Raw genomic sequence first — 107,969 nt, 5'->3', positions numbered from 1 at the left:
TCCGCAACAGACTGGGTCCAGCTTCATCTGCCTGGCACATGCCACCCGTCACGACCTATGCAGCCCCTCACTTCTTCCACCTCAACACCAAGCTGTAGGTTGGATCCCGTTGTGCTGTGCTGTGAGGATTTGATGGGGCCTCAAAAGGCCAGGTGCTGCCGGAAACCTCAGGCCGGAGCCCACTGCCTAGAACTCCCAGGCCAGTCAGCTTCCCCGAGTCTGTATCCTCCCCTGGCACAGACAGTGGGGAGGCAACAGGCTTGTCTGAATGAATCAGCCTGAGCCCAAAGCCCAGGGACCAAGTTGTGGCAAAATCACAAAAGTACCTGAGCTAGTATTCTCTCCCTCCACAGAGGTCAAGAGGACCGAAAGGCTAAGGAGCTAGAGAGTAGCTCAAGGCATCCAGGTTGGCCATGAAAGGTCCAATAAAAAGACACTGGTGGGATTGCACCCAGCCCTGAGGTGTCCAGCATTGGACTTTTGCAAGGGGAGGTGGTCACCAGTGTGGGAGCAATGATGGAATGATCCATTCTGTTCAGGATGCTACCACCCCACTGGAGGGCAGGCCCAGAGTAAAACTCAGCCTCTTAGGCACAGACGAACAGTCGTGCTTCCTTTTGCTCCAGCCTCAGGACACTTGCCTGTTGAGGTTGCCATGGTGCAAAGCCTTGAGCACACTGGTGACTTGTGAGACACGAGGGAGGAGCTGGGTGATTCCAACCCTCTGAGCTGAGCCGCAGGCCCAGCCCAAGGATGCATATGCCCTGCATCTTTGAGCCAGAGCTAGGAAAGGAGTTGCTTGCTTTAAGAGGTTCTTGCTATGTTGCTCAGATTAGTCTCAGACTCCTGGCCTAAAGAAACCCTGCTGTGGCCTTCTCGGTAGCTGGGACTACAGGTATGAGCCATGGTACCCGTGAAAGGGGGCTTCTGAGGGTGCGAAGACAAAACTCAAGTTATCTGCCCAGGTAGTGGGTAGACTTGTGAATCCTGCTGCCTAGTGCTCTCGGCCACCACCACACCCACTTTCCTGCTCTACATACTGGTTTTGGGGTGAGGGGCAGAGGGGACCCATCTCTGCCTGGGAATCTCTTGCCAAGCCATGGTAAGCTTCAGCTGTGGTTGCTCCAGGGGCCCACACAGAAACCCTATGGTTTCGCACCCTCCTCCCTTGGAGATGGCTTGATCTGCCAGTCCCAAGGAGACTGTCAGCATAGCTTTCACAACTGTTCCCGGAAAGGCAGTGCCACCATGGCCCAGAGATGCCAGGATGCCAGAGAACCAGGTCAACAGATGGTTACTGACCTGCGTCAAGGGAACTCACCTTGTTCCTGACCTCAGGCCATGGGCAGGAGGGCAAGTTTTTTATGGCCCTCTTAGTTCACAGGTAACATGGCTAAGGGCGGGGACAGGAAGCGTCCCTGAGGATGCCTGGCTTTGGGAAATGGTGGTCAGGGAAGGTGCCTGTGAGGGGAGCTATAGCACAGGTATCCAGAGTCGGGGGTGGGGGCAGGTGTCCAGTGATGCACTCAAGCATCTTCCAGTTCCCCACCTTCCTTCTGGAGACTCTGAGATGCCGGCGGCCTGTGTAAGCGGATGACTAACCCTGAGCTCCTGGATGCTTACTGCACCCATATGCTGTCCCTATCCATGAGCTTGTGCAGACCCATTGAGGAGGGATTCTAGGCTAACAAATGCCCTGGGTGCTGGGTTGCACACTGTGGGGTCAGATACCAGGATAGATGGAAGCTACCTTTGTGTTTGGAGGGATCCCCTTCATCTACAAAGTAACACTAGTCTCCAACTGCTCAAGGGTGGTGTTTGGCAAACAGCCTGACTTGGGTATAGATTGTTCAGGACTGCAGCAGTGGGGCCCCCTGCAGGCACATCTGGAAAATGCACATCTCGTGGGGTAGCAGGGTAGATGGATTCTACCCTGGGTCCGGACTCTGCTACTTCTGCCTAAGCAAAGACACTAGAAATGAGTGCAAGTCAGGCTTCTTGGAAAACCTCGGAACTCTGCACTGAACACTATGTATTTGCCTCACGTGCGAATTCTCATTCTCTTTCCCACTGTGAATGAGAGAACTGAGCTCAGGGGTGACTCCAGACACCATGCTGGCTGATGGGGGTGCGTGTTGCACACACACACATCTCCCCTTGTTCGTTCTTGTCCCTGACAGGCTGACCCAGAGGACCCAGAGGCCAGCAGAGTTCTCAGTGTCTGTGTTCAGAGCATAATTTGTGTTCAGGGTCTACTTTTAAATCATTCATGGCCTTCGAGCTGTCAATGGTGGGAAGAGGCAGAGGCCACCCTGGAATTTGTACTGATCCCACCCCTACCGGTGGTCCCAGTTCATTTCCCTGGAAACAACTTAAGTGTGATGAGTTAGGCATTCTGCAGGTAATACCTTGGTTTGCTTTGGAGGTTAAAGCATGCTGCTCCTTTATCTGTTTTGGGTGCTCAGCTTGGTGGCATTAATGCATTTCTCACACTGGGCAGGTATCACCACCACAGTCTTAAACAGAGTGGCCGAGAGTGTCCTTTAGAAGACCTTGAAGATGACTGGAGGAGGTGACGGAGAGGCAGAGCAGCAAGTCCCCAAGAGAGCGGCAAGAGAGTGGGGTCCGGGAGCCAGGGTCCTGTGGGGGTTGGGACAGAGCGAGCCAGAGGTGACTAAGGCTGGGTTTGGTGCCTTCTAGGCCAGGGGGCAGTTGGGCTTTTGCATGAAATAAAAGAAAGATGGTCGAGTGTCCTGGCTTCCAGATTTTGTTGTTTGCTTTATGGTGCTGGGGCTAGGACCCGGGGCATTATGCATGCTCAGCAAGCATTGATCTCTGAGCTACACCCCAGCCCCAGCCTCTGGCAGATGGTGGATCTGGATGCTCTGGAGACTAGAACAGAGCAGGAAGCCTATCCTTGGAGATGGAGGAGGCATCTGTATACAGGTCTGGGGATGCTGTGGGCGTGTCTGGCCAGTATTGCTGTTTAAACTCTGGGTGGGGGCTGGGCTTTGGTGAAGGACGAACGAGCCATCTCACCGCGCGTCCGAGCTGCCCAAGGGCATAGCTAAGGCATCTGAGAAGCTCCGGTTTCCACTTGGGGCTAGTGGCATGAGTATCATTGCACCCAGGAGGCCAGCTGAATGCAGTCTTAAGGCAAGGGACAGTTAAGCCCCACTCCAGTGGGAGCTGGGGTGGCTGCAGGGCGGGGCATCAATACGGGACCAGGGAATGAAGCAGTGGGGGCGGGCTGGGAACAGGTGGTCAGACCTCCAGACTTCAGGTCCTGGTGAGCTCTGGACACTGGAGGGGGTGGGCTGGGGTGACGAGAGGCTTGGCTGCAATGAGTTACTGGTGAGGTAGAGCGGGAAGGACCTGTCAGGAGAGCTGGGGTGTGGGAACTCTGAAACACCGCAAATGAGGGCAGCCGGCACGCTAGGTGGTCACCGCAGCCAGGGTGAGGTGCACGGGCACAGGAAAGAGGGAGATGGGAACTTAAGCAAAATCACAGCACAGGAGCAGCAAGCAGAAGTTAGTTCTCACATGGAGCTGCTGCGGTGGCCAGAGCCTTCGGACGGGACATTAGGAAAAGCCAGAGGCAAGTGAGAAACTTCCGTGGCTTTAAAGGGATTTAAATCATGGGCAGAGGCTGCCTGACATGTGTTGATGTGTTTGTTTGCTTTCCAGTGTGGTGGATGGAACCCAGAGCCTTGTGTATGCTAGGCAAGTGCTCTACTACTGAGCCACATCCTCAGCCCTGAGGTGTTTAAAAAACAGTAGAACCAACAGCACTTAAAACATTGAGTTTCTCTTGAGTAGCCAACGTTTCTGGCCACATGGGATGACTTTCTGAATCAAGATGGCGGGAACCTATCTATCCTCGATAGTCTTCAGCCCGCCCCCCCTCGCCCCCCTTGTCCAGCCCTTAGGGAGCCAGTCCTAACCAATTGCCCTGATTCCCACCACTCAAGTTGGAGTGATGACTCTGTTCAGACACTAGGTGGCAGCTGCTGTTCTTCATGGCTATAGGATCAAGACCAATTTTCTTAGCTAATGACTCCAAGAATGTTACTGCTCAACTCTTCAAAGGGCTTCTGGGCAGGAGTGCAGAGCAATCGCTGGTCTGGCAGGGCCGCTGAGGTGGGCAAATGTGAACACAAGCTCCCAAGACGAGCTTCACTCCCTGGGCCATGCCTGCACACCCATGTGATGATGGCAGCCACCTGCACATTCTCTGACCCAGATTTTGATGCAGAATGGGATCTAGACACTGATAAAGAGCAGATGACTGCCCAACACACTCCACAGCCTACCAGGGATAGCCTAGCCTCTTGTGGGCAGCCATTACTCCTGGAAGGCACCATCTGCCTGGCCCTGGCTGTGGGGCTCCCTCAGAGAAGAAAGGCACTGGCATACTACAAGGGGAGCAGAAAAAGGGGGCTACCAGTAGGGGTCTTTCAAAGAGGAACACCCACCTTTGCATTTTCAGAGGCTCTTTCTTACCACTAGGTTTCTTGGCTTTATGCATGAGCCTTGGGGTGGAGAGGAAAAACCAAGAAGCTGGAAGTCAAACAGATTCTGACCTACACCCTCCCACAGCCAGTGTGCCAGTGGCATTCTTGGGTCCTTTCCTTTCAAGCAATAGAAATGAAGGCCAACCAGGCAAAAGAGCTCCTGAGTGGCTCAAAGCATGAGGGAGAACTGGACACCAGGTCAGGATGGACGGACTCAACATGAATCCTGTACTAGGATTTCTTTTCTCACCACTGTGACCAAATGACCTTCAGAAATAACTTGGAAGAGGGAAGATTTCTTTTGTTCACATTTTCAGAGGCTTTATTTAGCCTATGGCCACTGGGCCCTGTATGCCTGAGTAGAACATGGTAGCAGAGCCATGTAGCACGGGAAGTTCTTTGTCTTACGGTAGACAAGAGGGAGCAAGGGAGGTGGGTTAGGGGTTTAGCTCAGTGGTAGAGTGCTTGACTAGCAAGTGCAAGGCCCTGGGTTCGGTCCTCAGATGGGGGCAGGGGAGGAAGAGACAAAAACAGAGAGATTGAGAGAGGGCACTCAAGCCAGGTATAACCTCCAAAGACATGCCTCAATGAGCTACCCCCTCCAGCTGTACCCAGTTCCTAATTTTCAGAACCTCGCAAAATAACCACCAAGTGGGAGTACCAATGTGTGTGAGGTAGAGCCTGCTCCTAACCCAGAGGTGGCCACGGGCACCTGTTCTCCATCTGTATCCTGTGACATTTGCTGGTAGCTTGAACTGGTTGAAGTAGTAATATTTGTGCCCTTCAGGGTGTCTCCTGCCCACAAATGCTCCCTGAGCTTTCGTCCCAGGCAGTGGTTAGATCACCAGGAGCAGGCCACAGGCTCTGCCTGCCATCCCTCCTCGTGAGTTTCAGCTCTGGGTGACCCGTTAGAAGAGAAGCTGACGGGGCTGGAGAGATGGCTCAGCGGTTAAGAGCACTGGCTGCTCTTCCAGAGAACCCGGGTTCAATTCCCAGCACCCACAGGGCAGCTCACAACTGTCTGTAACTCCAAAATCTGACGTCCTCACACAGACATACGTGAGGGCAAAACACCAATGTACATAAAAGAATAATAAATAAGTTAAAAGAGAAGAAGGAGGAGGAGGAGAAGAGAAGCTGACTCTGAGTCTTGAGCTACCTATGGTGAGGCTCAGAGAAAGTGTGTGCCACGTGGATCAGAACACTGGGTGGCACCAGGTGCACCCCTTTCTCTGTCTCCTCATCTGTGGCATGGAGGTGAGTCATTTAACCTCAAGAGTCAGGGCATTTAGAGAAAGCCGGCTGCAAACTAGAGTTCTGAGGAACGTGAGTCACCACTTCCCTTGCCAGCCCGGCCGTGCCGTGTCCTGCCCTTTACCTTACCAATTTTGAAACCCCTTGCATGTGTTCTGACCGCGACCCTTTAGCCTTCTGAGTCAGAGTCACCCTGACTTTTTGGATAGTGTCTGGGTCAAGAACGGCAAGTCAACTTCTGTGGTTGTCTGCAGCTCTGGATTGACTCACTGTGAAAGTGATGCAATTGATTAGTAATGTCTGCCAAGGCCCTAGGAAGGGGAGTGGAGGTTCGCCTGCCACATCCGTGCCATCTCTGTCTGGGGCTTGATGATGGGCTGTCTGGTGCAGGTCCCTGACCTCACTGCCACATCTCAGCCTGGCTCCGGTGGTTTCCCTCCCGCAGGAGCAAAGACTAGGGAAGCAAGGCTTGCACTGGGAGCTCAGTCCAAGAAGACTGGGTTGGACATTGCTTGCCCACAAGCTACAGTTTGATAGTAATCAGGAAGGGAACCAAGAGGGAAAAGCTGTTCAAAGAGGTCTGAGGAGGCCAGGCAGTGGTGGTGCACACCTTTAATCCCAGAACTTGGGAGGCAGAGGCAGGTGGATCTCTGTGAGTTTGAGGCCAGCCTGGTCTACAGTGCCAGTTCCAGGACAGCCAGGGCTACACAGAGAAACTCTGTCTTGAAAAAGAAACAAACAAACAAAAAAAGAGGTCTAAGGAGATGGCTCAGCAGGTTTACCAAGCAGGAGAGAAACAACTACTGGAAGTTGTCTTCTCACCTCCGGATGTGTGACATGGCATGCATGTACCCCCACACCAAACAAACGAGAGAGAGAGAGAGAGAGAGAGAGAGAGAGAGAGAGAGAGAGAGAGAGAGACAGTCCAAGGAGGAAGGGAGAGCAGAGGAGAATGGTTTTTTCAGCAGTGGCTAGGTGGGAGAGATGGGTGGGATGGAGAAGTGGAGCTTACCATGTCATGTGTAGAGTAACCTAATGCTTTTGATATGGGGCTTGTGGCCTTGGGTGTAATCAATAGGTGATAAATTAGAATAAGCATGCCAAAATCCAGCTTTGACCAGCTCACTCTGCTTAAACAACTCTTCATTGCCCCCAAATTAAAACCCGGGTCTGTTTGGAAAGTTCTTCTTTCCTCAGGCTTCTGGTTCCCCGTTCCCTATAGCAACCACGCTCTGCAGTTCCCGCCTGGGTTGAGCCCTGGGAGTCCCATCCCTTCTCAGCTCCGGAAACACACGCTGTTCCTTCTACCTGAAGACCATCCTCTCCTCTGATTGATTGCATGCTTCCTTCAACCTCATCCTGAAGCCTCTTCCTCCAGGAACCCTGGCTTCTGCCTCAGGCGCCCTCACAGCACCTAGTGTTTCCCCCATCCTGCCACTGCAGACCTACATCTGCACCCCTGCCCTGCCCTGCCCCGCCCTGCCCACTCCACCTTGACCCGACCCGCCCTGCTCTGCCCCACCCGAATCTTGGGTCCCTGAGGGCAACCCATGCTCTCTATACACCTCCAACTCCCACTCAGACATATCCCCATAAAGCAGGAGTTCTGTATTCACTCAATATATTATATAGTCCAAGTGTCCACTGGCGAGCATCACAAACAGCCGAGTGAACCCCGCTGCTTTGGGCAGGAATCCCCAGAGGATTCCGGCATGTGCAGGAGCCAGAGCAGCTCAGAAGAATGGTAACCCAGAAGAACATCTCTTCCCACCACTGCCTCGGCCAGTTCCCACCGGCTTTGGGAGAGGGCGAGAACTCTCCCTGTAAAAACGGAACGGTCCATGCCCCGTTCCTTCCCCAGCACTGTATACACGGCGGAGACAAGGCAGACATTTCTTTTACTTTAGGGACCTTTGTTTCCACTTTGGGTCAAGATCCGTGGTTTTCCTCACTATTTAGTAAAGCAGAAAAGGGAGACGGGATTTGTAGGCCATTATTAAGTGTGTGTACATGCACACCTATGTGCGTGCAGGCACACACACATGCCGTGGGACCAGTGGGGAATCAGAGGGCGATCTCAGGTGTCGGTCTTTGCCTTCCATCTTGTGTGAGGCAGGGTCTCTTTTTGTTGTTCACTGCCATCCTTGTCTGGCTAGATGGAGCCAGCTTCTGGGACATCAGGACTCCTGTCTCCACCTCCCATCTTGCTGTGGGAGCTCTGGGATTGCCGATACAGGCTGCTACTGTGGTCTGCTTTTTAGGCCTTTGGACTGACAGCCCTGCTAAGTCCTGTCTGGTAGTGCACAGTGGGTCCTCTCCATTTCTCATCTTCATTGTCGGAGTTTTGTTTTGTTTTGTTTTTTCCCTGAGACAGGGTTTCTCTGTGTAGTTTTGGCGCCTGTCCTGGATCTCGCTCTGTAGACCAGGCTGGCCTCGAACTCACAGAGATCCGCCTGCCTCTGCCTCCCGAGTGCTGAGATCAAAGGTGTGCGCCACCACCACCTGGCTTGTTTGAGATTTTTGGGAATGCTCAGGACTAGGCCATTTGTTTGGACAAGGGTATTAGAAGTTCTGTTGTAAGCATGGACCAGATCTCAAGCACGAGAATGTAATTTGTGGACAGTGGGAAACCAAGTCTGTATTGTTGGGAAGCCATGGAGGGAGAATTCTCGACAAGTTCTGTGCTTGTAGCTATTAACCACGGCTAAGAAAAAGGGCTCAAAGGTGTTATAATAATAAATACAGTAGACTATACACTTGACCCAAAAGTGGCCTCTTCATGGGTCATTAAATGATTACACGATCTTGCAAATAGAACTGCATTGTCAGATATCAGGAAAACGGTGTGCTCAATCTTTCACAAGTTTAAACAATCAAGATACACATATATAATAATATATGATAATACATAAAGAAAGGAGGCATACTAACTCCCTACTTAAAGCACCTGAATCCAATGAACACTTCTTTGTTTATATATAGCATGCGTATTGGCATGTATGGATGTGCATCACACGTGTACCTGGTGTTGGCAAGGGACCAGAAGACAACATCATATCCTCTGGGAGTTACAAATGCTGTGAGCCACCACCACGTGGATGCTAGGAATTGAACCCAGGTCCTCTGCAAGAGCAGCCAGGGCACTTAACCACTAAGCTCTATTTCTAGCCTTGAGACTTCAAAAAATTTTTAAAGTGCATCTTGATTTAGTCCCACCAGTTAGCTTATCACAGTCCATTCTGCCAGTTAAAAAGCCGGATCTAAGGCGTTATTCTTTTGAAGACCTGTGAGCTATTAATGGAATTGCCTGGGACCTTCACTCCAGTGCCTAATTCTCACTCTTTGGAATGTTACGCTGGTACAATGCCCAGGCCCTAAAATGTCTTCTTTTATGCTCTACTGGCAAGCAAATCACCATTACTTTTTGCCTGTGGATGGATAGATTCCCAATTAAAAAGAAGCCAACAGCCAGGCATTGGTGGCCCACGCCTTTAATCCCAGGACTTGGGATGAAGAGGCAGGAGGATCTCTGAGTTGGAGGCCAGCCTGACCTACAGAGTGAGTTCTAGAACATCCAGGGCTACACAGAGAAACTGTCTCAAAAAAAAAAAAAAAAAAAAAAAAAAACCAAAAAAACCCCCCAAGAAACCCAAAACAACAACAACAAACAGAACAGCCCAGCAGCGGTGGCCCATGATCACCCAGGCCCCTCCTCACTGGTCCTCCCATGGGTTACAAGCACCATCTTCCCAGAGGTGTCATCAGTCAGACAAGGCACACAAGCCGGCAAGGGCTCCCAGGCGGGTCAGTGGCTCCAGTGGTTCCGAGGTCCCCTCTGTTGTGGGGAAGACAATGGGCACGCAGCTTTCTACTCAGCGATTTGTCTACTTTGAGCTCAGATCAGTAAGGGATCTGTCCCCACTGGGAAGAGATAGGAAGGGTTCCTGAGTTTTGTTCCCGTTTCTTCTTGGCCCTGAAACTTGATGGAGTTTAGAACGGAAGCTATGTGCGTCCTTACCTGTGTTTTTTCCCCGAGGGCAGCTTCATCATACTGAGTTAGATGGAAAGCTTTGAAAGGAAATGATGCCTGTCTTTTGTTTTGTTTTGTTTTTCGAGACAGGGTTTCTCTGTGTATCCCTGGTTGTCCTGGAACTCGCTCTGTAGACCAGGCTGGCCTCGAACTCAGAGATCTGCCTGCCTCTGCCTCCTGAGGCTAGATGCCTCCCTGTCTGACTTGATGCCTGTCTTAGAGATAAGCTTACATACATTCTTTTGAAATTCCCCAATTTAAGTTGTAACTTTCAAAGTCCAAAAAACTTTTTTACCCAGCACTTGAGAGAGGCAAAGGCAGTAGGATATCTGAGTTCAAGGTCAGCCTGGTTTACAAATCAAGTTCCATTACACAGAGAAACCCTGTCTCAAAGAAAAAAAAAACTTTTACAATTTTTATTAGATGTATTCATCTTATGTATTTTGCCTATATATATGTATATGTATATGTATGTGCACCATATGTGTGCATGGTGTCTACAGAGGTCAAATGGAACAGATCCCCTGGAACCGGAGTTAAGGATGGTTGTAAGTCACCATGTGGGAGCTGGGAACTGAACCCAAGTCCTCTGCAAGTGCAAGTGCTCTTAACCGCTGAGCCATCTCTCCAGCCCCAGAAATGTGGGTATTTGTTGTTGTTACTTTGTTTTGAAGACAGGGACTGTCTGGAATTTATTATGGAGCCCAGACTGACTATCTTAGTTTGCTTTTTATGTGATAGAGACCATGACCAAAGCAAGTGGGGGAGGGGAGGGTTTACTTGGTTTACTCATCTTGACCAATAGTCCACCAATGAGGGAATCCAAGGCAGAAACTGAAGGAAAGGCCAGGGAGGAGGATGCTTCCTGGCCTGTTCTCCATGGCTTCCTCGGCTTGTTTTCTTACACAACCCAGGACCACCTGCCCAGGGGAGACACCACCAAGGGTGGGCTGAGCCCTCCCACATCAATCATTAATCAATAAGTGCCTCCCAGCCTTGCTTTCAGATAATCTGACAAAATGCTGAAGTGTAAGTTTTGAGTTTATGTATTTTATGTAAGAATATGATACTAGAAGGCTAAAAGGAAAAACCTTAACCAGGTCAGCTTAACCGTGTTGAGTTGTGGGGCTGGAAGGACGGCTCAGCAGTTAAGAGCACTTGCTGGTCTTGCCGAAGACCTGGGCTTGGTTCCCAGCACCCACATGGCCATTTACAACTGTAACTCCAGTTCCAGGGGACCTGACGCCCTCTTCTGGTCTCCAGCACACATGTGCTACACATACATACATGCATAAATAGAGGCAAAACACTTAAACACAGAAAATAAAACTTTAAAAACCCCAAATATTATAATGTCTAATTGTGCAAATAATTCTTGAATTGGGCAGTCCTCAGAATCAGAACAAAGTCTAGTTACTCTGTCTGGGCAGACTATCTTAAAATAAGCATGTAGCTCAGTGTCAGTGTTTAGCTAGCATGTCTGAAGCCCTGGACTCAATGTCCAGAACCACACACAAATTCTTTCAGGGCTGAGAATATAGCTCAATGGTAGACGACTTGCTTAGTAGGTGTGAGGCCCAAGGCTGAATGTTTTAGTTAGGGAGAGACGAGACACATGACCATGAACAACTTGGGAAGGAGACGGTTTATTTCAGCTTACAACTTTCAGGTCATCCTCCATTGCTGAGGGGATTCAGGACAGGAACTCACACAGGGCAGGAACCTGGAGGCAGGAGCTGGTGTAGAGGCTGTGGAAGGGTGTTGCTTACTGGCTTGCTATCATGGCTTGCTCAGTGGGCTTTGTTACAGAACTCAGGCCCACATGCTCAGAGGTGGCACTACCCACAGTGAGCTGCGCCCTCCCATACCAATCACAAGAGAACACATGACAGCTTACCCACAGGCCAATCTGGTGGGAGCATTTTCTCAATTGAGGTTCCCTCTTCTAAAATGACCGTTGGTCATTTAGCTTGGTATCGAGTTGACATAAAACTCACTGGTACACTGGATCTCCAGAACCAACCCCCAAATGTTTTACTGTTCCTTTCGTTAAATGAGATTGTTTCTTAGTAACTCATGATCTCAAGTGAAATCTCACGGCAATTTTTTGACAGCTTGCTTCTCCCATGGAAAACCACCTTCTCTCTTTACCTTGGAGAGAATGGGGGCTGGAAAGAATTCATTCCATCAGACGTTACTCTTGAGTTGCAGGAAGCATTATCGTGACTGTCAGCAAAGACATTCTGAGCACAGTACTGAAGATATAACTGTTCAGCACCTATGCACTGTGGGGAAGACCTAAAGACCCATCTGTAGTGCTGGTGATTCCTGGTGTAATTCTACTTACCAGAGACAGGTCACAGTTCTGCCTGTTAAACAGAAGCAGTATAGCATTACTGGCTAAAATGTGTTAATTTTAATGTTTGCTCAGTTCTTTTTGAGGGGTGCAGTTGGGGGGACTGAATTTGCATAGTAGGTAAACTATCATTGAGCTACAGCCCTAGCCCTTTTATAAATTTTGTGATAGAATGTTGTGGGGTGTTCTGTATGCTGTGAATGTGTTGTTCTGATTGGTTGATAAATAAAAAGCTGATTGGCCAGTAGCAAGGCAGGAAGTCTAGGCAGGATAAACAGACAAGGAGAATTCTGGGAAGTGGAAGGCTGAGTCAGCGGACACCAGTCTACCGTCCAGGGAGCAGCATGTAACGGCACTCAGGTAAATCCATGGAAAACATGGCAACATATAGATTAACAGAAATGGGCTGAGTTTAAGTGTAGGAGCTAGTCAATGTTAGGCCTGAGCTAATGGCCGGGCAGTTTTAATTAATATAAGTGTCTGTGTGTTTACTTGGGTCTGAGTGGCTGAGAGCCCGGGCAGGATTGGAGAAAACTCCAGCTACAAAAGGGTCTTGTTATGCCTTTGAACCTGTGATCGATCCTTCTGCCTTAGCCTCCTGAGTGAGTGCTGGGAGCATAGGTATGTACTACCATACCTATCTTTTATATAATATCCAATTTAACTCCTTAAATCAATTCACCCTGTATCTATTTTTGGCCATTTCCTTGGAATAATTCCATTCCAGAGAAATTTCTTGTTCATGGGCTTCCTCTTCTTGAGATGACTGTCTCCTCCATGTCCAGTTATTTGGAGTAGTTATCAAAGGCGGCAAGATGAAAACCAAAACTTCCATGCTACTGAAAACTATAGACGGCAGAGTGCTGTCACTGAGGTGGAAGGGCGAAGGGATATATCTACCAAAGCCCAGATAACAAGGCCATACAACTCCTCCCCCGGTGTTAGAGGGACTATGCGAAAACAACTATCAAGACAACCTTCCTATTCCAAGCAGGCTAGCATCTGCAGAGTCCCAGTGAGAAGCCAAAACCCCACCTGCACCAGGAGTGAAGGCGTTTCCACCCCATCTGAGGGTCCAGGAAAGCCAAGCAGAGGAACCAGACCTACACCCACCCCCGGCAGGTAGAGTTCCCCCTTTACCCTTAGGGCAGAGTCAGACAAAGACTGAGGAAATACCAGGTCTAAACCAGATCTAGGGATTCAGAAGTCTCATTCAAAACCACACAAAGCACATACCAGGAGCTGAAGAAAAAGACAAACAACAACAAAAACAAAACAATCCCAACATGGGGGGGGGGGAATTCTCAGCACGAATAATAGACAGCTCACAGATGCCATCATCAAGGTGACATAAAAGCAGCTGTAAAAATCAAAACAGGCACGCCTTTGATCCCAGCACTTGGGAGGCAGAGGCAGGCGGATCTCTGTGAGTTCGAGGCCAGCCTGCTCAACAGCACAAGATCCAGGACAGGTACCAAAACTACACAGAGAAACCCTGTCTCAAACAAACAAACAAACAAACAAATAAACAAAACCAAAATGGAGCCATACTAGGTACGGTGGCTCACAAAGCCAGAGGATCTCATAGAGACCTATCTCAAAAACTAACAGCAAAATGGAGTCACTTGTGCCATCTATTGTGGGGATGTATTAAGGCAACTCCATGTAGTTAAAAGGGAGGTTTATTTTGGGGTTAACTTACAGCAAGTAAAGGGACTGGTTACAGAATCCAGGAGAGGTGTAGCGCAGTCCAGTGGTGTTCTCTGGAGAGCTCTGCTTGGTCTACCATCCAGCATCCAGGATCACTGGGAACCAAGAGAGCCAGCACATCCGGATCTTATGGGCTCCCGGGTGGGGGTCGGTCATAGGTAGGCATGACAGTTATGAGAAGCCTCACTGGGGGTAGTAGTACTTCCAGGTCAAAGCTGGAACAGCTACCCATTACAGCCATCCTTCCAAAAGAAACCAGAGTGTTTGGGCTTGTATGTGTAGCTGCCTGGCACCAGCTAGACAACCATCACTTTGGCTGCTTGTATTCTACTTCTGGTATTTCTTCCAGGCACAGACGTATCTCCAGAATTTTCACAGCAGTCTAGCATCAGACATTCCCAGACAAAGAACAGCTATAGAATTAGTTGACCTTTAGAGGCACAATTAAATCAAGTTCTCTAAACAGTAACAGAAGGAATCTTGACACATCAGTAAGAAAGAGCAAGGGAAGGAAAGTGTGAAAATGGATTAACCACAAGACTTTTTTTTTTCCCCCAAATTACCTTTGAATAAAAACTCAAAGCCCTGTCTACACAGCAAAAATTAAGGCCCTGTCTGGCAAGGCTCTGAAACTGCAGACAATAGTTTTAGAAGCGGTAGGAAGGGCCCCGTGTGGAGTCTCGGCGTTAAGTGTGAAGAATGGGATAAGGCACAGGGCTGTGGTGCAAGGACACATGCTCATCATACACAAGGCCCTGGCTGGACTGCCAGCACCATAAAGCAAGTTATGTCATAGAATGTAACACCTCAGAGCACACATCAAGAAGGCTGTATAAGGAGATACACTCAAAAACACTATAGGCCAATCAAAACTGCATTCTAAAAAGAAAAAGTTCAAGAAACCCACAATGGCAGGAAAAAAAGAAAACAAACAACAGAAAAAAAGGCTGACTGAAGCCCTGACATATCTGTAATTATATGTAATGGAAACGGTCTAAAGCCACCAATTGAAAGATTGTCAGAGGGAAAATCACATGCTAAATGTAGTCAGTCCACTAGACGTTCATATCTCATATAATCATATAGGTAAGTTTAAAACAAAGAATGGGAAAAAATATACAAACACTAATCAAAAGAAAGCCAAGGGGCTGAGTGCACCTCAGTGTGTACAGGCCCTGGGCTCTGTCCCAAGCAAAGGGTGTGGGGATGGAGAGAGACAGAAGTCACAGAAAGACTAATACAGACTTCAGAGCAAAAGTTAACACCAACAGACAGGGACATTACACAATGATAAATAGGTCAACCCACGCAAAAGACAAGGGAATCCCAAATGCATTTGTACCAAATAGCAGAACTGAAAAAAAGATTATAGATTAAGATTTCAACACCACCCTGACAGAACATGGCAGAATACCACTGAAGGTGCTTAAGAACACGGCTGTGAGCAGAATTGTACTGACATCTATAGAACCTAATAGCATCAGAATAAACATTCCTTAAGTGTCCACAGAACATAGGACAGAGTGGGCCACAGCCCAGACCATAAGCAGGTCTCAGTAAATGGCAGACCAAATGAGCCATCACGTACACATTGTTAGACTGACAATATAAAAGACATCAAGTGGTAGTGAGGAGGAAAGACAGCATGTTTCTCATACTGCAGCTGGGAATGTAAAACAGCACAGCTATTCCAGAAAACAGCTAAGACAGTTTCTTATAAAACTCAAACTTTACCAGGGGACCCAGCTAATCATACTTCTGGACATTTACCCCTGAGGAGTGAAAACAAACATTCACACAAACTTGCATACAATTACTTGCTAAAGCCATCAAGATGCCCCCCAAGTTCTCTGGCCTCAGATGCTTCGAAGAGAACGTTTTATTTTGCAAAGCATGGCAATAACATGCAAATACTGTGTTGCTGCCGTGGCTCTAAGGCCTCTGCCTTCAGAACCTGTAACAGATGTGGCTCAAGAAAAAAGTGTAAATGGAGAGTGAAAGCCAAGACAGGACACTGGGACTGGACAAATAAGACATCTGAAAAATCACCTAACAGAGACTCAGACAAGGATTCTGTGAAGGAACAACAGATAAACCCAAGAGGCCAGCTCCTGCAGCATCCAGCTCATCTTGAAGATTTTAATGACCAATCATAAGACACATGCTCTGGTTCCCTCAACAGGCTAATGCTTATGTTGTGGCATACCCACACCATGAACGCTACTCAGCAATAAAAGGAATGAACTATATTAAACGCTTACACAACTTGGACAGACATCAAAGGGATTACACTGAGAGAAAAGAGACCATCTCAAAAGTCATGTGCTGTACGGTTCTATTTATGTATTACTCTATTTACAGAGTCGTAGAAGGGATTAGTGGTCGCTATGGCAAAGACGGGCAGTGACTATCAAAGGACAGGACAAGAACCCTGTGCAAAGGAACATTTATGCCTTGACTGTGGTTGCAAGACTACGGTGACAGAGAACACACACATATTGAACCAACATTTGCTCATTAAAAAAAGAAAACTGTATGTGCATTGTAGGCCATGGCACAGTAGCGCTGGTCAGAGGACAGCTTTGGGGAGCTGGTTCTTCCCTTCCATCTTGTTGAGGCAGGGTCTCTTGTCTCTGCAGCTGCATGGTGAACTCCAGGCTAGCTGGCCCACAAGCTTCCAGGCAATTCTTGGTTCCACTTCCTATCTTCTATAGGAGTGCTGATATTACAAATGCATGTAACCAATCCAGCTCTTTATGTGGGTTCCGGTGAAGCAAACTCAGTCATCAGGCTAATGAACTAGGACCTTTACCCTCTGAGTCATCTCTCCAGCCCTTAATTTCCTCATTTTGGTATACTAGTGGGGTGCAATACAAGCAGTGGGGGGAAAGTTGGGGAGGGCGCACAGGTCCTACACTATCACTTTTGTTTTAATTAAAAAAATTTTTGTCTTTACATACCAACCCGTTCTGCCTCCTTTCCCTTCTACTCCCCCCCCCTCACCTCCCCCCATCCCCTGCCCAACCCCTCCTAAGAGGCTAAGGCCTCCCTTGGGTAGTCAATACAGGCTGGAACACCAAGGTGGGGCCGGACCTAGCCCGAGCCTTGCATCAAGGCTGAGTAAGGCATACACGATTACTCTTAAAGCATACACACAGCAAAACAGCTCAACAGTTCATGTTTCTTACTACTTCTTTTAGAAAGGCAGTGATATGAACTGCATGACTCACTGAACTGTGGGGTGGGTGGGATACAAACCAGCCCCTAAGAAGGTTCAGTTCAATCCGGCTGTGTTTGGAATTAGAACTCAGAGATGGGAATCCACAAAGGAGTCTGTGCTGGACAGTCCTGGAACAATATGAAAAAAACTAATCCTGGAGGGCACCAGACAGATGACTCAGCAGTTAAGAGCATACACGTTGCTCTTGCAGAAAACCTGGGTTCAATCCCCAGCACCCATCTGTAATACCAGTTCTAGGGAGTCCAACAGGCACACAGATGATGCACATATATGCATGCAGACAAACATTCATATAAGGTACAATAATTAAAATAGATAAAATTAAAAACCAACCAAATCCTGAAAACAAGGCCCCAAGGCAAGCACCAAGGCACCCTGTCTCTAAGATGCTTTCTAAAGTCAGACTCTGAGGGCCATGCCTATAATCTCAGCACTCATCAGGCTGCGGCAGGAAGACTGCTGGAGCTCACCCCTGGGCTAGGGTAAGAACCAGTCTAAAAACAAGGAGCTGGGAGGTGAAGAATGCCCAGTGAAGGTAGTACACAAGTCTCCGCTTCTTCCACCCTCCAGTCCTAAGACACGCCCTAGAAAAGGACATGGAAAGACAACAAAGACTTGTTCTTTTTTTTTTTTTTGGTTTTTTCAAGACGGTTTCTCTACGTATTTTTTTTTTTTTTAAGATTTACTTATTTATTATGTATACAATGTTCTGCCTGCATTTATGCTTGCAGGCCAGAAGAGGGCACCAGATCTCATTATAGATGGTTGTGAGCCACCATATGGTTGCTGGGAATTGAACTCAGGACCTCTGGAAGAGCAGTCAGTGCTCTTAACCACTGAGCCATCTCTCCAGCCCTTCTCTACATAGTTTTGGTGCCTTTCCTGGATCTCACTCTGTAGACCAGGCTGGCCTCAAACTCACAGAGATCTGCCTGCCTCTGCCTCCTGAGTGCTGGGATTAAAGGTGTGTGCCACCACCGCCTGGCACGACTTGTTTCATTTTAACTGTATCAATTGGCCTCAGATTCACTATGTAGCTGAACTGGCCTTTAACTCCCGATTCTTCTGCTTCTGCCTCCTGACTGCAGGGATTACAGGCATTTGCTGGCTTACTCAGATATCATTCCCTTTATAGGTGAGGAAAAGGTATGTGTGGTCTGTTCTGGTCTGAGATGGAAGACTAAGAAGGATCTAAGGATCAAAAGGCGTGGAGGAGGTCCCTCTTGCTACAGATGCACAAGTAAGCTCAAGGTTAGAATCCACTTATCCTCCTCTAAGTCATTTCGGGGTCAAAGGGCAGCCTTAGGATATGCAATTGTCTGTTAGGATGAACAATGAGGGATCCTACATACTGACTTGAGGCCTAGAGAGAGCTCCACTCAAACAACTGCTCTTGGCCCAATGGGAAAACTGAAAAGAGCCATATTTTCCTCACTTCCTAGGCTGGTCTCCATTTCGGGTCTTCTATCTCAGAACCCAGGACAGACATCAGCCCACACCTCTTCCTCAAGGGGTAGTGACATAAGGGAGTGGCAGCTGGGTGTGGCAGTAAATGCCTGTAATCCCAGCATTCAGGAGGCAAAAGCAGGAGAATCAGGAGTTAAAAGCCAGTTCAGCTACACAGCAAATCCGAGGTCTGCCTAGACTACACGAAACCTGCTTTTGTTTTGATGTTTCTTAGGAATTAAAGTAACTAGGCCTCAGCATCTGACAGCAGCAAAATAATCTCAAGCACCTACCACTCTTTCTAGTCTGTCTCCACTACACAGGCAATTCCCAAAGCATGCAAAATCAAATGAAAACAAGCTGAAACAATGCAAAGTTTTTTTTTTTTAATTATTTTTGATAACGAAAGATCAGAACCATCACTATGGCTCACTTCTATGAATTCATCCATCCCCAAATTATTACTGCAATACAACCAAAGGTGGACAAGTCTCTGCCCCTGTGACCTCTTCTCAAAGCCACAGACAACTTCATGGGGGCATTTACAATACATCTGTTGCTCGAGAATTTAAAGCCTTCCTGATCCTTCTACATACTCCATAAGAGTATTACCTTCTGAGGCTATGCCCTCAAGTCTGACACAAGACGGGTAGGGTAAAGCGTGTTTCCACTTCTGACAGTGTGGTTTGAGATGGGCTCTGGGGAATGTGATCCACAGACTCCAGGCACTTCCTTGGTGGTCAGTCCCTCAAGGTGAAGATCAGTATGTTGTAGTTCCCCTTCCTCAGTTTTGCAGCTCTTCAAGGTACATAGGCCATGCCTCAGAAGTCACCCATGGGATGTACACAGATTCACCACCAAAGCAGGGTACAAGTTTTCTTTGGTTCCAGAACACAGGGGCAGCATCTCTCAGGAGCAGCCCCTCCAGTGTTGTTGAAGCTGTTCTCCTAAGTCACAAAGGGTTGTTCAGGGCCCTCTGCCAACCTAAGTGATCCCTCCAAGTTTCACAGAGCCCCACAGTCTTATCCTCTCTCTTTTGGTGGTTATATGCTCTGAACTATGAAGCTCTCAAAGCCTCAGCACTAGAGGCCTCTTCCAGATTTCATACCTTCTCAAACTCACTGAAGGCCTTCTGAATTTCAGAATACAGCCCCACGGTCAAGCAAGCACTGTGAGGGCAGCTCCATAGCCAAGGCCAGGGCGGAGCTTGGAGAGCACCCTCTACTCCTATCACATGTCTCTGACCTGACTTGCCTGAGGCTCCTCAACACTAGTTTCCACTCAGATTACAGTGAGAGGCTTTGGTGTAGCTGTGTATGGCCCTATCACCGAAATCACACTTGAGTTCCCTTATTTCTCATCTTGACGGAAACTTTCTAAGTATGAAAAGGAAAGGAGCCTGCTCTGGAACACAAATTCAGAGCTGAACTCCAAGCTCCATCTGCACAGTATCCTAGGAGATGAGGCTCAGCTCCATCTTCAGTGTCCACATCACCAGGGACCATGATCTGCAAGGCTCAGGCTGGCACCAGAGCCTCACACAGTAGTCACTACAACCTCCCTTCTTCTAACAGAAAGACAAAGTTCCAAGGAAAAGGGACCAACTCTGAAGCACAGCCTTCACTGTCTACCGCTCCAACTCCTAGACCAGCAGCATGGGAGCCGGTCAACCTGCTTTGTCACCAGGCACCAGAGAGAACTCTGACTCGGCTGACACTCCACTTCTCTAGCTAATCTTAGGTCCTCAAGTGTCATGCAGAGTCCCAAGCCCGAACTGTCAGCAGCACAGGGTCTGTGGGTGTGTCTTGCCACCCACTTGCTCTGGCTGCTCCATCCCTCATCTTCAGTCTTTTTGGACCTACAGGCTCTCTGGTACAGACAGTGCACAAACCGCGGTGAAGAAGAAAAGGGCCTGCTAACAACCGTTCCTCACTGCCCCAGCAGCTGAAGGGCTCAAAGCTGACAGCCCAATTCTCCCTGCCTTCGTCATGAACTGCAGTGAGCAGCTCTATACTGACACTGGGGTCAAATGACATTAGTGTTGGGGTAGAAATGCCAATAATCCACACACGGCCAGTCCTGCTGGGGATTCCAGGAACCAACCTGCTGGCCCTGGACAACACTCCCCTTGCTGGCACTGTATCACCTGGCCTAATGCCCTCTCAAGACCCAGAGGCCCAACCCTAAAGACAGCTGGTAGAAGGTGGAAACGACTGTCTTTAGGATGTCTTCAGACACTCAGACGGCTCAGCAGGACCACACGGTTCACCTTGAGGCAGCTGTCACCAACCTGGTAAGGAGGACATATTGCTGGCATATTCAGGGTGCTGGAGGCAGGCGCTGTGGGCAGAAGGGTGAAAAAGGGTTAAAGCTTGGTCAGGCTAGACCCCTCCTCTGACTCACTCATCTCACTCCTGAGAACTTAATCCAATGTAATAATCAACAGGAAAGCAGCCCTCTGGTGTGATGTACTTAACAGAAGGTGGGTTCTGGAGTCAGGCTCACCTGGCCACTCCTTAGGGTAAGGGGCTCACTAGCTCACAGGCTCCGAGCTTTCTTTTCCTCACCTGTGCACACAGATGGCAGCACCTGCTTCCTAGGATTACGTGAGATAACTGCACGAAGCATCAATAGTATAATCCATGCTCAACCACAATGATCAGTTAGTTCTTAGCCTTTATCACACCCAAGGACAGGAGAGGAACGCACAGAAAAGGAAACAGGTGAGTGACTAGACAGAACCAAAGGGAAATTCCCACGACCATTCTGACAGTATCATTTTTAATTTTTAGGTCCTGGGAATTTTGGAGGCACGAAGGGTAGCAGACTGTTGAGGCCTGCAGCCTGGGAAGAGGGATGGCATCTTTTCAACAAGTCTACCATGTTTCCCTATTTCACACTTTCAGAAACCTCAGGACCACAGTGAAAAGGAAGAACATGGAAGGGGAAGGATGAAGAAGGGTTGATAAACTGACAGAGGATCCAGGACAAGGCTCCACACAGGAGGAAGTCATTGTCCTGATTTTAAGCGTAATTGGGCAGGGACTCCTGCAAGGCTGCAGTGAGGCCAACTGCCACGGGCAACAGCTGGAGGAGGGCCTCCCAGCCTGCCACCATCATGGTGTGGTCAGAAGGACACAGAGATTACAGTCTAAACAAGGAATCCATTCTCAGAACTATGATGTATACTACAACATAGTCTTCTTCCATTTGCAGCCCTGAGTTATCAGGACACACAATAGCTCATTCCCATTAAGGAAACATGATGGAAGCACTATTTAGTCCAGAAACCAGGTAATTAAATGCTTTCATGGATACAATAAAAGTTAGCTGGTACTTACACTCTTTAAAATCCATTCTTTGCACGAGTACTATACTAAGAAATCTTAAAATTAAAAAGAGAAGGAGGAGGACAATGACAAAAACTACTTAAGATAGGTTCCCACTGGCCCAGGTCAGCTGAGGATGACCTTCTGAGTCTCCTGACTCTATCTCCTGGATGCTGGTATTATAGGCATGCACCACCTTGCCTGACTTATTTGGTGTATTTAGGGCTTCATGCATGCTGGGCAAACACCTGACCATCCCCACCCAAAAAGAACTGTTTTTTCATTAAATGAGCCAGACATGATAGTTCCAGCCTTTAATTCCAACACTTAGAAGGCAGGTTGATGTCTCTGAGTTTGAGGCCAACCTAATCTACATAGCGCGTTCCAGGCCAGCCACAGCCACATACAGTAAAACAACAAAACCAAAATTAGGTAAAATACCGTTATCACATATAAAAAGTTACACAAATAAATGCTAGGCATGAGGACAAAAACCCCAGTACTTAGGAGGATGAGGAAGAATGCTAAAATAGAGACCAGTCTGAGCTACATATGTGAGAGCATGTCTCAGAAACAACGAGCCGGGCAGTGGTGGCACAAGCCTTTAATCCCAGCACTCGGGAGGCAGAGGCAGGCGGATCTCTATGAGTTTGAGGACAGCCTGGTCTACAGAGCAAGATCTAGGAAAGGCTCCAAAGCTACACAGAGAAACCCTGTCTCAAAAAAAAAAAAAAAAAAAAGACACAAGATAGAATAATTCTGAGAGAACCTCAACTGAGGAAATGCCCCGAGAGTAGCCTGAAAGGAGAACAAATTGAGAAGAGAAGAGCCTACTATTGGAAAGGGGAGTGTATCCTTTCCACTGGCTTCTACTTCACTTGAGAGTCCATTTACTACTGTTAGTCTAGAGTTTCTTCTGTGTGTGTACTGTTGCTGACTAGTTTTGTAAAAGAGCATTTCAGTCCTTGTAGAGTACAATAGAAAGAGTTTTGGGGTTTTTGTTGTTGTTTTGTTGTTGTTATACACTGCATCAAACAGTACAGAAGTGTTCTTTCTGTTCCTTGGTGCTTTGATGGACATGACCTTCAGGGCCTGTTCTGAGGCAATGAAGACAAGGTCTGAGAATCGGCCTCTACTCACCAGTTCTGAATGAGGAAATCAAGAGTGGAGGAGAGAAGGAAGAGGCAAACACACAAAAACATTATACCCAGCCATGGCCATCCTTGACTATTCACAAACTCAATCCTCACAACAGCTAGGAGTTTTATAGATAAGGAGACTCAGAGAGGTCCTGCCTTGCTCAACGTGAAAAAGCTATAAACCTCGGGGTTCAAATTTGAATCTGGTCTGTCAACCAAATTTAGTACAATGGCAGCTTTGGTCAACCCTTTGGCTGGCCCCAAATTTACCTAGAACTGGAGCTCACTTCCTGGGTCCATCTAAGCCAACTCACCTGTGAGCTAGAGGGCAGCATCTGGGAGGTGGGCTCCTCGGATGGTGCTGCTCCTGAGCCTATAGGGCTTAGCGTGGTGATTCTGCTGGGCTGGCCACGGAGTGTCAGAGTAATGGTGGTGGGGACCTTTAAGCCTAAGTAAGAGACAGACATAGATACGGAAGACAGAGGATTCATAGCCTCTTTCAGGTAACAGTTTCTTCCCATAAAAAACATCCTCTTGGTTTCCTTCCTGGGTGGGTAGGTCTACCCCTATCAGTCAATTTGAAAGGCAACAGGAAACTTCCTGTGTTCTCTAGACCTCTGCGGGGGCTGGGCTCCACAGAGCTGAATCTAAGAATCAAGGCCAGGACCATGTGGTGCTGGGTTTACACCTTGCCTACGGCTAGTGAAGTGCTATGGAAAAGCCCAGATCTGCAAGTCCCCATTATTTTCATGAGACTCACCTGATGCTTGGTTAGAAATCTGAGCTAAACCAGGTAGGCTGCTTGCCAACTTAGCGAGGCCCCCATTGGTCAGCAGCTGGTGGATAGCAGTGGGCTTCCCACCAGGAGTGGCACCCAAGGAGGACAGAGTGGTGGCCACAGGAATGGTACGGACGATGGTGCTTGTGCCTGTGGTGATGGCACCCAGGTTCTGCATGGGGGTTGGCAATTTCACACTGGCGGCCTATTGGACACATAACAAGATGATTAGAAGTTACCACCCACCAGAACATTAGAGCCTGGAGAGCCCACAGCTACTATTAAAAGCTAACACACATAGTGTCCACCACATGTTAAGGTGCTCTTCCAGGCATTTTGCATATATCATCTTTAATTATCACAAATACATGAGCGAGCTAATATCATTACCTTATTTTATAGATAAAGAAATAAGACAGAGAAGTTAAGAATCTCACCCAAGGCCATACAGTAAGTCACAGATTATAACATGTGGTAGTTTTTTGGCTACATATTTAGAAGGTTCTTTGTTCTTAACCTACTGACCCCAGACATAATCTCCCTGACAAAATTAGGAGTCCTAATCCCGCACTGCCAAACACAGCAGATGATATACCTGTGGGGCTGGCCCTGGAGAGGGACTTCCTGGGAGGAGACCAGAGGTCTTGGTGCTAATATCCTGTAAGCTGAAGCTGAGGCCTTGGAGGAGGCTGCTGGCCGAAGTAGCCCCTAGGAGAGGACACAGCAAGTAGCAGCAGAGGTCAGTCACTCAAGCAGGCACCCTTTCACCCTGACCAACAACTTCAACTTGCCCTAACACAAGGAGAGGTGCTACGCCAGCCTTGGATTTGTGCTGCAATTCAAGTTGTTCTAAATCTTGCTCAAAATGCATCATTAGGAAAACCAGATAACTTAAATCCCAATTTTTTTTTTAAAGACAAGGTTTCTCGTGAAACAGCCCTGGCTGTCCTGGAACTCACTCTGTAGACCAGGCTAGCCTTGAACTGACAGAGATCTGCCTGCTTCTGCCTCCTGAGTGCTGGGATTAAAGGTGTGTGCCACTACTGCCCGGCAAATCACACTTTAGAAACCTAAATCCCCTCTATTTCTAGATAAGAAGAAAGACTTTTGAAGCCAAGTGGATTCAGATACCTGACTGCATTACACACGATCCAACATTCTCAAAGTAAAAAATCTGCTTAATGGAAAGATAATTTAGCAATGCTCTAAGTTATGGGATCAGGTGACCAGCCCTTCCATAAGGCTGGGGTCAGAAAAAACTAGGAAAAACATACCTCATTTTGCTAATATCCAGTTTAGCAACACCTCTCTTGATTCAGTCAGAGGTATTAAAAAGGAGAATCACAATACAGGCATCGCCCATCCTCACAGTAGAGGACACAGCCCCTTTAGATATTAAAGACAAGGAATTTCCCTCATCCAAGCTAATTCTGGTCTTGTTAGCTTCTGCAATCACTGGAGAGCAGAGATATTCCCTCGAGTTCCAGTTCCAGAGCTCCTGGTCTAAGATCACCCTCCAGCGGCAGATCTAAGATTGCTGGTGGACAGTGTGATGGGTTACAAGATACCTGGAAGAGAGCTGCCAGGAGAAGTGGCCACCAAGCGGCTCTGCAGTGTGTGGATGGCATTGGGTGTGGCACTGCTGGAAGCCACAGATGGGGCTGCGCTGGCTATAACTCCACCTTCAGAAGAACTTGACCTTGAAAAAAGAAAAGGAGCCCTATCATCCAAAGGGCAGCAGCCCACAGCCACAGAGGGAGTGATCAGAACCAAGTCCGGCAAGGAAGAATTTTCTCTTTCTTTGTTTCAGCTTCTAAGCCCCAAATTTATCCTTCTAAAGGTTAGGCCTAAATTAAAGAACTGAGGTCTTTTTTTTTTTTTTTTTTTTTTGGTTTTTCGAGACAGGGTTTCTCTGTGTAGCTTTGCTCCTTTCCTGGGACTCACTTGGTAGTCCAGGCTGGCCTCGAACTCACGGAGATCCGCCTGGCTCTGCCTCCCGAGTGCTGGGATTAAAGGCGTGCGCCACCACCGCCCGGCAAGAACTGAGGTCTTAATAAAGTCAGTGGATGCTCTGCAATCTCATAAGGACAAATGAACTCTAAACTGACAGAAATGAAGGAAAGCACCCAGTGAGAAAGAAGTCTCATGCTCCTAACTGACAGACTCCAGAATCTCTCAACTTCCCCCAACACAAACAAACCAGAAACTGAGTGAAGGGAAAGGAGGGACTAGGAAAGGCCAAAGGCATACTCACTTGGCTGAGGTGAGAAGTCCAGTGAGTTCCTTGGCTCCCGAGGAAGTTCCCAGCGTCATGGTGATGGGTTTCCCCCCAGGGGCTGCAAAACAAACCCCCAGACCAAAGGCCAGTCCTAATTTGCCACTACAACCAAGGTGAAATTTAAGACTGGAAAGAGAAAAAAGAACAGCTATGCTATTACAGGAGAGCCGAGGTTCCTCCTTACTTCCATCTTTTAAGCTTTCTGGAGTATCTCATTACCTTAGCTGAAAACCAGAAAGGGACAAAATATCAAGTGTTCTAAATGGTCCCACAACTATTTATATTGTCTCCCTTGTTGAGACAAGGTGACCTCAGACCATCTGTCTGTCCCAGGTGTCCTTGACACTGACAGAGCCTGGGCTGTCTCAGAAAGCTGGTCAGCCTTTACCAAACACTCCATAAAAGACTCACCTTCAGGTGTTCCACCTTGAGAAAGAACACAAGGCCCTCCAGCTGTGTCCCCCTGGGAGATCAGGGACACTTTGATCTTTGGTCGCTTGGAGGGCTTTGCGCCAGGAAGAGGACTGGAAGGATGGTGCCGCTTCAGCTGGACCCTAAGCTCCTCTTTCTCTGCCTCCTCCATGGGTTCTGATGAAATGGGAACTAAGAAACGGAGCTGAGGTAAGATCTTCCGTAAGCTTATAAATACCATAGGTTAAAGCCAGCCAGAAGCAGCCATGTGGGGACACACAGGAGAAATACCCCAGGAACTAGCTACACCTCATATTTCTATCTCAGCTCCCACCCATTGTGGACTCAACTTGGAGCACCTCAGAGATAGCTCTAGTCCATTCAGCTGCCCTGGACTTGCTGGCTCTCAGGAACTACTGGGTGAGGCAGCATCTCAGATGCTGCCCAAATATAACAGGGCAGAAGTGACCAATGTCACAACCAGGTCTGGGGATATGGGCTTCCATGAACTCCAACAGATCATTGTGTACAAAGGCAAGCCTTCTGGATTTGCTGATCTTTAGGCTTTCTCAGTTCTACTCTTTATACTCAAAAGTCTCCTCCCTTTAGTCCCTCTTACCACAGGCAAATAGGGGGGTCTAGAGAGGAAGACAGCAGCCCAGTGAATGGGGGGAGGAGTTCCTGGCATGGGGCACAGTGAGGGAATCAATCACCAATTAGATGGACTGCTTAGGGATCAATGTCCTGGCCTAAGACAGAGGAGGAAAGCGAGTGTTTGAAGTGCTGGTATGCTTGCAGCAGTCAGGATGGAAAGAACCACGGCAGGGAGAAAACAGACAAGGAGGTGCAGGCAACAGGCCACAGGCACACAAGAGAAAGACAGACCAAGAAGCATGGCAAAAAAAAACAAAACCACAGTGAGAAAGCAAAAGACACCATGAGAAACCAAGAGAAAGACCCGAGACCGGCAAAGGCATAAGCAAGGGGAGCTGGTGGAAAGAGTCGGGAGACAGAAGAGAGGAAACGAAGAAATGGAGTGGAGAGAGGGGAGAGTGAGAGGCAGGGGAGGAGAGCAGCAAGCCCAGGCGAGCAGGTGAAAGCAATACTCACCAAAGAGACAGGAGGAGGCGCCGGGAGGAAAAGCTTTCCTCACCAGCATGTTTTGTTTCAGAAAAGCAGCAAACTGTGCTGGAATGAATCAGAAAGAATTATAGAATCACAGCCAGCTAGAGAATGAAGGAAGAGTGGGAACGAGGAAAAGATGAAAGTGGTCAGTGGATGCTCTTTCTGAGGGAGCTACACTGATCTGGAACCCGATTTTGCTGTGTACTTGCCACATGGGCCACTGTGTAGCCTTAACAAGCCAGGGCAAGTCAACTCCATGGAGGGGTGACAGGCAGTGGGGGCTCTGTCTGTATTAACTCCTACTCCTCACCCACCCATCAGCTCTGCTAAAGCCGTGGTTTTAGGGCTGCTGCGTCCCATCCTAAACCCAGCTCACCACACAGCCTTCAACATCACCTTAGTATCTCCACTAATCATGCTACCCAGAAATACAACAATCTGCCAGCCCTGCCTTTACCAAATTTCTGAGGGAATCCCACCAGGAACTCTGAAAAAGCTGGGTCACAGGGCATCCGCAGAGCTAGGCACCTAGCCTCTTTCGCTGCCGTCACGCACCCACTCATACTTGTTAGTGGCATTTCATAAGAAGTCTTGGTTTAGGTGGTAACTCTTTGGCTCCATTAAAAGCACAAGGGGGCCGGGCGGTGGTGGCGCACGCCTTTAATCCCAGCACTCGGAAGGCAGAGCCAGGCGGATCTCTGTGAGTTCGAGGCCAGCCTGGGCTACCAAGTGAGTTCCAGGAAAGGTGCAAAGCTACACAGAGAAACCCTGTCTCAAAAAAACCAAAAAAAAAAAAAAAAAGCACAAGGAGAGGTGAGCAGAGGATCATGTCGGGGTAGGGGTGGAAAGGACCGACATAAGGGACAGAGCCACTGATGCTGATTCTTTCTCAACTCACTGAATTTTCCTTTTCTACAGTTCTTCACACAGCCTGTGGATTCCTCCAAACCCTAATGTCAACAATACAAATATTCTCCACCCTCATCTGAAGTGTAACTGCAGAACCCTGACCAAATCTGTAGACAATCCATCACAGAACTCTGAACTCTTCAAGAACAAAACAAAGAAGGGCAAGGGGAGCTGGCCTAGAATCCGAGGAACAATCAGTCACCCCATGTTTATCATCTGGAAAGACTCTGACTACAGAAACGGATGGCAAAATACATACTTCTCCAATCAGTAATTACAAGAAAGGTCAGGCTACTACACACAGTCAGCTTAGCTCAATGTCTCCAGCACACCAACAAACAAGGCTGTGACTATCAAATACAAGGCTAGTCCCACACAGCCTTGGCATTCATTTCAACCTGATTTTGCCTAGAATCCATATGAGAAAGGGTGCCCCTTGCACTGCAGATCTAATGCTTCCCAACTGCCACATGACATCAGCTGCAGGAGACAGAACCCCACTGAGGCTGCGGGGCCAGGAGTCTGTACCTTGGGCTTGTTTGTGGGTCAGTAGAGCTTCTGTCCTCTGCACATGTCTTTTCAGCAGCTGGGAAGCCCCAATCTGACTGGACTTCTGAGCAGAGGTCACCGTGGTCACTTTGGTCTTAGGACTAGAGGTGGGGCTGCTGGACACACTGGAGAGATCCTGGGTAGAGAAGGTCCAAAGAGGTTTGCATCCAACCATCACTTGGCTCCCTGGATCTCCACAAGGGAATAACCAATTATGCATCTTCACACCTCAACAAAGGTGCTCCCTCCCTGCCCACACTACCTCTGAGCCCGAGGGGGAGGTGGGGAGTTTGGCAGCTGGGGAAGCAGGCCGACTGCCTCGCTCAGGAATTTCAAAGGCCAAGTCTCTTCGGGCCAAATCTCGGGGCTTCTTCTTCTTCTCAGCGTCCTGATCCCGAGGCTCAGAACCCACATGCCCCTCAGCACGAGTGAGCACTCCAGTCAGGAAGTCCACAATCTCATCCTAGTGTGAAAACGAGGTAAGGTCTAAGTCCTTCTCTGGAGAATAGGACCCTCCTAGATAAAATCAAGGTAAATAGAACTCTACTCCCAAATGATGGTTCTTCCCACTCACAAGGCCACATGAAGGCCACGCTCCTTAGCTGCTATGCTTGGCGAAGCCCAGCAGGTGCCCATGTGAAAGCAGCTCTGGGCACACTGCACCCCGAGATGCCTCACCCGTATCCCTATCCCAGTTCTCCTCTCCTCTGCTGTTTCTCCCTCTTCCCCTTTCTTTAACTGTGACTTAGGTATACCACAGAACCCACCTGATACCCTTCATGGTCCAGAGCGACGGAGGCTGCTGCCAGTAAGACTAAACCCAAGGCAAGAGGAAGGAGGCCCCCCCCTTTACAAAGCAAGAGAAAACTGTTTACCTGGATACATCTGTCCACCATGCTTTGAGTCAACCCTTCTGACTTCTTCTTTGCTTTGCTTATTCTAAGAGGCAAAAAAAAAAGAGAAACCGTGAGGCCAGTGAGACAACTGAGCAGGTCAGAGCGCTCGCACTCTGCCACCAGAGTGAAAGGAGAGCGGACGTGAAAGCTGTCGTGTGACCTCCACACACATCCTGGAACACATGTACTTCCATCCCCCCCCCCCCACACACACACACAGACAGAGGAGCGGGGGGCCTGTGAAAAATTCTATCTACAAGAAAGACCCTACCTCAAAATAACAAAAATGTGGTTTCTGACTGAGGCTCTTGGCAAAGGGAAAACCAGGCCCCTAAGTTATACGATGGACAGTAACATTATTAAAACTATATTTAACTTCCAAAATGAATTAAATGAAGCTTAATACAAACAATACCTATGTTCACGCTGATTCTCCAACCTGAAGACCCATAGTTTAAGGACAGAACTAACTCCAAGTTGACCTGATTGTCATTAAAAGCGCTATGGCAATGGGAACATTCACACACACAAAAATCAGTAATAAAAATGTAACTTAAATTTTTTTAGACAGGTGTGGTAACATACACCTTTAATTTCAGCACTCAGGCAGAGGCACACAGTTTTCTGCAAGTTTTAGGCTGACCTGGTCTACCTAAGGAGCTACAGGACAGCTAGGGTTACAATAGAGAGACTCGATCTCAAAATTTTTTTTTAAAGTAAATGTAAAGTGTACTGTAATGAAAGTTTGATGTCAAAGACAAGAGTCTCAAAATATTTTCTCCCAAATGACTGGCAGCTCATCTCTGATCTTACATTAACACCATCAGTTTTCAGATGAGGATAGTGAGTTACAGAAATAAAGCAACTCACCCAAACTTCTACATAAAGGAATTAAGAGAAACTGAAGTTTCCCAATTCTTGGTCCAATGATTTTCAATCTGTGCCAATGTCTCCTCACCACAACACAACTCAACAATACCCAGCATTCCCATCCTTGTCCATTCCCTCCAACAAATCCACACACACACACACACACACACACACACACACACACACTCACACTAAATCTCTTGTGGATCATCTGAATTCTGCAAAAATAATGTGTTTACGTGAAAACAATGCGTTGAACATCGACAATCAAGTAGCAAATGACAAAGGCCAGAAAGACCCTCCAATATGCCGGAGTAGAAACCAGACAGACAGGAGCAGGCATTTGCCTCAACTGTCCAGTTAAAAACAGACATCTGAAACCAGGCGTGATGGAGCACGCCTTTAGTCCCGGCACTTGGGAGGCAGTCAGGCAGATCTCTGTGAGTTCAAGGCCAGCCTGGTCTCCAGAGAGACAGTTCCAGGACAGCCAGAGCTATATATCGAGACTGTCTCAAGAAACAAACAAAAACCCTTATAAGTAAAGGTGTTTTCTAAAACCCCTCCCAAAATTTGGTTTTATTTATACTTCAAAATGTATCCAGTTAGGCTTAACACACGTAATCTATGTTCACACTGATCTTCACTAAGGAAAAAAAATTTTTTTAAATGCCTAGCCCAGGAAAAGTCTGATGACAAAGAATCTCAAAGTACCTTCTCCCCACAAGATGACTCCTAATTACAAAGGGAAAAACAATAATTTCATAGTGGAGAACCCCACAGTAGCTATCTCAACTGCATGATCAAAGTTATTATCAGTGGTGGTTAAGACAAATTGAATCACGTATCCCCAAACAGGATACACTGAACATTTTCAATGCAATCAGTACAGTGTCAAGGTCGCAGAAAACAAACACTAAAGACCAGGCAGAAGGAATGTGTTCAAGGTCATCCTTAGTACATGGTAAATCTGAGCACAGCCTAGGCTGCAAGAAATCCTATCTCAAGAAGAGAGACAGACATTAGGGAGACACTGATGAAATCTAAGTTTGTTACTCAAACCAGACAACAACTATCAAGTTGACATTAGTTTCCTCATTTTGAGAATTCTGGTTTTACAAGAAACTCTAGGTGAACGATAGATGAGATTTCAGATTTCTTGTACTATTTTTGCAGCTTTAAAGTTTTTTTTCGTTTTTTGTTTTTCAAGACAGGGTTTCTCTGTATATCCCTGGCTGTCCTGGAACTCACTCTGTAGACCAGGCTGGTCTCGATCTCAGAGATCCGCCTGCCTATGCCTCCCAAGTCCTGAGATCAAAGGCATGCGCCACCACCGCACAGCTTGTTTTTAAGTTTTTAAGACAGGTTCAAGGGCCAGGCTGGCCTCAAACTGAATCCTTTTGCCTCAGTCTCCTGAACATATACTGGGATTATAGGATGCAACTCTGACTTATTTCTGTCACTGGTCTACCATGACACTGCCATCTTGGACAAGCATTCTTACATTCTAACATGTTCCCTCTCAGCTCTAGAGGAATGTACCCACCTGAGATTATCATCAGCTCCTCCCACCACCACCAAGCTATTTTCTGCTCTAATCTTTTCCCGGAAGTCTTCCATGGCTTCAGGGTGACACTGTAGAGAATTCTGACCAATGACAAAGAGGACTGGAGTCTTCATGTCCAAGAGGGGATCATCCACATCCTAAAAGAGACAAGCAGCAGTTTAGATCTAGCCAATTGGTACTCAGGAAGCACTGACCTTGAGGCTGTTCAGAAAAGTCAGTTGTGAACCTGCAGGAGACCTTGTCCCACCCTGGATGCAGCATGCACTCCATTGTCCCACATTCCTGCTGTTCCCCACTCCCACTGCCACTGCCAAAGACCAACCAGTTTCACCTCGCTCTTACCCCCCGGGGGCCATCCACAGTAAGCAGAGGAAACCCAAGGCAGACAACTGCAGTGACGTACTCCATCACAGACACCTGTAAGTAAGGGCACCATTCATCTTTAAGGCAAGTGAATTCATTGCACCTCAGCCTCCCCAGAATGCAGGTGGGACTGGTTAGTCCAGAGCCACTAGCTGGTTCCAGCCTTTCTTGCTTGTCTTAGCCTTCAGTTTTATCAACCATGGCATGATTAAGTGTACAGAACACAGGCAGTCACCTCCTAGAGAACTGGAGCCCTGATAGGTCCCCACATACACCTGAGCCTGATGGGAGTTGTCATACTTCAGCCCCATCAGCAACCTAGACCAGAGCCCTCCTTACGGACTTTGTTATTGAGAACAAATATAATAATAATAATAAAAAAAAACCCCACAAATGTTGCCAGGCTGGGAGATACAGCTAGCTCAGAGCAGCACACTTACTTCTCATGTGCAAGGCCCTGGGTTCCAGCCCCAGAACACAGAGAAACATCCCCAAACATAGTAAAAACACAAATGCCAACCCTGTCCCTTAAGTGGAGAAATCTCTTATCAGTAGTTTTAAGGGATCGCTCCCACACAGCTGAGAGTTCTGTGTCAGGTTGTTCGCAGTATATCGGATGCTTGCTCTCTCACTACTCTGGATATCACACTTCATTATGCTGGTTGGAAGAAGGGAGCTTTTGAAAGTCAAGGACACTTACACAAGCTGATATATACATGCAGGGAAAAAATGTTCCTTCATATTTATAAAGGAAACCAACTTGAATACAACATCAAATTTAAAACTACTCATTTGTCTCCATTTGAAATGTTGAGAAAGCGCAATATGGTATTTAAGTCTGGAGAAAAGGAAATCTTTTTACATGCTCAAACATATATAAATGAAATATAGTATTTGGATTTTTTTTTTTTTTTTTGGAGGCAGGGTTTCTCTGTGTAGCCCTGGCTGTCCTGGAACTTGCTCTGTAGACCAGGCTGGCCTTGAACTCAAGAGATCCACCTGCCTCTGCCACCCCAAGTGCTGGGGTTAAAAGCGTGAGCTACCACTGCCCAGCTGTAGTTGGAACTTTTCAATAGTTTTGTTTTCTCTTCTAAGAAGTTTGGGCTAGCCCAGAACTCACTATATGCAGCCCAATCTAGCCCCAAACTCATGGTAATCTTTCCGCCTCAGCCTACCTAGTGCTAAATAATATTATAAGCATGTGTCATCATACTTTGAAACTTTCTTCAAAATAATCTGGAGCACAGAGAAAGTGGGCAGGAATAAGTCAAAAGTAAGCCTGGCTATGAGTTGATCACTGGTAAAGCTAGATGAGGAGATCAAGGAATTTATTTACTACTCTATTCTTGCTATAGTAACATTTCCTTAGTAACATTTAAAAACTCAGACTGTCTCCCACGATGTAAATGCAGTTCCCACACAAAGTATCTATCACGAGGACAAAGAAGAATTCAAAATAGTAATAGCAGCAAGCACTGTTTCCATGACCACCTTTAAGTTTTCAGTGACCTCCAAATAGAACAATTTACTTACATGACAGGCCACCAAGGCTCCTGTATTCCATCCAATCAAGATGATGGGTTTGTGTGGGAAATGGCTGTGAATCTTTGTGGCAAGAGAAAGAAGACAGTAAACAGGAGACAGTGATGGGCACAGAACAATCCCACACCACTGGTGTACTTCCGTCAACTAAATCAACCCGGGAACTCTCACCTCCAGCACTTTGCTTCTCACGGCGCCAATCATGTGCTCAAGGCACTGCAGAACTCCTACCCCACTACCATTGTTCAGCAGATGGGTGGCTACAGGGATGACCTAAAGGGAAGAAAGAGCATCCATGCCAGCAGTGCCAAGTTTCAAACCTCAATTCTGCTTAACTTATCCCAAATCTCTTAGACAGCTGACACTTAAATGCCAAAATTAGAGTTAAGGGGATGAACCACATTTGAGTTCAACAAACTTGACCTCCTCCCTCCCACACATCCTTCTTTAATCCTCCAAGACTACATTCCTACCCAGAATTCCTCTTGTCGTTACAATTACCTTGCCTAAGCAGGAAAGCTGTGACTGCCAGAAGCGGTGGCGGCGTGAGGCAGGGAACACAGAGCTGGAGGGACCAGAGGAAGCGATGAGAATCAAAGGAGAGCCAGGGAGTTTGCTCTGAGGAGACAGAATCCCGTCCAAGAACCACTGAGTAAGAGGTACTCATCTAGGAACTCTCAACAACTACATCCCACGGTCTTTACAGCAACCACCAGCCCTTTGCTTATGGCTAGACAGACGGCTCAGCAGTTAAGAGCATACTCTGCTCTTCCAGGGAAGCAGAGTTCAGTTCCCAGCACCCATGTCAAGTGCCTGTAACTCAGTTCCCTCTTCTGACCCCCACGAGTACCTGCACTCAAGAGCAAATACCCACTTTAAAGAGAAATGAATCTTTAAGGAGAACCCAAGCTATTAATGTTCTAGAAAGTTAAGCCACTTATCTTCCCTTGCCAAGCCTCTAAGACTCAGTCTGGCCGGGCAGTGGTGGCACACACCTTTAATCCCAGCACTGGGGAGGCAGAGCCAGGAGGATCTCTGTGAGTTCGAGGCCAGCCTGGTCTGCAGAGCGAGATCCAGGAGAGGCACCAAAACTACACAGAGAAACCCTGTCTCGAGAGAAAAACAAAAAGACTCAGTCTGACCATTGTATGTGCCGGTTAAGGCTGAACTCCACTTACTGGCTTGTTATGAGAAAGCACACCAACGGCTGGGTCCCAGGGCCTCTTGAGGAGGAGTGACAAGGCCTCGGCTCCTGCAGCCCCAGTCTTCGTGTTGGATGACACAAGCATCCGGTCGATCAAAGTTGGGATCTACAAAGAAGGATAAACAAAGATGCTTCCAGTGGCAAGTGAGAAACCTTCCCTCCAGAAGCAATGTGCTTCAGCACAGAAGCCCACTGAGCTCTTAGCTCTTATGCATGTCAAATCAGTGCACAGCCAAAGTACACTCCCACTGTGAAAGGAAAGCAGAGCTGATCCTCTGGTAGGCAATCTGGTAAGCTGCACCAATGGACTGAAGTTTATTTTATTCCACCATCCCTTTCCCAGATGACTGTACTTTGTGTACTTTTTCCTATCAAAAGACACACAGAAGTCATGGTGACTCATTCCTATGTGATCCCAGCACTTGGGAGGTGGATGGAAGAGTATCAAAAATTCAAGGTCAACCCTCAGCTACACAGGGGACAGCCTGGGATACATTAGACCTTGTCCCAAAAAATAAACATTTACACTATCTTCTGGATATAGCCTTCAAGTTGAGACAAGTATAATGAAACCTGTTATTGTTCCCCCAAAATATATCCTACTATACTGTGTATATTGTGATTTATATCATATCCTGTTTTTAACTATCCCCCTAAAAAGTGACCTCACCAATATATAAATATAGGTTTCAGATATGCTGATGCTTTCTTATACTGCAAAGAAATATCTTCACAAATCCCACAATACCCACAGAGAAGTCAAAACAATCTCAAAGAAAGCAAGTAAAGATTTTTAAGTGTTAAAGGTTCTTTCAGAGGCATTTTAAAAGGGTTTCCAGAGACTAGAGAATATGGTTTGAGGTAGGCATAAAACTCCAAAGGCCGCAGGCCAAGATGAGCTATTCCTAACTCAGGAGAGGAAGAGATGAAGGAAAGGAGAGAGGGAGGAGGAGAGGGAGAGAGAGAGACATGCAGACATGCAGAGACAGACAAGACTGATTAGAAGCTGGGAGTAACTCTTACCTAGGATTTGCAAGGCCCTGGGTTTGATCCACAACACACAAAATAATTAATTAAAATAAAATGGACAGTGCACTGTGGTATGTTACGTGAAATCCTTCATCTTTCCTCCATGTAAATATGCTTCAGATAAGTAAATTTAATAAGATTTGAAATCTGGGCTCAACACTCAGGAAGCTGAGGTAGGAGAATATCCAATTCAAGGCCAGCAATGGGAAACCCTGTCTCAAAAAATAAGAAAATAAACAACATAGGGAGAAGAGATACTAAAAAGGATCTCCACAGGAGATTATTAATTAATATTATATTATATTACTATAATATAATTATATTAATTATTATAATTATATTAATTAATTAATTTATTATTATTAATCTCTGGACTGCCTCAGTTAACTCAGAAGCTAATGTTTATATAACAGCTGCTGTCACAGAGCACCAAGCTAACGCTGCAGAGGGATTTAACTCAAAGGGTGAGAAAGACAAACCAATGGGGGCGGGGTCAGTGCTAACTGCCATGGGAGGCAAAGAAGCCCTACACTGGTGATTCCAGCTATCCAACAGAGCAGGGCAGTCAACAGGAAATGCACATCCGAAGCAGCAGCAGCAGCAGCAGCACATACAGTGAAGCAGGCTTAGGCTAGGCACGACTCCAACATGAGATGAGTTATCAACCAGACACACAGACGGGCACAGTAGCCCATTCCTGGAACCTCTGAACTTGGGAAGCAGAAGGAGGAGGATTAAAGCAGGTTCAAAGCCTGTCTGGTCTACATAGCAGGTTCCAGGCCAGACAGGTTAACCAGTGAGACAAAAAGCAAGGATGTGTGGTGTTTATTCCAGACCCAGGTAGACTTAAGTAACAGATTCCAGCAAGAAGTAGGAGTATACATGAAAAGGGTTAAAGCCAAACTGCAAAGGATCACCAACCCAAACTGGCCATTCTTTATAAGCCCTCTCTGATCATGAGCCACAACACTGTGAACACTGAGCTTACACTTCTAAAGCTTTCTCAGGCAACAGAGTTTACCTATGAAAAACTGGAAAGCCTGAGGCTCACTGTCAACATGAAATAAGTCATCAGTAACTGACTTCCACTTAAGAGCTAGAAGACCAAGCTTCCCCAGCCCTTCTAGTTCTGCCTTCATTCTGTCTCACCACAATTAAGACCCTGAGCTTGCTGTCCCTTCTCTGCTCTCTTCATAATGAAGCTAAAGGTGAAAATAGCTGGGCTAAGAGCATAACCTGAGTCAGTTACTGCCTAACACCCAACAAGTATTTTAAAGCAAAATAACCCCATATTCAATAGCTGTAAGTAGAGAACCGCCATGCAGATCACAGGCCAGGCCAGACAGTACCTTATACTCAATGTGCTCACTGATTGGTGTACCAGGCAGACTCGTGTCGTGACATTCCAGCTAACCCATACTGGACCTCAGTAGTATGTCCAGGTAGCACTGGCACCCACTGTGCACACTTAAGAGTCCACAATAGGCATCTATCATGCTCAAAACATCTATCACCTCATTCACACTGGACAAGACCCACTAGTATTTTAAACGAGAAGTAGTGTGAACTTGTCTCTTCAAGCAAGAGGAATCACATCTGAATCTTGGCCACAGCAAGTGTGGCAGAGCTACCATTGCCCAGGGCACTACCAACACCTGTCCCTAGAGCACACTATTCACCAAAGATACTTCCTTTGGCTCACTCTCATGTCTGGTACATTATAAATACAAGATAAGTATTAGCTGAATGAAAAACATTAGGTCAACTATCCTACCACACATATAACTATTGTATCTAGTCCTGAGTTTTGTTTTCCTTTGGCACACAGTTTTCTTCAGTTTTCTAACAAACTCAGCATTCTGCAATTTCAGAAAAAACAAAAACAAAAACAAAAACAAAAACAAAACAAAAAAAACAAACAAACAAAAAAACACCCGACTAAGAAACAATGCAATTAGAAGTTTTGGAGACATGACTCAGGGAACTAATGATTGGGCAAATGCAAGGGCCTGGACTCTACCCCAGTACCATCATGTGAAAGAAAAAGAAAGTAAAGAACTGAATTAAGTACCATTGCTTAAGGCCATCCTGTGCTGGAGCAAAGCACGCATACTCCTCTAGCCCCTATGAGGGCCACTTAAATAATCCTCAGGAGTTACTGTGGGCTTCCCATTACTACGGCTTTTATGTCAATTCACTAACTCAATCCCTACAGAAATGAACTTGAAGTGTAGACCAGGCTCAAAGTGACGGAAACTAACCTGCCTATGTCTCTACTGGGATTAGAGGCATGTACCACCATATCCAGCCTAGGGTTCATCTCTTGATGAGGAGAGACTTAGTCAGGCAGTTCCTTGCTATGTAATCCCGGGCCCTCTGAACACCGCAGATCTGCTTCTCACACCCTCCTTATCGACAGTCCCCTCCCTGGTAAAACCCGCATCTCCTCCACCACAATTCAATTCAGCGATGACTCAAAGCACAAACTGCAAGGCTATAGAGGTTAAATATGTATTCTGGTTTTCAGATGCCACACCTCATCCAAAAGATGGAAGGACTGAAGAAATTTACACCAAACACAAACCTAAAATGATACCTTTTTCCTATTTTTAATAGCTAAATTGCTAGACTCAACCATGCTGACCTGGTCACAATGGCCTTGTCAAACCTGAACCCACATCAAAATACTAGCTACTGCTAGAAAAAGCAACCAAAGCCTCCTCACCTTCCCTTTCAGTGTCTGCAAAGCATCCAAGTAGGCAGCCAGCATGGGCAGACTCAAGGTCTCCACCAGGGTGGTGTGCAGCCACTGGATCAGCTTGCTGTCCCAGCTTACACTGGCCAGAGCCTGTCGCACCCTTCTTGCACACTTGTCCACAGCAACACGACGCAGCACAGGCTCGTTGCAAGCCTGAAAGACGTTCATAAAAAGAAGTTAGTACAAGATGACGACACAGGACAGAATAAGAGTCAACTACAGACAGATTTCTGATGTCTTACCCCTTCGTTGGCCAAGCGGGCGAGCCGGTCAGACTGCAGGGCTTTGAGGATCTTGTTAAACAGCTTGCTCTGAGCCATGGTCCAGCCAGTCCTGTAACACAGACTCAGGAGTTAAAATGTAACCCCTAAGGACGTTTCCCATGTATGTCCACCACATAAAGAGATGCTGTCATATTTTTGTTCCCATTATGAGTCTCAGGTCACTGAGCTAAGGCATGAAATTTTGGTCCCAATTCCGCCAACGAATCAGCTCACCATACACTATAAGTCAGGATCAGTCATGGAGTCTTTCAGTGCTTGAAAAGCCAATTATTTATCTGGTAGCTAAAATAATCATATTAGTAACCAAAGACATGGCACCAGTGCACAAACATGTTTCAATTCTATTTATTATTTATTTTCCAGACAGAGTCTAACACCAAACTAGACTCAAATTCCAAACTCCTCCTGCCTCAGCCTCCAGAGTGCTGGGATTACAATATATGCCACAATGCTTGGTTCAGCAAGCATCTTAATGTACTATACTAGAAGCATGACAGTAAGGTAAGAGCTCTATTTAAACCAGTTTGAAGAGCAAAAATGTAAAAGAACTATTACCACAATTCTTCAATGCCCTAATACTGTTACCCCAGCCTTTATGTTTTTTTCTGTCACACGATTAGCAAAAGGATGCTAACACTAACTAGCACATAACAATGGCATATGTCTACCTTCCCGACAGCTTTCTAAACCCAGATGTAAACTCTGAAATTACAAGTCTGTACTATTTTTGGGGGGAGGAGGAGGAAGTTTCAAGTCAGGGTTTCTCTGTGTAGCCTTGACTGTCTTGGAACTCACTCTGTAGACCAGGCTGGCCCCAAACTCACGGAGATCTGCTGCCTGCCTCTGCCCCCTGAGTGCTGGGATTAAAGGCATGTGCCACTACTACCCGGCATATCCTGTTGTTCTTAGCCCCACACTTCACTTCCAACATAGTGGTATAGAGCTTATTAACATCACTCTTCACCTCACTCCCAATCTTAAGAATTCTGATATCCCAACTATGACTAGTAATCATAGAGATAGGAGGATAACAGAAGGAAAGGTAATAGAAGATATTTAAACTTTATTTACTCTCTCTGACATCAAAAGACTCCCAATAAGCTGAGCATGGTGGCGCACGCCTTTAATCCCAGCAGTCAGGAGGCAGAGGCAGGAGGATCTCTGTAAGTTTGAGGTCAGCCTGGTCTACAGAGTGAGATCCAGGACAGGCACCAAAACTACACAGAGAAACCCTGTCTCAGAAAAACAAACCCTCCCAACAACCTAGTACTGGTTCTGTGGGTAAAGTGACAGCTATGCTAACATGAGGCCTTGAGTTGGTATCCCCCAATATTCATGTAGAAGCTGGGCATGGAGACATGTGTCTGTAACTCTAGTGCTGGGTTCAAGGTGGAGAGAGACAGAAGGATCCCAGGGGCTTGCTGGCCAGCCAGTCTGACCAATCAGCAAGCTCTAGGTTCAGTGAGGGATTTGATACCAAAAACTAAAGTAGAAAACTAGAGGAAGATACCAGACATCAATCTCTGGCCTCCATCTGTAGAAACACAGGTGATACATACATACATACATGCAAAACATAAGCACACACAAATCAATAAAATGTAAAAGAAAAAAAGAAAAAAAGTTAAAGTTCTTGCAATGAACCATGTGGATCTCAGTACCTTCCCAATCTCATCATCCAATGACTGTCACTCAGCTTAGCTCAGTGTACTATTCTATCCCTGATCAATACCGCCCATTCCCCTACACCCATGTGCATCACATGTAGTTCTGTATCTGGATCTTTTTCATTCATTCCCTAAAATCAAACAGTAATGTCCTCTTTCCTCTCCTTCAGGTCACTGTTAAATATCACCTTTACTGAAGCTTCCTTGACCCCTCTTATCCCACCGTGAGATTCTCTAGCTCCATTTTCCAACTACATCACCATCTCACATTCTAGCATTCTGAGTTTGGCTCCCTTTGTTAGAATATAAAAGGCAAAAAAACCAAGATTCTTAATGGTTGTATTTTAATGCTATATCCTCAGTGCATGCAACAAGTGCCTGACATTCTGGGGAGTTAACACATGCTAAATAAACAGACAAATTGCACACACATTGCATTCTAAGTGCTTTGAACAGCTAGGTTCATCCTGTCATTACCCGCCACCCACCCACATGCACACCCTACTAAGCACGTGCGTGCTAAGCAACACAAAGAACACATCAGGAAGATTTAGACTCAACACTCAACCAAGCTCTTTACCACTCTAAGGTGGTCAAGCTACAGGCAAACTACTTAAAATGCCATCAACAGCCCCCATTTCTTCCTTCACAGCAGATCAGCATCTTTTCCATCACATCTAGTCTTACTCCAACATTTCTACAGGCCATGGGTCTACAAATACTATCATGGCCTAGTGAATACACAGATGAAGGATAAATTAGCCTTCTACTCTGTTCAACTATTTGGTATACAAGAATAAGCAAGTATTTACTAGAAACCCCTTTTCTCTCTGTAAATAAAATATCCACCTACTATACAACTCCCATGGTCCAGAAGAAGCCTAACCAAGAGCCAGGATGTTATTCCACTCTTTAATAAAGAGCTGGCTATGTACCCTGGGTGTTCCAGTCTTTAAGAGAGAGAGAGACAGAGACAGAGACTAGATTTTCTCTAAGTTACTTAAAATTCAGGTTAACTATGATAAACAATGATAGCAACATAGATTTAGAGATAGAACCAAGCAACCCCTCTTGAGAAATGCCATCATTTCCAGTCTTGGTAATCGACATCTAACACAGCCAAGTATTCTACCGCTAAATTATATATTCCCAGCCTTTGCTTTTATGAGACAGAATCTCATCAAACAGCTCAAGTTGACCCTGCACTTTCTATGTAACCAACACTGACCTCAAACTCATGATCTTCCTGCTTCTGGCTCCTGAATGCTGGGGATTACAGGACTGTAGCATCATACCTTGCTAGCAATGCCTTCTATCTATCTGCAAAGCTTTCCTCGTTACATGGAAATTCCTTCTGAGTTCCCAAAGCTACTCACCCTTATAATACCGTGAAGATTCTAGATTGTGCTTTTCTTTTTTCTTTCCCGCCTAGTTCTCTTGGTATAACTCCTATTACTTCATCAGAATCATGTCTATTTTTATTGTGGTTTGTTCCTCAGAGACTTTGGATTTTGGGGATGGGGACTGAAAAGCCTTAATTCATTCCACTTGGAATAGGAAGGCTGTTGGGATTAATATCCCTCGCCCATTAGTTCCTATTTCCCTTTCCATTCACATTATTGAAATGCCCAGCACATTTATCCTAGTAGCACCTCTCCATGTACAGTGATTCTCAGGTGGTCTTGAGACTTGCATGTGTAGATGTGGGAGAAAACAGAATGTTCACAAACAGTATAGAAAAAGTTTTCTGGCGACAGATATATTTCCATTTTAATGTACTTCTTAATTTTTAATTACTGTTTGAATTCTACCCTATTTGTAAGCACTAAGATTATTATTTGTGTGTGTGGTGTATGTGTGTGAGTGGAGTGTCCATGTGTGTACATGTGGAAGCCAGAGGTTGAATTTAGGTGTCCTCTTCTTTTTCCATATTATTGTTTGAAACAGGGTCTCTCACTGACCTTGGTACTCAATGATTGGCTAAATGGCTGTCCAGCAAGTTCCAAGAATCCCCAACTTCTCCAACCCTGGGGTCACAGATGTCTATCACCATGACGCCCAGCTTTTTTTATGTAGGTGCTGAGGACCCTAACTCAGGCCCTGATACTCACACAGCAAGTACTTTATCCGCTGAGCCATCTCCTCAGTCCTTCCTCAGTCATTTTTTTAACTCTATTTTTACTATGCAATACAAAATGATAAGGAAGAAATATGATCTCGAAAGAGAAAAGTTAAAATCTATTCAGAAAGGACTACCACATAACACATAAAATTAAATTTGAAAGTTTATGATTATTGCTGTACATACAACAAAGTGACCCAAGAACTGAAACACGTTCTATGCATTCTGTTAGCTTCGTGGGAGGCTAAAAAATTAAATAGGCAGGGGCGAAAAAAAAGATCTAACCCAAGATTAAGATAAAGACCATGCTAAAGATATAATTAAGGAAAAATTCAAACACAGGAGACCAAATTTTAAATACAAGCCTAAACAGTCAAGGAGCTGATGGGAACTGGGGTGAGTCAACTACCCCCTCCCTTCGGGCCAAAATCTATTTAATTTTCATGAGTGCAAGAAATGCATTTTCTTTGTTTCATAGATGAGATCAGACAGTCTTTGTTTTCCTTGGTCTGACCAATCTGAATGATATGCTGACCTCAGGCTCATTCTAGTTAAAGCACGCAAAATAGCACGCTGGTCCTAGAAAACCTGACTCTTCTTTTCTTTTTCTTTCTTTCTTTCTTTCTTTCTTTCTTTCTTTCTTTCTTTCTTTCTTTCTTTTTAAAGAGACAAGGTCTCACTATGTAACCCAATCTATCTTCAAATTTGGATCCTCCTGTTTCCAAAAGGCTGGAATTATAGACATATGTCACCAAGCCAAGCAAACCCAGTATTTTCAAAGGTAATTATTAATTCCCTGATTCTGTTCCAAGGGAGACTGATTCAATGCAAAAATGTCTAAAGGACAAGGAGGCTAGAAAAGGGAACTGAATCCCCTGAAAGCAGTTAGGATGGTTGTAGGCCTTCACATGAGTGCTGCAAACAGAACTCTGGCCCTCTGCAAGAACAGCAAATTCTCTTGACTGCTTAGCCAGCTCTCCAACTCCAGATTTTTTTTTTTAATTGTGTGTATGTGCTTGGGATGTGTGTGTGAGCTGTATTTAGGAGGGAAGCACATGCCATGACATTTATGTGGTCAGAATACAACACTGTGGAGTGATTTCTCTCCTACCTCACATGGGTTCCAGCAAGTAAACTCAGGTCATCAAACTTGCACCAGGTTTGTGTTTTGGCAAGTGCCATCTCACTAGCCCTGTCTAAATCATATTTTTTATCTTAATTTTATTTATTTATTTTTGTTTTTGTGAAGACAGGTCTCTCTACATAGTCCCAGCTGTCCTGGAATTCACTATACACACCAGAACAGTTTCAAACTCAAGAGATCTACCTGCCTCTGCCTCCCAAGAATTGGAATTCAAGGTGTGAGCCACCATGCCAGGCCTAAAGAAATTTTTTTAAGTGAAAAATTAAACAGGGCAAGACAACATCAGAAAAGCTCAATTAAATCACACAACTAAGAAAGGAAAGAATAAAAGAAGGGAAAAGAAAATGGACAAGCAGTAAGGAAAGAAGGAAAACAAAGATCTTGGACTTGAAATACCAAACATCCAACCTGATATATACCTACATATCATAGTATATAATCACACAAAGTTCAGAAAAGGAGAATGGGAAGATTCTTGGTTGAAATTCTGAAGTTCTGATTTCTAAGATAAGACAGCCTACTTTCCAGTACTAGATTAAAAAAAAAAAAGTTAAGACGTTATAAAACCCAAGATCAAATGCATCTAATGCAACTTTTCATTTGACAACAGATGGGTTAGCTGGCCTGACATCTTCAGGACTATATTACTTTACCATCAGATAGAACTTCCAACAATCCTCCAAGTTATATGACTGTGACACACAGACACAAGAACATGACCCAGACCCAGTCAGCTAACTTTGTGGATAGGAAACCATGTAAACATATGAGGGATCATAGACCATATGGTCCCTGACACAAATACAAAACTCCTGTTTTAGTGCAAAAGCAGCCATGGCACTATCAACTGAATGGACGTAGCTGTATTCCAAGAATTGTGAATCATAGACACTGAAATTAAATTTTTTTGTTTTGTTTTGTTTTGTTTTTCGAGACAGGGTTTCTCTGTGTAGTTTTGGTGCCTGTCCTGGATCTCGCTCTGTAGACCAGGCTGGCCTCGAACTCACAGAGATCCGCCTGCCTCTGCCTCCCGAGTGCTGGGATTAAAGGCGTGTGCCACCACCGCCCAGCTTGAAATTAGAATTTTATGTGTTTTTTTTCTCCAAGCACTTAACATAAAACTACTCTTAAGGCATACAAAGCAAGCAATGGACCAAACTTGGCACATGTGTCAGTTTAACAACCCCTGCCTGATCCAGACAATTAAATCAAGCAGAGATAGAAACCATTTCATAAAACATCAGCCATTGTTAGAGAAAACTAGGATTAGGTGGTGGTAGTAGATTTTGTTTCCTAAACACAAAATGATCTGTGGGAGTTCCTACTGAATAATTCAAGAGTCAGAGAAAAGAGCTCTAACAAAGAATGGAAGTTTCTGACTCTACAGATACAAGGCAATCAGTAGTCTCTCTAAAGATAAAAACCTAGATTCTAGGGAGCTGTCCTATAGAACTCTCCATGGAGTTCTCAGTGTGGAAAACTGTAATTTTACATGGCTTATACAGGAACAAAGGAAGCAGCAATTTAACAAGCAAGGGAAAGAAGGCAATAAGATGCTTATAATCATAGCAGAGGCAACTTAAAACTTCCAAACAAGCTACAGAAAAAGGATGTCCTCTTGAGTTAAGCTAATAAGTACTAACAAATAATGAAATCAGCTACCTGCAAAAGTTACCTAACCAAAGAGATAGCTTAAAGCCTGTTGCTAATAGAACACCACCCAAATCTTACCAGACACCAAAACACAGTAACAGTTTATTTCAAAATAACAAAATCCAATCAGTGTGCAGTGGGGTCCTAATAGGGGATGGAGGTTCACTCTGACTAGAGAAAGACAAGCCAAAGATAGGAATCTCTCTAGTGTTTTCTGCAGCACCCAGCAGGTAAAGGGGCACCCTAGTTATCTGGTGTGCCTATCTTTCTCCTGTAAAGACTCTCCACCCACCCACCCCCTATAACAGAATGCCTTCTCAGACTTTTCAACTAGGGATGGATACTCAGTCAGGCATTCCAGTGTCTTTTCTGCTTTACAGTTTTATCTTTCCTTATAAATTAAGAAACTAGTGACCATGCATGGTGGTACATACTTATAGTATGTCTGGCCAGCCTTGACCTTCACAGTTAAACTATGCATAAAAGTAAATAAAGGCAAGGCATGGGGGCAACACATCTATAATCCCAGCACATAGAAGGTAGAGGCACAAGAATCAGTTCAAGATCAAATCCTAGCTACAAAGGGAGTCTGAGGTCAACCTACATTACACCAGAGACCCTGTCTCAAAAATCAATAAAGGGGGCTCAACATCTGTGAGCACTTGCTGCTCTTCCAGAGGACTAGAGTTTAGTTCCCAGCATCCGTATCAGACAACTCGCAAGTGCCTGCAGCTCCAGGGGATCCAACAACCTCTTCTGACTTCGAAGGGCACCCATCACACATGGTATACACTAGCATACACTCATAGACAAATATACATTAATATAAAATGAATCTTTCACAAATTCCTTCTTTTAAAAGAAGGACTGACTTAAGAAAGGCATTACTATATACTATTAAGACTGATGACTTTAATAAACCAAACCTCTCAATCACAATCAAAGGTTAACTGATTTTAAAAAGTCCTTCAATTCTCTCAAACATTTGTCCCCATAGTTTTTAAAGTCATACTTTTATTATTTGTAACTGTGTCTGTGTGCACACACGCACACGTAGATATGTACGTATGCATTCAGGTGTGCAAGTAGGCCAGAGGCATCCTCCTTGGAGCTGGAATTACAGGCAGTTGTGAGCTGCCCAACATACGGTCCTCTGAAGAGCAGGACAGCTCTTAATCTCTGAACCATCTCTCTCGCCCCTCACCATTTTTTAAATTAAATTCTGTCATGGAGTTATATCCCCAACTTCAAAAAACTGTATTTTAAAGCAACTCAAGCATATTAGCTTTACAGAGAACTCCAAAACATTTATTACCCTAAATGCAAATCTTACATACAAACATAATTCAGCTTTTTAGGTAGTTTGGGTGGCTCTTACATTGCATAACCTACACAGTAAGTCATACCTATGTCCAGCAAGCAAACTGTAAGGTTTTGTGGTGCTGGGGTCTCACACATGCCAGGAAAATGCTTTACCACTGTGCTACATCTCCAACCCCCACTTCTTATAAAGAGATTAAGGTTTCACTATGCTGTCCAGACATGTCTTGAATTCTTAAGTGCAAGTCCCCTCCTGCCTGGGCCTTCCAAGGTGCTGCAACTACAGACACCTGTATGTCACTATGTATGCCAATCAATGCACTAGAGTTAGGGACAGCGAGTAAGGTAGCTGAGACCAACCCCTGCAGCCAAGTCCTTCACAGCACTGAGCAGAGATACAATTTACATAGCTACAAAAGAAATGAAGTTCAGTAAATGCTTCAGTGAAGATGATGTCAAAGAATTAACCCCAAAGTGACCAAGTCGATCAAGGAATGGTCTACCTGTTGACATGTTCTTCCCAGTCTTCTGGTGGAGGAGGAGCATCTGCGTCTGTCCTGGCAAAGATGACATGCCGTTCACACTCGTTCATCACACTTCGTGCCTTCTGGTTGTCATAGAGTGGGACAGGAGTTGATGAAACCGTCTCCACATCTATTGGAACGTCTGATTCACTGTAAACAGGTGAGGAAATAGGACCAAGCCACACACACTTCACACAACACAAGTGCTTAACAATCATTTGGTTGGCAAATAAAAAGATACATACACTGTCTACTGAACATAATTAGCTTTAAATGATGAATAAGCTCATCACATTCACAAGAAAATTTTGATCCAAAGTCATCTTCCCCACACTCTCATCTAGCTCTCCTCTCTCCCTGGTATATGATTGGGAAATACAAGGCCATTACACCTTTAGTGGCTCCTGGTTTTTTAATTTTGAAGCAGTTTCACACTGCCCTGGAATTGACTATGTTGCCTAGGTTAGCCTTGAAAGTGGTTGTTTTTTTATTTAACATTTTTAAAACAATTTTTGTGTGCCTATTTAAGTGAGTATGTGCATGTGAATTCATGTCCACAGAGGCCAGAGACATTTGACACGGATACTGAGAGCATCTGGCATTGGTCCTCTGCAAGAATAGTATGTGATCTTAAGTGCTGACCCATCTCTCTCCAGCTCCTAGCCTTAACCTCTTGACACTCCTCCTGCCTCAGCCTCACCAAGTGTCGGGATTATAGGCATGAGTTACTACACCTGGCTCCAAAGTCTTTTTTAAATGCAGCTAAAAACTAGCAAACAGATATGTATATATAAAGAGAGACAAATACATCCACAAGTAAATAATTGGCTACCCTACGCATACTGTCCCAAAGTTATAGGCCACTCATGGCTACTTAAACCTATTAAAATAAATAGAATTAAAAATTTGCTCCTTGTCCAGCGTGGTGGTGGTGCATGCCTTTAATCCCAGCACTTGGGAGGCAGAGGCAGGTGGACTGAGTTACAGGCCAGAATGGTCTTCAGAGCGAGCTCCAGGCCAGCCAAGGCTACACAGAGAAACCCTGACTTGAGGAGGAAAAAAACAATTCCTCAGGGCCAGAGAAATGGCTCAGCAGTTAAAAGTGCTTGCTGCTCTTTCAGAGGACCCAGGTTTGATTCCCAGCACTCACATGGTATAGCTCACAACTGCCTGTAACTCCAGCTCCATGGGGATCTGATGCTTTTGTCCTCTGAGAACACTGGCACTCAATGTACATACCCACACTCATAAACACAATTAAAAATAAGTCTTCCAATAAAGTAATTTACTCAATCACTAACCTTCATTTTAAGAAAATGCCATGAGATACAAATACATGAGTTTTAATGTAAGCAAGAAGTTTTATACAATAAAAAAGAAATATTTCAAAAGACTTTCAGTTATGCCCCAGGCCAGAGGAATCAGGATTATTCTAGAATGTTCCTCTAAATAATGGCTCATAGATCTTGAGCAAACTGGAAGTCAACAAAATGTTACTATCATTATGAAATAAAAAACAAGTCTTCTGAGCTGGGTACGCTAGTACTTGGGAGGAAGAGGCAGATGGATCTCTGTGAGCCAGCCTGGTCTACATAGAGAGTTCCAGGACAGCCAGGGATACATAGAGAGACCATTTCACAAACAAACAAACAAACAAACAAACCTCTCTTCTATGACTGCAATCGTAATGCTTGGGAGGCAGCAACAGGACGATCAAGAATTTGCTGCTACCCTGAGCTACACAGCAAGTTCCAGGCTAGCCAGGGGTACAGAGTAGAACCCTGTCCCTAAAGAAAACACACAAACTAATCAAGGTGGCATACACCTTTTATCCTGGAAGATCAAGAGTTCAAAATCATCTTAAGCTATACTACTGTCTGGGGAGGGGAATGGTGTGTCTATGTGTCTAGAGAACCCACTATCTCCACAAAAACAACAAACCCTGTACTTGAGGAAAGATTAAACATGAAGTCAAAACAAAAAAACAAACAAAATCTCTTATCCAAAAATTTGTAATGATCAGACTAGAGTATTTCAACAAATTCTGATCTGGGTGAAACCAGAAGGTTCAAAATAATTAACTAATTAGTTAGGTCAAATGTAACCAATCACTTATCAGATAGTAAATTTTTGAAATGTTCTTACCCTCTAACGTAGGGTGGCTGGAAATATAATGAGACTTAGGAGGGTTTAGATTAACCCACAGGTGGCTTTCTGTAAGGAGGTAAGAATGAAAGCAATGTTTTGGGAACTCCCTCCAAAATCTGTGAATCTGTGCACTAAAGCCAGGAAAAGCGAATGATAGATTGTAGCCACTGTCAAACAAATCAGATGCAGTAAAGTGACAAGAAAATTCTTCCGTTTCCTCTTTCCACACAAGCTCTATGACACTTATCTAAGTGGACTAGGCTGTTTTCATTTGCACGATCTTCCTTTTCACATTTGAAAATGTCTGTGAAGATGTCCCTGATGGGCTTATGCTACTCATCCAAAATCTCCAGTCACCCCCACAACCCCCAATCACTCCAAGAACACCTTTCTAAACCCCACCATATGATCACTGCCAAGGTTAGGCAGAAATAGCCCTTAAGAAGGAAACCCAAACTCACATGGTATTCTCAAACTCACATAGTATTCTCCTGCTGCCGACGGGGAGTTACAAAGAGCATGCGGGTGGGGCGGGCACTACTGGCATCTGGGTGGGCACTCCATGGTTTGGCATAGCTATGATCCAAAAACACGAGGTCCAGCTCCCGTTCATGCACGGAAAGTTGGAAGAGCAGGGAAGTACCCATCCGCCGAGCTGAAGTCTGGAAGTCCCTCTCCCCACCCCGGTGGGCCATGTCAGTAGTCAGGCAGCCAAGTCAGGGTGCGATCTGCATGCTAGTCACCTGCAGGGAAAGCGTACACCATCAAAATATGCTCTTATGCCTATCACTCTTATCGATTACACACATCTTTGCCCACCGAGGTAAGAGTTCCCACGCCACTACCAAAAAGGTGCCGGTGCTATACAAAATGCACAATCATGTATCAATAAACTGACAAGATTCCACAGTTCACAAAGACCTTAACTTTGCTTGCAAGGTGTAGTGGTGTACGCCTTTAATCCTAAAACTGGGGAAGGAGAGGCAGACGGATCTTTATGAGTTCAAGGGCAACCAGGGCTACACAGCGAGTTCATGTCTCTCTTTAAAAAAAAAGTGGGGGGGGGGGGAGAGAAAAGGAAAAAAGAAAGCAAAACAAAAATCAAAGACCTAAATCTGCTATGCAATTTCCTGCCTGGGTGGTAAAGGTTTTTGCAAACAAGAGGAACCACAAGCATGAATTCTTCAAAAGCTAGGGGGTCCCTACTTTCCATCCCCTAAAGGACGTGGGCAGGGCCTGTGGGCTCGGGCGCCCCTGGAACAACAGCCGGGCACGGCGGGTAGTAGGAAGCTGGCTGCTGCCAAGGGCTCCATCCAGGCTTTGCCGCTTGGGGCTGAGATCAAGGGGAGTCTCCTAGGGTCACGTTCCAAAGTTCTGCACCGACCTCACGTTACACCCGAGTTTGAAAAGATTAAAAAACGAGAGCCCGCCCTCAGCCCGCGCCGGGGACGGGCCCTCGGGAGGCCTTTCTTCCTTCGCCCTCCCTCGGCGAGGCGCCCGGCAAACTGCCCGCTCCTCCGACAGCTTCCCGCCGCGGAGCCGCAAAACCTCAAAACGGCCCACCCGGGCGGCACGGCGACGGCGGCGGCTCGGGGGGGCCTAGGCGACTTGGCCAAGGTCATCCCGAGTTCGTGACGAGGAGGAGCCGCCCGGCCCCGCCTCCCGGGGCCCTTCGCGGCCCCGCGCCTCCGCCGCCCCAGGGCCGTCTGGGCCTCCCGCGCCCGGCCCGGCCCGGCCCGGCCCCGTGGCTCCAGTCCCGGCCCCCGCAGGCCCGCGGAGCCCCGAGGGCCTCCGCCGAGGCGGCCTCCCGCCGCCTCGAACCCCACGGCCCGCCACCCGCGCCGGGCCAGACCCGCGTCTCACCCGCAGTCGCCGGCCGCGCGCTCGCCCGAGCCGGATCCCAGCGCGCGTGCGCCTTACCGCCTCCGCGCCGGATCGCGGTGGGCTCGGGCGAACACGCGGAACTGGATCGCTGCCTGGGAACGGCGCGGCGGTGAGCGGCAAAACCCGGAGCGGATTCAGCCCCCGCGACCTCGCTGGCCAGTGGGTAGTGCCGAAGGGGCATGCAACTCCGAGGCAGAGATGTCCTCCCTCCGTGTTTTCGGCAGGAAGAGTGAGGGCAGAGGAGAAGATAGACAACCCAAGTGCTCGGGGTCCTCACTGCAGTCAGTTCTTTGTCCCTTTGACCGTTAAAGAGCTAGCGAGATTCAACTTGCAGTAGGAGGGTGGGGTTTACCTTCAGTCCAGTGCCGGTGCTGTATCCTTATAATCCCAGCACGCAGGGGTGTATCCTTATAATCCCAGCAGGCCGAGACAGGAGGATCGCGGTGAATTGCAGGACAACCTGAGCTACAGAGTGACACCCTGTCTCAAAACTTCAAAACCAACCGGAGAGAGAGGGGGAGAGGGAAAGCTGAGCAGAGTGTTATTTCAGCCACCTGTCAAGAGCTCAAATTAATTTCTTGATGGCAATTACCATGAGCTACCCCCACCTCCAGGCTTTAAAACTCAGCGCCTTGGGTTGTTTATTTATTCATTTATGGAGGGGGTGGTGGGACAGAGTCCCATGTATCTCAGGCTGGGCTCAAATTAGGTATGGAGCCAGGGATGCCCTTGAATTTTTGATCCTTCTACCTCTCTACCTTTCAAGTGCTGGGATTTTAGGCCTGCAACACCATACCTAGAGTAGAACACAGTGCGGATTTTTTGTTTGTTTGTTTGTTGGGTGGTTTAGTTTTTCAAGACAGGGTTTCTCTGTGTATAGCTCTGGACCTAGCTCTGTAGACCAGGCTGACCTTGAACTCACAGAGATCTGCCTGGTGCCTCCCCAGTGCTGGGATTAAAGGCATGTGCCACCGCCCAGCTTAGAACACAGTGTTTTAAACTCTAGGTGGCAAATCCCATTGAGGCTTGAATAACTGAAAGTCGAGAGTCAGGAAGATTAGGCAACCACAAGAAGTTTCTAAATGTGCAATGGCCTAAAATTAATTCAACCAATATTTCTGGCCATTTGTGATGTGTTACATCCACGATGTCACTGCAGCCTTGGTTCTGAGCACACAACATGTACACTTTCTCACAGCTCATGCCATAAAGTTATAGCACCAACAAATGCTATGTAAAAACCCTCGGCTGAGACTTCAGACTCTTGTATGTTATGAACTGCAGTGTTTTTACTGTAGACAACAAGTTTTCTGTTCTTACAACAACCTGAGACTTTCATTATGAAAAACAAAGGTTCTTAGTAGTTTCCTATCTTTCCTCAGCATGTATCAAAGTAGTACTATCTTTGGATTGTGATAGAATGCCTGGTTTTAGAAATTGCTGTTTGAGATCCGGGCCAGTGGTGGTGCACGCCTTTAATCTCAGCACTTGGGAGGCAGAGCCAGGTGGATCTCTGTGAGTTCCAGGCCAGTCTGGTCTACAGAATGAGTTCCAGTACAGGCACCAAAACAACACTGAGAAACCTTGTCTCAAAAAACCAAAAAAAAAAGAAAGAAAAAAGAAAAAAAAGGAAATTGCTGTTTCAGTGGCTGTTTGAGCTTCATAAAATGATCAATGAATTATAGCTTGGGATTAGGACAGAAGGTGCAATCATTTCTGAAAACACTTCTGCCATTTTGTACTATGTCTTTATATAAAGTAGCTTTCCTTTTTTTTTTTTTTATTTTTTTGGTTTTTTGAGACAGGGTTTCTCTGTGTAGTTTTGGTGCCTTTCCAGGCTGGCCTCGAACTCACAGAGATCCGCCTGTCTCTGCCTCCCGAGTGCTGGGATTAAAGGCGTGCGCCGCCGGCCGCCGCCGCCGCCGCCGCCGCCGCCGCCGCCGCCGCTGCCACCACCACCACACGGCTAAAGTAGCTTTCTTAGCATTAATTATTATTAGCAAAAATATCCATCACCTCAGAGGCTAGAGGATCAGGAGTTCAAGAGCAGCCTCAGCTACATAGGAAGTTCAGGGCCAGCCTGGGCTACATGAGACCCTGTCCCAAAAAATAAAAATAAATAGATAAATAAATCAAACAAAGAAAAAAGGAGGCCAAATGTTTTGCTACCCCGTTAGGAAGCACTCCCCCGAGGCCTCATGGATTTCCCTGTATATATATTTTTAAGGCCTCACTTCTTTTCTCATCTAAATTGCATGGCTTTGCCAAGAATTCATTCCAGACGAAAGAGAATTCTGTGCCTGACATTGAACTCAAAAGGACAGTGACAGAAGAAAAGAAAGGAATCGCCAAAGCAGCTAGGTCATTTTGTTTGTACAGGCCTAGTCACCGGACGCCACTTGTTTTATACACCCTCTGTCACATGCCACTCGTCTCTTCTGGAGATTCTCTGCGGAACCAAGAACCACTCATCTCTGTGATGTCCCTCCGTTGCTAAGCTCCACTCACCCTGGGAACCTGGGACAGAGGAACTCTAAGGCGGACTCGGCGGTGGCACCGTGAAGGGAAGGAGGGGAGAAAGCAGGTGTCCAAGATGCTAAGGCTTGTCCTGGAGTCGGCCAAGATTAACCCACCTCTCAGCCCCCCACCCAAACCCTGTGTAACTGTCTACTTCAGAGGTGAGAACCAGGTTCCAAAAGGCTACCAGGGGCCCTGCTAGGCATCACACACTCAGAGAAAACCCAGTTTCTCACATTCTTGTAGCATGAATCTTAAATGTTCTTATTAATAAAATCAAACCTGAGCCAGGTATTGGGGTGAACACTGGAAGATCAGAGAACCAGAACAAGCCACAGCTACCTCACTTTGCCGGATCCTCAGCTGGTCTTGTTTCTTCAGACTGGAAGCCTCTGTGTCCTCATATCCGAATGGCTCTCAGCTGAACTGTGCTGCTCAAAACCTAAAAGCTTGAATGCTTAACCAGCCAAATGCTTCTTGTTCCTGGTCCTCACGCCTTATATACCTTTCTGCTATCTGCCATCACTCCCTGGGATTAAAGGCTCGCTTTCTGGGATTAAAGGCGTGAGTCACCATGCTTGGCTGTATCCTTGAACACATGGATTTCTGCCTCTGGAATGCTAGGATTAAAGGCCTGTGCTACCACTGCCTATCCTAAGTATCTAGTGGCTTTTCTGTTCTCTGACCCCAGATAAGTTTATTAGGGTACACAATATTTTGGGGAACACAATACCACCACACATTTTACTACATGGAAGATGTCCCGTGTGGCACAGTGAAGAGTTAGATTCTGATTTGCTTCACAACCTGTTTGTTGTCAAGGCCCTAGCATCTCAAGTCTTGGGTCTGATCTCCCAACAACCCAGCCAGGAGAGAGAAGAAGAAAAAAAATGATGATAGGTTTTTGGGTTGTTTTCTTAATTTTTTTGTTTGTTGGTTTTCTTTGTTGTTTTTTTTTTTTTTTTTTTTTTTTTTTTTTTCAAGACAAGGTTTCTCTGTGTAGTTTTGGTGCCTGTCCTGGATCTCACTCTGTAGACCAGGCTGGCCTCGAACTCACAGAGATCCGCCTGGCTCTGCCTCCTGAGTGCTGGGATTAAAGGTGTGCGCCACTGCACCCGGCCTTAAGATTCTTGTAACGTGTACAACTTTGCGTGTGTGTGTGTGTGTGTGTGTGTGTGTGTGTGTGTGTGTGTGTGTGTATGGTTTGCTTGTTTGTTGTGAGATGTGGTCTCACTGTGTAGCCCTGGCTGGCTTGATTTAGAATTTGCTTTAGCCCAGGCTGGCCATGAACTCCTGAGTGCTGCCTCTTGAGTACTGGGGTTACAGATATGCACCAGCTGTGTATGACTGTCTAGCCTGCATGTAAACACGTTTACCTTGTGCATACCTGGTGCCTATGGAAGTCAAAAGAGGCTGCTAGATCCCCTGGAACTGGGGTTACAAATGGTTGTGGGCCACCACGTGGGTGCGGGGAACAGAACCCAGGTTCTCTGTGAAGAGGTCTAGGAGTCAGCACAGAACACACCTAGACACCAAATTCTCAGCACAAAAGCAGGTGGGGGGAGGTGCCTCTAGATCGGACAAAGACAGCAGCCGGTGTTTCTGCAGGAGTGGTTTGTAGGAGAAAAAGAGGAAATCTGTGCTAGGATCGGCTGGTAAGTCCTGATTGGACAGGTTAGGCCCTGGGGCCAAATAATGAATCTGGATGGCTGGACCTTGGTGTTTTGATAGATGGATCTCGGAGTTTTAGTCAAGCATGAGGGAGGGATGTAACCTAATGGTTTAACAAAGGGGAGGGAAGGGAGGAAGGTAAGACCCACCAGAGCCGTGTTTGCAACACTTGGGCCTGTTCCAGAACCCTTCACTCTGCAAGAGCAACCAGTCCTTGCTCTTAAACAGCGAGCCATCCCTCCAGTCTCAAAACCTAACATCATCATTGTTATTTCTTTTATTTTGATTCTCTGCCTCCCTCCCTCTCGGGTAGGTATGGGGTGGGGCAGGCAAAACAAACACTTCCTCTCCTTCTTCGATGAACTAGGGCTGTGCTATAAAGTAAGAGAAAAGGAAGAAGTCCCGTGTGGTTTCACCTACCTGTGATCTCAGCACTCGGAAGGCTGTGGCAGGAGGATTTTGAGCTCTGGGCTAGCCTGGTCAACACATTGAGATCCTAGCAGTGAGAGAGAGAGAGAGAGAGAGAGAGAGAGAGAGAGAGAGAGAGAGAGAGAACCCTGCTTCATAGAATTATGAGGAGAAATTTTAAAGATAGCATAAGGATAACCTTTAGTATGACTTTTGCTAATAGCTGCTCAATATTATCAATTACACTTGAATGAGCCATATAGTTGACAATGCCTTTTCATAAATGTCATGATATTTGTTCCTCACAGCAGTTCCATGAGGCAAATGAGGCAAGACTCATTCTCTCCACTTTTTAATAACAGAAGGAACATATGTCTAAGAAGGGAGAGGAAGAGAAAGGGGCGAAAGAATCTAAGAGACAGATTAACTCTATTTAGGAATCACAAGCCTGAGAGCCAATAGGAAGTATGGCCGGGGCTAGGACTCAGCAATATAGCTCTTGCCTAGCATGTGAGAAGCCCAGATTTTGATCTCACTGCCACAAAAAGAGGGGAAGAAATAAAAGAAAACGTGATGGTGGTGTTTTGCTGGCGTGTATGGAAGCTAGTACAAGCCAACAAAGTTTTAGAAACTTGTAGGGAGTGAGAAAATCAGGTCCAAAAAGAAAAGAAGACATAGAACTGTTGGCCCTCCATATCTATGGGCTCTGAAGCTGGGAATTTAACCAACATGAGTCAAAACTATTTAAGGCCAGGCAAGATGGCTCACTTGTAAAGGCAACTATCATTCCTATACCCCATAGGCCAGGATGAGTCAACCCCATATGGCTTTGAGACTCTGGGTACTATGTACTGGGATGAAAATGAAGTGAAAATAGGGTTATCTATCACACAGGGTGATAAGTTTGAAATACTTGGAAAGGAAACTATAGATGCTATGTCACAGCTGCCAATGTAGATTTGACTTCTCATGGTACCCTACCTCTCTTGACCCCACTCAAACCCAGACATGGAAATACTTCCCCCAACTCATACCAGCCCCCTGGTATCTTTGCAGATATGAAGAAAAGAACCCGTGTGGAGGAAGGAAATGACCCCATATGGAATGAGGTAGACATACCATGGCACTTCTGGAAGAGGACTGAACAACTCCAAGAGCAAGGGGCAGGGTTGGGCACTAAGCAGGTGCCAGAGGTCCAGGGAGATGCCAGGGAGACTCACCTGGGTTTCTGAGACATCTTAGCTTAGCCTCTGATCTGATAGGACTGCAAAAAGTCTCATCTGTCCGAAGCTGTTCTTGATCTTTCTCTCTTGCCTTTGGGGATGAACCACAGCATGGTCCATCCTCTAACCCATCCACACCATTCCGATAGACCTAGAAGAGCTTCAAGTGGAGACAAGGCTCCTTGCGCAGAATCCTCTCTCTCTCTTTTTTAAAATTCACTCACATTGTTCCACCCCACAGTCACTCAACTCCAAACATGCCTAGGCAGCTTCAGCACAGGAACACATGTGTGATAGCCCACATGTGGGACAAGGTACAGATGCAATCTCCTTAGACATGACAGAAAACTCCTGCATTCCAGCCAATTCCCTAGACTTGTCCTCACTTCCTAGAAGGATGGGATGGGAAGGAAGAGGCGAGATGTCACCCACCATGATGTCACAATGCTTGTAATCCCAGCACTCTTGAGGCTGAGTCGGGAAGATCACCAAGCTCCAGGCCAACCTGGCCTACCTAGTGAGTTCCAGGCCAGCCAGGGTTACATAAGAAGACCCTGTGTCAAAACACCAAACTTCAAAATAAAATAATGATTTCTCCCTGCTCCTCACAGACCCTAATCTGGCACCTCTGGAATCAACCACTGGAAAATGACTCCTTCCTGCAAGTCATCCTTCGGGATGAGGGCTTTAAAAAGAAAGAAAGGTGAGGCAGGAAGAGACAGGAGGAGCCTGGCCCCTGACCAAAGCAGCGTGGACCAGACATCTCGTTTCTAACCCCATAACTAGCCCAGATGAAAGACCAGCGCCCATGCCACACAGTAAAGGAAAATGGAGGGCGGTGTACTAAAGGAGATGAAGTTGGCTAGGATAGAAACTTGGGTACCAGCAGCAGCTCTGCTTTAAAGCCACAGATCTTGAATGTCTACCTAATTTCAGCCTCTTCTGGTCAGAGCCCAATTCTGGTACCCAACCCAGACTAACATCCCACTCATGACACACTATGGGCCTTTTCCACAACATAGAATCTGATTGGTCCATCTTGGCCAGGTGCTCATCTTTGATCCAATGAGCTACTAGTTTTCTTGGGATTCCCCAAGCAACTTCCCACAGAGTTGTAGTGACCCTCCACCCCCATCCTCACCCCCACAGTCCTCTAGTGAAGGCCCTGCTTACCTGGATTCTTCAGGCTCTGGGAGAAAAATCATCCCTACAGACACAGCCAGGGACACAGGAGAAGTCCTCTCTCCCCCTGGCTGGGAGTCTCATACCTACTCCTTACCTCCTCCAGGTTCATTGGCCTGGCCACTGTACTGCTCAAGCAGCTGGTGCAAAGACCAAATGAAGTCTTTTTTGTGAAGAATCTGACCCTGCTCAACCATTCCATGAAACCCACTGATGTGAGTCAGGCACCAGATGGCCCAGGCAGGGCAACTGGAGGAATGTGGGCTGCTGGTATAGCTGAATGTCTTGCTCCAGGAGCAGCCATATGCTCCACCACAAAGGAGTCCTTTGTGCCCTGCGAGGGCTCCATCACACTGATATCATCTGGTCCCCATCCTGCCATCCATCTCCTGTTTACCCTTCCATCCTCCCTGGAGGACTGAATGTTGGCAGGCAGAGGAATGGGAAAGCTTTGCAGAAGAGAAAAGGGAAAGCTTTGGCGTGCCCCAGTTGGAGCCTGCTGCTGTGGGGAAACCAAAGACAGGCTACCCAAGTGATTGGTTAGAAACTCCTAGTTGGCTTTTCCTGGTTGGTCCTATGAGATGGAAGCCTGAGAACCTGAATTCAGCCCCCAGGACCTACATGGTAGAAGGAGGATCCTGACCCCCACATCCACACACTTGCACCTTGGCACACACATGCTCCCCTCCCCCTCCCATACAAAATAAGTAAAACTTAGGTCATCTCTCAGCTTGCTATTTATCAAATCCTGGCCATTTGGGGCTGGTGGCTCTTGCTTGGCTTCTTGGCTTGTTGTTAAGAGATAGTGGACTGACATCCTCCAAGTCTGACTGGCCTCCTGGGCTGCTTTCTGTAGATAATAGATTGGTCTTCTGGACTGGTGGCTACAGCGAGAACTCTGTTATATGTGTGGTCATCATCCATGTATATATTCAGTCTCTCGGAAGGACAAGAGTTTGTCCCCTGGCCTGGAGAGGGGGGTCCCCCAGCAGAAGTATCAGGAACATGGGAAGGAGGCAGGTTCAGGAAGCCAGGCTGCCTGTGTTACTGCGACACAGTGGAGGTGAAGGCAAAGGCAGGAGCCGGAGATGAGGGGGCTTGTGGTGTGTGCTGCTGACTAAGACTTGATTCTAATCATCTAAGCCGGTAGTGGGTATCCAGTGGACAATCCCAAGGGATGGTCTGAAGACGGGTGGTGGGTGAGGAGTATGTGGAGGAAGGATGCCAATTAATAGGCATTGGCAGTTTTCCTAGATCAGGAGACATTAAAATAGCATTGGGGAGGGGGGTCAATACCCTAGTTAGCACAGTGGTCCAGGACAGGTCCTGAGTCACACTTCCGTTTTCTCAGCAACCTCTTGGGTATTCTGCCATTGATATCTTTTTTAATTCTATTATCTTCCAGTTCCCCTCTATTGTAATCCATTGCTAGCTTCTCACCAGTCTGTGCTTGCACACACACACACACACACACACACACACACACACACACACGTTGCACAGATGCCTGGAGCACAGCCTTGTCTCATGACTAACTTCGTGTCCCCCAGGAGGAGGGGCACGAAGCCAGCCACACGGGGAAGGCTGGTGCTATCAATTATTAACTCCCTGCTTTTGCTTTGCAGTGTACTGTCACCCTACAGGTGGCCCAAATATATGACCAGGATACTGAGATGACAGGTATGTGTTTCCCTAGGTTACCCAGCAGTTACCAAGCATATCTGAATGGGTTCTTTGGGACCTTTGAGACTCAGCTCTTAAGGCTTACCAAAAGATTGTGACCAGATAAGAGTTTCTTGGAAGTTATAGGAACCTTATACACCGCTTACTGGCTTGCTCTCCATGGTTTGTTCAGGGTATTTTCTTTTCTTTTCTTTTTGTTTTGTTTTTCGAGACAGGGTTTCTCTTTGTAGTTTTGGTGCCTGTCTTGGATCCCGCTCTGTAGACCAGGCTGACCTCGAACTCACAGAGAACTGCCTGGCTCTGCCTCTCGAGTACTGAGATTAAAGGTGTGCGCCACCGCTGCCCGGCCCAGGTTATTTTCTTATAGAACCCAGGACCACCTGTCCAGGGTGACACCATCCATAGTGGGCTGGGCCCTCCCACAGCCATCATTAATCAGGAAAATTTCCCCATAGACTTGCTTACATGCATTCTGATAGGGGGCAATCTCTCACTTAAGGTTCTCTCTTCCCAGATGACTCCAGGTTTGTGTTAGGACAAAAACTAACGAGCACAGCCAGTCATCTCCCCATCTCCATTTCTCATCTCTGGACATAAGGCTTATCTTAATGGGGAGGGGCAGAAGGGTAGAAGGATGGCCATTGCCAAGAGCCCCCATGTATGAAGAGTGGGGTCCAGGGATCCATCACTGTTGAGGACGAGAGGGGCCCATGATCGCGTTCAGGGAAATACATCTGCCCCATCAGGATCAAGTGTCTAGTCAGGAGTAGGTCTCGGGAGGCGGAATGATTAGGAGGGGGAAGGGCCTGAAAGCTCCCTAAACTGCCCACCCTGGACTTTTTCCTTAGGCAATGAAGAACTCCTGGGCTCAACTGCTAATAAGGTGGCCCAGCAGAAACCCATGGTCCCCAGCCTCACCATGCACAGGGCCCTGGCTTCCAAGCCTCAGCACTTTCAGGTGAGAAACTAGAAAGCCTGTGTAGACCCGCCCGACGCAACTGCCCTTTTCCCACACCATCCCCGCCCTTCTCCAAGGTCATGGGAGAAAGCAGAGCTTCCGATCCAGCTTCACGTCCTCCGGTCCCCGCTGCCCCTGTTCCTTTCGGGACCACTCCGGAGAAATCCTACCTGTGGCTGGGGCTAGACTGCTCCAGTGAGGCTAGGAGGGGCTTGCTGAGCTCTGAAGGCTCAGACAGGTGCTGGGAATGCAGAGCAGAAGGCACAACCTTTCCAGAGCCCTTGGTTGTGGGCAAAGCAAGGCAAGGCACAAGCAAGATCAAAGAAACTATGAGCGAGGCTGAGACCTGTGTGAGAAGGGACTATGGGGTGACCTGTGGCTTCTGGGAGAATTCAGGAAGCCCATCTCATGTCCCACCAACTTCCCTCCGACCTCCACCACATGGCCTAGCATTTCTATTGTGTTTTTGCCCATTCCCTGACCCAACACATCCATAGGAGGTGGACTCCAGCCTTGAGTGCCCCTTTTCCTGCATCCGGTCTGTAGCCAAGTCTTGTCCCTGGACTGAACTCACTTCTCCGTCACGTCTTCCACTCCCTGCCCTGAGCCTCAACTGTCCCTTCCTTGGACCACGTGGAGAGACATACTTCTCCTGAACCCCTGGTCAACATATCTATCCATTCTTTAGTCCATAGTATTTTCAAAGATGCCTAGCAGTCATGTCATACATCGTCTAAAAATCCCTTGAGTCAGCACACATCTGGAATCCCAGCTACTTGGGACGGGGTTGGGAGCTGATGTTGTAGAATGAGTTTGAGGCCAATCTGGGCTACATAGGGAGATGCTATTTTAAAAAATTAGCCACAGTGTTTTGGGTCCTTAGGTGACTGATAAACCAATCCTATATGTTGGGTTTTTTTTTTTTTTTTTTGTCTTTTGTTTTTTTTGGGGGGGGAGAGGCGGGGTTTGAGACAGGGTTTCTCTGTGTAACCTCCTTGGCTGTCCTTGAACTCTCTCTGTAGACCAGGCTGGCCTTGAAATCACAGAGATATGCCCGTGGCTGCCTCCAAATGCTGGAATTAAAGGCATGCGCCACCACTGCCTGGCTCCCAAGCCTGCTTCTTCTTTTTTTCATTAATTAAATTTTTTCATTTATTTTACAAACCGGCCACACTGTTGTCGTCCACCCACTCCGGTAGGTTCGGCTGAAGGTGTTCGAAGCCCGACAGCTCCTGGGCAACAACATCAAGCCGGTAGTGAAGATAAACATCGCAGGCCATCAACATCTCACGCGGATCAAGACGGGAAACAATCCCTTCTTCAATGAGGTAGGCTGAACAGGCCACAGAGGGCAGGCGGGCCAGCCAGGAGCTGGGCGTTATTTCCTGGAAGCAGCTGGCAACCTTGCTTCCTGAGCGGACTGTCTGCCAGCCACAAGCATTTATTGAGCACCCAACCGAACACCAAGTATTATGCTCAGTGTTGGACAAATAGGAGGGGGGCATTCAGAGATCTCCGCACTTGAGGAGCTCGTGATCTGAGGGCAGCACAGCATGCGAACCCACAAACCATCCCAGTGGGGTGGGCAGGAGTCTGGGAAGCACTGTTACTGGGGCTGTGAAAAACAACCCCAGTCCGTACACGTACTCTCATCCCCACTAAGGCCCAATAGCATTGGGTCAGGTATACAGAAGCTGCTGGTGCTTGGTAAACTAGTTGGTGTCTAGATGAGTAAAGATGGAAGCTGGCAAGGACCAGGCGCTGGGACAGTGGAGAGGACTCAGAAAAAGGCGGCAAAAACCATGAAGAAAGAATCTGCCGGAGGATGGAGAAAGATAATTCAAAGACTCGGAAGCGAGAAGCAATTTTGATTCCCACCTCCTGTAGGTGAAGGGTGTGGTTGGGACTGTACAATGTAGGTTAGAGTCCCACCACACATAGCCCTGGAGAGCCATGGAAGACTTGAGCAGGGGAGTGACAGGGGAAAGGAGGTTCTAGCTAACACAGAGAGAAGGGGTGGAGCAGACTGGCAGGGCAATCTAGAAGGCGCTCCAGACTCAAGTAGCCACCCTGGAGCAGCTACTGGGTTTTGAACTGCTAGGTTCTCTAGGGAACCCCTTTACTTGGGCAGAACACCCCCAGGAGCCTAGGAATGGTTCTGGAGGGGTGTGAGGGTGCTCATGAGCAGAAAGTCACCGAAATGGGCACACAGTGAGGGTGAGGGTAGGGGCGGGCAGTGGAAGGCGCACATTATTCTGGAGCATCGCATTTACTAGGCCTTTGGATAAAGTAGGGGAAGAAACTGTCTACCCCAGCCTCAATTCTTTCTGCTCCAGACATTCTTCCAGAATTTTCATGAGGTCCCTGCAAAGTTCTTTGAGGAGAACATCTTAATCCAGGTAAGGAACCAAACTGGTCTCCAGATAAATGGGACCATTTTCTTGTCCTACCTTAGCAACAGAAAACACGTTGACCTCAGTGCCCATTCTCAGAGATGGAGTCACCTGTTTCCTCTGTTTCCAAAGTAGAATCTCGAACACTTTCATTCCCCTTGGTGGCCCAAATACCTCATTCATTCATTCATTCATTCATTCATTCAACCTGTTAGAGATTGCCAACTGGCAGGCCCTGAGCTAAGTGCTTAGGTGAACGTGGCAACTAGATTCTCTTGTCACCAGAGTGACATCCTCCATTCTCCAACATGAGGGAGCCAGTGACAATGGCGAATGGATGTTTATCAAGGGCCGTCTAGGTGCCCAGCCCAGGGCTGAAGAGAACTAGGTACCTATTCCCCTAGGGCATTTTCATGTTCTTGGGCACAAAACACAATGGAAACAACCAGAACAACAAGTACTTGGGAGAGTCGATTGCAACAGCTTGCTTTGTGTTGACCTTGGACAAGTGAATTGATCTCTCTGATCAATATCTTCATCAATGACATGGAACTAAAAATATGAACCTCACAAGATTCCTCTGGGAACTCCCTACGAAAAATGACATGCAAACACTGGCCATAGGAAACACTCAGTGCGGTGGGTGTGGGGGCCTACACCTGGAACCCCAGAGCGTGAGAGGAGGAGGCAGAAGTATCAGAAGTCCAGAGTCATTATTGGCTACACAGTGAATTTGGGGCCAGCCTGGGCTACATGAGACCCCCAGATATATCCTTGCTATTGCTCCCACAGAGGGTGGGGGTAATTGGCATCGTGAATGAGAAGATCTTTCTGGAAACTTCTTGCAGGTGGTGGACTCTGCAGCATGGAGATCCAAAGCAGAGATTGGAAGATTCCAAGTAAGCCCTGGATGAAGGAGGAGGCTGGGAAAAGTCTTATGGAAACCCACGCCGGGCTCTAGGACCCAGGCTAGGGAAAAGCACTTGGCATTTCACACAGATCCACACTTGGGTCTACCTACAGACCTGGAGGGGGGAGGGGGCGACATCCTCAGACAAGTTACTCTCGGCCTCTGCTTCCTCAGCCATAGGATGCTAACGATAACCAACAATAATAACTGCAATAGTAATGTATGCAATCTGCGGGAGCACTGTGAGGATAAAGTGTGTCATGTTTAGATAAGGATTGCGCCCCACGCCAAGTTCCCCGGTTGCACGGTACTGTGGACACTGGCCAAATCTCTACTTCCGAAAAGGTCACCTTTTCGGTGTTAAGGAACTCTAGAAAGAGATTGCTGCCTTTAAGGACAGGTCAGGGAAAGATATTCTTGTGAAGAACTGGCCAAGAACTCACTCTGTAGTTCAGGCTGGCCTCAAACTCATGGCAATTCTCCTGCCTCAGTTTCCCAGGTGCTACAAGCTGCCATGTCCAACTTAGTAATTTTATTTAATTTTAATGCTTTTATTTTGAAAGAGGAGTGTTTTTATTTATTATTTTGTGTGTATGTGTTTGTGCACATGTGTGTGTGGGTGTGCTTGCATGTGTGTTTGTGGTGGTCAGTATCATGCCTAGCTTTTATGTAGGTACTAAGGATTAAACTTGGGTCCTTGTGTTTGTTTAGTAAGTATTTAACCAACTGAGCCATCTCCCAAGACCCCAGACTTTTTATTTGTATGTTAGTTATTATTTGTGTGTGTGTGTGTGTGTGTGTGTGTGTGTGTGTGTGTGTGTGTGTGTGAATGTGCCACAGTGCACAAATCATTGTGTATGTGTAGAGGAGAGAGGACAACTTTTAGAAATTGGTTCTTTCTACTGCGGATCTGGGGATTGAACTCGGGATTTCAGGCTTACACAGCAAGCGCTTTTACGTGCTGAGCCATTGTGCCAGTCCAATAGCTAAATGGTGTATCCATGACCAAAAAGAAGAAACTTCTGTTCTGATGAAGTCTAGGGCTAGGGATGTAGCTCAGAATAAAGGACTTGGCATGCACAGTGCCCTGGTTCAATCTCCCACACTGGGGATTGAAGAGGAGGAAAGCCGTTTTAGTCAAGTCCAATGTGTCCATTTTTTATGAGTTGTACAATGTGTGTGTGTGTGTTGCTGGGAACTGAACCCAGAGCCTTGTGTAAGTTGCGAAAGTGCCCTAGCTCAGCTTTTATGCTTCTTCTTTTTGTTGTTGTTGTTGTCTAAGAAGTTTTTGCCTACCTAATACAGGAGGGCGAGTGAGTTGAAAGCAGGCCTATGGATAGAATCCTGGTATTGATCAGTGGAACCTGGGCCCTGGCCCTGTTCACACGGCCTCTTATCCTGTATCACGTCCCTCAGGCCCCAGGCTGATCCCTTCTCCCAGGAGGAAGGAAAGTTCACCTATAGTCTGTTTGCCAGCTACCATTTCATCATCCTCATCCTCTAGCATAGAGACGCCCTTCCCTACCCAGGGACAGGGAAGAGTTGAGTGTGTATTCTAGATGTTTCCAGCATCCTCACTTAGTAACTGTTAAGCCTTCAGGACATCGTTCCAACTCAGCAGCCTCCTCTATAGAGAGAACAATGGTTCTGCCAGTTTTTTCGGAAGACAGAGTTCTGATTAAGCCCACACTCAAGCACTGGTCTAGTATGCCACTGTGTTAGTTGGAATTGCACATCTTGGTGTTGGCTTGTGCCACACAACTTTCCCTCACTAAAGCAAATGCCTGTAAGAATCAATATATAATGAGAAAGGGTTTACTTTGGCACGCAGTTATGGATGTTAGTCCTGTTGCTTTGGGCCTGTGGTAGCACATTATAAAAAAAAGAATATGGCTGAGCAAATAGAAATATAAAAGGGGGAGAATGGGTTGCCCAAATCTCCTCCAAAAGAGTGCTTACCAATGACCTAAAATCCTCCCACTATGTCCCAACTCCTGAAGGCTCCACCCCCTCCACATAGGAACAGGTTGGAGACCGAGCCTTCAAGGCATGGTCTTTTTGGGGGACACTTAAGATGCAAGCTTACTGGGCATGGTAGTGGATGCCTTTATCTTGGCAGAGGCAGGCTGATCTCTTGTGAGTTCAAAGCCAGCCTGGTCAACATAATGAGTTACAGGACAGTCAGAGCTACATAGTGAGAACATGTCTGAAAATATAAACAACAACAAAAACCAAGCTATAACTAATCTTTGATTTACTCTTATCTTTCAGACGGACATTGGGTTTATCTACCATTCCCCAGGTAGGTGACAGTTATTTCAAGGATGTGTGCCTTCTGAGAAAGAGTAGACCAGGAGTCAAAATCCCCCAGAATCCCCAGCAAATGGAGAGAAGATATCACAGACCAAGAGTTACTTTCCATGCTTGAAAATATTTACTCTACTTTATGGTATATTTTATCATAACTTATCCTAATACCATCTTTCTCTGAAAAGTTCACAACATTTTTGGAGGGTCAAATGCTAAATTGTTATTGAAACTCTAACCTATATTTCTAATGTGTGCAGCTAGGACCAGAAGACCACAGCTTTGTTTTTCAAACTTGTTGTGTTGTTTTTCTTGAGGCTGGTTCTTGCTATGAAGCCCAGGATAGCCTAGAACTCATGAACTGGCCTCTGCCTCCTGGGATCACAGGCAGATTCCCCATACCATGCTTTTTAAAAGCATACTTGTTTTAATATATATACATATTAAATAAATATATAAATAAATTAAATGTGTTCTTTGACAGTTTTATACACACACACACACACACACACACACACACACACACACACACGTAATGCTTGCTGATTATTCTCTTACCTAACCCTCTTATTCCTCGCACATATATAGGTAGTTTTATGATCCACTGAATTTACACAGCGCCATCTGTGTGGCCATGGGTTTAGAGCTATCCATTGGAGCCTGCTGGGCTCAGTGGGCTCACAGCTAAAGACAGTGGTTCCCCATCTCTCGAAGCCTATCAACAGCCAATAGTTCAGCAGCGAAGGATAGGAACCCTTGAGCCCCTCCTCCATCTGTGACTGATGGTTCATAGGGCCAGTCTTGCCCAGGCTCCGAGCTGCTAACTACAGCGGCTGTGAGTTCATGATCATAATGGTTGTGTTGTGCCTAGTGGGTGGCAGTTCTCAGCCCATCTCCCTGTCTTCGGCCTCTTCCTGCCTCTCTTCTGCAATGTCTCTTGACCTTTAGAAGGAACATTAGAAGGATGGAATGTCTTGTTTAAGGCTAAGCCCTCAATATCACCAACTCTCAGTGTCTTGGCCAGCTCTGGGTCTCTGCATTCACTGGCATTTTTGTTTTGTTTTGTTTTGTTTTTGAGACAAGATCTTATATACCCAGGCTGGCCTCACACTTGCTATCATTTCTTTGTATTGAGAACGTCCAATATTCTATCATTGAAATAGATAATTATTGTCAATCATCATTACTTTGCTGTAGAGAACCTATTTCTTCTTATCCAACCACATCCTGTACCCACTCTCCATCCTCTCTCTATTCTCCCTCATCCTACCCATCCCAGCTCTTGTAACCACTGTTCCACGTGAGATTGAGACTGTAGTGGGGGAATTTTACCATGAGCCGGCCATAACATAGACACCAGGCTGAGACTGGATGGAGGGGTGGAGAGCTGCTTGCCTCCATATGCCTGGCACCAGGCCGGGTCAATCACAACATCAGGAGGCCAGGGAGGATCCCTATGTCCCAGAGACTCTAGTTGGGAGGCTTGTGAGTGTGCCATCATTGCTTAGTGACAGAGGGGACTTTTGTTCTTCTCTGCCATTAGATGAGAGCCAGAGTATATGAGACATTACCAGCCCCATTTTCCCTACCAACAAAGGCTGTTTTCAGGAGAGAGAGCTGGAGACTGGAGGGTCTTTCCCTTTGGCTCTGCCTCCCCAGGTCACACACTCCTAAGGAAATGGTTAGGCCTCTGCCAGCGAAATAAGACCGTCAGTGGTGTGAGAGGCTACCTGAAGGTCACCATCTGTGCCCTTGGCATGGGAGACCAGGCACTGGTGAGGCTGCCCCTACCCCAATCCCCAGGAATATTTCTTACCTGGCTGCTTCCTTCCCTGGGTACCTCTGAGCCTTCCAAGTGGCCATTGGTCTATACCTCCTTTGTTCAGTGGGTCATCAAGGGGTTGTCCACTCTCCCTGCATCAAGAGGGAAGTTGGGAAAAATCAAAAGTGGGTGAACTTGACTGTGTCCTGCCTCTGACCCTGACCCTGTCCAATTCTCTGGTGTCTCCAGGTAGATCAAAAGCTGCCCTACGAGGCTGGGGACACCCAGGTCCAGATCTTCAAGTCGAAGGCCGTCCCAATCAGCCTGGCTTACTTACAGTTCTTCATCTACTGTGCAGAGGACCTTCATTTCAGTTAGAGTCCGTGGGCAGGGAGGAGGAAACTATAGGGTTCCCTGTGCATGGGCACCGCACCGCGGATCTGTACCAGATTTCCTCTTTTTTTTTTTTTTTTTTTTTTTTTAAACCAGCCTAAGGTTTGGAATGAGGGATGGAGTGACACTGAAAATCACAACTGTTTCTTTTTCGAGACAGGGTTTCTCTGTGTAACCCTGGCTGTCCTGGAACTTGCTTTGTAGACCAGGCTGGCCTCAAACTCAGAGATCCACCTGCCTCTGCATCCCGAGTGCTGGGATTAAAGGCGTGCACCACCATACCTGAGTAAAATTGTTTCTTAAAATTCTGATAGATATCTTTTCAAGGCTCCAAGCCATTGGCCTGGTTTTGGTGTCCAGATGCAGGTTCAGGCTTCTCTAAGACATCCTGTATGTACACACACCACACACATGCACATACACACACATGCACATACACACACATGCACATACATACACACACAGAGAGGGGGGGAGAAGCATGCATGTACACTGGGACCATTGTGTATATTGGAAGACTGGTCTGCTCAGAGGGAAACCAAGCTTAATTGGGAGGGAGGGTAAAAAGTTATTCAGTTCCTCCATTTCCTCTTCCCAACCCCTTAAAAAAAAAGATGCCTCTGTCTCAGAAGTCCTTATAACCTCCTGTTCTAGAGAAGCACCAGTCAGCTGCTACTGTCTTGGAGGTGGAACTAATTGGGGACAAGGTAGGTATGGAAAGGGTCTGACACCTAGAAAAAGTGGCACCTAGGGAAAGCAGTGCATATGAAGAGAGAGGGCTAGAGATCAGGACCCCAGTCTGAGTCCAGCCTGGTCTACATATAGTGAGTTCCAGGCTAGCCAGGGCTACACAATGATACCCTATCTCAAAAAAAAAGTACAATAAAAATAAAATAATGTATGCTAGTCAGACAAAGTAAATACATGCCTGGAACCCCAGCACTTGGGAGGGAGAGTCAGGGGGATCAGGAGTTAGAGGCTAGCCTTGACTACATGAGACAAGTTTCAGTTTTAAAAGGGAAGAGAGGGGTTGCTACTGCCACCAGCCATATTTTTGGCCATATTTCTATTGGAATTGCTCTAACAAAACTTTTGCATATGCCTCATGTAACAAGGTTGGCAGTGCTATTTGGGACACAGGAAGATCACTGCCAATTCCAGGCCAGCGCCTGGTAAATGTGGTGAGTTCTAGGCCAGCCAGGACTAGTGAAACCCTGTCTCAAAACAAAACAAAATTAGGGCTGGCTCTGCAGTTAAAGAGTACTGGTTGCTCTTGCAGAGGTCCCGGGTTTAATTACCAGCATCAGCACGGTAGCTCACAACCGCCTGCCACTCCAGTTCCAGGGGAGCTAACACTCTTTTCTGGCCTCCCCTGGCACCAGGCAACATGAGCTGCACAGACATACACGCAAACAAATCATACACATAAAATAAGTAAATTTAAAAACCCAAACCCCAAACAAGAAAAGCATCAAAGAGAAACAAAAGAAAAAGGAGGTGTGGCTCAGCGGTAGAGCGCTTACCTAGCATGCGTGAAAGGGGGGGGACGGGGGGGGGGGTCTAGTCCTCAACACTGCTAAACAGGAGGGCTCAGAGGCAAGCACTTTAGGATAGAGAGTCAAGAGGAAAGAAGCTGGGGCTCTGGAGAAATTACTGTCGAAGGATAACTTTAGGCCAAGGGTTGGGTGTTAGCCCCTTCACCGGGGTGCTGCAGAAACTGTCCGCAGTGTCCACCTGTGGACGGACAGGGAGGTGGGAAAGGAAGGCCAGTAGCAGGAGGAGGGGACAGGTTGGCACTGACTGAGTCTCGGGACGTTCTCAGCTCAGGACACATCCACAGGCCCAGAATGACAGCCCAGTATGGAACCAAATCCTCACCTTCCAGATTCAGGTATGGCTGCCCCATCACACCCTCCCTCCCCTTCCTCGAATTCAAAAGGGAAATTCGGGGTTAGTGTTGGTGTGGATAGAGGATAGGGCCACGAAGCTCAGCAAAAGAGGCTCTGCCTGGTAGGAAACATGAGGAAGCCCAGATTTGCTACTCAATCCAGTAGAGAACAGTAAAGGAGATGTACAACCAAATTCTAGAAATTTAGATGTGCCCTTTTACCCACATTAAAAAAGAAAACAGGCATGGGCTGGAAAAAATATCTCAATGGTTAAGAGCACTTATTGCTCTTGCAGAGGACCTGGGTTCAGTTCCCAGCACCCACATGGCACCCGTATGTGTGTGTGGGCATGCATGTGCCAGGGTGCATGTTTGGCGGTCAAATACCTTGAGGAAGTTGGTTCTTTACTTACATCGTAGGTTCCAAGGGGTTGAACTCAAGTCATTGGACTTACACGGCAATCCCTTTAATCCACTAAGCCATCTCACCAGCCCTGGTCCTGAAGTTTAAACAAACGCGTCCATGTTAATATCAAGAATACAAAATGGGCTAGAGAGATGGCTCTGTGGTTAAGAACTCTTGACAGTATTGGAAAGGACCCAGGTTCAGTTCCCAGTACCTATGTGGAGGCTCACAACAATCTGTAACTTCAATTCCAGACCATCCAATGCCCTCTTCTGGCCTCCATGGACACCAGACATACATGTTATGGTATACTTACAAAGACATAGGCAAACACTCCATATACACAAAGTAAATTTTAAAAACAAAATGAATACAAAGCGATGTATCATCTCAGGGCCCTGCCAGCAGTCCTTATAAGTGAGAAACCTGAGCCAGGCAGTGGTGGTGCACACCTGTAATCCCAGCACTCAGGAGGCAGAGGCAGGCGGATCTCTGTGAGTTCAAGGCCAGCCTGGTGGTCCACAGATCAAGTCCCAGGACAGCCCGTGCTGTTACACAGAGAAACCCTGTCTCTGAAAAATAAAACAAAAAGTGGGAATCCCGGAAATCAAAAGTGCCCAAGCACGGTGATAAATTTGGCTTGTCGGTGATTGGCTGGGAACTGAGGCAGGCCTTCCTAACAGCTTGCGAGGTCCCGCTGAGGACCACGCCACGCCATTCTATCTTCACGGTGCCTCCTGCCTTCCCTTGCAGCTGCCCTGCCTGTCTAGCTACGTCAAGTTCAGAGTCTTGGACTGGTGAGCCCATGGACTAGTGGTAGACCCTCGCTCTGGGAAGGTGGAGACAGGGCTGGGCCAGGGGGGCTCAGCCTGCAGTGTGTCTTCTAGCTCCAAACGTGACTGCCGGGATGAGATTGGCTCTGCCAGCTTGTGCCTCAACCAGATCTCGTCCACTGGCGAGGAGATCCAAGGCAAGCCAAGCCTGGGGCCCCTCCCGTGGCACCCCTCCCTCCTGAGCCCGAGCCCTCCCTGACGCTCTCTCCTTCCAGGAATGTCCTCTGGCTTCCTGCCCTGCTTTGGTCCCAGCTTCCTGACTCTCCGTGGGGGTAAAAAGGCCCCTTTTAGGACCCCAGAGAAAGACACTGTAAGTTTCTCCTGTCAATTTAGGGGGGAATAATAGAGATAAAGTTGACTGTGTGTGAAGTAATAGAGGCGTGGAAATATCCAGGGAGGGCTGTCTGGCCTCTATCCATCCTGGACATGGGTACAGAAATAGCCATAATATATACAAGGGTCCTCATATAGTATGTACATCAATATACAAGGGTCCTAAGTCCTGGTACTAGAAAAGGACAAATGGGGTGCTCTAGATGGTCACTGAGGTAGGGCACTCAAGAGGAAACCTTGGTAAGGTTTCCCACAGGTAGGAAAGGCACACTGGGTTAAAAAAAAAAAGTGCAGGTTGCTCAATATGCTGATTAATGCTGGAAACTCAACTCAGATTAGCTTAATCAAGAATGGGAGCACTCAGAGACTAATGCAAGGGGATTATGAGTTTGAAGCTAGGTGGGCTACAGAGCAGTTCCTTATCGAAAGAAAGGAAGGAAGGAAGGAAGGAAGGAAGGAAGGAAGGAAGGAAGGAAAAAAAGAAAGGAAGGAAGGAAAGGAAGAGAAAAGAAAGAAGAGAGAGAGAAAGGAAGGAAGGAAAGAAAGAAAGAAAGAAAGAAAGAAAGAAAGAAAGAAAGAAAGAAAGAAAGAAAGAAAGAAAGAAGAAAAGGAAAGGAAAAGAAAAGAAAAAAGAAAAAAGATGGGGACTGGCAAGTTGGCTCAACCAGTAGAGATGCTTACTACCACACCTGATGACCTGAGTTCAATGCTGGAACCCACAGGAGAGAGCCGACTCCCAAAAGCTGTCCTCTGGTCTCCACTCTGATGCCATGGCACACCCCACCCCTCAACACATAGGCAAAAATAAAAATAAATAAGAGGGAAAAGGTGTGGGGCCTTAAAGAAGTGGGCAGGGAGTTTGCGAGAGGAGCCCTTCACTGCCACAAGCTCCGCCTCTCCTTCCCGGCCCCTCAATGGGTGGCTCCTCAGCCTTTGCCTCCTACCATAGGCTGTTCTTGCTGGGAATCTGCCCACAAGGCCAGGGAAGCACTCTGGTTGGCCTCTTTCGGGCTTCTGTGTTCTTCTTGGACCAATCGCTCTTGACAAGGAGGCAGAGGCATAGCTTGATTGGCCAGGTTGGGGAGCACTCACTCTGGTGATGGCCATCCCCTCCAAGCCCTTCGACATCTGTGTAGTTCAAAATCCTCCAGGTCAGCTTGGCAGGCAAAATGTATGAACAAGGAATGGTGGGTGGGAAGAGTGCAGAAGAGGGGTCAGGATCCAGAGGCATCTTGGTGACCCGGAATTCTTTAGTAGGGCTGTGGTTGGAGCCATCCCCAAGCAGACTGTCCCTGGAGAGTCTTGCCTTTGCTGTGTGGGCTCCAGGGAGATTCGCTTTTTTATTTATTATTTATTTATTATTTATTATTTATTTATTTATTTATTTATATTTATTTTTATTTATTTATTTTATTTATTTATATTTATATTTATTTATTATTTATTTATTATTTATTTATTATTATTTATTTATTTATATTTATTTATTTGAGCATCCCTTCTCTCTGTTGATCTAGTGTATCCTTGATGCTGTTAAGGATGGTTTAACTTACCGAGGCCGAATCTTCGTGGAGATAATCACCCAGCTAAAGTCTCACCAAGACTCTGTGATAATGGATCTGTCTCGGGAAGTGGCCCAGATAGAGGTAATCACAGAAAAGAGGCAACCCACGAAAAAAAAACATGCAGTTTCCCTGCATCCCTCAGCTCTATTGTGAACCGCAGTTTCTGACACTGCAAGAGGCATTGGCCACCAATCTGTTGGAAGTATAAGGATGCTTGATCAGTATTCCCCAAGCACCTTCCAGGGTTTTCATGCTCAGCCGAATCCCTAGTGGTCACAGACACTGGAAACACAGGGCTTCAGCTTTGGCAACCTGCTTTCTAAGAAGGAAGAAGGCTCATTCACAGCCTCATTCCTCAGGGCTTTTTAAGATGATTTAAGGCATTTGGATTTCTTCCTAAAACCAGTGGAGACCACCTACACAGGAGGAGCAGAGCAGCGGTTCTCAACTTGTGGGTCATGACCCCCCTTTCACAGGGGTGGCCTAAAACCATTGGAAAACACAGATATATACATTAGGATTCATAAAAGTAGCAAAATTACAGTTATGAAGAAGCAATGGAATTAATTTTATGGTTGGGGGTCACCATACATGAGGAACTGTATTAAAAGGTCACAGCATTAGAGCCGGGCGGTGGTGGCGCACGCCTTTAATCCCAACACTCGGGAGGCAGAGCCAGGCGGATCTCTGTGAGTTCGAGGCCAGCCTGGGCTACCAAGTGAGTTCCAGGAAAGGTGCAAAGCTACACAGAGAAACCCTGTCTCGAAAAACCAAAAAAAAAAAAAAAAAAAAAAAAGTCACAGCATTAGGGCGGTTGAGAACCACTGGACTAGAGGACCAGGATGAGCAACAGATTTAGGAGAGGTAGCTCAGCCAATAGAAATAAGGGTAGAGTCTCAGCAGAGGAGAGGAGGAGGAGAGAAGGCAGGGTCCAGAGGCCCCTCGAAAAAAAGACAAAAGTGAGGCTGACTCCTCTAAGCTTGTGGCCATTTTCTGCCTTGGGTGACAGCATGGTCAACAGTGTCAGCCACAAAGATGGGCTCCCTGAAGAAGGAAAGTGAAATGGGAGATGGCAAATCCTATCTCTGGTGTAAGCTTGAGAGACGTACACATATCTCAGCCTGGAAGCTGCTAGCGGCAAAGGCAGGAGACAGGGACGTCATGATTGAATCTGTGGTCCTAGGAACAATGGCCCAGGAAGAGCAGTGGATGGAAAGGAGATGAGAGCAGGGTATGGAGCCTAACATGACACCATAGCCAGGACAGGAGGAGAGGAAAAGAGATCAGAGATCTTGTGTGTGTGTGTGTGTGTGTGTGTGTGTGTGTGTGTGTGTGTGTGTGTGTGGTGGCTGACATCAAATCCCCCTCCCTTTTCCAGAAAGGCTGCCCCTTTCCACTTCTGCCTCAACTGCCAACTGTCCCCTAATTATGTCTATTTCCACCATGCCATCCACTTGCCTGGGTCCTCTGTCCACCACAATAGCCGCTCATTTTTATTGCTAACATCTGCCCTATTTGATATGTGTTTGAACTCTACTTGTCCCAACTCAGAACCAAGCTTAACCACAAAAGAGACCCTCCTGCCCAGTCTCAGAGAGGGAAGGAATGATCTAGCTGGGTGGGGTAGGTCTAGTGATGGGGATACTGGGAGCCGCTGCACTTGGATCAGCCAGTGCAAGATTTCAGTAATGATCTAGTTCATCCCCAAGTGGAGCCCAGAACACTTTAGGGGAAAAAAAAAAAAAAACAGGGTGCTTGTCCTCCTGTCCCTGCCTGTCAGGATAGCCATGCTCATCCCTTAAGTACTGAGGATGTGTGTGTATCTGTGGTTATTGTTTTAGAGACAGCAGTATCGCCAAAAATATGGGCTATGCGTCATCTTCCTTTCCTGTACCATGATGCCCAAATTTAAGGACCTGATCCAATTCGAGGTCAGCATGGGCCACTATGGAAACCAGATGGATCCAAACTACAAGCCTCTCGTGTCAACCACCCAGCACAGCCCGGTGATATATGATGGTAACAGTCAGAGTCCAGCAAGTAAAGCAGCCCATGTGTGTGCTGCTAGGCTCTTCCAAAGGAATTAGCTCATAGAAGATTCATAAACATCCCCTCGGCAGGGTCTCACTAGGTGGTACGAGATGGCCTCGATCTCATGGTCTCCCCTACCTCAGGATGCCATGTGCTAGAATCACAGACCCAAGCACCACATCTGGTCATTTGCACACATTTCACACATGATGACGACGACAACGAAGTTCAGGGCAGTGGTCCCTTGCCAGACATTGCATAGCCAGTGGGCGATGACCTCCGAATAGAAAGCCGTCAGCCATCCAATCATCTGTATTCATCTCTTTATCCATTACTCCCTTTACTTAATTGTATTCATTTCTGTGTGTGCTGTGTGTGCATACGTACATGAGCATGCGTGCGTGCACTTGCAGAGGCCAGAGGAGGATGTTGGATGTCCTGCTCTATCACCCTCTAACTCACTCTCTTTTGAGTTACTGAACAATCCTCGGTAGCCTTCCTGTCTCCACCATCCACAACCCGCTTTTCACATAGGCGATGATATCTGCACTCCGATGTTCATAGGTGGGTAGCAAGCTCTTACCCATGGAGCCATCACTCCAGGCCCCAACCCCAACCTATTTACACACTTAACATTCACCTATCCATTCCCCACAGACACCCAAACCATTCACCTACCCACCCCCTATCCATTAGGCACCTGATCTTTCCAGTATAGCCCCTAGGCCAACAGCATCAAGCATGTTAGAAAGGCAGATTCCTGATCCCACTCCAGACCTAGAAAAATCTATGAATAGAGCCAAGCCAGACTGTTGGGGCCTGCCGGTGATGGGGATACACGTTCAAATTTGAGAGTCCCTGACATAAGTCTCCCCTTCGTCAGCTTCACCATCTCACCGCCCATCAAAATGCTTTCCGTGGGCCCCCGCTTTCCTACCTACTCTTTTAAATGCGAGCCTTGTTGAGATATAATTCCCATAACATGTAATTTGCCCTTTTGAAGCATACAATCCCATGGATTTTAGGATTTTCACAGTTATGCAACCACCACCACAATACATTTTAGAATGCTTTCCTCTCTCCCCAAAGCAGCCCTGGGCCCATTAGCTCTCCTTGTCGCTCCCTCACCTCCACAGCTGTAGACAACCACTAATCTCCTTTAGGTTTCAAGACATTTTCCTAGTCTGGCATTTCACACACATGGCATTATACAATATGTGGTCCTTCGTGACCAACTACTTCCACTTAACAAAGTTCTGCTGCTTTTATATTGAGAAATGTGTATGCAGAAAGTATCTAGACTGTGTACGTATAGCTTAAAGGAGGATAAAACGAGTTCTCACAAACTCGTCATCCAGCTAATACATAGAAGGCTGCAGATGCCTTAAATGGTTCCTTTGTCTGAGAAATAACTATGATTGTGTCTCATAAGCTCATCAGCCTCTGGCTTTCTTTTTCATTCTTATCCTTTGTGTATGGAACCCATGAGCAGCACACACTTTTTCTGTTGCGTCTGAGAGGCCTCCATCCATCCATGTGCATCTGCCTTATACCTTCTGCCCCACATGACTAGACTCTGGGGAGCTCGATCTTATTTTCTGAATGCATCCCACTGTGTGATCAGACCACAAATTATGTAGTGTATATAGAAAAGCTGACTGGTATAATAATGTTGTTGTGAGCATTCTCATACATGTCTTCTGGTCACAAGGACAGGGGTTCCTCTAAATTATATACCTAGGGGTGGGAGAGAGTCTCAGAGCAAAAGTGATTATACCAAATTACACTCTTAACAGCATGGGATGAGAATTCCTTCTGTGCTCTGTTCTCACCAGTACTCGATGTTGCCAGCCTTTTAATTGTTGCCATGCTATTGGATATGAAAAACTATCTCACATGACCATGATGTGCTTTTTTCTCATTATAAATGAAGGTTGAGCGTCTGTGTTTACACATCATTTTCCCTTATCCAGCCCATCCCTTTTTTCCAGTATATAATCATTTGGCTCTATCTTTCTTACTGATTCATACATTAAATCTCTTTTCAGATCTGTGTATCATGTATTTATCACTCACCTTAAAATATCAAAGATTAGCCACCACTTCTGTTTTGTTGTTTGAGACAGGGTCTCTAGTAGCCCAGGCTAGCCTCAAACTCACTATGGAGCTGAGAATGACTTTGACTTTCTCATCTTCCTTACTCCACTTCCCAGGTAGGATCACACTCATGCACCACCATGCCTGTTTTTATGTGGTGCTGATGACCAAACCCAGGGCTTCCTGAATGTTAGGCTAGCACTACCAGCCGAGCTACACCCCTAGCCCCACATATCTTTCTTTAGGGAAAGGACTGTTGAAGACTTTGGCCTATCAAATTTTTATTACATTTATTTATGTGTGTGTGCGCACACACACACGTGAGTGTGTGTATGTATGTGGGTGTGCATGTGGAGATCAGAGAACAACCTGTAGGAGTTGGTTCTCTCCTTCCACCCTGTGAGTACTGGGGATCAAACTCAGGTTGTCAGGCCTGGTGGAAAGTGCCTTTATGAGAGATGTATTTTAGAGATCAGTTCCTAGGGGTTTTGTTATTGTTTTGGGTGTTTTTTTGAGGGGAGATGACTTTGAACTCAAGCTCTTCCTGCCTAAGCCAAGTTCCAAGTTCTCCTCTTCACATTTCAGAGACTGAACTCAAATAATTAATTAGGGTTGGTAGCAAAATGTCCTTGCCCACTGATCCATCTCACTGGCCTTGACTTAATTTTGTTGTTGTTTTATTTTGTTTTTCAAGACAGGATTTTTCCATGTAGCCCTGGCTGTCCTGGAACTTGCTCTGTAGACCAGGCTGGCCTTGAACTCAGAGATCCGCCCACCTCTGCCTCCCAAGTGTTGGGATTAAAGGTGTGCACTACCACTGCCTGGCAACTTAATTTTTGTATGTAATGTGAGGAAGGGGTTGAAATTCTTTTTTTCTATAGACAGCCAACTCAACACTATTTGCTAAGAAACATTTGATTTCTGCACTGAATTACCTTGGCACCTTACCTAAAGATCAATTAACCATGTATTGTAGTCTTTTTCTAAAATGTCTATTCTTCCCCACCCTACCCTTTATGTGTGTGTGTGTGTGTGTGTGTGTGTGTGTGTGTGTATGTGTTTCTCCAAGACAGGATTTGTCTGTGTAGCTTTGGAGCCTGTCCTGGAACTCGCTCTGTAGACCAGGCTGGCCTTGAACTCAGAGATCTGCTGCCTGGCTCTGCCTCCCGAGTGCTGGGATTAAAGGTGTTCGCCACCACTGCCGGGCCTCATTATCTTTTGAAGTTCCACGATTTTTAATTTGGATCAAATACAGTTTATTTTTTTTCCAGAGTGTGGTGGTTTAAAAGAAAATGGCCCCCAAATGAAGCTGCACTATTAAGAGGTGTGGCTTTGTTGGAGTGGGTGTGGCCTTGTTGGAGGATGTGTGTCACTGTGGAGGCAGGCTTCGAGGTCTCATATACACTCAAGCAACACCCAGTGTCTCAGTTCACTTCCTGTTGCCTAAAAGATATAAAATCTCAGCTCCTTCTTCAGCACCATTTCTGCCTGCACATCACCATGTCCCACCATGACAATAATGGACTAAATCTCTGAAATTGTAAACTACCCCAATTAAATGTTTTCCTTTAATAAGAGTTGCCATGGTCATGGTGTCTCTTCACAGCAATAGGAACCGTAAGACACATGGTGTCCTAGCTTTAAGAACTCAGCCTTACTTAAGGATATGAAATTTTTCTTCCTATTTTTTTTCTTCAAAATGTTGTACGTTTGGTTCTTGCATTTAGTTCTATGATTCATTTTGAGCCAGTTTGCATGTATATTTTGTATTGTTTGTTAAAAACACTCTCCTTTTCCTGACTGGCTGTCCTTAACTTCTATGATAAAGTACTCTCCTGTGCCTTACTCTCTCCTTGGGGCTTCCATGTACGAGTTTCGCGATTCCCCTTGGTTCTCTTCTAGCTATCGTTTTTCTCCCTGATCCTTTCATGACTCTGTCTTTCCATTTCATTTTGGTCAGTTGAGAAATTCTTGTTCTCAGTTCTATGTCCCTCACTCAATTGTCTGCAAGGTCTCACTGTCTGTCACCCTGGGACTTCCCCTGTTGCCTTCCCTGGGTGTTTGGTTTTCTCTTGGCCTGTGTGCTGAGTTCTAGCGGCTCACATTTCTTCCCCTGAGTCCTGCCTTCCTTCAGGGGTGTATTTTTGCTGGCACTTTGCAAGGCTTCTTCCCATCCAGCCTGGCTTCCTGTTGTGGGTCTCAGCTTTCCTCTCCCCCACAGGTGTCTTCTGCTGTCTTCTGTCCTCGGCACTTCTGTGGAAGCCAGGGTTGCTTTTGGCTGTCCTTGTGTGTATTTTGAGTCTGCAGATTATCTCTGTCTCCCTGTTTGCTGGAAATGGACTTATTTTCTTTCTTGTTGCCTTTGGAAGCTCTCCAAGAACGGAAGAAGAAAGTTGCCATCTCGGACCCCAGGCTCCCACTTGGAACCTCAGTCAGGGATCTCTTTGTATTTATTTATTATGTAGCCCATTCATTCAGTATCTGAGTCTGAAACTGGTTGTCTTCTAGCAAGCCCAGAAAAATTTAAGATGTTTCTCTTTGTGAATTGTGTTAGTATTCTGATCCGCCCCTTGGAATCCTGCCCCTTGGCGCCATCCTGCCTGTAAAAGGAAAAATTCCGCCCCTTCTCTCTCTTCTGCTTTCCTCCCACAAAGTACACACCCCTCGCCCTTCTCTCTCTCTCTCTCTCTCTCTCTCTCTCTCTCTCTCTCTCTCTCTCTCTCCCTCCCTCTTCGCCCCCCCCCCCAGTCCCCTGGTCCACCACCACCACCAAATAAAACTCCCCACTGAGCGCTGTCTGCATGGTACCTCCGTCTCTCACTAGCCGTGGGGCACCTTGGCCCTACCCACCAGGACCTCCCGCTTACAGTATCATAACAAATTGTCCTTTGTAACGTTCTCTTCTGTTTCCTCCTGGAAGTACTCGTCCTTACACACCGTCTCATTCTACACCCACCCCACCCCTATTTTTAAATCTCTTGTCCATATTTTTCATATTGGGATCTCTTTGAGGCTACATCTAGAAACGTCTAGGTCCTTTCACAGAGGCCTTAGGGTAACCATTCTGTTTTATATGGCTTGACAGTGCTCACACACACACACACACACACACACACACACACACACACACACCCCACACACACTTTATTCCTCTCTGTGGCACTTTCTACCTCTCCGCACACTGGATTGTACACACTGCTTCTGTCCTTTTGGTCCTCACTATTTTCCTTTGTGTGTGTGTGAGACAAATGATAAATTATATTTTTACAATAAAAGTATTCATGGTCAGTGTAAGTTCAAACCCACCCACAGCCCCTGGGACTGAAAAACAGCTGGTGGCTTCCTCCACCATGACGCTCACCAGGGCATCACCATTTTCCAGTTTCTTAAGTAAAGGTTTGATTGAAGGATAACATACTCATGGAAAAAAATCACACACAACCAAAGCATGAGTTCAGTGACTAACCCTGCTGCAAATATGCCAAATAATAGCACTCGGATCATGAAGTAGAATTCTCACCCCCTAGGGGTCTGTGCCTCTTACCCCCACTCACCCAGAGCAGTGGCACTCCTAACCTTCATCTCATGATATGTATTAAAGAACACATATCATATGTATTCTTTTTTTTTTTTTATCTCTGCCTTCTTCATCGGTTTGTAGAATGTGTTCACAGACCAACATATGCTTGAACAGGGTTGTAGCTTACTTATGCTCACTTCCATGTCCTTAGTATTCCATTGTGTGAACATCGTCAGCCATGTGTTATCACGGACAACACAGGTTTAACCAACCAGGCATCAAAAATACTAAAACAAGCCAGATATGGTGGCACATGCCTTTACTCCCAGCACCCTAGAGGCAGAGTCATGTGAATCGCCAGTTTGAGGCCAGCCTGGTCTACATACAGAGTTCTAGGACAGCCAGGGCTATGTAGAGAGATCCCATCTCCAGATAAATAAACAAACAAACAAAAAAGTAAGAAAAAACCCCTAGCATTGTTATACACAAGAAGTATACCCAAAACATAAAGAAATTGAAAAATACTAAAACAAGAGTTGGAGATGGTTCAGCATTTAAGAGGGCTTCCTGTTCAAGCATGAGGGTTGGAATTAATAGTATAGTTCCCATATAAGAAGCCTGTAACCACATCACGAAGTTGGGGTGGGGACAGGAGGATCACTGGGTCTTGTTTCACTGGGACAGGCTGGATCACTGAGCCAGGTAAACTGAGCTCCAGGGGGCTGGAGAGAGAGAGAGAGCTCAATGGTTAAGAGCATTGGATGTTCTTCCAGACGACCTGGGTTAGGTTCCCAGCATCTACAAGGTGGCTCACAACCATCTGTAACTTCGATTTCAGGGGACTGGACGCTCTCTTCTGGCCTCTGCAGGAATCAGACACACATGTGATACACAGACACACACCCATACACATATAATAAAATAATTAAAAAGACAAGCTCCAGGTTTTAGGAGAGTCCCTGCCCCAAAGAGCAGGAAGGGTAAGTAATCTGGCATTCATATCTGACATTCTCCTCTGAACTCCCCACACTGTGCACAAGCATCACACTCATACATGCATTACATAGATCACACTTGCCTCCCCTACACACACGTATTTGTGCGCATGTCCTCATACTCTAATCAACAAACCTGCATCTGTGCCAAACATGCTGATTTTCCTTCTTGTCACTGTCCCCTAAAGAATACAATATGGGAGGCTGGAGAGATGGCTCAGCGGTTAAGAGCACTGGCTGCTCTTTCAGATGACCCGGGTTCAATTCCCAGCACCCACATGGCTGCTCACAACGGTCTATAACTCCAGTTCCAGTGGCTCTGACACCCTCACACCAATGCACATAAAATAAAATTATTAAAGAATTAAAAAAAGAATACAGTATAGCAGACTGGGAGCTATTTGCATAGACTCTGCCTTGCTTGAGGTAATAATAAATACTGTAGAGATTATGTACATATAGGGGACATGTGGGTAGGTACTATGCAAATGCTACATGTTTTATGTAAGGGACTTGGTCATCTGTGGATTTTGGTGACAGGGTGTCCTTAGAACCAGTTCCTCAATAGTCCCAAGAGATGGATGAGACTATCTTAAGTTGTGTATGCCTTCTACTGTGGAGCACACTTTAGCCTGTTCCAACTTCGGGCCATTCCAGTCGGAGCTGCTACAAGCCTTCTTCACACCCCTCATAGCAACGCTGCATTTGTCTCCCTGTAGAGTATTTACAACTGAAATTGCTGGGTTAGGAATGTGTGTGCTGTTTCTAAACTGCCAATTTTCTCTCCATGTTGTGGGAATTCTTTGAGGTCTGGCTCAGATTTCATTCTCCAGGGAGATTTGCCTGTCCCTTACTCCAGGGACCCGGGGCCACTGCTCAGGGACCACTTCTCAATTGCTTGGTTGGCATCCTTCAGACTTCGCCAGTAGCGTGCTTCAGAACGCTGAGCTGCGCCCTATATCTTGGGGAAGGTTTTCTTCCCCTCCATCTAGAGCCACAGTGGAGACAGGCAGGTGTCCTCACTGTCCCCTTCCGGGTGATAGGCCATCTTGTATTCACCCTGGCCCCGAGAGCAGAGGTTTGGGGGTACCCGCTTTTCATTCTAGGTCTGCTGTTACCTTGTCCAAGAAACTGGGTGACTTAACACTCTGGGGTGACAAGATGTCTCGGTGGGCAAAAAGTGATCGATCCCCAGAACTTACGTGGTGAGGGGAGAGAACAGACTCCTAAAGTTGTCCTCTGACCTCCACACACACGCTGTGGTGTGAGCATGCCCACACTCACATACACAAATCATGAGTACACGTGTAATGAAAGTCAAAATAAGACGATAGGAGGGTGGAAGTTGGAAGTGAGGGAGTCAGGATTGATTCCCTGGGAGCGTGCTGAGGGCAAACCTTGGTATTCTTCATCTAGCAGACCAATCTCTGCCTTTAGCTTCCCTCGGCTCCCTGTGGTGCTGGGTCTTCACGTGGGCACCATCTTTCTGTCTCCCTGTCATATTAGCTTAAGGGGACATCCCACTCCACAATGAATGACTTCATCTTGACTAATTACATCGCCAGTGACTCCATTTCCAAGTTAGATGGTCTATTGAGGCAGCAAGGTTAGGACCTCAGCGTTATCTTTCAGGAGTCACCGGACATGGGGTGTCCTTTAGAATGCCCACATTGGGTAGTGCCCAGCCTTCTGTCCTACTCTGGGCCTGAACTTACCAAAGAAGAAGCACAACTTTTTCAAGATTTGAGCACTAACCTCACAGGTTCTCTGCTGCTTAGACATTTGGGGTATTTGTGGTTTTGTTCCTTTGAGGCCAACACAGCAGGGTATTGCAGAACAAAAGTATCCTGTAGGGGAGGTGGCTCTCATTGCTCTTTCAAAGAACCTGAGTTCAGTTCCCAGCACCCACATCAGCACCCAGCACCCACATCAGCACCCACCTGGTTTTCCTACCTGTAAACCAGAGGTTTTGAAAAGCCACATGACACACAGAACACACTACATCCCCAATAGAAACCAGCTGTGTTCACCAGGTACTCATCCTGGGCTCGGGCTGGAGGGCCCACTTGGCGTGGTTAGCAGATCCTTGAGAACCAAAGTGGCCCAGGAGCAATCCTTTAGGAGGATACCGTGATTAGGACCTTCTAGGTATGGTCCCTCAGATGTCCACCCCCAGTCCCATGTCTCTGTGTCTCAGGGACTATCTACCATTATGTGCCCTGGTACAACACGAAGCCTGTGGTGACGGTGACCTCCCACTGGGAGGATGTCAGCTTCCGGATGAATTGCCTCAACCTCCTCCACGTCACCCGGGATCACCTGGTGAGTGTGCAGGAGGGAGCTGGGGTGGATGGGAGGCTTGGGAACATACACCACGGTACCAGGAAACTAGTCACACCTCGCACTTGTCCACACCATGATATTGGGACCCCATATCATTGAGAACTGTGCCAGATACAGCACCGGGCACTAAGAACACAAAGATGAATAAACACATACTTGTCCTCACTGGCTGACAAGTCAGAGATGTACAGTTACTGTGCAATGCAACTAGGGTTGCCATGGAAATACAGTGCCAAGAGACTTAGGATCAGAGAGATAGGGATGGGGAAGGAGAAAGAGAGAGCAGTCAGGAGGTGACAGGGCAGCAGGGGTACGAAAAATTCATAGGCAGTTTTGGGGGATGGAAGCACAAAAGGAGTAATATGTGTAAAGTCATGGTGATGTGCCAGTTTTTTTAAGTCATGAAAGGAACTAGGGCCATAAAGGTAACATGGGGATCAGAGAGGCTGGGAAGGGTCACATCACAGAGTCTTGAGTTCTTGTCAAGCAGCATAGGTCTCAGAAGATATTTAAACGTAGCATCTCTACCCCAGTCACGACTTCCTCATGTCTTCAGATGGGCTTCTGCACGTCTCCATCGCCTGCCACCCGTTTTCTCTGCTGGGTACAGGAAGTAGGAAGAAAGGGTGTCCTAGCTTAGCTGGGCATGTGGCAGTTTGACATGAACACCACCAGGTTACTCCTTAACGGTCTCCAGGGTCTGTCAGTCCTTCAGCCTATCCCAGGAGGGCTCCAGGCTGAGGCTAGTTCTCTCCCTTCCTCTCAATGGACAGAAAGCCAACCTGGACACCCTCAAGTCCATACGCAATCCGAAGGATCCAGCTCTGCTCCAACAGTGGGAGAAGCTGCTAAGGGAGCTGATAGAGGACTGCAGGTAGGAGCTGAGGACCCGGGCTGGGGATGGGCTTCGGATGAGCTAGGGAGGGGTCAAAAGAGAAACTGGAAGCTCCGAGTAGTACCCGATGGACCCCTACCCCAAGAAACACCGCTCCAACCGCCGCCGCCGCCCCCCCCCCCGCCCCCCCCCCCCCCCCCCCGCCGCCCAGCTTCAGCCTACACAAAGCTGCTTCTCCCTGCCCATGCAGAACAGCCCTGAACTCCAGTCTACCACAGGCTTTGTTGCCCCACGTCCACACTCAGTGCCTGCAGCATATGGGCAGATCTGCATCGCCTAGATCAGACCACACTGTTCTCACCCACATCTCTCACCACTGCTTACCCCATCCAGAGCGCCCGTTTCAAGCTCGTGGGAAAGCTTCCCCCTGCCCCACACCAGATTTTGGCTAGCCTCTTCCATGGGAAAAAAAATCTACCCATAAGAGGTCTTTGGGAACCAACCTAGCACACTGTGGGACTTCAAGGATGGAAGAGGGCTGGGTGAGAACATGCGTCGTCGGGCCCATAGCAATCCAGCTTCTTAGGGAGAGCTGGGCAGATCTCTCCATGTCAGGCCAGCCATGGGTAGGGTCGAGTCTCCAGGCTAGAAAGGGAACACTGGCCTGCAGTAGGACCAGAAATAGACACACCCTTCCTATTAACTTGTCCCCGGCCACAGGCGCCCTCTGCCTTGTATGACTGCTCAGCCCAAAGCTAACAACTTGGACAAGAATAAATGGCAGCTTCGCAGCCATCTTCTGCGCCAACTAGCGCAGAGGGCCTCGGAGGCCAAGCCAAGGAAGATGGTGGTCACGGCAGAGGACTGGCTGCGTCGTCTCAATGCTGTGATCCCCGAGGTGGGCACTGGACACACTGGCTGGACAGTGAGGCCTGGTGCTGGCCCGATGGTCCTGACGCTCTCCCACCTTGGCAGCCCCAGGAGAGCCTGCCTGATGTGATGATCTGGCTGACATCTAAGCAGCAGCGAGTGGCCTATGCTCGGGTGCCTGCCCATACTGTCCTGTTCTCCCCAGCAGGACCCCTGAGCTCTGGCAAGTTCTGTGGGAAGATTCAGAACCTCTTCTTACAGGTGGGGAAGGAGGAGCATCTTTCGGGAGAGATGGGGTTCCCAAATTCCCAGAGAGAACCCCTGAGGTTGCGTGGTGAAAGTCCCATGGGACCTCCCTGAAGGCATGGCCCATGTGCTATTTCCCTGGCCCTGCATTAAGTAGAACAGAGCTCAAAGTCCCCAGAAGAAGGCAGGGGCCTGCATTTTTCAGCATGTGAGCTGCTGCCAAGCCCACATCTGTGGTAAATGTTCTTCAAATTCTCCATATCCTCCATCACTCCCATGCCTACCATGCTGTCAAATACCTTGTCATCTCTCCTGTGAACCACAATTTGATAACTTCCAGAATATTCAGTGACTGTAGGATTTGGTACCAGCTCCTCAGATCAGAAGTAAGCTATAACATAAGACTGACTGGACCCCAATGATGGCCTTCTATCTTGGAGAGAAGGAGGGTCCTCACGGCCCCTTCATGGCTCCCATCGCCACTCAGGGAAGATGCAGCTTCCCTGGCCTGCCCTAGTCACCTGTATCAACCCTGTCAACAGACAGGCCACTCTGGGCCTCCCCGATCCCAAATACGCCTACACCCTGCCCTTTCCACCACCGTGCAAAGCCCTTCTTCCTGTCTTTGTCCAGTGCCTGACTGCATCCCGGCCTCCGTGTGTTACTCACTCCTGTGCTTGGTGACACCCTCACGTGGGGTATGAGGACGGAGGTGCTTAGCAAAGTGCTAGTGCCCAGTGATCAAGCAGCTATACTATTATACTATTATATTATACTATTGTAGACTCTCTGACTCCAGCACACAGTTTGATGTTTGGGTCCTGCTCCCACAGCTCAGGCAAAAGGGGTGGATGTGACCCCTTCTGGCAATGTGTGTCCCCTCCCTCCCCCTCTCCCTCACCTATACCTCTGTCCCCCTCGGGAGTGGTACCCCCATGGCCCACCCACGGGACTGATCTGCCTCTGGCTCAGTACCCAGAAGGTGAAGGAGAGAACAGGGTCCCAGCTCACCTCCGGGTCTGCATGTGGCTTGGCAACGTCCTACACAGCAAGAATCTGAAGCTGCTCCAACAAGGCAACATGGTGGTGTACGCAGAGACGGTGAGTGGGCGGGCACGCACGCACGCATGCACGCACTCAGGGCATTTGGGGGGTGGGGTGGGTCAGCCAAGTCAGGGCTAAGCCAGGGAAGTCAAGCGTATGCAGTTCAGGAAGACAAAGTGAAGAGACAGTAGTTCAGACCCAAAGGCAGGGGAGGACACTGACCAGGTCTGACAACTCTGAGACACAGCAGCGATGAAAACCATTGAGGACGGTGCTAGCCTAGCATCCCTGCTCACGAGCCACGGGCACGTGCTGGTCCCTGGTCACATTGTTCCTGGTGGCAGTTTATTCTCCAAGCTTTGCTCAAGGCATGTGAAACAGATCAGGGCTCCAAACTGCAAAACTTCTCATTTGTCACCAACAGGCAGCTTGGGACCCCCGCAGACCCTTTCCAGACCTTCGGGCCAGACTGGAGGTCATGGGAGGTGGGGAAAGGTCAGGGAGTGTGAAAGGAGCGGGAGATGAGACTTCTGTCCACAGAATGACAACCTGGGATGCAGGGAGAACAGCTGGGCCGACGGCTCTGCAGAGGGCAAGGGATGACCTTTGCTCTTTGGAGCGGGGCTGGCCCAGGAAAATAGTTCTGCCAGCAGAAAGGAAGTAAGGTTTGAGTGTCGGGCTATTATGTGACCCTTTCTGGGGAGATGTGAGCAAATGTCTACCCACCTCAGATAGATGGCCCATGACAGAGCAAAGAAACAGTTCCATCCAGCTTGGGGAGCTAATGGGGTTACTTACAGAAGCATGTGCAATGGATGGATGTCTACCCCACTGGAGAAACCTTCCTCCCAGCAATGTTAACTGCTTATATATTGGGGAGGAGAGGAGCTCATGAGCCTTGTAAGCTGCTCATGTACTCTAAAGGAGGAACAGGTGGCCCCATCTTGCATAGGCCTCCTATGGGTAGTCACAGCTGACCTGATTTCAGGACAGCCGCAATGGCTGTGTCAAGTCTGGAAGACAGAATTCCACAACACAGGCCTTTTAAGTCACAGAATTGTAACTTTTTTTGTAGTTGGTTGACACGTTCGTGCAATCTCAGCATTTGGGAGACTTAAGCAGGAGAAGTGCCGAGAATCCAAGGCTGACCTGGGCTCCATAAAGAGTCCCAGGCTAGTCAGAGCTATTTCAAAAGAGAAAAAAAATGCATTTACAACTTTGTTATTTTTTTTGTTGTTATTGTTATTTGTTTTTGTTTGTTTGTTTGTTTTTCAAGACAGGGTTTCTCTGTGTAGTTTTGGTGCCTGTCCTGCATCTCACTCTGTAGACCAGGCTGGCCTCGAACTCACAGAGATTAGCCTGGCTCTGCCTACTGAGCACTGGGATTAAAGCCATGCACCACTGCCACCCGGCCATTATTATGTTTTAAGTTGCATGTGTCGATAATATACCATGATACAGTCAGCTCCCCATTCAACGGAATCTCCATTCAGGTACTGAGCCAACTATGGCTTGAAAATGCAGTTAAGTTCGTGATGGCTGCGTCTATACCAAACATGTCTATACCTTTTTCCTTGTCACTATGACCTCAGCAATACACTAGCAGAATGTTGACATGGCATTGACATTGTATTAGGTTTTGTGTCATCTATAGATGATTTAAAGTATATGTTGTACACAGATGCTAGGCCATTTTGCAATGTAAGGGGCTAGAGAGTGGATTGTGGTAGCCAGGGACATTCTGGAACCAATTCCCTGAGGTTAGTCAAGGGACAGCTGTGTCTAGCCAGCCCTGCATAAGGCAGGGACAGAGAAGGGATGGAGGGACCGACAGGAGAAATAAGAACTGGAAGTAACACAGAGGGTACATGTGTAGCAAGACTGGATTTCTCAGGTCTGCACTGACTAGGGAGTGGGCAGGTCACATCAAAGACACAGGCTTTACCCTGGGCATCACCCCACTCTTCGGCCAGCTGTGCAATGCCAGGCAGTGTCGACTGCTGAGCCTCTGTCTCCTAGGAACAGTTGGGACGTGGCCCTGTCTTGCTTGGCTACTACATTTCTAAAGGTTGGGGAACGGGAGTCTCAGGATCCCCAGGACCAGGTGGCTGGTGGAGGAGGTATGGGCACTGACTGGGACTCCCCTCCCCCAGTATGAAAATCAGGCCAAGTACAAAGACCAGTGGGGAGAGCAAGGGCTGTACTACTGCCCCACCTTCTCAGATGTCATGGGACGCAAGGCCGTCCCCAAGTCAGATTTCAAGGCTCCCGTGGGGTGGCACTGGCAGGGCGACTGGATTGTGGAGCCTCAGAGGAGGTAAGGAAGATGCCAGCCCTGACCTGGCACCCGGGATGTCCTGCTGTGTGGCTCCCTCTCACCTGGGAGGGCTAGTGGGAACTTAAGAAGGGTGGGCTCCAAAGCCAGTGAGCTAGTTCCCGTGAGTGGGAATACACAAGACCAACAGCTGTCTGCATGCCAGGCTCTGCCTAGCTAAAGGGAGGTGGGAGGTCACATAAGGGTGTTTGGCCAGCCGAGGATGACCCGTGGGAGTTCAGACAGCTCTGAGAACTTGGGGGTCTCACTACTGCCCAGACTCCTCCTGGACACAGACATCAACAAGAGCCAGGTGCTGGAAGAGGTGTATGAGAACCAGAGCCGCAAAGGCACAGGCGCTTGGGTGCCTGCAGCTATTCCCAACACAGACATGGTAAGTGTCTCCATCCTGCCGCAGGGTACGGGGGTGTGGGGGAGAGGCAAGGACCAGATGCGGGGGAAGGACTCAGAAGCTGGGGTGTCCCAGCAGTAAGTGCTATGTCTGAACTCTGTTCCATTCATGCTGTGGGAACCTAGATAAGTATTTTAGCCCTGAGGTTCTTCTAGCACCCATGAAGGGGTTGTACCCAAGGACAGAAAACTGCAGACCTTAAATTGGATGTCAGAAAGAGTTAAGACACTGTGTAGCCTGTAGTCCAGCTGCTTTGGGAGACAGGGCAGAAGGATCGCTTGAACCCAGGAGCTGGAATCTGAACCTGAGTCCTATCCCCAGTTCTGACATAAAAAGCCACACACGGTGCTATGTACTTACAGTCCCAGGGGCAGAGAGGCAGAAACAAGGAGGCTGGGTTTTTTTTTTTTGTGTGTGTGTGTTTGTTTTTTGGCTCTTTTGGGGGGCCTGCCACCCAGCTCCCAAATAAAGCACACACGGAGGCTTAGTCTTAATTATGAACACCCGGCCTTAGCTTGGCTTGTTTCTTGCCAGCTTTCCTTAACTTATTCCGTCTACCTCTTGTCTCTGGGCTCTTCCACTTCTCTTACTTCTGTATCTCACTCTTACTCCGTGGCTTGCTGTGTGTATAGCTAGGTGGCTGGCCCTTGGAGTCTGCCTCCTTCTCCGGCTGCTTGATCCTTTTTCTCCTCTCTCCTCCCAGATTTCTCCCTCTATATCATCTCTCTGCCCGCCAGCCCCACCTATTTCTCTCCCCTGCCTCACTATTGGCCATTCAGTTCTTTATTAGACCAATCAGGTGTTTAGACAGGCACAGGAACACAGCTTCAGAGTTAAACAAATGCAACATAAACAAAAGTAACACACCTTACAATAATATTCGACTACAGTAGGCCCCGCCCCTAGTGCTTACTGGTCAGATAGTCTAACTTAACACGTAATCCCCATATCTCAGTAAGAGATGCTGTCTCAAAAACTAAGACCAATGGGCTCCTGAGCAATGAGACTGACTCCCAACTTCCACATGCATGAGTGTACATACACACACACACACACACACACACACACACACACACACACACACACTCTGTCCTGACAGAAATATTCTGTCTTCTCTATCACTGCATGGCTCTTTAGGAAATATGGTGCTAAGATACAGGAACCAGCCTTTGAAATTTTGTTTCATTTTAATGGAGTTAGCCCAGAGACTGCTGGCCACTGAGTAGACCCATGCAAGTCTATCTTGTCCCCAGTGAACAAGGAGGGAGCCATTCACCTCTAAATAAATAAGCCAGGGTGGCAGCAGAAGTAACAAGGTTTTCTTGAGGGTAGCTGGAAGTTCGAAGACAGGAGCATATGTGTGAAAACAAGCGAAGGCAAGCTTCGTCTACCTCGCATGACCCTCCCTCACCCTCAACATCCATAACAGAACGGACAGCCCGTGGAAGCCCTGGAGAATGTGAAGTGTCCCCAAGGATGGCACTTTAAGAACAACTGGATTGTGGAGCTCAACCATGCAGTGGACAGTGAAGGTCAGTCTCTGGTCAAGTCTGAGGACATGAAGGCCTGGGACCCTGAAGCATTCGAATCTGGTTGGTTCTTCTAGCAGCCTGTGAGTGGCCAAGCTCTCGGGCAGGATGTGTCTAAATTCCTGGGGATTCCCAGCCGCTTAGGGAATAGGGTCTCAGTGTTAAGATGCCCAGGCACTTCCTGAGGCCTGACCCTGAGCAAGCCTGGTGGATTACTTCCGGTGAATATGGATTTGGTTGTTGAGCTTTGGTTCAACCAAAGCGGCTCCAGGGAGGGAGCGGTGGATTGGAAGTCTTGAGGCCTGGGCTCCAGACGCAAGCAATTGCTGCACTTGGTCCCATGTAGCCCAAATTACACAATTCGAGCATATCTTCCGGGACATGAGGACCCCTCGGCCCCCGGGACCTGTCCCTCTAGGGACCTTCTCTCAGGCATGTCCAAGCACCCCCCAAGTCTGCAGGTACACGTGGACCCAGAGGCCATGGTGCCGCCCCTGCAGGCTGGGAATATGGAGTAGGAATCCCACCCTCCGGCCTGCCCCAGATCTGGAACTCAGTGGAAAAGACTTACCATTCATACCGCCGGCGACGCTGGGTGCGCGTCCGCTTCCGGAACCCCAGGGAGCAGGGCCAGGAGCTGAGCCAGGAGATGGAGACCCTCTCCTTCCTGCAGATGGTGAGACATCTGGAACAACAGCCCTGGCTGGGACACAGGCAGGGGTCACTTGCGACGCAGGGACAGGAGCACCACCCTGCATTATTTCCTGCAGCAGGACCTCTCTGGCGAGGGAAAGGAGGGCTGGGAGTACGGCACCTTTGACTCCAAGTTCAACCTAGACCCACAGCCCACGAGCCGGTTCCGTCGCCGCTGTTGGCACCGACAGCTGGTGCCCAAGAAGGAGAAGGGTGTGGCTTCCATATTCCTCCTGGAGGGATCCTTGGTAAGGTCTCCGTGGACTGAGTGACACTTGTTTATTAACTCTACCTCCCAGAGGCTCAGGAACACACATCCCTGACCCTTGCTAGCTGGGCCCCAACTCTTCAAGTTTGGCAGCTGGCATCTGTAGAGGGGTACAGGGGGCTAGGGTCTGGAGAGAAGAGTCAGGAAGTACTAAGAACCTTCAGGCGGCCTTTCTGGGCACAGGCAGTGGAGTTGGAGAGCCAGCCTAAGAAGGAACAGAATAAAACATGGTCACTGCAACATTGGAAGGACTCCTGGAAACACACCCCCGAGAATCTCCGGACCCCCACCATGCCCTTCATCTACTGCATCTTCAACAGTGAGCCCTGGCCTGGGAGTCTGCTGAGGGGCCCCAGAGGCCAGAGCCTGAGGACAGGGAGGAGGGAGGAGCCTATGAAGAGCTGGGGACAGGTAACGAATGAATGAGATGTCTCTTTACCCAGAGCCTCACTACTACCAGCTCTTCTGCTATATCTACCAGGCCCGGAATCTGATGTACAACCAGATCCTGACCTTTCAGGGTAGGAATGCCCCTTGTCCTTCAGCCCTGTCTCCTATCCCCCAAGGCCTGACAACACATCCACGTATGTCTGTGATAAATGTCTGACGTTCAGATTCCTCCCCCAAGCAGCTTGTCCTCGTTAGGATGACTATTGCTGTGATGAAACACCGTGACCAAAAGCAACTGGGGAAGGAAAGGGTTTATTTCTCTCACACTTCCATATAACAGTTCATCACTGAAAGCAGCGAGGACAGAAACTCACACAGGGCAGGAACCCTGGGGGCAGGAGCTGAGGCAGAGACCTTGGAGGGGTGCTGCTTACTGGCTTGCTCAGCCTGCTTTCTTATAGAACCTAGGACCACCAGCTCAGTGGTGACTCCACCCACAATAGGCTGGACCTTCCCACATCAATCACTAACTAAGAAAATGCCCTATAAGCCTGCCTACAAACTGGTCTTATGAAGGCAGTTTCTCAGCTGAGGCTTTCTCCTCTACAATGACTCTAGCATGTGTCAAGTTGACATAAAACTAGCCAGCACAAAGCTTATGACTGTAATTTAGGGGGAAAGACCACCAAATAAAGACTACAAAGTCCAGGGTGCTCTTGAGATGTGACCCCAATGCTGTGAAATGTGGAAGGGGGTTGAGGGACTCAGTCACTTACCTGGGGTCAATTAGTCGGCCTAGAAGAGGGAGAAGCTTGCATGGCAGAGGACTGGAAGAGAGGGTGGGACATGAAAAAGAGTGGCACAATGGGCTGGAGAGATAGCTCAGTGGTTAAGAGCCCTGGCTGCTCTTCCAGAGGACCCAGGTTCAAGTCTCAGCACTCACACAGCAGCTCATAACTGTCTGTAATTCGGTTTCCAGGGGATCCAACATTCTCACACAGACATTTATGTAGGCAAAGCACAAATGCATACAATATAAAAAGAAATGGAGGGAGGGAAGAGAAGACAGAGAGAGAGAGAGAGAGAGAGAGAGAGAGAGAGAGAGAGAGAGAGAGATGCTGGGGAACCATGTCATTTGAGGCTTTGTAGAAGAGAGACAGGGAAGAGGCCTTGTATGAGGAAGACCCACAGAATCATTCAGGAGGTGAGCTGAGTACTCCCACCCTGTTCTGTCAATGGCACTGTGACAGAAGATAAGCAATGGAAGCAATGGGTGGCTGGGCTTCTGGGATGTCTGCTGAACTCTGTGTCCCCTGAGCATCACCAACCATATTAAAGGACACTCAGTGCTGCTGTGGATGATCAATTATGGGAAGCCTTGGCTGGGGGTGGTGGTGGCGGCGGCGCACACTTTTAATCCCAGCACTCAGGAGGCAGAGGCAGGCAGATCTCTGTGAGTTTGAGGCCAGGCTGGGGTACAGAGCGAGTTTCAGGAAAGGCACCAAAGCTACACAGAGAAAAACCTGTCTTGAAAAACCAAAATAATAATAATAATAATAATAATAATAATAATAATAATAATAATGGGAAGTCTTATCCCTAGAACTCCTCCACAAGATCCTCTTTCCTTCATCCCTGAGAAAGCCAAGCTGTAACCACAGTGGGCATGGCGTTCACATGGATGGAAGCCAAGGTTCCCCTGGCCTGTGGGGTAGGCAGTTGATCTGCAGCTCCTGCTGAAGCTGCCTTCTAGAAGGGCTGCCATTGGCAGTGGCGGCCCATCCTGAGTCTCCTCGGGTCTAATGGCTGCCACTGCAGAGAGGACACCCTCACTTAGCAGTTTGGAGTGGTGACGCCCGGCCCTCCCTCCCTGCTTTAGAGCCTTTCGTTCGAGTGGTCTTCTTGAACTACAGCCTGTGTACCCAGACACTACGAAGCTCCGCCGCTCCGACGTGGTCCCAGACGCTCATCTTCCAGCACCTTATGCTGTTTGAGAACCCCAAGGATACCAGAGAGAACCCCCCACTTGTGGTGCTGGAACTGTGGCAGCATGACTCCAGGGTACAGCAGGCTGTGCTTGAGGGAGGAAGAATCTACCTCAGAGCCCCGCTTCAGGGATAGAGGTGTATTTTAGAACAAGGTGTTGAGGGGTTCACCGAGGCTGTGGAGGAGTCATGTGGATGTGTTAACGGAGCCCCCCTTTCTTCCTCAGAAGCCCATGCTGGAAACCTGGTTGGGCCTCCACATTCTCTGAACTCCCTCCTCCTCTAGGGAAACAAAATCTTATGGGGACGGAGCATGTGGCCCCCGGTGGTTTGGCTGGACCTCCAAGGCTGGGCCTTGACCCCCCTGAGGTGGCATCCCCTTGTGAGAGAGTTGGGAGAGGAAGAGGGTGAGATCTTGGCATCCTGTGAGCTGATCCTCGAGACTGAGGTACAGATGAGAAGAGCAGGGCTCGTGTCCCTCCATCTCCAGCTTTCCACACACACCAGGACCCTCCCCTTCCCCTCAGAAAAAGTCTGAGGCTCAGGGCCACACACTGGGTTCAATGCTGTCAGCCTGGCCAGTCTCCCCTTTAACTCCCTTCTAGCTTAACCTGTCAATTCTGGGACTTTAGCTGAGCCCTTTATGGGACATTCTGGGTGGGGATAGGAGCATCAGGACCAGCCCCCAGGGCTTCACGCTCCGTTTTCCCTCCTCTGCCCTCCAGAAGCTGAAAGACACACCTCTGCCAATCCTAAGTGTCCCCTGTAAGAATGGGATGTACACACTGCCCAAGAATATCCAGCCCGAAGTAAAAATGATGGCCATTGAGGTGTGTGCAGATGGGGAAAAGTGGGCAGGGGGGACGCCTTTCCCAGAGCAGCCTGGGGCACCCTGGAAGCTCTTGGAGGGACTTTTCTGACAACCTGGCCCAAAGTTTGAACCCTAAGAACACATTCTCAGAGGCAGGAGAGACAAGAGAAATGGGAACAGAGGCTTGGACAACATGGCGGTCAGGCAGGGAGCAGTTGCTGTGGGACTAACCTTGTGTTGGTCCTTGTGCATCAGGAATTGATTTTCCAAGAAGGAAATCAAGGCTCAGAGAAAATACATTGCAAGCACAGTGACCAGAGACGACAGAGCCACAGTGTGAGCCCATCCCTGCTTGAGGCCAAACGGAGGTCCCCACGTTGGTTATTCTATGCCCTGTTACAATTTGGCCGGGAAAGAACAGTTAAGTAGTTCAGGAACTAGTGACTCCTGAAGACCAGCTAATGGAGTTGGTCCCCACTCAGCCCCCAAGGAGGCTCTCATGAAGGGTATGGACATTCCTGAGGTGCCCCCTTGTCAGCTGATAGAGAAATCACAGGGTGCCGGGTCACTGGTTGGTCATGGAGCTATCTAGGACACAAGTCAGCAATAAGCTGAAAGGCAGAGAGACTCTGCAAAATCTGGGCACTGTCTGCTCCTGTGGGCCCCAGAGGCAGTCAGCCTTGGGAGCTCAGTGTCTGAGAACTGTCTGGAGCCAGCAAGCCAGCAGTAAGCAGGTGTACCACTTAATCTGCTTGGAGGCCAGTGGAGGCAGATCGGCTGGTGGTTAGATGACACCTTCTTCATGGAGACAGCGGACAGCAGGTTTTAAGAAGTAGCCTGTCCCCTCACAGGGCAGGGAGACGCTGGCTCTGGTACTGCCACATTCCTAACCCTGGCCTGCTTCAGGCTGTCACTTCCAGGCCAGTTCGTCCCTGCCCTGATTAAGAAGTTCTGTCTGCCCCTTGCTCTGCTTTCTCCTGGTTCGGACAGATTATGGCTTGGGGCCTTCGAAACATGAAGGTGCATCACCCACAGCTCCTGGTGGAATGTGGGGAGGAGTCCCTGAGGACAGAGCCCATCAGCAACTTCCAGGAGAATCCCAACTTCCCTAAGTCCAACTTCTTCCTCACGGTGGTAAGAGGTCCTGGGAAGGGACTGGACAATGGACAGTCTTCTTCTCTTGAGGGACCTCACGTTCCCCTCTCTTTGGGCTATAGTTCATGCCTCTGGAGGAGACCCATGCATTGCCCCTGGTGGTGAAAGTGGTGGACAACCAGGTCTATGGCCAGCAGATTGTGGTGGGTCAAGCCAACATTGACTTCCTCCAGCCCTATTTCTGTGACCCCTGGGCTCTGAACTACACACCTGTAAAGCTGCCAGGTATGATCCTTTCTCCTAGTCCTCTCTTGCTCTCTACAGGAAGCCCTCATTGGGAGTAGGGTGGGACCCTGGCTCCCTTGTGGGGTTGGCGCCCCTCTTCCTTGGCTTCTCCCTTCCTGAGGCTCATGACTGTGTTCTCTCCACAGCCCTGTCTGTGAAGAAGCCCAATACTGTGAGTAAGGGCCCCAGGCTACCTTCTCCCATACCATTTACATGAATGACTCTGCCCTGTAGAGGGATGTCTATTAAACTAAACCTATGAGGAGGCTTAACTGTACAGTAGAAGGCTAAGGGTTGGTCCTCAGTCAAGTCTGCATGTGAGAATCACTTGAGTGTTTCAGGGAGGTTAGAGGGGAGTTCTGAGTCAGGGTCTCATGTATCTGAGGCTGGTCTTGAACTTGCTATGTAATAGAGGATAACCTTGAACTCTGTATCTTCTTGTCTCCTCCTCCCAAGTGCTGGATTATAGGCATTCACCCAGCCCACCCAAGCTTTTATTATTATTTATTTATTAATTTGTATAAGGATATATGTGGTATGTGTGTATTTGTGTTCATGTATGTGTGTATATGTATACCTGTGTGGACACCAGACATAGCTCCATCTTGCCTTTTGAGACAGGGTTTCTTGCTGGCCTAGAAGTTGCTAATTAGGTAAGGCTAGCCAGCCAGCTCCAGGGATTCCTCTGTTTCCACCTCCCCAGTACTGGGGAGCAAACACACACCACCATGCTGGGCCTTTTTACATAGGTTCCAGAGCTCAAGATTCTCACACGTGCAAGACTGTGATGGTTATCACTGACTGTCCACTGAACAAGATCTAAACTCACCCAGGAGACAAGCCTCCAGGCATGTCTGTGAGGGGTTATCTAGATGAGGGTAATTGAATGTGGGTGGCACCATCCCATGGGTTGGGGTCCTACACTAAATAAAACGGAGAAAGCAAGCTGAACATTGGCATTCATCACTTGTTTCCCAAATTCATGCATAATGTGACCAGCTGCCTCAGACACCTGCCCTGTCTTTTCCTTACCATGACTTCTCAAGATGTGAGCCAGAATTATTCCTTCTTCCCCAAAGTTGCTTCTTGTTCAGGTATTTAATCACAGCAACAAGAAAACCAACACACAAGGCAAGCATTGTATGGACTAAGACTCCCTTACCTGAGACCCTGGCCACCGAGGGATCCCACTAGAGTTGACAGTCATTAAGATTTTGTTCCATCGGTTCTCAGCCTTTTGGCTAAGATCAAGTGTAAGATTTTGTTCCAAGTCCCTCTATGTCTAATGTGCTCCACGGTTACAGCACTTGAGCAACAGCATCACATTTTAATGCAGAGCAGCTCTTAAATACCTTCATCAAAAGCAGATGCTTCCAGGCATAATGGTACATGCTTGGAATCCCAGCACTCAGAAAGAGGGACAGGAAGACTGAAGGTCTGAGACAGCCTGAGCTACATAAGCAAGACACTGTCTCAAAAACCAAGGGCTAGGGATGTACCTAAGTAAGAGACTACTTGCCTAGCATGCATAGACCCCGAGTTCTATACCTAGCACAAGATATAAGGGGGAGGGAAGATTGATTTTGCTGGGTGGGGCATAGTGGTTAGGCCTGTAATCCCAGCACTGGAGAGGCTGAGGCAGGAGGATCACAGCCTAGGTACATGGTAAGACACTGGGGTGCGGGGGAGATTCTGCCTCCACGGGTTCAGATAGTGTGAGGTTCTGCATTTCTGAGCATGTTTGAGTCCTGACTATACAGATGGGCAATGAACACTAAGAAGCATGACTCTTCCATCCTGTCTGAACTAAAAGACCTATGTGAAGTGCAAGGGGACAGGAGAGCCGTGAGCTCCCGCCTCAGCTGCTTTCTCCACTCTTCTCCTGTAACCTTCCCACTTTTCAGTTCCTAGGCACCCTCTACAAGAGGTTCTGGTTGGAGTCCAGCAAAGACGAGGTAAAGTGAACTCAGACCAGGGAACAAAGGACAATCCCAGTTGGGTGGGGGGCAGGGGTGGCACTCTAGGCCCGCCTGAGAGCCAACAAGAACCCCTCTGTCAGGATGACTATGAGCATGATGTGGACTGGTGGAGTAAGCTATTCTGGGCCACAGGTGATGCTGACGGTCCCGTGCCGTACAAGTACAAAAGCTACCACACCTTGAAGGTGAGGGTCCTGGGAAAGGGTGGAACAAAACCTCCTCTGGGAGGGGCTAGAGGCTTGGCCGTGGTTTGTCAGGGTACCACCAAGTGGCAGAACTGTTGGTTTGGTTTTGCCTTGTTTGAAATAAAGTCCTGTGTAGCCCAAGCAGGTCTCCAACTTGCTATGTAGGTATAGGTGACCTTGAACTCCTGAACCTCCTGAGTGCTAGAACTGCAAGCATGCATCACCGCATTCAGCTTAACGTAGTGCAGGGATCCTGTAAGACAAGCACTCTCTCACCAAGGCAGGGAGGAGGGACTTCCTACATTGTCCCTAAGAGTACCAGAAACCCTTCCACCAGCTGCTCCATCTGAAGCAGACACTGACGGGCCCAACATTTTGGAAAAGGCTTGGGAGCTGGTCGTCCCTTCACCTCTTGATTTCCAGTGGTTCCCACAAGCCCAGGTCCTGCATATGCCCCCTACAGGTGTATGACTGTGAGCTGGAGGCCGTTCTGGCCTTCCAGGGCCTGCAAGACTTCTGCCAGACCTTCAGACTTTACCAGGAGAAGCCCAAGGTGGACAGCCCTGTGGTAGGGGAATTCAAGGTGTGTCTACGCCAGCTGGGCTACCTGTCTCTCTACAGCCCACCTGTCCCTGAAGTTTCTAATAAAAACCCTGAGGAAGATGAGCCGGGGCCTGAGAAACAGCCCCAGAAGTAGAGCGACACAGATCGGTCTATGCAGGCAGGGACGGAGGGAGGCAAGACCTTCAGATTACCAGCTCTAGCTCAAGCTGGTTGTCCACAGAAGCCAGCCTCACATTCAAACCTGAAGGGATGGGTGTGTAGTCAGAGTTGACATTAGCATAGTCTGGAACACCAAGTAGCTTCAAGTGCTTTTGCCCAATGCCCCTTTAAATGAGGTCCCTGCCTCAAGTCCCCTGTTGCTCATCCTCAGCCTAACACTCTCCCTGCTGTACTGGGGCCCGGGAGGGGTGGTGGTGATGGTGAGGGCAGGCAGCTTTACAAAGTTAGGCTTAGCACTGTCAGATTGGGCTTCCAATGTCTTCTCACCCCCAGGGCCTCTTCCGCATCTACCCCTTTCCTGAGGACCCAGAGGCCCCTAAACCTCCACGTCAATTCTCGTCTTGGCCCGAGACTGAGGACTTCCCTCAGCCATGCGTGGTGCGGGTATACCTGATACGAGCCTTCAACCTGCAGCCACAGGACTACAATGGCCTGGTAAAAAAAAAAGTAGCCCCACCTGTCACCAGTGGTCCCCACGCCATGCCTAAATGACAGCATGCCGTTGTGCTTCCGGCTGTTTCTACCCTCGTAGCCACCACCTACAGGCACCACACAGTGCGCACCTGCTCCACTCATCCTCCCTGACCGGTGTAACTGCCCCCTCTCCCTTTCTCCCCTCTGCTTCTCCCCCCGCAGTGTGACCCTTACGTGATCCTGAAACTGGGGCAGACAAAATGCGGCAGCCGGGACTCATACTACCCCAACACTCTGGATCCCATCTTTGGCACGTGAGCTGCCCCCAGTCACCCACTGCCACTTTTCAGGTCCTCCATGCTATGCTGGAAGGCAGTTCCATTAGGCAGATGCATTTCTCTTTTGTTGTTTGGTTTTTTGCTTTTCAAGACAGGGTTTCTCTGTGTAGCTTTGGAGCCTGTCCTGGATCTCACTCTGTAGACCGGGCTGGCCTCGAATTCACAGAGATCTGCCTGCCTTTGCCTCTTGAGTGCTGGGATTAAAGGCGTGCACCACCACTGGCCCGGCATGACAGATGCATTTCTTCAGAGCCTGTCTCACCGACTCTTAGGGGCTCAAAAGGTGGCAGATAAGTGGATTATCCACCACTTTTTCACGCACTCCACCTACCCCAAAGGAAAGGCACTCAGGCCTCCGTGCACAGGCTGTCTTATAAATTCCTTTAGCCATGTTCAGGGACTGGATGCAGGTGGACAAAAGCCTATCCCATGCTCTGCTACCCACGTTCACCCTGAGTGAAGAAGTGGGGCTCTTAGGCTGAGATGCTGGCCAGTGAGGCAGAGTATATGTCCACAGCCACTTTCCAATCCCTTCGCCTCTAGGATGTATGAACTCACATGTAACATCCCACTGGAGAAGGACCTAGAGATCCAGCTCTACGACTTTGACCTAATTACTGCAGATGATGAGATTGGAACTACAGTTATCGACCTTGAGAATCGACTTCTGTCTGGCTTTGGAGCCCGTTGTGGGCTCTCTAAATCCTACTGCAAGTGAGTGTGGACCCACTCAGCAAGCAAGCTGGGTTGGGGGAGGTGTGAGCCCTGAGGAGAGGCTGAGAACTGGGCCGGACCTGCCTCTGTCCCTGTTCCCAGCACCCTTACCTGCGGCTCAAAGCAGTGTGTTCTCCGGGACCTGTTCCTTCCCATCTGTTCCTCTTGCATCGTCTCACAGGTCAGGACCATTTCGGTGGCGGGATCAGCTGTCCCCAAGCCACCTTCTGACCCGCTATGCCAGACAGAAAGGGCTGCCTCCACCGATATTTGACCTTGAGAATGACTCAGTTTTCTACAATGGGAAAAGGTTCGAGTTGCAGAGCTTCGGTGAGCCCAGCACACTTTCAGACAATGAAAGTGTAGCCTTGGGGAACAAGTGTGGACCCGAGATGAAGGAGTGCAGAAGGGAGGGCAGGATGAAGAGAGGTTGCCCCTGGGTAGAGAGCCCTCGTATCTCGCCAATTTTCCCTTCTCATAGAAGGCAACGGTAGTCAAATATCCAGGCCGGGCTGGGGAGGGTGCTCAGGTGGAAATGCTAATGACTTCATGATCCCATCTTTATCCAGAGTCCACACCCCCTACTTTCGAGGGTTTGGGGCCTAAGAAGGAACGCCTGGCACTGTACATCTTGAACACCCAGGGGCTGGTTCCTGAGCATGTGGAGACCCGCACACTGTACAGTAACAGCCAGCCAGGTATCGACCAGGTATGTGAATGGAGAGGCTGCTCCTGCCTCCTATGGACTGGCGTGGATCAGGAAATGAGTGCCCATCCACCCAGGACATAGTTCACAGTGAGAAGCAAGGACAGGTCAACAATTCACATGTATACAGACAAGAGCCAAGCATGCTTTGCACGTTAGTAAGAAAGATGCTCCAATGATGTCACTTAGAGCGTCACACCTGGAAAGGCTGTAAGAAATGGATGCCACACAACAGTTGTGGGAACCTCTATGGTATCCCACCAACCGTTTATACCACTGCTTTTGCTCTCCTGAGGTGTAAGGAGGTGGCATCATAGCTCAGAGGGTACAAACACTGCAAAACCCAGTTCTGGATGCTTAACTGCAAGCTGTCTTCTCTATGGCAAGGAACCAGGGACACAGATCTCCAAGGGCACCGTAATTATCCCTCATTGTCCAACTATAAAAATGGCTCCATCCTTCCACAAATCTTTCAACATTCATGAAGTCTTCTGCTGAGCAATTTTTAAAATAACCATCCTCATTAAACTGGCTTTCTCAAATGGGTCAACTCTGAAGACTAAAAGTAGGTTAGGTGGTTTGACAGGCAGAATATGTTTACCTGTTTTCCAAGGCTGGTGGCTCCACCCCTTTTTTCCGTTCCTCTACTCTCCATTTTCACCACTAATTCTTTCTCTCAAGACTCTCTACTTTATGGCCAGCTTAATAGCCTTAGATTGTGGTCACACAACACAAAATGACCTTGCTGACCATCCAGTTTCCTTACTTAAGGCTTCCATGCTGCTGAATACACGAGGCCCACCCCCACCACGGATCCCCAACAACAGGCCACCTAGCATGACCTCCTCCCTCCCTACCCCAGTTCATAAGTGACATCTCAACACTCTTGGTCTCAGTCAGCATCCTTCCCCCTTGCTCACTTGTCTTCCTAGACAAAACCTAAAGGGGTTGGCAGGTGGCCACTTGCCGCCTCCCAGAAATCTCTGTGCCCAACCCCTGGGTAGTGGGAACACAGCCTCATCCAAGCCTCTGACCCTCCCTCATGCCACCTAACTGGAGCGAGACCAGCAACCTCCAACCTGCAAATCCATTCTGGCTCTAGGGAAAAATACAAATGTGGGTGGATATCTTCCCCAAGATGCTGGGGCCTCCTGGCCCCCGAGTCAACATCAGCCCCAGAAAGCCGAAACGGTGAGTCTGTGACAACCCAATTCCTAATCATGGCACTCCAGCTCAGCCCCCAGGGTGCAGGGAGCTTCTGCCCTCCCATCCTAAGCAGTGGGAATGCTTCTCTACCAGCGTTGGAAGGAGCTTTCCTGCCCAAGTTCAGGCTCTCTGGGCAGCTCCTCCCTCTGTGAGACTGTGGCTGGGGGTTGGGGGGTGGGGGGGCAGGCGCAGCTGGTCCTCAGCCCAGCCTCAGAGCACAGTGGCTACAGGTACGAACTGCGCTGCATCATCTGGAGTACCTCCCAGGTGGACCTGGTTCGTCAGACCTTAAGTAAAGAGAAGATGAGCGACATCTACGTCAAAGGGTGAGACGCGGGGGAGGGCTCCAGAAGGCCCCCTCAGTTTCCTGGTTCTGTCACCCTGCTGGAACCTCCTGGTCTTGAGGGAGACATCTTTCAGCCACTGCTTGTGTGAGGTGGGATGGGGACCACACCCAGGAACCCCAGGTGAAAGGACTCTGGCCCCAGGTGGCTATCTGGGCTAGAGAAGGACATGCAGAAGACAGATGTCCACTACCACTCCCTGACTGGGAAGGCCATCTTCAACTGGAGGTTCATCTTTACCATGGACTACCTGGCGACAGAGCGTGTATGCGTCCAAAGCCAGAAGGTAAGGGGTAGGGAGGAGAAAGGGGAGAGGGCCTTGGGGTCCAAGAGATTCGCCCTCGTTTCAGAGACCTGCAAGCTGGGACCAGATGTTAGGAACAAGTCCTCAGGTAGAACCCCTCTTCCTTGCTAGTCTGTCATTACTGACTAGTGGGCTGATGGGCATCCAAGGGCAATGTCCATGAGGCAGGCCATTAACACAGCCCTTCTGCTGTCCTCTAGGACTACATATGGAGCCTGGATCCCACCTCAATGAAGTTTCCAGCCCGGCTCATCATCCAGATATGGGACAATGACTTCTTCTCCCCTGATGACTTCTTAGGTGAGGTCCTGGTGTAGGGTTTGTGACACAGGACAAGCAATTCCTCTTGCTGATGATGGCCTTTCTCTGGGCTCAGGGGTCTTGGAGCTGAATTTATCAGACATGCCCCTTCCGGCTGTGAGCAGCAAGCAGTGCTCCCTCAAGATGATGGAAACGGACAGCAAATGGCCCTCCATGCAACCGAAGCGCATCTCTCTCTTTAAGAAGTCCAATGTAACTGGATGGTGGCCTTGTCAGGTCCACGATGGGGACAAGTGGCGTTTGTCGGTAGGAGCTGGGGAAGGTGTTTAGTGCATAGGGCCACGATGCCATCCAACCTGGCTCTAGCAGACTTCCAGGACCTTAGCCAAAGCCCCCTTCCTTTGTGGAGGTAGGGAAGTGGTCCTGGAAGGCCCCTGCCCCGACTGTCTGACCAGGGCAGCCCCTGCCTCTGTCTCTGGCCTTTCTAGGGCAAAGTGAAGATGACTCTGGAGATGCTGTCAGAGAGGGAAGCTTTAATCAGGCCAGCCGGGCGAGGCCAGTCAGAACCCAACCAATTCCCTACACTCCATCCTCCCGTGTAAGGGCCCTGTGGGGCAGAGGCACCAAGCCCTTGCTTCCTCCTTTGTATAGGGTGGTGACTGGTGCTCCATGTGGAAAGGGATAGTTACTTCCTCCTACATGGCTAAGTTACAGTCAGGAAATAAGACTTGGGGTTGGGTGTAAGGGGCTCCCCAGTCTGTTAAAAAAAAAAAAAAAGAGCAAAGGCTCTGGATTACTTGACCTGAAGGTCCCTCTTACCCTCCATTCTCTGACATCTGCTGTCCTGGGCAGACGAAATGACTCCTGGTGGTACCAGTCACCTATTAAAAACTTCTGCTATGTTTTCTGCAAACGCTACCGCACCAAAATCATATGCTGTGTGGTGGTACTGGTTCTGGGGATTATACTGTTCAACTTCGTCTATTCAGCTCCGGTGAGTGCTAACCACTGGAGAAGGGGCAAAGACGCCGGCCACTCCTGTGCCAGCTCTGAGAGTACATTTAGGTTTCCACTTTAGGCTACTCTGGTGTCTCTTCTCTCTAGAACTATTTGGCCATGGCCTGGATCAAACCTGAACTTCGGCTGAATCCTCCCATTAAAATAGTCAACCTCATCGGTTCAGTAAACACCAGCAATATCAACTCTACCGTCTTTAACATGGAGGGCTCAAAACTACGGCCTTTAAAAAACAATGGGTCAACATTCCTCTAAGGACCCAGGAATCACATGAAAGATGTCGTCCCAGAGATTCCAGGTCCACAAGGCTAGGTGACCTGACTTTTCTCTCCTGCCAAGCACCCTGACCCTTGGGCTTCCTAGCAGATCCTTGTTTGAGTCTTCTAGGATATGTCCAAAGGGCTGTGCATATTCTGACTCAAATGTTTATAGAGACCACCTCCAACAAGAGCAGAGCTGTTCATTTTCTACTGAAATAAATATGTTTTTCTAACAAAGCCACTTGGCACTTGGGGGTTGGGATTAAAGACAATGTGAAAGGCTGAAAGTGGCAGGTCTTCATTTGAGACTTGGGGAATGACGCCATCCACGTTAATCACCCCGTCTAGTCCTGGATTTCTTCTATGTGCGGAGGCTTTGACAGAGAAAATCAGGGAAAGGTAACTGTGAGTCATATACGAGGCCATGGCTTTTACTCCCCGATGAATGCACAAGAGCCACACCAGGGACCAGGCGCTACCTCCTCCAGCACACACTCTGGGGTTACATTGCCTAGAAAAACAGCCCCACTTGCATGAAAAACAATGGTTTCTGCAACAAAAAGCAAGAGCTGAGGCAGGATGTATGATGCTGAATGGTGGCTTTCTTTTTTCTGAGATAAGATTTCTCTGCATAGTGCTAGCTGTCCTAGAACTGGCCCTGTAGACCAGGCTGGCCTTGAACTCAGAGATCCACCTGCCTCTGTCTCCCAAGTGCTATGATTAAAGGTGTGCACCACCACCACCCGGCACAGGCAGTTTTCTTATACATTTCTCAATAGGAAAAGACTAGTTCCGAGGCTATGTGGGGACCACAGATCCTATCTCCTGGCTTTCTTTAAAAGCATCAAGATGTATATGAGCAGGAATCCCACAAACCTGACTTACTCTATCTCTTACTGCTCCCATGATAATAAAATCCTCCCGGTCCACTGCTATGACCGTCATCTCAACAGCCCACTTACGTCCTCTACCACATGGACCCATTCCCCCCTCCTTTTGAGCTCAAAATGGACAAAACTACCATTATTTTCAGTTCTCCTAGCTCCCCTGAAGCTATTCTGCTACTGTGGGAAGGTGTTAGGAAGAGGCTCTCTGCAGCCCACCTTGAACTCTCCTGCATAGGGGCACCCACCATACTGTCCTGCTTAATTAAGCACACGGGAGAGCCAGAGGCCTGAGAAGATGAACACCCATCTGCAGCCAGGGTGACCCCTCCTCCTAG

General features: G+C 47.8%; 3 protein-coding genes across 8 annotated transcripts in view; 2 read left to right on the top strand and 1 right to left on the bottom strand.

The window, feature by feature from the left end:
• The window catches only part of Arid5a (AT-rich interaction domain 5A), a 4,588-nt gene extending 4,099 nt beyond the window's left edge, over positions 1 to 489 (top strand). Inside the window, exon 6 of the mRNA XM_059281978.1 lies at positions 1 to 489. This exon is cut by the window's left edge and continues 1,117 nt beyond it. Coding sequence (XP_059137961.1) covers positions 1 to 98 — 98 coding nt within the window. The 3' untranslated portion in view covers positions 99 to 489.
• An 18,444-nt stretch (positions 490 to 18,933) lies between these two features.
• Positions 18,934 to 58,189, bottom strand: Kansl3 (KAT8 regulatory NSL complex subunit 3). 6 transcript variants are annotated; one of them, XM_059281509.1, is made up of 23 exons: positions 52,021 to 52,113; positions 50,638 to 50,900; positions 47,989 to 48,159; positions 39,538 to 39,628; positions 39,263 to 39,448; positions 35,483 to 35,614; positions 34,806 to 34,922; positions 34,476 to 34,577; positions 34,296 to 34,367; positions 32,742 to 32,816; positions 32,379 to 32,536; positions 29,945 to 30,008; positions 29,332 to 29,532; positions 29,049 to 29,205; positions 27,597 to 27,674; positions 26,487 to 26,678; positions 26,052 to 26,133; positions 25,366 to 25,496; positions 24,393 to 24,505; positions 23,780 to 24,002; positions 23,334 to 23,467; positions 20,842 to 20,891; positions 18,934 to 19,498 (listed from the first exon to the last, which is right to left on the bottom strand). In XM_059281509.1, the coding sequence occupies exons 2-22, from the start codon at positions 50,850 to 50,852 to the stop codon at positions 20,871 to 20,873; spliced, it is 2,715 nt and encodes a 904-aa protein (XP_059137492.1). In that variant the 5' UTR covers positions 50,853 to 50,900; positions 52,021 to 52,113; the 3' UTR covers positions 18,934 to 19,498; positions 20,842 to 20,870. The 6 variants fall into 6 exon arrangements, with proteins under 6 accessions (XP_059137492.1, XP_059137491.1, XP_059137490.1 ...); XM_059281508.1 differs by lacking the exon at positions 52,021 to 52,113 and adding an exon at positions 57,858 to 58,189 and having other exon boundaries at positions 18,934 to 20,891; XM_059281507.1 differs by having other exon boundaries at positions 18,934 to 20,891.
• Positions 54,545 to 106,984, top strand: Fer1l5 (fer-1 like family member 5). The gene is made up of 53 exons (XM_059281514.1): positions 54,545 to 54,719; positions 57,694 to 57,746; positions 58,472 to 58,563; positions 59,149 to 59,257; positions 60,668 to 60,722; positions 61,574 to 61,683; positions 62,883 to 63,011; positions 64,020 to 64,082; positions 64,925 to 64,975; positions 67,258 to 67,288; positions 68,953 to 69,068; positions 69,305 to 69,428; positions 70,103 to 70,155; positions 71,271 to 71,339; positions 72,496 to 72,539; positions 72,630 to 72,712; positions 72,791 to 72,885; positions 74,426 to 74,554; positions 76,315 to 76,492; positions 85,314 to 85,438; positions 86,233 to 86,333; positions 87,015 to 87,192; positions 87,270 to 87,425; positions 88,383 to 88,511; positions 90,608 to 90,771; positions 91,048 to 91,162; positions 92,610 to 92,712; positions 93,210 to 93,385; positions 93,480 to 93,650; positions 93,854 to 93,989; positions 94,114 to 94,191; positions 95,940 to 96,121; positions 96,332 to 96,493; positions 96,771 to 96,875; positions 97,847 to 97,990; positions 98,074 to 98,236; positions 98,383 to 98,408; positions 100,141 to 100,191; positions 100,296 to 100,400; positions 100,864 to 100,983; positions 101,457 to 101,618; positions 101,820 to 101,911; positions 102,479 to 102,649; positions 102,831 to 102,979; positions 103,219 to 103,358; positions 104,458 to 104,546; positions 104,792 to 104,887; positions 105,050 to 105,191; positions 105,410 to 105,509; positions 105,586 to 105,776; positions 105,959 to 106,068; positions 106,323 to 106,464; positions 106,575 to 106,984. The coding sequence occupies exons 1-53, from the start codon at positions 54,635 to 54,637 to the stop codon at positions 106,740 to 106,742; spliced, it is 6,111 nt and encodes a 2,036-aa protein (XP_059137497.1). The 5' UTR covers positions 54,545 to 54,634; the 3' UTR covers positions 106,743 to 106,984.
• The last annotated feature ends 985 nt before the right edge of the window (positions 106,985 to 107,969 follow it).

Source organism: Peromyscus eremicus, chromosome 16_21 (genome assembly GCF_949786415.1).
Source record: "Peromyscus eremicus chromosome 16_21, PerEre_H2_v1, whole genome shotgun sequence".
In the NCBI taxonomy this organism is placed as follows: Eukaryota; Metazoa; Chordata; class Mammalia; order Rodentia; family Cricetidae; genus Peromyscus; species Peromyscus eremicus.
The sequence above is the reverse complement of the archived record's forward strand: the minus strand, read 5'-3'. Positions and strand labels throughout refer to the sequence as shown.

Bases quoted from the DNA above. Each gene is read 5' to 3' on its own strand.
- Kansl3 (XM_059281508.1), bottom strand. From the start codon at position 50,852: ATGGCCCACCGGGGTGGGGAGAGGGACTTCCAGACTTCAGCTCGGCGG. The intron at 48,160-50,637 runs GTGAGTTTGAGA...ACCTGTTTACAG, and splicing joins CGGCAGCAGGAGAATACTAT to TGAATCAGACGTTCCAATAG. The intron at 27,675-29,048 runs GTACAGACTCCT...GATTCATTCCAG, and splicing joins GACCCACAAACAAGCCCAAG to CACAGTTTGCTGCTTTTCTG.
- Fer1l5 (XM_059281514.1), top strand. From the start codon at position 54,635: ATGCTAAGGCTTGTCCTGGAGTCGGCCAAGATTAACCCACCTCTCAGC. The intron at 67,289-68,952 runs GTAGGTGACAGT...CTGCCTCCCCAG, and splicing joins GTTTATCTACCATTCCCCAG to GTCACACACTCCTAAGGAAA. The intron at 87,193-87,269 runs GTGGGCACTGGA...CCACCTTGGCAG, and splicing joins TCAATGCTGTGATCCCCGAG to CCCCAGGAGAGCCTGCCTGA.